General features: G+C 37.1%; 3 protein-coding genes and 1 pseudogene across 8 annotated transcripts; 2 read left to right on the top strand and 2 right to left on the bottom strand.

Moving 5' to 3' along the window:
- Positions 1-5,793: 5,793 nt before the first annotated feature.
- SPRYD7 (SPRY domain containing 7) lies at positions 5,794-22,412 on the bottom strand. Of its 2 annotated transcripts, XM_027590716.2 has the most exons (5): positions 22,218-22,409; positions 21,328-21,444; positions 18,893-19,059; positions 10,193-10,295; positions 5,794-6,679 (listed from the first exon to the last, which is right to left on the bottom strand). In XM_027590716.2, the coding sequence occupies exons 1-5, from the start codon at positions 22,321-22,323 to the stop codon at positions 6,582-6,584; spliced, it is 591 nt and encodes a 196-aa protein (XP_027446517.1). In that variant the 5' UTR covers positions 22,324-22,409; the 3' UTR covers positions 5,794-6,581. The 2 variants fall into 2 exon arrangements, with proteins under 2 accessions (XP_027446517.1, XP_027446518.1); XM_027590717.2 differs by lacking the exon at positions 10,193-10,295 and having other exon boundaries at positions 22,218-22,412.
- Positions 22,413-42,093: 19,681 nt separating this feature from the next.
- Positions 42,094-81,164, top strand: TRIM13 (tripartite motif containing 13). 5 transcript variants are annotated; one of them, XM_027588259.1, is made up of 4 exons: positions 42,094-42,177; positions 65,278-65,461; positions 69,186-69,293; positions 79,923-81,164. In XM_027588259.1, exon 4 carries the CDS (start codon positions 79,929-79,931, stop codon positions 81,150-81,152), a length of 1,224 nt encoding a protein of 407 aa, XP_027444060.1. In that variant the 5' UTR covers positions 42,094-42,177; positions 65,278-65,461; positions 69,186-69,293; positions 79,923-79,928; the 3' UTR covers positions 81,153-81,164. The 5 variants fall into 5 exon arrangements, with proteins under 5 accessions (XP_027444060.1, XP_027444057.1, XP_027444058.1 ...); XM_027588256.2 differs by lacking the exons at positions 42,094-42,177; positions 65,278-65,461 and adding an exon at positions 65,500-68,616; XM_027588257.1 differs by lacking the exons at positions 42,094-42,177; positions 65,278-65,461 and adding an exon at positions 68,309-68,616 and having other exon boundaries at positions 69,189-69,293.
- A 2,217-nt stretch (positions 81,165-83,381) lies between these two features.
- On the top strand, positions 83,382-89,757 carry KCNRG (potassium channel regulator). The gene is made up of 2 exons (XM_027588261.1): positions 83,382-84,335; positions 88,189-89,757. Exons 1-2 carry the CDS (start codon positions 83,755-83,757, stop codon positions 88,427-88,429), a joined length of 822 nt encoding a protein of 273 aa, XP_027444062.1. The 5' UTR covers positions 83,382-83,754; the 3' UTR covers positions 88,430-89,757.
- A 10,270-nt stretch (positions 89,758-100,027) lies between these two features.
- On the bottom strand, positions 100,028-102,170 carry LOC113919351 (annotated as a pseudogene).
- Positions 102,171-139,880: the final 37,710 nt, after the last annotated feature.

Here is a 139,880-nt window from a genome sequence, read left to right on the forward strand (position 1 = left end):
GTTAATGGATTTATCTAATCACATGCCAGGGTAGAATGAACTTTGTACTGTGCCTGACAGAGTGCTTATGTTTATTTAATGAACATTGATTTACCTGGATTTTGCTAACTGTGTCACCTTGATCAGGACACCTAATCTCTCTTGGGCCACTTTGCCCATGTGGGAAGAGAGAATTTGCACAAATGGCCTCCAGTATGTCTTGTTGCTTAACAACTCAGTTTCATAACTATGTCTTCCTATACCACCTCTGGGTGGAATGATCCATTTCTTACACAGCATAAAGTTTTTTTTGCCTCTAAGTATTTCTTTTTTAAGTTTCAAGTGTTGCTACCTTAATGATTAGCACTCAGGAATTTGGTCAGTAAATCCAAGTTTAACCTACCCATCCATACTCACCCTGATTTTATAGATTTTGGTAATATTCGTTCTCAGCCTTGACTTCCTGACTGACGGGCCTACATGTCTAGTGGCTGGCCTTCTCTTGGTCACTTGTCTATTCTTCCTTGGGCTTTCTTCCACTCAACTTTTCACCTGAAATGCAGTAAGTAAACCTTACATAGGTAAAGAGAGACAAATTTTGTGTTTTGTTTCTTATAATGGTTGATAAGATTCTCTGCTTGATTTTCAAAACCCTTCCTAAGAGTAGCATTTTATAGATACTTTTGATTGTGACCATACCCTGGACTGGTAGCTATAGAGATCTCTTTCTGAGCTTAAATAACAGGTAGGAGACCATGATACTCACAGTTTTGTCTATTTGTTCCCAAATCTCCCAGTTTTTCGTTCATCACTTGTAAATCACTTTTGTCCACTCACAAAACTGTGTGAGAACTTGTTTACCCTGTTGAGCTAGCACTATGTCCCTAAATAAACTTTAGTATCATCTCCCCTTTCCAGAATTAACACAAATTTAATATGACAAAGCCCAGTATAGATCCCTGGGGCTTCTATATCTCCCATTTCTTTGTTTTCAATTTAACTTGTTTGGAGACTTGGCAACAGTCTGAATGAATATAAGTCAGTTTTAGAAAACATCTAGTTTAGCCTGTAACCAAGCAGGAACCCTATTTACGATATCTCTGGGATAGTAATCCAGCCTGTGTATTAATTACATGCTCTTGTTTCCTGTATTCTTGATGCTTTGGCATCTGGGGCCTTACTGACAGGGGAGGCCCTGCCCCACCTGGCATCAGCTTGTTCCTAGAGACAGTCAGGAGCCTGCCTTGCATTTGCAAACCAACCAATCTAGAGCCCCACTTCCTGTATCTGGCTCTTACACTCCTGGGTCAATATTTCCCTGTCCTAATCACCTTAGGGCAAGGTACCAGACAACCTGGGACAGTCTCTAAACCCCAGAGCCTGCTGAAACTATTCAAACTAGCCAATCCTAAGTATGCTTACCTTGCCTTGCACATGGAACCACAATGAAGACCCATGCCATGCTTTCCCCTTGTTGCTTCTGCCTCCTCACCTAACCTGATGCCTACCTGTGTGTCCCTGTGTGGCATAGTGTGCCCTTTCCTCTTGGGAACTATAACAAATTATCTTCTTCAATGGCATTTGTCCCCTGATCTGTTGGCCTACCATATCTCAATTTAAAAAACTTACATTTTAGGGGCACCTGGGTGGCTCAGTTGGTTGGGCGACTGCCTTCGGCTTGGATCATGATCCCGGAGTCCTGGGATCGAGTCCCACGTCGGGCTCCTGGCTCAGCGGGGAGCCTGCTTCTCCCTCTGGCCCTCTCCCCTCTCATGGTGTTTCTCACTCTCTCTCTCTCAAATAAATAAATAGAATCTTAAAAAAAAAAACCACATTTTAAAACAAATGCTAGAACAATTCCAGGGACCAGAAGTTCACTTCTTTGCAAGGCAGCAATTTTAGTGGTGAACTAATAGGATAGTTCTTTCCCATCTTAAACTGAAATCTGCTTCCCTGTACCTCCCAATAATTCTGCCTCCAGGGCAACAGAGAATCTACCCATTTTTTTCAAATGACGAATGATCAAGTATCTGAAACACACCTGACTGCCTTTCCTGAAATACATTTGTGAGACTCACACACATGGACCTACAGAATTTTTTGGCTTTATTTCTAGTCTTTTTTTTTTTAAATAAAGATTTTATCCATTTGAGAGAGAGAGAGCACATGAGCGGGGAGAGGGCTAGAGGGAGAGGGAAGAGCAGACTCTCCACTGAGCCCAGCCACGAGGCTCGATCCCACGTGCCAGGATCATGACCTGAGCCAAAGGCAGACGCTTAAGTGACTGAGCCACCCAGGTGCCCCTCTAGTCTCCTGCTTATGATGATCAGCATTTCACAAGTCACTGTGGCTTCAATAGCCCAGTGAAATGAATACTTTCTCTAACATTCCCATAATCATTCATTCATTCATGGGTTAAGCAGACCCTCAGCAGCCTGATAGCCTTCACTGTTTTATCGCCGTCCTTTTAAAAATGTAGTGTTTACTAGAACTGGTCTACTCCGTATATGGCATCACCAGCGCTAGTACTTTCCTGGGTCTGGGATCAGTTTATGCTGGTGCCTGACATGGCGTCAACTAACAATTTAACAGATAAATTTATCAATAAGAGATAATTCCCAGTAATCTTATTTCCAAGATATATTTCTAGACTCTAGTGTTTTAATGGTTCATATTAAACATAGAAATGTTTAACAACTTTTTTTTTAATCAATGTCTCTTGAGTATTCTAGAGCCATACTTAAGAATTGCAATTAGCAGAGCTCCTTGAGGGTAGGGACTATCTTATTTAAGTATTTATGAAACACAACACAGAGATGATACAATTGTTGAACGACTACATGGTAATGATTCCTATGTGAATACAGATTACACATTTCAGCCAATACTGGGACAATTTTTCCTTTAAATTTCTATAGAACTCTTGGATGGTGTGTGATTTTATTTATATTGCTAATTATATTTAGCATTATTCTGTGCTATACCCGCTATTTCAATAATTTCGTTCCGGTTATTTTAAAAGAGCAAGTTGAAGGGGAATCGCATATCTTATTCAGCACATGGAAGAACGACGGTTAATTGATTCTATGTTTCCACTCATTCACGTGAACAGCCCAATTAGCTCCCAACAGTATTTCCCTGCCAGGTTGCATAATTAATGCAAATTAATATAAGTGGCAGTTGATTATATTCCATTTATGAGTACTATGGTTGTATCTGTGTATATATTCTAGTTTTGATTAGAGATTTCTTCTCACAACCATATCTAGTGTTTTCGCATTATCTAAAAGAAGTTGATTTAATATATTTTATCAAAACTTGTCCAAGATCTCACTTGCATTTCCAGCTATGGTTTTGCTATCCATAACTACTTATATTAGAAAATAAACATTCAGTTAAAGATCTGAGCAACAAAATCATGCATATTATCTATTTTTGTTAATGATTTAGAAAAGCCCTAATTCAAATTGTTTTATACCATTCCAAAGTTAATTTATAATAGTCTGTAATCCAAGTTTAAAATATGTTCATATTATCTTAACGAATTGGCCAAAGGCAATTAAAAGCCAAATTTGCTTTTTCTGGCTTTTTAAAAAGATTTTGAGAGACAGAGAGAGAGCATGAGCAGGGAGGAGAGGGACAAGCAGACTCCCTGCTGAGCAGGGAGCCCAATGTGGGGTTCAATCCCAGGACCCTGAGATCAAGACCTGAGCTGAAGGCAGATGCTTAACCAACTGAGTCACCCAGGCACCCCTTTTTTCTGGCTTTAAATATGTAAACTGATCAAAAGATTTTCATTGTTTCACATATCTAACATTATAAATCCTTTGCAATATTTAAATCATTGAAATAATATGGATAATAAATAATTTACAGTCTAACTATGGAAAATCGCACTAGTATGAACAGATGGATTTTTGCAACATACAGAATCAAGACACTGGACATCGCCTCTTCAGCCAGGAACAAATGCAGGTCTTTGTGTGTCTTATGTCCCATCTAGGCCTATATTTAGCTATCATTAAATATTTAAGTTATGGGTTTATATTGTATTAATGTTCTTCATGATGGCCTCATGAAAGGCTTTATTTTTAAATTTCTCCTAGCTCAATGTAATTTTTTTTAAGTTTATGTATTTAATCTCTACACCCAATGTGGGGCTCAAACTCATGACCCTGAGATCAAGAGTCACATACTCTTCTGACTGAGCCAGCCAGGTACCCCATCAATGTAATTTTTTAAGACTTTATTTTTTTGAATAGTTTAGATTTACAGAAAAATTTAGTACAGAATTTCCACATATTCCCTCTCCCAGTTTCTCCAATTATTAACATCTTATAGTGGGATACATTTGTTATAATTAATAAATGAATACTGATACTTTATTATTAAAATCCATAGTTTATCCATACTTCCTTAGTTTTTACCTAATACCTTTTCTCTCTTCCTGGATCCCACATTACATTTACTTGTTATGTCCCCTTGGGCTCAGTTCCTCTTGGGTATGACAGTTTCTCTTTCCTTTTTTTTGATGACCTTAACAGTTTGGAGGAGGACTGTTCGAGTATTTTGTAGGATGCCCCTCTACTGGAATTTGTCTGATGTCTTCCTTAAGATTAGACTGAGGTTAGAGGTTTAATGAGGTCATTTTAAGAGGCCTTAGATACCTTCAGATTAAAAACACATCTAGACTTCATCAAACTGTTGTCATGGACATGGCACAACTCATGTATCATTTTAGTATTGTGCCTATTCCCCATGACTAGAGGCAGAAAAGACAGTCTTGAGTAAAGAATAGGATGATTAAAAAAAGGTTGGCTTAAAAAAAAAATAAGAGGTAGATAACATAAAGACAGCCAACAGTAGTCATTTCAATTTGCTTTCCAAAGTAAGGATGTTCTTTATGAATTAAGATTCAGAAAGTAGACAAAAATGCATAAATAACATAGTTCAATTCTGTATCTTCAGAGGTAAATTTGGGTTTTATGTAAATAAATTTACTCCTGTATATTTATGTGTTCAAAGCATATTGTCACATTTTCATCTACCAAATAAACAATAAACACTGTAGGATTCTCTTGCCTATGGGTCAAAAATAGTCTTAAATCCTTAGAAAATTTATAGTAGGCAATCATTCTCTCCTGAACAGTGGTTCTCAAACTTTAGTGTGTATTAGAATCACCTGAAAGGCTTGTTCAAACACCGATTCCTGGGTGCTATCCCCATGGGTTTCTTATTCAGTGGGTCTGGGGCGGGGCCTGAGAATATGCATTCCTAACAAATTCCTGAGGCTGCTGGTTTGAGGACACTATGAAAACCACTGCTTAAGAGTCAACAAGGAAGCTACATTTATTAAGTGCCTACGGTGATTCAGGTGTTTTACATATATTACCTTATTTAACTAATACAGAATCTTATCAAGCAAGTATGAGTATCCCTTTTATAAATGGGGAACCTGAGCTCAGGGAAGCTAAGGAACTCAGCTGAGGAGGTAATGGGATTAGATTGCAAAATTACAATTCAGATTTCTGATTCTAACGCCCATGGTTTGCTAGTACAACATACTGCTCCTTGTTGACAAAGGAGTGAAAGGTACATGTCCTCGGCTCACTAGAAAAGGAGATTGTACCAGAGTGTGTACAGTGTTTAGTTCAGGTCAGTAGGGTATTGAAGGAATCTTTACTGAAGACTTAGCAGAGGCTCAGGGTCACGGATTCACTTATCTCTGAACTTCTGAAATAATCAAGGATGAAGTGAATTTAATGTATAGTTAACAAAACAGGAAGAACATGTATTTAATACAGTACTAAATACTCCTTAATTACTATTATTTTATTATTCCTTACAAAAAAACTCACATTTAAATAAAAGTTCTTAAAAGAATAATCTCATTTACATTTAAGTTTAAAGCATCATACTATTCTAAATGTCTGCCAGTGTATACTACATCACCAATCAACCACTACTTACTCTGGTATTGAAGTAACACAGCATGATGGTCTTCAACAAAAAAGCTGTGACAGTTACTAAAACATTTACCTCCTTTCACAAAGCAACTTAAAAGCAATGACATACAAAGTAAGCAATTTAACGTTTAAGAAAAGTGGTACATTTTACAGTAAATAAATCACCAAAAAAGAAGTTGCCAATAATATATTTTCTATCACTTTGTTATACTCTATATAAAAAAGAACACTCAGACGCAAATTAGACTGCAGACTTAAAATAGTTAATGAGGTCTAAATTTCAAAACGAGAAAAACCCACCCAACTCTACATCTCTATTATAAAAACAAATATTTTATGTAAGATTCCCTTTTAAATATATATATACATTTCCCCTTAATACTGTTAATCAAACCCATAGTTATATTTATTTAAATAAGAATTAAATAAACTGCCCCAAATGCTGATTTCATCTCACAAAACAGAAAGTATTTTAAATCACAACTTCCAGATGGTATCTTGAAAACACTGGTTCCTTAAACAACATTAACAAGCATATTTTTAAGAATATATTTTCATCTACAAGTCAGGTAAAGCTTTATTAAATGGTAAACACTTTTAAAAGTACAGAAACACAAGTTTTGAAAACAAATACATTCAGAAGATCTGCTGTTCAAATAATATTTTTTCAAAACCAGGTGGAGGAGTATGATAAAATTCACTGAACTGGCAATCCAAAATTGCACTGTCATCAACTAGAGACAGAAAAAGAAAAAGAAATTAGAAGCTAACACCTTAATTCACAAGAATACATAATTATAAAAGACTGTTTTCATAATACCATAATATTAAAAGGCAAAAAGAATAAATACATCTGCTGCCCAGGTTACAAAACATAATCCTATTGGGTAAAATAACCACAATGAAAAATAAAATTAAAAACACTGAAAGGATATACATCAAAATATTACTAATAATTAGTGTGAATGAGTGCTTTGAATTTTTTCCTTATTTGCTTCCCTGTATTTTCTCAATTTTATACATTAAGATGTGTTACTTTTTAAAAATTGATTTGAAAAAATTATAGATTCAGAAAAGGTTGCACAAATAGTAAGAGTTGTCTGTACTCTTCATACAGCTTCCCCTAGTGGTAACATCTTACATAACCAAAGTACAATATCAAAACCAGAAAACTGACATCGATCAAGTACTGTTAACTAGACTGTAGACCTTATTCAGCTTCTACATCTTTTTACCAGCATTTATCAAAAATAAATAAATACATATATCCAAACAAAGACTATTAGTACTACAGCTAGATAAAGAAGGGTAAACATAGGGCTAGTGAGTGCTACGAGTTTAGGAAGGGTTTTTTGGGATAAGGATGACTCAGAATGTTTACAGGCATTGATGAGAGAGGCTCCTTATGTGAGATATGAGTGAAAGAACTGACAAAGTCAAGTCCCAGAGTTGGGGAGTTTGAAATCTAGACTATACTTTTTTTTTTGTTTTGTTTTTAACATGAAGGATACCTCTTCGTCTAGGATGGGACAGAAAGAAGGCAAGATTGGATTTGATTGAGAAAAACGTCAGGAGGGCAGGGCTGGGAAGGTGGAGTTCACTACTGACAGCCCGTTTCTTTATGAAGTAGAAGGTAAGGTCATCTGTGGAGAATGGGGAGGGAATTCCAGGAGTATGGTGAAGGTCTGGGACGTGCAGAAACGTAAAAGAACTGCCACAAATGTGAGAGCTTAGGCTGCATGGCGTAACTTTATAATGACACTTTTCTTCAGTGTGATATGGCTTTCTCTCTCCATAGTTTGAGTGTAAGAACTGACAAAATGAATGACTGGTTGGATCTAGGATTAGGGATGGGATGGAGGACAAAAGGTAAAGGAATTTAAGTTTTATTTTTATGTATGTATGTATGTATTAATAATCTCTACAACCAACATAGGGCTCGAACTCACCACCCCTAGATAAAGAGTCAGATGCTCTACTGACTAAGCCAGCCAGGCATCCCTTAAGTTTAATTTTTATCTCTGATATTATCAGACCATTAAAATACTTGGCTTAATTTAACTGACTTATCAATGTCAATTTATGAAATATACTTTAACTTACTATCTATAACTTTACTACATTAAAAATTATGCTAAATCAAAGAAACAATTTGGAATAAAATGTATTTGCTACACTCATTTGTATTTGATATTTATTTCATTTCTCAGACTAAATTATTTAGAGTATTAAGCTACTTTCCATTTAAGTAGATAAAGGAATTGCTTTACCCAATATGGCAAAGAAACTAACCAAAATCAAACTTAAAAATACACTTTTATATGCAAAGACAGAGAAGGTAAAATCACTGAAAAATAATTTTGGGGAGAAAAGACTAATGAAAACAACTAAAAAGTAGAGCATAACCCTTAACTGTTATCATATTATTAAATATATTTGTTATTTGTATACTTTTCTGATCATCACTAAAACTGCTACCTTTCTAGTAAATTACTATAAAAATTAATAATTAGTTCTTATAATGGCTCAAATCTAAGAACTTAAAAGTAATTAAATGAGAAAATATTTTTAGATTACTAAAACCATAGGCAGAAAAATAATACAGCTGTTGTTTTAACTTGTAACATAAAAAATAAAGCAGACTAGAGGGATAAAGACACTGTGCTTATGTTTGTTATTTTTTATAAAGAGATGCCTTATTTTTTAGAGATACATATGCAATATTTATGAATAAAATGATATAATATCTGGCATTTGCTTCAAAATAATCCAAGGAGGGAAGGTGAAAAACAGAAGTATTAGCATTAGGGGGTAGATGAAACCCAAATGGCTCCAAGCTGATAATTGTTTGAAGCTGGGTGATGGGTACATGAGGGATCACTATACCATTCTCTTTACTTCTATACATGTTTGGATTTTTCTATAATAAAAATTACCGTAATTAATTTATTTTTTTAAATTTTTTATTGTTATGTTAATCACCATATATTACATTAGTTTTTGATGTAGTGTTCCATGATTCATTGTTTGTGCATAACACCCAGTGCTCCACGCAGAATGTGCCCTCTTTAATACCCATCACCAGGCTAACCCATCCCCCTACCCTCCTCCCCTCTAGAACCCTCAGTTTGTTTTTCCGAGTCCATTGTCTCTCATGGTTCGTCTCCCCCTCTGACTTACTCCCCTTCATTCTTCCCCTCCTGCTATCTTCTTCTTTTTCTTTTTTCTTAACATATGTTGCATTATTTGTTTCAGAAGTACAGATCTGTGATTCAACAGTCTTGCACAATTCACAGCGCTCACCATAGCACATACCCTACCCAATGTCTATCACCCAGCCACCCCATCCCTCCCACCCCCCACCACTCCAGCAACCCTCAGTTTGTTTCCTGAGATTAAGAATTCCTCCTATCAGTGAGGTCATATGATACATGTCTTTCTCTGATTGACTTATTTAAAAATTACCGTAATTAAATGGTATAGAGTCATCTCTTAAATAACCCAATTCTTGGGAGGACACACTTGTACAGAAATCATAGTACATACATATACATAACCATCAAAAGCAAAACAATCAACATGAAACTATTCTAAGTCACAATTTCTCTCAGACGAGTTTTAACACTTAGGTAACTTTATAAAGGTAACTAATGCTCAGTCTATATAAAATTCCCATCCCTGGCTCCAAAATATTCTTTAATTACATTTCCTGGTCACCTAAATCTCCCTAATAACTGGCAGAAAGAACTCTGTAAACTCAGCAAAGCTCTTCGGAACTTTCTAGAATGTAAGATTACATAATTTAAAAAGGGAGTATTTTTAAGTATAATCGTTGTATTTGTTTTTTTTTAAAGATTTGACAGAGAGAGACACAGCGAGAGAGGGAACACAAGCAGGGGGAGTGGGGGAGGGAGAAGCAGGCTTCCCGCTGAGCAGGGAGCCCGATGTGGGGCTCGATCCCAGGACCCTGGGATCATGACCTGAGCCGAAGGCAGACGCTTAATGAATGAGCCACCCAGGTGCCCCTAATCGTTGTATTTGTAAAAAAAATTTTTAATACATGGGGAATAAAAAACTTCCTTAGTCCTGCAAAGTGGAATTCTGATATCCTACTAACTACGTTTCATACAAAAGAGGTCCTTATTAACTTGTCCAGATTTTTGAATGATATAGTTAGAAAGTTAATGAAAATGTTAAGTAAAAGTTAACATATAATGATAATAATATTTAGAAATATTTTAGCTTACCATAAACAACTGGATACACTGTCCCTCGTATACCTGATGCTGGACAATGCATATTTTTTCCATTCAAATATACATTTAATTCTACATGGTCATATGTAATACCCTAGGAAGGAAAGAAAATATTAAAAAGTAAAAATATAAATGTTCCATAAAGAGCCTAAATAGTCAGAGAGCACCCACTGGGAAGCATGGAAAAAACTTAATTATAATTGTGTCACAATAGCTTTCATTAAGGGTTTACAATTTGGTGGAGTTCTGCTTGAACTGAGCTAAAAAAAAAAAAAAAAATTAGTGGTGATTACGTGGGGGAAAAGTCAGGTGAAGTTCCAAGAGTTCACATTAGAGGTAAAACAAATGAGAACAGTTTGATGCCTAGCATTATATTCAGATAATCTGAATTTTATATTGTGAATATTTTTTTTTTAAGGATCTTACTTACTTGACAGAGAAAGACACAGCAAGAGAAGGAACACAAGCAGGGGGAGTGGGGGAGGGAGAAGCAGGCTTCCCGCTGAGCAGGGAGCCCGATGTGGGGCTCGATCCCAGGACCCTGGGACCATGACCTGAGCCAAAGGCAGGCGCTTAACGACTGAGCCACCCCGGCGCCCCTGTATTGTGAGTATTAAGATGATATAAGTACTGCCTGCCATGTACAGAGAGACCTTTATTTTTTTAAATTTATTTGAGAGAGAGAGAGTGCACTGGGGGGAGATGGGGAGGAGGGGGAGAGGGGGAGAGAGAGAGAGAGAGAGAGAGAGAGAGAGAGAGAGAGAGAGAGAAGCAGACTCCCCGATGAGCATAAAGCCCAATGCAGGGCTTGAGGCAGGGCTTGATCTCACGACCCTGAGATCATGACCTGAGCCGAAACCAAGAGTCGGATGCTTAACTGACTGTGCCACCCAGGCACTCCCAGAGAGACCTTTAAAAGTCATACAGAAAATATTGCTCTCTCTCGGGGAAAAACAATGAGGTTTTCAGCATTAGGGCTTACTACCCGTCACTGTTCTCAAGTTGTGAAGTGTCTTTATAGAACTTATTTCTGAAAAGAAATACATTTCCATCTCTTTACCTTGCTTTCAAATATGTCAGATGTATTATCAAGCTAGTGTTTACAATGGAATGTAATTGGTAGCTAGTATCAAGTTGAAAACAGAAAAATTGCTCAAAAGAGTAAAAAAAAAAGTGGAATAAAAATGGGTTAATCTGGACTAGGGTAGCCCCACTTGTGGCCCTGGTGTTACTTAGCAAAGGAGGAAAACTAACACCTGCCCCAATGCAGAGATTGTTCCCTGAGAGGACCGGCCTAACGAGTATTTTGTGAGGCTCCCTGTTTGCTTGGCCATTAGCCTTCAGGAGACTGGCTCCGGGCCTGGATTTCTGGGTGGCCAGTCTGCCAGTGTCTTCCAGAACATGGAGGGGGACTTCATGAAGCCGGTCATCAGCATTGTGGATGAGCTGCTGGAAGCAGGGGTCAATGTGACCATTTATAATGGACAACTCGATCTCATCGTGGACACCATAGGTCAGGAGGCCTGGGTGCGGAAACTGAAGTGGGCAGAGCTGCCCAAATTCAATCAGCTGAAGTGGAAGGCCTTGTACAGTGACCCGAAGTCTTCAGAAACGTCTGCTTTCGTCAAGTCCTACAAGAACCTGGCTTTCTACTGGATCCTCAGAGCCGGGCACATGGTTCCTTCTGACCAAGGGGACATGGCTCTGAAGATGATGAGAATGGTGACTCAGCAGGAGTAGCACGGCCTGGCGGTGACTTGCTGGGCTCTAGGGCTTGGGGGCCCAGAGTGAGGACCCGGGAAGCACCGGTCTCCCGCGAACCCAGCTGCCTGTACCCGTGAAGGTTCCTGCCCGTGTGTCCAGAGAACAGACTCGCTGCCTCCGTGGCAACTTGGAAATCATCTCTGCTTCTGAAAAACCCCCATTTTTTTTTCCAACGGATTTGCTTTAATCAAAATGAAGAGCTGAAATAGGTTGACATTTTGGTATGACAAAAGTAAAGGATGTGATGTATGGGGAGAAAAAGAAATACAGGTCAACAAAGTAAACACCCTTTTCCTCCCTTCCCTGGGACAAGCTGTTATCAGTTTAGTGTCCATCCTTGCAAGCCTTTTTTTTTTTTTTTGCTATATATGCCTATATATTTTTTACAAAAATGGAATCATTACTGTATGTTGTTTGACTACCTGGCTCACATATCAGTTTGCCCTAAACACCTCTTCATGTCAATAAATATTCTCCTGTAACATTTAAAAAAAAAAAAAAAAAAAAAAAATGGGTTAATCTGTTTCTCTGAACATTATTGACGGTGCAAGAGTCAAAACTAATAATAAACAGTTATTATTACTAAAATGCTGGAGAATACTTCGAAAGCCTGTATAATGTACCAAGCACTATTCTAAGTCCTCACAACAAGATGGGTATTATTATTATTACTATTAGCCCCATTGTACAGATGAAGTAGTTAAGGCACAAAAAGATTAAATAATTTATATAGGGTTACAGAACTAGGAAGTGACAGAGCTGGGATTTAAATTCATGCAGTATGGCTTCAGAAAACTTACTCTACTTGCCCTGCCATACTACCTCTCTTTAAAACTTTATACAATAATTACTAACTGCGGGCAGAAATTTCTTAATTTGAAGAATTAAGAATAGACAGCAGAGATCTTTGAACAGCAAAATCATCACAGACCAAGAAGACCACTCCAAGGATTTCTGACTGTGGATATATTATATCAACTTAAAAAACTTTTAGAGGTAGATTGGGACACCTGGGTGGCTCCGTTGGTTAAGCATCTGCCTTCGGCTCAGGTCATGATCCCAGGGTCCTGGGATTGAGTCCCGCATTGGGTTCCCTGCTCAGCAGGAAGCCTGCTTCTCCCTTTGCCTGCCCCCCCTCCCCCCGCCAGCTTATACTCTCGTGCTCTCTCTCTCTCTCTGGTAAATAATAAAATCTTTGAAAAAAGAAAGAAAAAAAAAACTTTTAGAGGTAGAAAAAGATCTTACAGATGATCTAGTCTTAACTCCTTCACTTTCTCCTTAAAACAACAAAGGCCCAGATGAGTCAGTGTGTTAAGTGCTATAAGATTCTCTTGGGGCACCTGGGTGGCTCAGGCAGTTAAGCCTCTTGATTTCAGCTCAGGTCATGATCTCATGGGTCAAGCTCTGCACTAAGCAGGGAGTCTGGCTCTCTCTCTAAAATAAATAAGTAAATCTTTTTAAAAAATCTCCTCAAATCTTAGCAAAGCCAGGGTTAAAGAATAATTTGTTAATTAAGAAATATTGAGAGAGACTGTTTCATTTCAGTTTATGTATTTTAATATAATAATGAAGCTAACTGATGGCTGGGATTAGTTTTTGTAATGAAGAAGACTTTTTTCATTTAAAAAACAAAATTACACAAAAACAATGCGTCCTCTCTTTATAGGAACACCTTACGGGATATCTAGTTCAGCGCAGTGCTCTGTAATCCAGTCACCCTTCACCACCTGGTGGCAGCATAACCTACTGTAAGCAAGCAGGTATTAAAAGCCAAACCTGCAGCATCATGGCAAAATCCCAACGCTGAAGAAAGAAGTGAGAAAGGATGTAAGAACCCCCAACTCCTATTAGCAAAGTTTAGTTCAAGTATTTCTAACTTAATCTGTCCTTTTATATGATCCAGACACTAGGTGTCATTCCACCATAATGATACCAAAAAATCTGACATGTTTAAAGCATTTATCAATAATTGCTTGCATGTTCAGTGAACAGACTCTGTAATTAAGCTGCCTGTATTATACTCCGGGATTCCTTCATAAAAGAAGTTACTTAACTTCTCCTAATTTATGAAATGGTAATAATAATACTATTTTATAGAGTCATTATGAGGATTAAACAATTTAATCCCTGGCAGGCATTTAAAACAGTGCCTGGCCCATAATAAATGCTAGAGAAGTGTTTGCTATTATTATATTATAACATAGAATGTTTATAAAACTTCTCTGAAATTAAACTGAAAAATGCAATTTTAGACTATAATTTCCACTTCTCAAAACTGTATGTAAAAGGAAAAAATAAGCCAGGTATGCCTTCCTAGTGCTATAGTAGGCCCTGTGGGTACTGTAGGATTATTGTATGAATATAATCATTTGGTCAGATGTTGAAAGCTTACTTTTCTTGATTTCTCCTCAGGGAATGGTATATAACTGAAATTCTGCACATGTGAGAATGTTTTTTCCTGTCTTAAATCCATTCTACTTTTCCTATGCCACCGTCAGCAATTTGGTGAAATTTGTTCTCAAATGTCTGACCTAGGAATATAAAGGTAATATGGTAGGGTAATGTTTTACTTTTCTTGATTCTGCATATATTTCACCTTTCTAAAGTCCTCCTTTTATCAGAATGGATATGAAAACTTAAAGTTTAATTTAATAAAGCTTATAGACTAAAAATGACTGTCAATTTGTGGGATCAGTTATTTCAATGAATGAGCTAGGAAGGCAAGAATAACACACAGTAGAAGTTCAACACATCAACAAAGAGAAACATTTGTTACTGATTATCCTTGCTTATGTTTGAATTTCATCTTACTGTAAACAGGATGATAGCATCGACTTAACTTCAAAATTCTCTTTCAAGAAATATCCGTTTGTATAAGGGTGTTCCATATTATGGACATCTGGCAATGATCTACAAATACAAAACCAACTATTCAAAAAGAACAGGGAAAAGCAGATTTTAAAAATGGTTTATGCCTTTTGTCTCCTCAAACACTTTCTTTTCCTTTTCTTTTTGCCTAAAACTCTCTCAACAATTTACCTATTTAAAAACTAGGGGAGCCTGGGTGGCTCAGTCGGGTAAGCGTCCGACTCTTGATTTTGGCTCAGGTCATGATCTCAGGGTCGTGACATCTGAGCCCTGTGTCGGACTCCATGCTGGGTGTGGAGCCTGCTTAAGATTCTCTCTCCCTGTCCCTCTGCCTCTCTCTCTCTCTCTCCCTCTCTAAACAAAACAAAATGTTCTTCATATTTTTTAAATTGCAGAAAAGAAAAGAAAGATCAGGGGCACCTGGGTGGCTTGGCTGGTTAAGCGTCCGACTCTTGATTTTTGGCTCAGGTCATGATCTCAGGGTCATGGACTGAGCCCTGCATCGGGTACTGTGCTCAGCAGGGAGTCTGCTTGAGAGTCTCTCCCTCCCTCTCCCTCCCTCTAAATAACCACCACTCTCTCCCTAAAATAAATAAATAAACCTTTAAGAAAAATGAAAGATCAGACCACAGTTAAAAATCTTATTTTTCACATTTCTCCTCCTTTTCATCAAAATACTGTATCTTTCTTCAGTTCAATAACCTGGATTTACTCTGTGTCATCTTATTAGAAACTTTCCCTCATTATGTAGATTCCTTTCAACTTGGTACCAGAGCCAGGAACACAAGGTTCTATGTATAAGGGCATCTTTGCTGAAGGAGATCCTAGGACTCTGTTCTCAATCAATAGCTAATAGCCTGAACCCAGGGTATAAGTTCCTTGGATAGTCCCATTTAAGAAGTAACTGGGAAAGCAGAAAGGTATCTTTGGATTGTATTTTCAACAGGGTGGCTTTGGTAAAGACTTAAATATATTAGTTGGGAATAAAAATAGAGAAGTCTTAAGATATGTAACTCTTTTTATCCCCTGCTTTCCAAAAAACTTCTCTCCAATCAAACCTTAGGATTTTGAGTCCAGTTCTTTGAAGAGTTCTCTAAGTGAAGAAGTTTAAAAAGATCAAGTTTAATGAGGACCAACACTCCTAAGAAAATGCTGTAATTCTTTAAGAGACATTCATAACAAATTAAATACAGGCATACCTTGTTTTATTGCACTTCGCAGACACTGCATTTTTTACAAATTGAAGGTTTGTGGCAACCATGTGTTGAGCAAGTCTATTGGTACCATTTTTCCAACAGTGTTTGCTCACTAAAAGTCTCTGGGTCACATTTTGGTAGTTCTTACAATATTTCAAACTTTTTCATTATTTTATTTGTTAAGGTGATCTGTGTTCAGTGATCTTTGATGTTACTATTGCGATTACTTTGGGGTGCCAAACCATGCCCATATAAGACCATTAACTTGATCAATAAATGTGGGGGTTTTAACTGCTCCACTGACTAGGTGTTCCTGTCTCCCCACCCCCCCCCGGCCTCCTTATTCCCTTACTGAATACTGAAATTGGGCCAATTAATAACCCTACAATGGCCTCTAAGAGTTCAAGTAAAAGGAAGTCACATGTCTCTCACTTTAAATGAAAAGTCAGAAATGATTAAGCTCAGTGAGGAAGGCATGTAGAAAGCCACAACAGCTAGGCCTCTTGCACCAATTAGCTGAGTTGTGAATACAAAGGAAAACTTCTTGAAGAAAATTAAGTGTTACTCCAGTGAACACACAAATAATAAGAAAGCAAAACAGACTTATTGCTGATACGGAGAAATTTTGGTGGTCTGCTTAGAAGATCAAATCAGCCATAATATTCTCTTAACCCAAAGCCTAATCCAGGACAAGGCCGTGACTCTTTTCAATTCTGTGACGGCTGAGAGAGGTGAGGAAGCTGCAGGAGAAAAGCCGGAAGCTAGCAGAAGTTGGTTCATGATGTTTAAGGAAAGAGGCCATTTCTGTAACAAAAGTGCAAGGTGAAGCAGCAAGTTATCCAGGAGATCTAGCCAAGTGAAGGTGGCTACACTGAACAACAGATTTTCAGTGTAGATGAAACAGCCTTATACTGGAAGAAGATGCCATCTAGGATTTTCAGAGCTAGACAGGAGAAGTCAATGCCTGGCTTCAAAGGACAGGCTGATTCTCTTATTAGGGGCTATGCAGCTGGTGACTTTAAGTTGAAGCCAATGCTCAGCGACCATTCCAAAAATCCTAGGGCCCTTAAGAATGATGTTAAATCTACTCTGTGTGCTCTATAAATGGAACAATAAAGCCTGGATAACAGCACATCTGTTTATAACATGGTTTACTGAATATTTTAAGCTCACAGTTGAGACCTACTGCTCCAAAAAAAAGACTCCTTTCAAAATATCACTGCTCACTGACAAATGTATCTATCTGTTCACCCAAAATCTCTGATGGAGATAAACGAGATTAATGCTGTTTTCATGCCTGCTAACATAGCATCCATTCTGTAGCCCAAGGATCAAGGAGTAATTTCAATTTTCAAGTCTTATTACTTAAGACATACATTTCGTAAGGCTATAGCTGCCATAGATAGTGATTCTTCTGAAGGATCTCAGCAAAGTAAACTGAAAACCTTCTGAAGAGGATTCACCATTCTAGATGCCCTTAAGAACATTCATGATTTAGGGTGCCTGGGTGGCTCAGTCAGTTAAGCAATGACTCTTGGTCTCAGCTCAGGTCTTGATCTCAGGGTCATGAGTTCAAGCCCCATGTTGGGCTCCATGCTGGGCCTGGAGCCTACTTAAGAAAAAAAAAGAACATTCATGATTCATGAGAAGTCGTCAAAATAACATTAACAGAAGTTTGGAAGAAGTTGATTCCAATCCGCACGAATGACTTTGAGGGTTTCAAGACTTCAGTAGAGGAATGAACTGTGGAGGTGGTAGAAACAGCAAGAGAACTAGAATTAGAAGTGGAGCCTGAAGATGTGGCTAAATTTCTGCGATCTCGTGATAAAACTTAAGTGGATGAAGAGTTGCTTCTTGTGGAAGAGCAAAGAAAGTGGTTTCTTGAGATGGAGCCTACTCCTGGTGAAGATGCTGTGAAGACTGTTGAAATGACAACAAAGGATTTAAAATATTATATAAACTTAGTTGATGAGGCAGCAGCAGGGTTTGACAGAATTGAAACTAACTTTGAAAGAAGTTCTACTTTGGGCAAAATGCTATCAAACAGCATCACATGCCATAGAGAAATTGTTAATGAAAAGAAGGGTCAATCTTTCCAGCAAAATGCACTGTTGTCTTCCTTTAAGAAATTATGATGGCCACCCTAACCTTCAGCAACCACCACCCTGATCAAGTCAGGAGCCATCAACATTGAGGCAAGACCCTCCACCAACAAAAAGATTTTGACTCACTAAAAGTTCAGATGATGGTTAGTATTTTTTAGCAATAAAATATTTTTAAATTAAGGTACATCCATTTTTTTAAACATAATGCTATTGTACACTTAAAAGACTACAGTGTAGTGTAAACATATATATTCACTGGGAAACCAAAAACATCATTTGACTTGCTTTATTGCAATATTTGCTTTATTGCAGTGGTCTGGAACCAAACCCACAGTATGTCCAAGGTATGCCTGCAATAAATGTCAAAATTTTCTCTACGAGATCACTAGTTGCAAAAATACCTAATATTTTCTAATATGAATGTCAGCAAACTTTTAAAATTGTGGGCCAAGATTTCTCTGATGTGAGAGAAGCAGGAGATGTTGATACGCAGCCAACCTGTCATTAATTCTCCTGAATGGACATAAGGGCTCATGAGGATTTTCCTGGCCAGGGCAGACAGCTCTAGAAAGGAGAGCAGTTTGGTAAGGCAGCAGTATCTACACCAAGTGCCCTCTTTGGAATATGTACCGCCTCAATTGGATCCAATCCCGGTGCTTCAGAATTGAAACCACAAACTCCCAGGCAAAACTATATACACTAAAAGCAGTTCAACTTTAATAATTTACAGTGGAAAACAATTCCACAGGAAAACTTACCACCACATCTCCCTCCTGCGGAAGACTGTTTGCTGGCAGCCTATTTTTCTCCTCGTTGTTGTGGTAGAGGGCTCCATCATTCCTCATCACCAGGCTGTGCACATCTCGGCCAAGAGGAATCTGATTCAAGTTAACTTTTTGAGTTGCAACGCCAATACCCCATATTCCTAAAAAATAATAGTTTAAATGCCCCCAAGATCTGAAGAAAAACAAACATGAAATAAGGGGTTGTTTTTAAGAGTGTAAGTTGTTTTTAAAAGAAGTAGCGTACTATCACTATTTTTTATTAATTTTTTAAAAAACAAATCTTTTAAAAGTAGTTTGCAAACTTACCCTATGTTCTCTACAGATGGAGTACAACATAGGAGGTAAGAATGGGTCCTGAAGCTGTACTGTCCAGATTCAACCTTTGGCTTAACTAGGTCATCTGGGGCAAGGTATTTAATCTGCCTCTGCTTCCTTACCTGTGAATTTGGGATTCTAACAGTACTTACCTCAAAGAGTTATTAAAAGATATAGCAAGGTAACCAAGTAAATACTTGGAACAGTGTAAGTATTCCCCCCAAAATTGGTTAAGTAAAGTGGAGTATTTTTTAAAAGATGTTAGCTATTATGATCACTACTCTCTAAAAGACATTTTGAAAAAGCTACACAATTAATTTAAATGGCCTAGGGTTCTAGTCAAGCACTAGCTCAGAGAAGTGGGAAATTAGTCTCTAGTTTCTGCATCTATAATGCGTGACAAATGACACAGACCTGGTCAATACCATGAAGAGGAGAAAATTAATGATGAAGGATAAAATGATTTTCTTACCCGTACCTTAAATCAGTGAGTTTAAAACCTTTTGGTCTAAGCTGATTTTAAGCAAGCAGCTCTCCTCTTAACCAGCCAAACAGAATACCTAGAGCTCTGGATTTTGTTTCAAACTGTTTCCTTTTCAGTTTTTATCAAAATCAGTTAGGAGAAAATCTATAAATGGAAGAAGGTTTGAAAATCATGTTGCCAATCAATTTTTCTGAATTGAGCAAAACTATCAAAAAGTTGCATGTCTGGGCTTCCTAAATAATCTTACTATATAAGTTATCCTCCAGAGTGGGAAAATTTAAGAGTGACAGAAGGTGATAATACTAATTTCATGGGACAACAGTTCTAGACAGGGATATAGAGTCTCTTTACTCCTAAAGAACTGTGCATGCTGATACACTTTGGCATAACTGCCTCAGGTTTTCACTGAGAGATCAATTTACAAACTCCAACAATGTATTTATTCTAGAGATGTCACTGAGGATGCCATCCTTTACAGAAAATCCACATAAAAATTTGTACTGGATTTAAGGCTCAAGAAAATATTTGCTTCTCTTGAGAAAAGGTAGGTTGTACTTGAGAAGATTTTAGTAACCAGAGACATTTTGCAGCTAACTTGTAAAAGAATGAAATGGAGGACAGTTTCATATTTATTTCATATACTTAAGAAAATCAGTATTTTAAATTAATTTAGAAAACAAGCCCCAGAAGGATGTTTTATATCATTCAAGCTTGTTGAGTATGATTAATTTACTACCCTTTAGTTTTCCTATTCTACACCTATACTTATATTACTCATGCTGTATTTCACTAGAAGTCTTTTTTATAACAAAGCTTTAAAAAATATATTTCCCCACATTCAAAATGGCTACAAGTTAACTAATTGCTATTCTAATACTCAAACAGAACTGCTGTATGATTCAAAAAACTCTGTAATTTTTTAATGAGAGGGTGCCTGGGTGACTCAGTCGTTAAGGCTCTGCCTTCTGCTCAGGTCATGATACCAGGGTCCTGGGATCAAGCCCTGCATCGGGCTCCCTGCTCAGTGGGAAGCCTGTTCCTCCCTCTCCCACTCCCCCTGCTTGTGTTCCCTCTATGCGTTGCTCTCTGTCAAATAAATAATTTGAAAAAAAAATTTTCTTTTAATGAGAAATATAGACATTAGAATTCTAAATCTGCTAATTGCTTCAGAAGACAATGAATCTGGGTATTTTAACAAGATTTATGAGAAAAAATTCAGGATCATAAGACGGATTTTATCTTAAGATAAAACAGCAAGAATCCACACCTTTAATGCTTGGCCAAATGAAATGGAGCATCTAGCACTCATTCATGATGCTAGTGCCTTACACTGACTGATCGAGTGTAATACACATTCCTAATTGTAACTAGTGTGAAGCAGGAAAGACAGTTCCTGCAATCCCATTTTATAGATAACAAAACTGAACCTAAAATAACTCAATAACTAAATTAACTACTTTAACCAGGATCACACAAGAGGAGGGAAAAAAAAGTTCTTCCAAATAAGTCTGGTGCTTTTTTATTGCCTCCTTAATCTTTTTCATATATTGAAAATTGCTCTTAATATTTACAGTTAGTACTTTCAATAGTAAAAGACCATTATACCAACCTGTGGACTGGATTTTGAATTCAAAGTAGCTTTTGTTTTGATGTAAAGGGGCACTGGCTAAACAACCTCCTGTTCCACATATTCTTCTTCCATTTTTTACAATGACAACATCTGATCCTAAATAAAAAATGCAGAGACCGTGTAAAGTTTATTTTTTTATCCAACAGTCAAGGTTAATTTGTTTCACTTCTGTCAAAAAAATAGCGATGCCATATTTACTCTGAAATATAGAAATGCTGATAAATTAAAAACAATTCTCAGTTCTCTATTTTTTTCCCTGAGAATGTTTGTCTAATATTCATTTGTGGCTAGAAATCTTGTTTAGAAACGCAATTAAGGGGCGCCTGGGTGGCTCAGTCGTTAAGCGTCTGCCTTCGGCTCAGGTCATGATCCCGGGGTCCTGGGATCGAGTCCCGCATCGGGCTCCCTGCTCCTTGGGAGCCTGCTTCTCTCTCTCCTCCTCTGTCTCTCATGAATAAATAAATAAAATCTTTAAAAAAAAAAAATAGAAACGCAATTAGGTAGTAACGCTGTAGGAGGAGCACCAGAGGCGCTCCCCTCGCCTGGGGACAGCTGACGAGCCTCGGGAGGCGGCTGCTCCGAGATTCCGGGGAAAATGGGTAGGTAGGTCCACACAACCAGCTCCCGATGACAGGAGCAGACAGGGCTCCGTAGCCCTGAACACAGAACAGGGCCGAGGTGGAGTTGGCTGGCGTCTGGAAGAGATCCGCGAGACGAAACGGGGTCGAGGGCAGCAACTCAGAGCAAGGAGCGGGGGGCGGGCCCGGAGGGGCAGGGCCGCGTGTGGTCCTCCGGTCCCCGCACTGCCCCCGACCCGCCGCGCCACACCCGGCGTGGGCCGTTGGGTCTGGGGAAGGGAGGGCCCTTACCCATGTGCTGCGTGTCCAGCTGCACGGCCGGCATCTCCTTCAGAGGGATGTGTCCCGTCCCGCCGTCCCTGCAGCACCGCAGGCAGCAGAACACCGAGGCGGCCATCGCGCCAAGACCACCGACTCCGCCGCCGCCGGCCGCCCGCCGCCTATAGACCGCGGTGACACCACCCCCAAGCCTCGGCTCCGCCTCCCGCCCCCGCCCGAGCGCCAGAGTCCGAGTGGAGCGCGCAGACCGCTACAGCGACGCCCCACGCCGGGAGGGCGCAGTGCAGGCAGAGGCGTAGCCGGCCCCGGACGGAAGATGCAGAGGCGGTGCGCGCGGGGAGGGGCGGGCCCAGAAGGGGGCGAGGCTAGAGGCGGAGCGAGGGCAGAGGGCGTGACGGGCAGAGGGCGTGACGGGCGGCCGGGCGGGCGGCCGGGCGGGCGGGCGGAGGACCTCATGCCCCAGTGCGCGGGGTCCTTTTTGCCTTGGCGGCGGGGGGAGTCACGTCTGAGTCCTCACGTTGAGCAGCACGCAAGGAGTCGGCGCTCTCCGGGCATTCAGTAGTCGTTGAATGCTGAGTTTTAAAAACCGTTCCCCCCAGCTTTGACCTTACCTTTAGGGATGAATTGACAGAAGCAAGTCAGGCTGGGGGTGTGGGAGCTGATAAAGGACCCCAAGATTTTCCACATGTCCCCCACCATCGCGTGCCCAGGGCTGGGAGAACTTTGCCTCCGCCCCCTACCGTGGCTGGTTTCTGAAGAATTTCCTCAAAGTGGTTTCACCGTGAATGTGCACGCGGGGTTCTAAGTCGGCCCTGGTGCATTTTAGGTGTAGGGATGCGCATTCCGTGGCCCTCGGGGCCGCGCGGTTGGGGCCGCTCAGGAGGCTGTTTCCGGAGGGTACCACTGTGCCGGGGCGGGAGGGCGATGCTTGACCGGCCTCTGCCAAGCTCACCCTCCCAGTGGACTGGGGGTTTCAAGGAGAGTGAAGGGAACTCCGGAGGCTGCGAGGAGGATGTCTGGCCCCCCAAGGGAAGCCCTAGGTTCCTACCGCTTGCTCCTTTTTGCTTCCAAGTAGGAGGCCCACGGGATGGTCACCTGTCATCTTGCCTACTTAGATCATCTGTCCCTGGTCGATTTTATTTAAATACAGCTTGGGGCCCCGAGATGGTCTTCAATGACCTCTAGAATTAACCTGGTTCAAACATTTATTCCCAAATAAGGCTTCGCCCGGGGTTCAGGTCCTGGAAAAAGGACGCAAGATGCCTACTTAATATATAATGCGTTTCTATACATAACTTTTTAGTGACCTGAGTGCAAATATCCTTAATGGAGGATTTTGCCCCCATAAGAGAAGTTTTTCAGGGTCCTGGGTCCCTTTGCTGTCTATACAAATGGTGTTTTCATTACAATAGGGAAAACCTCCAAGTTCTGTACTTTATTTAGTTACCACAGAATTAATAACTAAGGTGATTATTGAAGAGACTGAGGGTGGACTCTCTCATTGCCTATAAAGTACTTTCTTGGTAATCATTTTACGCAAGACATTTTTCTTTTTTTGAAAACCTCGACCTTTATTCTGAGAGTTTAATTAGTGTTCGGTTCTCTTTCCACTGGGAGGGAAGGGGAAATTGAAGAGAATGTGGGAGAGACAAAATTTCCTGTCATTCCATGAGGTGGGCACTCTGACATATGTATCTAATCGAATCCTTCAAAGTTTTAGAGTGGATATTGTCCCCATTTTATAGATGAAGAAATAGAGGGATTACATAACTGGTGTAGCCTCAAATGACTAGGAAATAAACAAGGTAGGACACCTAAGCCTATATTTGCTTCACCAGATCATGCTGCTGCTCAAATGCTGAAGATTTAACTCTTGTAATAAATGCTGAAATTCTTTTAAAAGTACCCTCAATTCAAAATGCAGATTTGCTCTTTATTTTTGTATGTTTCATTAATCTCCATATTGGCTATCAGCTGCCATAACTCATGTACAGACAATAACATAAAATAGCAGTTGTTAAAAGGTAAAATATTTATTCAGAAATATTATTAAAAGCAGTACCTGTATTTAATATATAACAAATATTTAGGCCATTCAAGGAACTCACATCTTCAGTGAAAAGCTGGACTATGAGATGGCATGAATTCGCCATTACTGTAGAAGCAGAGCTGCCATACTCTTTCCTGACTAGAAGAGTAATCTGTTGGGCCACTGCCCAGTGCACTTTGCCCTCAATGTAGCAACTCCAGTGTACTCAGCAGTAGGAAGCAAGCAAAACCGGTTAGCTCCTAAAACAGACTTCTCTCTCTTGGCAGATGAATAACGTCCATGAGCTCACAGACCTTATCCTGCCATCCGTGAGCTCACAGACCTTATCCTTCCTAAATCTGGGATTCTATTATCCTTTCATTATTATTTTCAAAGGAATTATCCTTGCTTTTTGAAAAGCACAATGCTAAAGATATTTTGACACTCTTTCACAGCTATCACTTTAATAACAATCACAAATAAAGCCTACAAAAAGTTTCCCAATAGTTAGTTAGAAGGTCATTTATCTAAGTCAAAAGCAGTAAGAGAGAATGACTACTTGAAAAAAAAAGTCGGCTTCAGCGACATATGCCAGGAACTTGAGAACTGATAGGACAATAATGTAAAGCATGTGTTTCCGAGTTGAGTTTAACATCGTGCTCAAGATTTTCTTCAGTGGTTTTTAAGTCAACCAGACATCTCCTGTTAGTGAACTTTACACTCTGTACTGGGTCACACAAAATGGTTTCTTTTTATTTATTTATTTATTTATTTATTTTTTAAAGTTTTTTTTTTGACAGAGGGAGAGGCAGCGGGAGAGGGAACACAAGCAGAGGGAGTGGGAGAGGGAGGAGCCCGATGCGGGGCACATCCCAGGACCCTGGGATCATGACCTGAGCAGAAGGCAGACGCTTAACGACTGAGCCACCCACAACTGAGAGACGAACCATGAGAGACTATGGACTCTGAGACCTACTTCTCTCTGGGTCACACAAAATGGTTTCTTTTTAAAAATTCATTAATCAGTTATTAAGCCAAACTTTTTTCTTGGGGTAACCCAGACCCCATTTGTGATCTTTCAAAAATCAGAAACATTAAAAAAACTCATTCTTCTGAAAACTAAAAATATTCCTGGGACCTTGATCTATTCATTATTATAATTTTGAGTAATAGTAACTGATATTTATGTGGTGCTTACTATTGCTAGGCAATAATAAGTGCTTTTTATAAACTAATTTAATCCTTGTAACAACCCCATGAGGTAAAAGTATCCTCCATTATACAATGGAGGAAGCTGAGGCAAAGAAAAGATAAGAAAGGTGCCTAAGGGGTGCCTCGGTGGCTCAGTTGGTTAAGCAGCCGACTCTTGATTTCCACTCAAGTCATGATCTCAGGGTCTTGGGGTCAAGCCGCACATTGGGTTCCACGCTCAGCATGGAGTTGGCTTGAGAATCTCTCTCTCCCCCTCCCTCTGCTCCTTCCCCTGCTGGTGCTTTCTTCCGTGCATTTTCTCTTTTTAAATTAAAAAAAAATTAAAAAACAAGCAAGCAAGAAAGAAAGATGCCAATATTCACACGGTCAAGTGATGAAGCTGCATTCAAACCCACGCAGTCTGGCTCTAAGGTCTTGTTTTTAAGATTTATTTATTTATTTTAGGGGGGGGAGAGAGAGAGAGAGAGAGAGAAGGTGAACACTTGTGGGGGAAGGGCAGAAAGAGAGGGGAGAGAATCCGAACAAATTCCACACTGAGCGTGAGCCCTGATGCAGGGCTTGATCCCAGGACCCTGAGATCCCTACCTGAGCTGAAAGGAAGAGTTGGAGGCTTAACTGACTCTGCCACCCAGGTGCCCCTCTAGGGTCTTTGTTCTTAACCCCTATGCAAACTGCCTCCCTAGGGTGCTACATTTAAGAATAAATTCTTAATTTATTAAGAGTAGTTTACAATCTCTTCCCTCATCTCAGAAGCTGACATTTAAATTCAATTGGCATTAATTGCACTCCTTTAAAAAATGTGCAATGGAAAAATGACAGTCTCTTCAATAAATGGTGCTGGGAAAATTGGACAGCCACATGCAGAAGAATGAAACTCGACCATCCTCTAACACCATACACAAAGATGAACTCAAAATGGATGAAAGACCTCAATGTGAGACAGGAATCCATCAAAATCTTAGAAGAGAACATAGGCAATAACCCCTTTGACATCGGCCACAGCAACTTCTTTCAAGATTCTCCAAAAGCTAGTAAAACAAAAGCAAAAATAACTTTTGGGACTTCATCAAGATAAAAAGCTTCGGCATAGCAAAGAAAACAGTCAACAAAACAAAGAGGCAACCCACAGAATGGGAGAAGATATCGCAAATAACACTACAGACAAAGTGCTGATTTCCAAGATCTATAACAAACTTCTCAAACTCAACACCCCCCAAAAAATAATCAAGTCAAAAAATGGGCAGAAGACATGAACAGACACTTCTCCAAAGAAGATATACAAATGGTTAACAGACACATGAAAAAATGTTCATCATCATTAGCCATCAGGGAAATTCGAATCAAAACCACACTGAGATACCACCTCACACCAGTTAGAATGGCAAAAATTGACAAGGCAAGAAACAACAGATGTTGGAGAGGTTGTGGAGAAAGGGGAACCCTCTTACACTGTTGGTGGGAATGCAAGTTGGTACAGTCACTTTGGAAAACAGTGTGGAGGTGCCTCAAAAATTAAAAATAGAGCTACCCTATGACCCAGCAATTGCACTCCTGGGTATTTACCCCAAAGACACAGACATAGTGAAAAGAAGGGCCATATGCACCCAATGTTCATAGCAGTAATGTCTGCAATAGCCAAACTGTGGAAAGAGCCGAGATGCCCTTCAACAGATGAATGGATAAAGAAGATGTGGTCCATATATACGATGGAATATTACTCAGCCATCAGAAAGGATGAAGACCCAACTTTTACATCAACATGGATGGGACTGGAGGAGACGATGCTAAGTGAAATAAGTCCAGCAGAGAAAGTCAATTATCATATGGTTTCACTTATTTGTGGAACATAAGGAATAGCGTGGAGGACATTAGGAGAAGGAAGGGAAAAATGAAGGGGGGGAAATCGGAGGGAGAGACGAACCATGAGAGACTATGGACTCCGAGAAACAAACTGAGGGTTCTAGAGGGGAGGGGGGTGGGGGGATGGGTTAGCCTGGTGATGGGTAGTAAAGAGGGCACGTACTGCATGGAGCCCTGGGTGTTATAAGAAAACAGTGAATCATGGAACAGTACATCAAAAACTAATGATGTATTGTATGGTGACTAACATAATAAAATAAAATAAAATAAAATATTTAAAAAATTGCACTCCTTTAGTCTGGATTTACCGAATTCTAAAGTATCTTACCTATATTCAACAACCAAAAGATAACATTGAGAACTTTCTCCTGCAACAGCTCCCCTTTGTTAGCAACACATTTGAACGTTTTGTAAGTGTGTCCTTCATAGATAGAGTGTCTCTAAATGATCCAAAGAAAAGGATAGTTAGTACTTTCAGTTGCTAAAACAGTTAAGCCAGGTTGGATACTGGGAAAATACAGAGATCTGTAGTAGGAAAGAAAGAGAAGATGTGGTAAAATAAAAGAATTTGATAGAGGTACGAAAAATAAGAATAATAGAAGATAAAACAGAACAATTTTTAGTATTGAAGAGGAAGAAAAAGAAGCCAATAGCAAGTGCTCTATAAATAAGAACTCAGGGAATAAAAAATGTGATTTGCCAAGAACTTTCAACCTGGAAGGACGGTACCTTCATCTGCTTCCCTTCTGGAGAAGGTAAAGCAGACTGTCATAAACTGAGGGGAGGTCTGTGATTTCTCCCCAACCTCAGCTTCTCTCACTCAAAAGGCAGGTATCCTAATGTACTTATACATACCTTTCCTTACCAATTTGGGTTCTAGGTACAATTGCTGCAATAATTAGAAGAAAGAGATATTGAGGATAAAGAAAAAAAAAAGAAAAGAAAAGAAGGAAGGCAAAGGGCACTACTGGGGTAGGTTTTGCATTCCCAGAAGTTAAGGAAGATGAAGATAAGTAAAGTTAGTCCTGGGATCTACACTCCTTGTCTAGTAGTACAGAGGGCACTTAAACCAGTCACTTGTCTTCAAGGAGCTAATGATAGTGTTCTGTGTGAAGTTTCTATGGTTAAAGATAAAGCTACATACAGAACCTGATGTTATGGAAAGGAGGTTGCAAAAACACTTAGTTGGCTGGGTCAAATACTTCAATAAATGTTTCTCAAAGCATTTCAAACATTCAAGTGACTCTGTGTCTTGGGACTGCAGTAAGGCTTGGGAACAAGAAGTCACCATCTCCAAATTATGAAACTAAAAGGCACTGGACATTTGCAGGAGGATCAGACAGAGAAAAAAAATACTTCTTGTTATATGTAATAGCTGCAAAAAACCCCAAAATTATCTCACTGAAATTGTGAGAAAGATCCAAAAATGTTTCTAGGAACAAGAAAGGGAAATGAATTATTAGTTAGGATACACCTAACATTACTAATTTAAGATACATACAACCTCACATAGTGTCTATGGTCTTATTTTTGCAAGTGTAGGAATATTTATAAAGCTTTTCATAAGGTTTTACCTATAGTTAGGATCTCTTCAAACCTATTTTTTCAGTAGTGGTCCTATACATGAAAATCCCAAACGCAGGGGTTGTCAGAACCCTGATTTTTGTGTTGAGAAGGAACTGTTTTCCTTCCTTGCATTAAAACATGTGTGTTTATGAATGTAGATGTGGTTTTGGGTAGGCCTAATTTCAGTTGGGGGAATAACCGCTAGGCCACTAAACTTTGCAGATCCTGGAAGCTGAGTCACAGGGAATGTGAGACTACTTAAAATTGCCAGTAAAAGTTTACAAAGCTCTGGAATATTTGAAAACTGCTTAAAAAAACTCACTGTGAAATAAATGATTTTGAAATACTAACCATGAGAGTTAGCTCCAAGGTTATGTTATGGCCAAGAGAACTTCAGTGCAGGAAAATGGAACTGCTAAGAATTGAGCATAATTAAAATACCGTTTTCCCCTCTTATTTTGGCTGTTCCTAACTTTTGTTTTTCTTTTTGTTTTGAAGTAGGCTCCACACCCAGTGCAGAGCCCAGTGCAGGGCCTGAACTCACGCGCCAAGGTCAAGACCTGAGCGGAGATCAAGAGTTGGATGCTCAACCAACTGAGCCATCCAGGTGCCCTGCTATTCCAAAGCTTTAACCAAATGCTTTAAAAATTGTTATATATCTTTTCTTTTAAACTTCCTGTTTGTATATATCATGTCTAATATCTAATGTGGATCTCAGTTCATGCCAAATACTTAAAATATTCTGTAAAAAGAGATGTAAAGCTTTGGAAAGGAGGGAAATGAAAAAGGAAGATACTTGAATTTTCCCCAAATTTTGGAAATAGTAAAATCCCATTTTATATGTTCTTAATTCATCAGCACTCTGTAAATGTAAGAACAGCAAATGAATAAAGCTCCTAAAATAAATACATGTATGATAATTACACTTCATCTGGAACCCAGAAAGTAGTATGTAAACTGAATTCTTAGAAACAAATTTCTACATTAACTGTACTAAGGCAGGTTGTTTTATAAAGGAAATCTATATACAGGATCTTAAAAATAGTAATAGCTTTATTGAGCTATAATTCACATATGACAAAGTCCAACCTTTTAAAGTGTGTAATTCAATGGTTTTTAGTATATCCACAGAGTTGTGCAAGCATTGCCATCACCTCAAAAAGAAACCATGTACCCCTTAGTCACTCCCCATTCTGCTGCCCCCTGGCCCCTGGCAATCATTAATTTACTTTCTGACTCTAGCCGTTTGCCTATTCTGGACATTTCATATAAATGGAATCATGCAATATGTGGTCTTTTTGTCTAGCTTCTTTTACTTAGCATGATGTTTTCCAAGTTCATCCATGTGGTAGCATGTATGGGTACCTCATTCCTTTTTGTGGTCAAATACTCTTCCACTGTAATAAATATACTGTATTTTGTTTATCCATGCATCAGTTGATGGATGTTTGGGTTATTTCCATTTTTTGACTGTTATGGATAATATTGCTATGAACATTTGTGTACAGGCTCTTTAGTGAACATGTGTTTAAATTCTCCTGGTTATATACCTAGGAATGGAATTACTGGATCATCTGGCAACTCTATGTTTAAACGTTTGAATAACTGCCAAACTGTTTTTGCAAAGTGGCTGCATCAAATTACAAACCCAGCAATGTACAGTTTCACCACATCCTCACCAAATTATCGTCTGTCCTTTTTATTTTAGCTGTCCCGTGAGGTATGAAATCGTATCTCACTATAGTTTTGATTTGCATTTCCTTAATGACCCAGGATGCTGAGCTTCTTTTCATGTGTTTTTTGGCAATTTGTGTATCTTCTTTGGAGTAATCCTATTCAGATCCTTTGCCCATATTTAAACTGGGTTATTTATCTTTTTGTTCTTGAGTTATAAAAGTTTTTGTATATTCTTGGTCCAAGTCCCTTGCCAGATTATATAATTTGCAAATAATTTCTCCCATTTTGTAGGTTGTCTTTTCACATTCTTTTTTTTAAAATTTTTTAACCATTTTATTTATTTATTTGAGAGAGAGAGAATGAGAGATAGAGAGCACAAGAGGGAAGAGGGTCAGAGGGAGAAGCAGACTCCCTGCAGAGCAGGGAGCCCGATGTGGGACTCGATCCTGGGACTCCAGGATCATGACCTGAGCTGAAGGCAGTCGCTTAACCAACTGAGCCACCCAGGAGCCCTCACATTCTTTTTTTTTAAGATTTCATTTTTTAAGTAATCTCTACACCCACACTCGAACTCACAACCCTGAGATCAAGAGTCACACATTTCACAGACTGAGCCAACCAGTCTTTTCACATTTTTGATGGTGTCCTTTGAAGCACAAAGATTAATTTTGACAAAGTCCACTTTATCCATTTCTTTCTTCGGTCACCATGCTTTTGGTATTATATCTAAGAAACCACTATCTAATACAAGGTCAGAGAGATTTACTCCTATGTTTTCTCTAGAGTTGTATACTTTCAGCTCCTACATTTAGATGTTCGATACATTCTAAGTTAATTTTCCTGTATGATGTGAAGTAGGTGTTCAAATCATTTTTTGGCACAGACATCCAGATGTCCCTGCACCACTTGTTAAAAGGGTCCTTTTTTCCCCATGGAATTGTCTTGCCATCTTTATTGAAAATTACATAGGACTTTTTATAAATCAGATAACAAAGATTTTATCTGACTACAAAGAATATTCATGGTTGGTTTAATCTTAATTAATATGGGTAGTCAGAAAGCAGGTACCAAGATCTTTTAAATACTTGTATACTTTTTTTTTTTTTTAGATTTTATTTATTTGACGGAGAGAGACACAGCGAGGGGAGGAACACAAGCAGGGGAGTGGGGGAGGGAGAAGCAGGCTTCCCGCGGAGCAGGAAGCCCGATGCGGGGCTCGATCCCAGGACCCTGGGATCATGACCTGAGCCGAAGGCAGACGCTTAATGACTGAGCCACCCAGGTGCCCCCCTCTGTATGTGTTTTAAACATGGTTGTAAAGATTACCTGGAGTTTTTGTATCAACTATTCATTTTATAGTTACTTTTGTAAAAGTGAGTAGCAAAACCACATTCCCTCATGGATCCTTCAGGCACACCTCCAGTTTGTCAGTCTTTATTTTCCCCACCCCATCTCTCCTCATCAGTTCCCTGGATGCAACATCCTGGTTTGGGTCTGTACTAGGAACTCTTCCTTTCACCATTGGTCCTCATCCTCATCAGACCTCATGCTTCCTTTTTACATAACTAATACTTTGTCCACTTTACTCTCCTGAAATGTAACTCTTAGATATTATAATGTATCTATATAGATAATTTCAGAAAATCAATATAATGCCCTTACTATTAAATAAAGAGGGATGCATTCAGTTGTTTGTGCTTAACAATATCTTGGAGATCATATGCTTTGATACTATCAGAGAATAGTGTCTGGATTGAGAACAGAAACTAGTACAAAAGACTAAGAAGAAGTTGTATGGTACAATTTCCCCATGGAATTGTCTTGGCATCCTTACTGAAAATTACATAAGACTTTTTATAAATCATCTCAGGAGAGTGTTAGATTAAGAGTGAAAAACAAGTCCAATAATAACCTCCAAATAAATAAATAATTTCAACGAATAATGTTATTAAATATATATTATATATATAATGGCAGTAGTATAAAATGAAATTTAATAAACTCCTTGCACTTAGTATCTCAGCTAATTGCATAATAGTGGCTTTGAGCCTAGTAATATGATTCTGTAATCTTCTCTGTTATGTGTTTGCAGTTGGTTTTCTTGCTTTTGCAGCAACTGCACTAGTGCCCTGGCCCCTTTTCAACTAACTATATAGCTAGTAATACTTTCCAAGAAAGTAGGTATGAACATTTTAGTTGGATCTAGAAGCACTTGTGTAGTTAGACTGATTAAATTGCTCTTTGGACTCAAAATCTTTATGTTTTCTTTTGTTAATTTTTTATTATGCTTTATTAATTTCTGCTAAGTTGGCTAACAAGGTCTACATTCATTTCAAATGTATAAATTATCCAATTCAGTGCTTTAAATTAGAAAAAAAACGCCTTTTAAAATAATAGCCAAGTGAGAGCAATACATTTCCAAGTCAGTATCATTAAGCACATTTCTATCCATTAATTGCAAGGATGGAAATTGAAAAATCTTGAACAAAGGGTTATTTGTAAATGGTTTAAGTTTGCTAATAAATTCCATGATAATATCCTTCATATTAATGAAATTGTTCTCATTTTCTTTCTGCTTAAAAAAGAGCTCTTTTAGCTTTTCAAATACATTGAAAAGACATGAGATTTAATTTTGAAATATTTTAACTTTAATGTTTAATTTTTCATTAAATAAAAAAACTCTACAGTTGTATCAAATAGTGAACATAGTCTTTTAAAATAATTTCCTGTGGCAAAACTTTCTTATTTAGAAAAGACATTCATGTTTCAAATTCTTTTTCATTATCATTGTTGTTTGTAAAACTATCTATCATATATCGTTCATCAACTTAATTTTTGCGTGTTTTTTTAATTGAGGTAAAAAAACACCATTATTCATACCTGTTAGGCAGAATACTGGGCTCCCCCTCAAAGATATTCATGTCCTAAATCCCTAGAACCAGTGAATATGTTATTTTATATGTCAAAAGGGACTTTGCAAATGTGATTAATTTAAGGATTTTGAGATGGGGAGATTATCTTGGATTATCCAGGTAGGTCAACTAGTCACAAGGCTTCTTGTAAGAGGGAAGCAGGAGGGTCTGACAGGGAAGGAGATCGAAGCAGAGGTTGGAGTGATGTGTGCCAAGGAATGCAAGTGGCCTCTAGAAGGTAGAAAAGCCTTGGAATGGATTCTCCCTAGAACATACTGAAGGAATGCAGCCCTGCAGACCCAATTTAGACTAATCTTTAGAATTGACCCATAAAAAATTTGTGTTGTTTTCAACCACTAAATATGTGGTTACTTGTATAGCAACAAGAGGAAACTAATACATGCAGTAAAATACATAAAGTGTGCTGATACTAAGTATATAGCTTGATGAGTTTTTATAAACATATACCTATGTAACTATCCCTCACATTAACATCTAGCACATTTCCAGCATCTCAGTTTCCCTTTGCCCCTTCCCAGGCAACTCCTCACACACCAAAGATACGTACTATTCTGACTTCTTTTTGCCATTAATTAAGTGTTGTTGGACTTTTTTTTAAGATTGATTGATTGATTGATTTGACAGAGAGAGACACAGTGGGAGAAGGAACACAAGCAGGGGGAGTGAGAGAGGGAGAAGCAGGCTTCCTGCCGAGCAGGGAGCCCGACATGGGGCTCGATTCCAGGACCTTGGGATCATGACCTGAGCTGAAGGCAGATGCTTAACAACTGAGCCACCCAGGCGCACTTGGTTGGACTTTTTATAAACAGAATCATACCATATGTATTTTTTTGTGTTTGGCCTTTTTACTCAATGTCTGTGAGAATTACCCACCCTATTGCTGTATGAGAATTTGTTTTTTTTTTTTTAATGCTGTGTACTTTTTGCTATTACATATATCAGTTTATTTATCCATTTCCCATAGACTTTTATCCCTTAATTTTTAAATTTTTTATTTAAATTCAATTAGAATCCTTTATTTTTTTTAAAGATTTTATTTATCTATTTATTTGAGAGAGAGAGCACACAGAAGGAGGGGCAGAAAGGGATGGAGAGGGACAAGCAGACTCTGCACTGAGTGTGGAGCCCGATGCGGGGCTTGATCTCACAACCCTGAGATCATGACCTGAGCCAAAATCAAGAGTCCCATGCTCAATCAACTGAGCCACCCAGGCAACCCCAACTTTTGTCCTTCAGAAGATTAAAAAAACACATTCCAATCATAGTATGATGATTTTTTGACATTTCCCTTAAATAACAGAAATACGATTTTTTGCCAGCTTTATCAATATTTCTCTGTAAAATGGACACCTGATGGTTTCATTGCTTTACTAGAAAAGCAACTTGGCAAAATGTGTACTTTATTTGTGAGCAAAGTTATGAAACACAACTTCAAAAAAAACACTTGAATATTACCACCTTTTTATGTTGGACATTTTGAAATAAGAGCTAAACAAAAATCTTCATATATGTACATATGTACATATTTACCATATATACATGTGCATATTTACTACATATATATATGTATATAAATGTATATATATATTTACCATGAAGGTGAGAGCACAAATGTAGGCTGATACTGGTAAAGGAGTCCCCCCCATCCATGGTTTCAGTTTGAAGAAGGTACTTAAAAGGTAGGGTCCCCTGAAATAAGGGGCCCAGAGAAGAGGCCCTTGCTACCTAGGTCAAAGGGCTGAACTGATTTCAGGGCAAACAATTAGCTGATGTTAGAAAGTTCTCCTTTACCAAAGAGTCACAGTGATAAATATAGGGAGAATGATACCATTTAAATATCACCCTTTAAAATCCACTAATGAGGGCGCCTGGGTGGCTCAGTTGGTTGGGCGACTGCCTTCGGCTCAGGTCATGATCCTGGAGTCCCAGGATCGAGTCCCACACCAGGCTCCCTGCTCAGCAGGGAGTCTGCTTCTCCCTCTGACCCTCCCTGCTCTCATGCTCTATCTCATTCCCTCTCTCAAATAAATAAATAAAATCTTTAAAATCCACTAATGAAATAAGGGATCCAGGCAATGATCATCAATGAATGCTAGAACGATTAGCTGAAATGTTGATGGAGAATTTTATAACATACTGAAACCACCTAAATCCGCTGAATAAGCTTAGTTTCACTAAAAGTGGAAAACCTGACATTATGTCTCCTAATGTGGGGCAATAGGAAGAATACAGCATGAATGCAAAGTATTTCTGCCTTTAAAAGCTGAAGCAGAATCTGACGAAACTTCTAGATTGGCTTCCCGTTTATAAGAAATACGGACATAGAGGACTAGTTAAATGACTCTGCTGCAACACAATCAGCCAAATCCAAATGTAGGATTGTCAAGAGCTATGCAAGGCATGGGATTTTACCCTGTGTACAAGCTAACAAGTTAGCCTGTCCCTGTTTTGTGGATGCTGGCAGAAGACACAAAATTCCTGAGTCAGAGACAAAGGACTTTATTGCTCACAGCAAAAGTAGTATACTCAGAGCTTCATGTTCCTTTGTGTTGATTCTTCATGCTCCAAAAGTCCCACAGAACTCACACAAAGGGCCCGCGATGGATGCCTGGGCATGCAGTGAGTTGCATTAGAGGAAACACTGAGTTTAGGGGACTCACTGTTTATATAGTAAGTGAAAGCCAGCCTGCTCTTTTTTTGAGGGGGGAGATATTACCCCAGCCCAAGATTGCTTGCTATAAACACAACCTGCAGAAATTGACCCTGTAAAGAATGGTTAAGGCTTTGCATTCATGACATACCCAGTAAAAACATGCAGGGACACTCAGGGCCTATGGCAGATTGCCTCTCTCAACAATCCACCTCTCAGCCCACAATAACACACTCTTGGCCAACTTGAGTTTTTACATGAGTATGCCACTCCGTCAGCCACTCTGATTAATTTGACCACAGAGTCTGGGAGCAAATTCATTTAATATGTCTCATTCAGCATTTAATCAAAGCTTCTATCAACAGGACTCCGAGCAGCAAGATGCGACCACCTTGCAGTCTTCACCTCAATCAGACCTCTCTCTGCCAAGGGTGCAGACTCAGCCAGCTATGAGTTAGTCCCAAAGGGGATCAGTAAGTCTTATTTCAGACAGCCAGGATGAGGTCCAAGGCAAAGCTATAATCCATTATGATCCACACAAGGGAGTTTAAACTGACCTGCTGATCTACAGTGTCATTGTCAATAATTACAGAGTGCAATAGTTAGGCCAAAAAGCCACTCCGTTTCCAACAGAGGGTTATTCTGTAGCCCACACTTTCCCACATCCAAAAATATAACCTGAAGAGCACAGGTCACTCCACTTTGGGATTTGTTGTTCAACTTGGTTTGGATCACCATTACTTTGGTTAAGCCACATAGTCAGTGTCACCAAGTAGTTATAGTCTAGATCACCATATATGGTATAACTAAGACCACTTAGACATCAGGAGAAGCATATGAATTTGTTGTTGTTGTTTGTTAGCTAGGAGTTTAAGCAACACATTCCTCATCTACAAACAAGTAAAAATAGTTAACAGAGGAACATTTGATCTACACTTTTATTAATTTGGTGTCATTTGTCTTCTGGTTATTTTAATGATCCCTTATTAAGAGAAAATGGAGAAACTCCCTGAAGAAAAAAACCAAAAAACAAAAAAGTGGAGTCTTCTTGCTGCATTTTATTCATCACTTTGTTTTAATGTAGGAAATAATGTATTCCAATTGCATTTGAAAATGGCGGTTTCTGATGCCTAATTAATGTAGTTCTGGAATTCCGAAAGAAAAACTCCCTTATCCCAGACAAGTCATCTTGTGGATAACAACAGACTGATGGAGAGGAAAAAGACCCAGAACAGCCAGCTCCGTACTGAAGTAGAACAAAGCCAGAGGACTGACACGACCCAACTTCAAGACTTGTTATGAAGGCACAGTGAGAAAGACAGTACCTTATTGGTGAAAGAATAGACAAATAGACTGATGGAACAGAATAAAAACCCCAGGAATAGACCCTCATAAATATAGTTGACTGAACTTCGACAAAGGAGTAAAAGCAATACAATGGAGCAAACATAAATGTCTTCAACAAATGATGCTGGAACAACTAGACATCCACATGCAAAAAAATATTTCTAGACACAGACCTTACACCTTTCACAATTAACTCAAAATGATTATAGCCATAAATGTAAAACTCCTAAAAATATAACATAGGAGAAAACTTAGATGACTTGAATATGGTGATGACTTTTTAGATACAACACCAAAATCATGATGCACTGCATGAAAGAATGAGTTGATGAGCTGGACTTCATTAAAATGAAAAACTTCTCCTCTGTGAAAGTCAACGTGAAGAGAATGAGAACACAAGCCACAAACTGGGAGAAAATATTTGCAAAAGACACATCTGATAAAGAACTATTATCTAGGGGCAACTTGCTGGCTCAGTCAGAAGACCATGCAACTCTTGATTTTGGGGTTGTGAGTTTGAGCCCCACATTGGGTGTAGCGATTACTTAAATAAATAAACTTTTAAAAAAAAGGGCCGTTATCTAAAATATACAGAGAACTCTTTTTTAAAAAAAAGATTTTATTTATTTATTTGAAAGAGAGAGAGAGGGAGAGAGAGCACAGAGGGAGAGGGAGGAGCAGACTCCCCACTGAGCAGAGAGGCCAATGCGGGGCTCGATCCCTGGAGCCTGAGATCATGACTTGAGCTGAAAGCAGCCACTTAAGCAACTGAGCCACCAGGCGCCCCTAAAATATACAGAGAACACTTAAAACTCAACAAGTAGAAAACAAATAACCTGATTTAAAAATGAGACAAAGACCTTAACAGACATCTCTCCAAATAGACAGATGGCAAGTAAGCATATGGGAAGATGATTCACATCATATGTCATCAGGGAAATGGATATTAAAACAATAAAGAGATACCACTACATACCTATTAGAATGGCCAAAATCTAAAACTGTCAACATCAAATTGTAATGAGTGTGTGGAGCAGTAGGAACTCTCATTAATTGTTTGTGGGAATACAAATGGTAAAGTCACTTTGGAACAGAGTTCGGCAGTTTTTTACAAAACTAAACGTATTATTAGCATATGATCTAGCAATTGCACTCCCTGGTGTTTACCCAAATGAATTGAAAACTTATTTCCATCTGCCCACAGATGTTTATAGCAGTTAGGAAAAGTTGAAATTTGAAATTTGTTTATTTATTATATATATATATTTTTATTAACATATAATGTATTATTTGTTTCAGGGGTACAGATCTGTGGTTCATCAGTCTTACACAATTCACAGCACTCACCATAGCACATACCCTCCCCAATGTCCATCACCTAGCCACCCCATCTCTCCCACCCCCCTCCACTCCAGCAACCCTCAGTTTGTTTCCTGAGATTTAAGAGTCTCTTATGGTTTGTCTCCCTCTCTGGCTTCATCTTCTTTCATTTTTCCCTCCCTTCCCCTATGATCCTCTGTTTTGTTTCTCCAATTCCTCATATCAATGAGACCATATGAGACGTGTCTTTCTCTGATTGACTTATTTCGCTTAGCATAATACCCTCCAGTTCCATCCACGTCATTGCAAATGGCAAGATTTCATTTTTTTTGATGGCTGCATAATATTCCATTGTGTGTGTGTGTGTGTGTGTGTGTGTGTGTGTGTGTGTATGTATGTACCACATCTTCTTTATCCATTCGTCTGTTGATGGACATCTAGGCTCTTTCCATAGTTTGGCTATTGTGGACATTGCTGCTATAAACATTGGGGTGCACGTACCCCTTCGGATCACTACATTTGTACCTTTGGGGTAAATACCCAGTAGTGCAATTGCTGAGTCATAGGGTAGCTCTATTTTCAACTTTTTGAGGAATCTCCATACTGTTTTCCAGAGTGGCTACACCAGCTTGCATTCCCACCAACAGTGTAGGAGGGTTCCCTTTTCTCTACATCCTTGCCAACATCTGTTGTTTCCTGACTTGTTAATTTTTTAGCCATTCTATTATATATTTTTTGAAAATTGAAACTTAAAAGATGTTTAAAATAGTACCTCCTAAAATAAAAAAAGCTTATAATCTATGATACCTGTGCAGAATCTATATCCAGAGAACTACAAAACATTGATGAAATAAAGCAAAGAAGATCTGAATAAATGGAGAGATATGCTGTGTTTATGGATTGGAAGACTCAATATTGTTAAGATGCCAATTCTCCCCACTTTGATCTACACATTGAGCACAATCCCAAGAAAAATCTTGGCCAACATATTTTTAGATATTGACAAGTAGATTCAACATTTATATGGAAAAGCTTATGAAACTAGAAGAGTCAAGTTTTTAAAAAATGTCAACAAAAAAGAAAAAAGTTGGAAGATTTACACTACCCAATTTTAAGGCTTATTGTAAAGCTATAGTAACCAAGACAGTGTGGTAGTGTTAAAAGGATAGATGTATATATCAATTTATCATTTGATCAGAATAGAGGCCAATAATAGACCTACAAAAATGTAGTCAACTTATATGTGACAAAGTTACAAAGGCAATTCAGTAGAGAAAAGATAGTGTTTTCCATAAATGGTGCTAGAATAATCATTCATCCATGTGCAGAAAAGAAACTTAGACACACAACCCATACCTCATACAAAAATTAACTTAACAGACTTAAATATAAAAGTAAAACTATAAGACTTATAGGGGAAAAAAAAACAAACCACTGGAAATCTTGGATTTGGTGATCCATTTTTAGATATGCCACCAAAAGCGCAACTCATAATACAAAAAGTTACAAAACTGAATTTTATCAAAATTAAATACTTTTGCTCTGCAAGATAATCTGTTAAGAGAATGAATTAACAAGCTGTAAATGGGAACAAAATATTTGTAGATCACATACCCAGTAAAGAACTTGTATTCAGGGGTGCTTGGATGGCTCAGTCAGTTGAGCATCCGACTCTTGGTTTCGGCTTGTGTCATAATCTCAGGGTGGTGAGGTTGAGCCCCAGGTTGGGGTCCACGCTCAGCAGCCTGCTTGAGATTCTCTCCCTCTCCCTTGTGCACATGCAGGTGCATGCTCTCTCTCTCTCTAAAATAAAGAAAACAAAGCTCAAATACATATATATAAAGAACTTGTATTTAGAGTATATAAAGAACTCTTTTTTTGGCTATAATTTTTTTTTTAAGTAGGCTCTATGCCCAACATGGGGCTTGAACTCACAACCCTAAGATCAAGAGTTGCATGTTCTACCACAGAGCCAGCCAGGCACCCCTGCTGTAATTTTTTAAAATTTGAATTCCAGTATAGTTAACATACAGTGTTATATTAGTTTCAGATGTACAATGTAGTGATTCAACAATTCTCTACATTACTTAGTGCTCATCATGATAAGTGTACTCTCTTAATCCCCTTCACTTGTTTCTCCCCACCCATCTACCCCTCTGGCAATCAGTTTGTTCTCTATATTTAAGAGTCTGTTTTTTGGTTTATCTTTTTTTTCCATTTGTTTTGTTTTCTAAATTCCATATATGAGTAAAATCATATGGTATTTGTCTTTATCTGATTGACTTATTTCACTTAGCTTTATATCCTCTGGATACATCCATGTTGTTGCAAATGACAAGATTTCATTCTTTTTTATGGCTGAATAATATTCCATTATATATATAAACCACATCTTCTTTATCCATTTATCTATCAATGGACTCTTGGGCTGCTTCCATATTGCTGCAATAAACATAGAGGTGTGTATATCTTTTCAAATTAGGGTATTTTTTGTATTCTTTGTATTCTTTGGGTAAATACTCAGTAGTGGAATTACTGGATCAGAGGGTAATTCTATTTAGAATATATAAAGAACTCTTATACCTCAACAATAATAAAACAAATAACCCAATTTAAAAATGGGCGAAATATTTGAAAAGAAACTACCCCAAGAAGATATATGGATGGCAAATAAATATATGGAAAGATGTCCAATATCTTTAGTGACTGAGGATACATAAATGAAAACAATGGGTCAATACTACAAACCTATTAAAATGGCTAAGATAAAGAGCTGAATACAAAATGTTGGCCATGATGAGCAGCAGCAAGAACTCTCATTCATTGCTGCTGGAAATGCAAAATGGTACAGCCACTTTAGAAAAAAAATTAGCCATTTCTTATAAAGTTAAATATACATTTAGCACATGACCCAGCAGCAATCCCACTCCTAGGTATTTGTCCGATTAAAACTTATGTTTACATAAAAATGTGTAGGTGAGTATTTATTCACAATTGCCCCCAAACAAGCCATCAAGGTGTAAATTAATAAACAAACTGTAGTAATCCATACAATGGAACATCACTCAGTAATAAAAAGGAACAAACTATTGATTCGTGCAACAACATTCGTGAATTTGAATGCATTTTAGTAAGAAGAACATGATTGTTGGGGCTGGATGATAAATCCAGGGAGATTCATTATTATATTCTCTACTTTTGTATGTAATTGAAAATTTCCATCATAAAAGTTTTTAAACAGTATTTTGATGTAGTATTTTAATGACATCATAATGTCCAGATATGACACAAATGTGATTAAAATTCCATATTCTGATGCTAGAAGCCACATCTAAAATGTTGCACAGCAAAATGCTAGATAAATGGAGATCAAATCTGGTAATATAAATTATTTCATTTAATGTCTTAAGATATATAATCAGAAAGCTTTTTGAATGGTTTCCAGTACACAATTCTGAGAGGAAATAAGACTTTGGCTCATTGGTTTTAAGAATTTAACTTGCCTGCGTACTGGAAACAGTGTAGAAAGCTACACAGAACAGTCTGGACTCTGGCAGTGAGAGACAGGCCAACCCAGTATCAGGATAGAGGCCGGGGATACAAGTGAGTACTTTTCCTTCTGTGTGTCTGTCAGTGTAGGGTATGTTATAGAAGAAAGAAGTTTGCTACAAGCTGTCTCTACTTGTATTTTCTTTAACTTGAGACTGAAGTTCAAGAACAGCCAGTAATCAGTCATTCCTATGGATCTCTTGATATCATTTCTGAAGATGAGGCTCGTGGAATTCTATCTACTCCCCAGTATAGGACCGCCTGAAAGTTTTTCCCCACTATTTTAAGCTGTAATCAGACCACATTGAAGTTTCAACACTTCTATCCACCTTCTACCAAAAAAATCACCACTCTTAAAAAGTTATGAGTAGTTTCTGAGGTGATGGTAATGTTCTATTATCTTGATAGGGATTTGGGATACACAGGTGTAGGCATTTGTTAAAACTTGGGGATTTACATGTAAGATTTTGCATTTAATTGTATATAAATTTCACTTCAAAAATTTAAAAAACCATCAACAAATCTTTAATTCTATTAATGATATGCATGTTGAATTATTTAAGGGGACATAGAGCAATGTCTGCAATTTACTTTGGAATGCATGAAAAATAAGATGATTAGATGATTGGATAGAGAAATGAATAGACGTGCAAAAGGTAAAACATTAATGGTAGAATCTGGAGGGTAGATGTACAGTATTCACTATAAAATTCTCTCAGTTTTGCTCTATGTTTTCTAAATTTGCATAATAAAATGTCTGAAAAACTATCAAGAAACTTAATGCCACCCTAATTCATTCAGTAGGAAATGCAAAAGAGGCCACCGCTATGATTAGATCTGTATTCTGATTACCAGGTTCTATAGTGTTTTAGACTTAATCTAATTTCCTGGATTCTGATCTCTTGTGGTTTTTACTACTTAAAACTAGTTACCTTATTATCCCTCTACTTTGACTTTCTGGTTTACCTGTTAAATTGCTCATTCATTTTCAAATACTTATCTTTGCCTACTACGCACCAGGCCCTATGTAGGTATTGGCGAATATTGTCTCTGTCCCCACGGGGCTTCCATCCATGGTTTATCCCAATAACCAGTACCTCTACTCCCTTAATTCTGTCAGGAATGCTGGTTCCTGCATCTCTGGCTAAGGCTACACTGTCAGGACCATTTTATCATGGAATACCATAGACTCCACACCAAGGGCCTACGAGGTTTGGCCGGGGGCGGGGGGGTCTATGAAAAATGTTTTATATTTGAAAAAAAAAAATCTCCACTTTACAAAAAACAAACCACAAAATCCTCGACATTCCCTAGGCTGTAGAAACAACTTCTAGTCATCTTGATTCTCCCTTTCTCATAGCTTTTGATCCAATAGGACTGCCAAGTGGCATTTCTGTTCCCAGTGGCAAATCTGGTCCTAATGTGGATGCTGTAGGGGAGTAAGGAACTCCAACAGTCAGAAGGATGCCTAAGCTGTTACAGCCTTAACCACTGTGACTTTGCTCTTTGGACTCCCTTGGGCTGATTCCTTGTTCACCAGGCTATCTTCTGATTTCCACGTAGGTCTGCAGAGAGAATGCAGTGTTTAGTCTTTCTGGTCCCTGTAACAGTGGTTACTCAAGCAAACAAGTAAAGTAGCTTATAATGAAGAGTTGTTACATCACATGTCTAGAATTCAGGGAGAAAAAAAACACCAATCATGCCAACATCTTCCTCCTCCTCCTCCTCATCATCATCTCTTGTGGCCATTAATTTCTCAGTGTAAGTTAAGTTGGTAATTTAATAACTGAGAAAGGGGAATGAGGAATATTTTGGCCCACTTTATCAGCCATAGCCTTAGCTTTCAATGGTTCTAGTTGACTCACGGCTCCTAAAGCGTTTTTCTCAGCTTCTGGGTTCTAAATACCACTCCTCTCCCCTTGTTGACTTTACTTGTCCTCTGATCTCATGCAAGGCCCATTTTACCAACTGAGACTTTAGCTTTTGTTTCTCCACTTTTAGCTGTGTTATTTCAGCATCCCTTGGGCAAGACCCAACCAACCCAGGGCCCTTGGGCCACAGCGATGCTCCTATGGCTTGTGCCCACTGCGTACTCAGAGCTGGGGCTTAGACAACGTTTTTGCACATAAAACTCCATAATTATAAAGATTTCCACCCAGTACATATCGACAGATACAGAATAGTAGTTTTAAAGGCTTTGTTTGAACAAGAGCAAACAACAGAACAATGCCTCATAAACCAGTATTTAATGAAGACTGAGAGCATTGTGGATATTTTATTTTTATTGGTTGGTAATTATGCCTGCATGATTCACAAAATTACTGTAACATTCCTGATTTTATTGTTCCCCCAGGAAATCCTTCTCTATTTTAAATAAAGTGTGTTTTATTTATCGAATGCATGGGATATCTCTACCCTGTTATAGAATTCAACACTGTAAATAAACATAAAGAGCTATGTGGTTTAACTATTTTAACAGAAGATTAGCTCCCTACAGAGAACAGGGAATTTGTATCCCTTTCCCTCTGGAACCCAAAGGAGACTGATGAAAGCAGTTTGCAAGTACTATGTTGAGATGATTGAATCTTGAGTCATCTTCACATCTCTAGTCTGTTGTGTTCATTTGGGTAACTATGAACACATGGAGATCCATTCCTCGGATAGGAAACCCCCAGAACTCACTGCATAGGATCTACCCCAGCTTGGCATTATCTTTTCTGCATTTTTCTTCTGTTACTGTTTGAAAAAACTATAAAGAAGAAAATGAACACATGTGTGTGTGTGTGTGTGTGTGTGTGTAACTTGTTTCAGTTACCATCAGTTTTGGTATTCAGTGCTATTCAAATATGTTCATCTAACATTATGGCTGATGTAACTGGCACATTTTTTTAGATAAGTACATCCATAGCCTCGCAGCATATGGTTCAATACAATTTAGCACCTCTGATGTGAAAGGCACTGAGCAATCTTAAATCTTTTATGGAACAAAGTAGGGTATAAACCAACCAACTAACAAACTACAAAGATACAAGAGGGGAGAGGCAAAGAGCACTGTACTAGTCCTAACCTTACTAGAACCTAGGGGTATTCTGGTTAAAGGCCAAACCAATACTTTAATACTTCATAAAGAATTATGATATAAAGGATTATTAATAAAATAATGATTAGGGACACCTGGGTGGCTCAGTTGGTTAAGCATCTGCCTTTGGCTCAGGCCATGATCTAGGGGTCCTGGGATTGAGTCCTGCATCGGGCTCCCTGCTCAGCAGGAAGCTGCTTCTCCCTCTCCCTCTCCCTCTCTCACTGTGTCTCTCTCTGTCAAATAAATAAAATCTTTAAAAAATAAATAAAAAAGAAAAAAAGAAGAAAAATAATGATTAGAGCTCTTTTTATAATTGTATGAAGGAGAATCTGTGTTTACTCATAAATATTTATTATTCATTAAGTATTACATAAATAGTATTTATTATTATTTATATAATAGGTAAAGTACTATATGTTAACCATTCTTCAGGATTAAATATTTTATGTTAAAGCTGTATGAAAAGATACTGCCTAAACCTCTCTACAAGATACATGAAATTCTAACATAACTGTGGAAATTCAACATGTTTTAACTTGTCACCAGGCACAGGACATTGGTCTACCATCCCCTCCTCTCCATCCTGGTCCTCACTCCCACCTCCTACCTCCCCCTGAATTAGGACAAATAAGAATATAAATATGATATAACCTGGCAAACCTTCTGATGAGCTTTCACTACTACGTACCAGCGACCTTGGTCATTACAGTGACATTTGTATGTTTCACACACTTTCATTCAGTTTATTTCACAAAGCTTAATGTGCTTTGTTCAGAATTGGTACAGGTACATTCTCAACATTTCTGACACACATAAAAATATTGGTTTTGTTTTTGCTGATTGAATAAAATTGGGAGGTGGTGGTTTCTTGTTGTTGTTTGGTAATAGGGCTCACATTTGCAGAGAATTAGGTGAGGATTTTCAGGGGCAGGAAGCCTGTCAAAGCATTTTCTGTTAAACCATTGGCTGACAGCACTTGGTCAAACCGCAAGTATCCCGGGCTGGGCTTCATCAGGTCAGAGCGTGGCCATTTGCCTTAGGTGCTCAGGGCCTCCCACCTGTACCTGCCCCTGCACCCCGCCCACTTCCATCAGTGGTGTCTGTTTGTGAGGGTGGGGGTGGGGGGAAGGGGCTCTCACTTTTCACCCTATGCACTTCTGTGCTGCCTGCATTTCTCCCACATGTGCCTTTTTGTGAGAACCTGTAAGTTCCACTCGCTTTTGCTTGCTCTTTCCAAAGACATGTGTTTCTTACTGTAAGATGTTCATCATGGTGCAGCCCTTGCCCTGTGGCTTCTCATACTTTGTATGCCTTTCTGCTTCCCCAGCCTTCTCTTTTCTAACCTTTTGCTTTTCCTCCACTCTCATGGGGTTCCAGCTCTGCCTGTCCTTTCTTTCTTCTTTTGCATGGGTTTTGGTGAACTATACCTCTGTAGGATCTGTTTTAGAGATTCATCGAAGGCCCTCATTTGTAATTACACCCACGATTTGTCGCTGTGATGGCCGCTTCTTTAGGCCTTGGTTTCAAGAAGTTTGTCCACAGTGACTTCTGTGTGGAGTGGCATATTTCTCGACTTCCTTTATTTTCTCCCCTCACATATTTTGAGAAGGATATAAGGAAAACCTGTGTTCTTCCTCTTCAACTTCTTTTGCCCCCTGGCTTGTACAGAATATTTGTTAACAGCAGAATTTTCTTTTAAAGCAAAAGGAAGGGGTGCTGGGTGGCTCAGTCGTTAAGCGACTGCCTTCCGCCCAGGTCACGATCCCAGGGTCCTGGGATCGAGCCCTGCATCGGGGTCCGTGCTCCATGGGAAGCCTGCTTCTCCCTCTCCCACTCCCCCTGCTTGTGTTCCCTCTCTCGCTCTCTCTCTCTGTCAAATAAATAAATAAAATCTTAAAAAAAAAAAGCAAAAGGAAATTATTGCTAGAGGAGACAAAGTTAACTAAAAGGCACACTGAGTTGCTGGGTATGTCCAGAGTCTGATTTAGATTTGAGAAGAGGAGCAGAAGTAATTTTTGTATTTTGGAAAGTGAGGAGGACTCCTGGCCTAGTTTCAAGGACATGCATGACCAGAGAAAGCCTATTAAAAAAATTAAAAAAATAAAATCCAACAAAATCAAGTTGGGAAGATAAGCCAGGCTCTTGTTACTAAAAGTGTCAGAGATCTTGGTTGTATATTTTAAATGCACTAATTACTTATTAGTTTAATATCAAAATGCGTAGATATCCTCCTGGCCCTTGTTCTTGTTCTTAGCCTCCATTCCCTCTCTGTGGAGTCCTGATCTTTCTCCGCAGCCCCTCCCACACCTACCTTGGATCAGAGCTGTCAGGACTACTCTCAGGTTGTCTCCTGTGTCTAAGGGAGCACCGGGGAGCCAGATTGCTCCTATGCAGGTCATCAGTTTGTGTGCACAGAGAAAATGCTAGAGTGAGTCATAGTCCTCCTTTCCTAACCAAAGGGCATTGTATTGTGCTGTTTGAGTTGGGCTCTTGTACACCACTTGAGGTTGCAAACCTATGGTACATGAGGCACAGTTCAGTGACACCCCTTTCAAGTGACATTTTAATGATCTGATTTGGGTGTGTCCCAGTAGACTGTGAGATCCTTTAAGGCTGCGACACTTTTCTTTATCTTTGATCCCCAGCCCTAAGCACACTTGTGCCTCGCTCAGGATATGTACTAAATAAATGTTGCTTGGTTGGAATGCTACAGCAGGAGGGGAAGGGCAAAAGCTGGGCTGTGTACCCAGGCGGAGAAGAGGACGCTGTATGAGGCTGCATCACCTTCACAGGGCCAGCAGAGAGCGCCCTTGCATCAGTAGAGAGAGCGCGGTTCCTTACCCACCCCCACTTGTTTACTGGAGCGTTACCTTTTGGGTGAACCCAGGGCCTGAGACTACAGACATTTAAACTTAAACCTCGCACACATGCATTAGGACATCACCAACTGTACAGATGAAGTCTGTGTTACATTCAGTCCAAAGGCACAAGAACAATCCAGAATTAGCTTGAGGAATACTAAGCCATGACATCTCTGGTAGAATCAAACCTAAAGAAGAAAAATTACCTAGTGTTCCAGGAAATCTTAGTAATTTTAAAGTTGGAATGCTCTTTACACTCACTTGACAATCTAGTTCCTTTAATCCAGCTACCACATTTCTCAGGCGAGGAAGCTGAGGTTTGTCCTCTAGGCTCCTGAAGAGGATAGAGCTAGAGAAAAATTATACTTCTCTCAACACTGGGTTTTAGGCGTGTTTTGAAAACATGTGGGGGCGCCTGGGTGGCTCAGTCGGTTAAGCGACTGCCTTCGGCTCAGGTCATGATCCTGGAGTCCTGGGATCGAGTCCCGCATCGGGCTCCCTGCTCAGCAGGGAGTCTGCTTCTCCCTCTGACCCTCTTCCCTCTCATGCTTTCTATCTCTCATTCTCTCTCTCTCAAATAAATAAATAAAATCTTTAAAAAAAAAAAAAAAGAAAACATGTGGAAAGATGGCCATTTGGAAAAACTGCATCTAGAATCCTTCTATCTCTCTTTCACACTCTCTCATATACATTTATGTATGTACATAATGTACATATAAATATGTAAAAATATGGAATATGTAATGTATATTTATATATAAATAACATCGAAATTAAATTTGAAATATAAGTATATATAAACACACACACACATACCCAGGCCCTATAAAGAGGCAGTATAGCCTAGTGATTCAGCATATGGCTGTGATCCACCCAGACTGCCTGGGTTTGAATTCTGGTTCTGTCATTTATTAGCTGTGTGACCTTGAGCAGGTTACTTAACCTCTTTGTGACTTAATTTCCTCATCTATAAAGGTAGCTAATAACAGTACATATTTTATTAGATTACTTTAAGGATTCAATGAGTTAATCTTTGTAAACCTTCTAGGACAGTGCTTGGGACATAAAAAGTAGTGTAATAATTTTCTGCTAAATAAAATACATAAAAATTTGGAAAGACACTATTTTAAAAGTACATAAGGGCAACATTCCAAGGGTACTTTTTTAAAAGATTAGAAATTGGCTTTGAAAAATCTTTGCAGGGGGGAGGAATCAATTGTGTGATAAATTATAAAGGTGTGAGAAAGAATGTGTGGTTAATTAACCTGACCAAAAAGCCTTACATTACAATTCCAGGAGAGGCTCTGGTTTCCAAGGTCCATAAAAGTTTTCTGAGAGCTTTTTTTTCCCCTCCTTTTGGAAAGCTTCAAAAACAACCCAAACTGAAATCCTCAAACCTTCAAAGAATCAAGTGCTTAGAGCATTTTAAATGCACCTACCCCTCTTGCTGCATTGTTTCTGACGAACCATGACTCTCTCTCCAAGGCTGGTCAGTTCTCATCTCCCTCCTTCCCCAGGTGTCCATTTGAAGGCAGCCTTACTTGTGTTCTGTTTTTCTGTTGGGGCTGTAGGGAGTAACTGGCAGGAAAAAGAAACAGGATAGTATGTCTGTGCAGCGTGGGAAGTCTGGGAGGTCTCAACTTCAGGGCAAGTCATGGCAAAGGGAATCCCTTGCTCTTCATGAGACGGACGGCTCACATCCCTGGCAAAAACCAGGGTCGAGGGCAGTCCGGCCCAACTCTAAGGGACTGTCACTGGACAGGTTAAGGCAACTCTAAAAAAGTGCAGAAGGGGGAGCACTTGGGTTGGTATCACAGGTCCTCCTTGGGGAGAAGCACAGCAAGAAAGCCACCCTCCAGGAAATGTCCCAGGAGTGGAGCCTGGAGCCTCCTCAGAGCCCAGGAGTGGGGCGGGGATGCTCGTAGAAGGAAAAGGGGTCCATAAAAGAGACGCTGGCTGTAAGGGGGCAGGGCAGAGTGGGTATCAGAAGTCCTGAGCTCAGGATTCTTTGAAAAGAGAGGACAGGCCATCTGGCATGTGACTCTTGATCTTGGGGTGTGAGTTCAAGCCCCATGTTGGGTGTAGAGATCACTTAAAAAAGAAAAGGAAGGAAGGAAAGAAGGAAGAGAAAGAGAAAGAAAGAAAAGAAAGAGAAAAAGAGAGAAAGAAAGAAAGAATAGGAAGATGGAAGGAAGGAAGGAAGGAAGGAAGGAAGGAAGGAACGAAGGAACGAAGGAACGAAGGAACGAAGGAAGGAAGAAAGAAAAGAAAGTGAGGACAATGAAGTGGGCTGGGGCTTAAGGGCCCTTCAACAGAACACTTACACGAATTCTCCCAGCCAGCAGGAAGGGAGGGGCCTGAGAGCTTCTCTGGCTTCTCAAACTTGCAGATGAGTGGGAATCACCTGGGGATCTTCTGATTCTGATTCAAAGGTATGGAATACCACCTCTGATTCTGCATTTCTAACAAGATCCTTGGTGAGCCTGCTGATCCCAAGACCCTACTTTCAGAAGCAAGGGTCTCTTCTATTTGAGTCTAGAGGTCAGGGAGCAGAGACCCAATCACTGGGCAGACTCTTTCAGCTCCAGTTCAAATTCAAGGTAGTCTCCAGGTTCCCAGGTAGTAAAAGCATTTAAGGAGGAGTTCATTTATGGGGCAAGGAGGGAAAGGGGTCTCAGATTTAGGGACTCCTCACCAACCTCCCAGGGTACCTGGGGGCTAGGAAGAAGAATGGCTGGTCTTTCCATGAGTGGGTGAATAATAATCAGGGAGATGACCAGTAATCAGGGAGATCTGGTGAGGCAGAAGATGCTAGCACCTGAAGGTCCCAAAGCAGCCCCTAAATTCCCCACAGGCAGCTTTTCACATGCTACCTAGAGGCTGCCATTTGAGAGGTTTTGAAACAAGATACTGGGTTACCCCACAGAAGCACTTGCCAAACCAGGTGACCCATTGAGAGAACCTGCTAATTGTAATAGAGGCAGAATGTTATCTGTACTAAGTCTAAAACAGTTTTCCAGGGGGAAATGAGGACGGGCCAAGGCAGCCAAAAAGGGCTGGGTGTTGCCTTTGCAGAAAGCTGAGTTACACGGACAAACAGCGTTGCCAGGTGTCCTGTATTGAACCAAACTGTGTGGTATTTTAGCTTCTGGTGTATTAAAATGCAGCAAATACCTGTTTTAAAAAATCATTATTATTTCAGATGTACTTTTCTTACATTTGGAGTGATTTTGAATCAGCAGAGGTTTGTAATTTTAGCTTTTAGTTACTCCTTCTGCTAAGTATTGAATGGACAAACACCACTTAAAGGAGCTGTAGGATTCTTTTGAAATGCGAGCAATCCTTTTGTGTATCTGTGTGCAAGGAAACTGTTCCAACACTAATGTTAAGTATTCTGTTAAGTAAAGTCAAAGTGTATCCCTTGGGAGGGGAGGGTGCCCTCTGCAAATAAAGTGTTTTGTTTCCTCGTTCTCTGTGGGGTGGATATTTTTATAATCCTATTTACCCAGGAAGCAGGGAAACAGAGTCATCTTGGGGGTAGTCATAAGCGCCAGCGTTTTTCGAGGATTTACCATGTGCCCGACACTGTGTGAGACTCGATGTCCTCTACCCCTTTCTGCAACAATCCCATGAGGGAGATGTCTCCTTGTCCCCATTTCACAGGTAGAGGAAACAGTCTCCCTGAGTCCCAAAACCAAATTCCTCTTTTTCTCTCAGATTCCCTCATCCAACTTATAACAAGTTCTGTCTGTCCGTGATAACTCCAAAATAGATCCAAAACTCTGACCTTTTTTCAACTTAGCTCAGGCCCTCGTTAGCCATCTTGCTTGAACACTGCATTAGCCTTCAACTGCCCTCATGATGCTACTCTTAACCCTAGGACTTTCCTCCCTACACACAGTGGCCAGAGTGGTCTGTTTATTTTTATTTTTTAAGTGTTTTTATTTGAGCCTCATTGACACAGCGTTACATCAGTTTTAGGTTTACAGCATAGCTGATTGCACTTCTCTATACTTTATGCTGTGCTCACCACGAGTGAAGCAACCATCTGTCCCTGTGTGGTGCTATTACAATATCACTGACTCTCTTCCCTGTGCCCTTTCATCCCTGTGACTAATTCATTCCATAACTGCAAGTCTGCATCTTCCCAGAGCGGTCTTTTTAAAATTGTAAGTCATACCATGTACTCTTGAGTGACTTCCCTTCACATTTATTTTTAAGATTTTATTTATTTATTTGACACAGACACAGCAAGAGAGGGAACACAAGCAGGGGGAGAGGGAGAGGGAGAAGCAGGTTTCCTGCTGAGCAGGGAGCCCGATGCAAGACTCGATCCCAGGACCCTGGGATCATGACCTGAGCCGAAGGCAGATGCTTAACCGACTGAGCCACCCAGGTGCCCCTTCCCTTAACATTTAAAATAAAACTCACAGTCCTTTCCAGGACTTACAAGGCCCTACACGATCTGCTCCCAGTTCCTGCGTGCAAATTCTTCATTCATTCAACAAGTATTTGTTGAGGGCCTACTATGTGCCAGGCACTATTCTAGATGTTGGGCATCTTGTTCCTGTATAGAGCTTATATTCTAGTGGGAGGAAACAATAGCTAAAGAAATATGTAGGCCATCAGGTGGTAATACGTTCTATGAAGATAAATGAAGTAGAAAAGGAGAATGGGCGGGTGCCTGGGTGGCTCAGTTGGTAGAGCATGTCGTCTTTTGATCTTGGGGTTGTGAGTGCGAGCTCTACCATGTAGAGATTATTAAAAAAAATAGTAAACTTAAAAAAGGAAACAAAAGAATAGGGAGTGCTGAGTGGCAGTGAGGGTCTACCAGGATGGCCAAGTGGGCAGCCAGGAAATTCTTCCTGAGAAAGTGACACTAGAGCAGAGACCTGAAGATGAGGAAGGCGTGAGCCAAGTGGATTCTGGAGAAAGAGCATTCAAGATAGAGGGAACAGCAAGTGCAAAGGCCCTAAGGAAGAGTGTGCTTGGCATATTTGAGGAACAGCAATGAGGCAGATGTGGCTAGAGCAGAGAGAGTAAGGCAGGGGAGTAAGCAGAGGTCAGAGAGGTCCCTGGGGTGGGCTGGGGGTGAGATCAGGCCATGTAAGTACTTGTGGGTCCCCACTCTGCCCCCACTCTGGGGGCCTGGATTTTGAGTGGGTGGGCAGCAGGGGAAGAATATGAGCAGGGCAGCGATGTGACTGTGGAGAAGGGCAGGGAGACTTGCTTGGAATCAGAAACAGGAGCAATAATGGAGGCAAAGATCAGAAGGGAGGCAATGCAGGAAGAGGGCTCCAGTGATGCCCATGGGTCTGGGAAGTGAGGATAGAAGACCAAGCATTGGATGTGCCGAGGCAAAAGATTTTGCAAATGAGGCGTTTTCCATGGGATGGTGGCCACAGCCTGCTGGAGAGGGTTCAGAGGGAATGGGGAGAAAGGAGGTAAAGATGGTGAGCAAAAGTGGTTGTGCTGTAGAGACCATCAGAAGCCTGAGGTGGTGGGTCAGCAAGAGACGATTTTGTGAGGGGCACCTGGGTGGCTCAGGTCATGATCCCAGGGTCCCGGGATCGAGCCCCACATCGGGCTCCCTGCTCAGCAAGAAGTCTGCTTCTCCCTCTCCCTCTGTGCTCTCTCTCAAATAAATAAATAAAATCTTAAAAAAAAAAAGAGAGCGATGACTTTGTTACAGTGGAGGGAAGTAATACAGTTCCTTATGCTGGTGGGATCATGAAGGAGAAAGAAGGACACTCTCTAGAGAAGTCTGGAGGGATGGAGTGTGCATACCTGCCAGAAGGCGTGCAGCCCTGGCACCCACAGGACGGAGGGCGAGGATGGGATGCAAGGGCAGCTGGGAGCCCATGGGCGTCCTCAATTGCTTGCTTCTGTTTTCTTAGTGAGATAGGAAGTCTCCGTGAAGATGAGGATTGCAGGAGAAGTGTTACAGGTTTGAGGAAAGAAAGAGGACATGCAGCTGAGGAGTTGAGTGTTTACGCAAAGGGGTAGTTACTATACTGGACTTTGGATCTAAGCTGATTAAGGAAGGAAGTGAGGATATGAGGGAGGAGAGGAGCAATAAAAAGGTAATGCAACAGCGGACTACTGTAGGATCCAATGGAGCTGGAGAAATTTTGGGTTTGGGGGACTGTATGGCTAGGAAGATGGGGGAGTAGAAATTGGAATGCTTCACGTGCCACCATTCTCTCTCCTACACTCCATTTCAGCTCACTTGCCTTACTGCTGTTTCTCCAACACTTAAAGTTGGTTTCTGCCTCAGGGCCTTTGTACTTGTCATTCCCTTCACATCTTTTCATGGCTTGTTCTCTAACTCTACTCAGCTCTCTGCTCTAATGTCACATCCTCAGGGAGGTTTTGTCTGATCACCTAGATTGAAAAAAGTCTCTGTCCCCTGACTCTGTTTCATTTTTCTACATGACATTTATTGCTTCCTGGAATTATGCTATATTCATTCATAGGTTTATATTCGATGTCTCCCACTAGAATGTAAGCTCCATAAGGGTAGGAATATTGTTTTATGCACCATTTTATCTCTAACACATAATAATGGGCACTCAACAAATGTTTGCTGAGTGAATGGTGAATGAATGAACTTGCCCAAGGTCACTCAGCTAGTAAGTGATGGAGCCAAGATTCACACCCAGAAGTCTGACGCTAGAGCTTTTGCTCTTATGTACTCAACGGCATAAGGAGGAACTAGACAGAGGGGAACGGCTGTAGCTCTGAGGGAGATTTCAAAGTCTGAGATTTTGGTTGCTTTCCCATGATGGAGTTTGAGGGGAGGAAGGGAAAAAGAGTTATATTGGAAACTTTATTGGAAAAGGCAGAAAGTAGATGAAAAAAAATAATTTCCTGGCTAGAAAACTATCTAGAAGGACAAAAAAACAAATCAGTAACATTGTACAGGTCTGAGATTGGGGTATTGATCAAAGATCACTTAAGCATTACTTGAGATGTGTGTGTGTGTGTGAAAGTGAACGCATTAAGGGAGTGCTTTTGGAATTAAAATGCAAAAAAAATACCCACCTTTTTAAAAAAGGGGGAAAAAAGAAAACTGCAGACTATCTGGTGATGAAGGCAAAGGCTAAAACTTAAGTCACCTTTTCTGGAAGAGCAATGAGTTTAGAAGATTTAGCCATGCAAAGATTTTAAACCATCCATTTTCTGGGTTACTTGAATCTTCAGTGTCATTGGGAATGACTCAGAGCAGGGATGCTTGTGATGCAAAATTTACTCCTCAGTGTTATTTTCCATTTGAGAATTGGTTGGATCCATTTGAGTCAAACTGTGCTTTTGTAGACTTGGTTGCTTCTTTTGGAAGTGTTCTTTCAAATTAGGTTACAGAAACAAGAGCTGAATTACACAGACAGCTGCAGAAACAGATTTCTCCTTTCAAATGTAAGATGAAAAAGGGAATATTGAGAGTATTCCTTTAGTGCCAAAAGTGACCAACTTTCTTGGTAAAGTTGTTTCTCCACAGTCAGAAATTGGTGGTGGTGGGGAGGCGGCCACATGCTCTGAAGAGGCAGCCAGGCCCCTTTTAGGGCAGAAGCTGGGGTCATGCAGATGGATGTTTGAGTCCTGTTCTGTGCCTCATAGTTGGATGACTTTGGTCAAGGCACTTTAACCCTGTTACTTCCTTCATTTGTAAAATCCATGTCCCTGAAACTCCCTCGTGGGGTTGCTGTGAGGGTTCATTGAAATGATGTGTGTGGTGTTACAGAATGACTTGCTTGAGAAATGGAAATTAATTATGTAAATTGCCTGCAGACTACTACTTGCTTTTGCGCACTCATGTTTTTGTTCTCGCTCTGTTGTTCATAGACAGTGTGACTACATAAGTTATCATCCAAACTGGGACCCTTCTGCGAATGAAAGAGTAGAGCAAACCAGAGTGGATTCTGAGCTCTTAGGAGTAGGTCAGGACTAATCCCAAGCAAACCTGGATGTATGGTCACCCTCTCAAAGACTAACTTCCAGTGAGGCAGGAGCCAGGAGAGAGCTGGCTGCTGTCATACCTCCTGCTGGAGAGATGACAAGAAGAAAGGGGAGAGGGGGGCCTTGCCTGTATTGGTAAGTTAGTTAGGAGCCAAAGACCCAGTCTTTGGAAAATGTAAAGAATAGAAGAAGCTGGGGCGCCTGGGGGTCTCAGTAGGTTGAACATCTGCCTTTGGCTCAGGTCATAATCCCGGGGTCCTGGGATTGAGCCCTGCATTGGGCTCCCTGCTCAGTGAGGAGTCTGTTTCTCCTTCTCCCTCTGTCTGCTGCCCCCTCTGCTTGTGCTCTCTCTCTTCTCTGTCAAATAAATAAATAAAGTCTTAAAAAAATAGAAGAAACCCTCTTTCCCTCCTCCCTTGCCACCTTATGATTCGGCAAAGGACTTCCCTCTGTTGGGCCCAGACTGGGCTGGAGATTAAAATAGCCAGCATGTGCCAAGACAGCATCAAACCCACAGGGTTAGGGTGAAGACCCCAGCATGGTTATAAGTAGGCCTTTTCTTGGGATCCAGACCACATTCATTTATGCTACTGTGTTTACTTCTCTGTTCATTGCTAGTGCAATAATGTCCAAATTTGCAGGAATTTAAGGCTAAACTGGCATTACTTTAAAACACCCATTTCCATACTGCCACTATAGACCTTCTGAATCCAAATCTCTTAACATTCTGTCTGTTTAAACTTGCCTCCTGGGGGCACCTGTGTGGCTCAGTTGATTAAGCATCTGCCTTCGGCTCAGGTCATGATCCCGGGGTCCTGGGGTGGAGCCCTGCGTCAGGCTCCCTGCTTGGTGGAGAGCCTGCTTCTCCCTCTCCTTCTGTCCTTCCTCGTGCTCATGCTCTCTCTCTCTCTCTCAAATAAATAAATAAAATCTTTTTAAAAATTAATTAGCTAGCATCCTGGCCATGTAAAGTTAGAAGACATTGCCCTTGCCCTGAGAAAAGTCGTTTAAACTTTCTAGCTTTGATTTAGTTGTGCCATGGGATGTTAAGAAATGCCTTTCGTATGTAACATTGTATCAACTATACTTCACTTTTAAAAAATGCCTTTTGTTATCTCATGCTCGGGTCTCAGAAATGAAAGGAAGAAAGGATCCAAGGAGGTTTTGCTGAAGCAAAGATAATGAGGCCAAGATTCCCAGAAGAAAGATGAATGTCTGGGACAGGGTTTAGGGTTTGGTGGTCTCTGCTTCTGGCTCTACAGTCACCTGGGGGCTCTTTTTTGGTGTCAACCCTGGAGGAACTGAGCTTTATTTTTATTATAAAAGCAGTGATTCCCTGCCCTTATACTTTATCTATCGCTCTTTGTCTTCTTTCTCCATCATGATTCCAGAAAGAATTGTTCATACTTCCTGTCTCCACTGCCTTCGTTCTCATTCACTCCTGATGATCTGGGCAACCCTGGGCAGGTTAATGAATGACTTCAAGCCTCAGTTTCCCCACCGTGACTTGTAAATAAGGTCATGCCAGAAAAGCATCGAACATAGTCCCTGGCAGGTAGCAAACGTGAGCTCTTAATTCCTTCACTTCCTTTACCTACTTCTGCGCCCAGGACAGAGATTAACTTCCTCCTCCTAAAATTGTTAGTGACCTCATTGAAAGATTCAATGGTTCCCTTTACTTCTTTGTCAATACTCAAGACTATACTCAGTTCTTGAAATTCTCATTCTTTTCTCATATTTGTGCCACTTCTCCCAGTGTTCGTCCCCTGGTTCTTTTTCTTTTACATATACCTTACGTGTAGGTATATTGATGGAGTTATACAGTTATCAAAAAGTATCCTGTGAAGACTGTGGAAAGATGCAGGAATGATTACTTTAACATCCTAAGTAGAAACAGTGCCATAGAAAATGCTACATGTTAAAAATAGGTAAGGAGCTTTTGGTCTTAAGAAGGCATTATGACGGCATTATGTGATCCAAAGATAACAGAGCCTTACCCAAGCCTCAGCCACAGCCAAGATCCCCCAAGGGCAGTAGGCATGTAGGGAACACTAGCAGATGAGAATTAAAGTGCCATTTGCTGGGCCTGAGCACCCTGTGGGCTTCAGGCCTGAAGACTGCCTCTATCTTCCATGCATACACAGACTCTTACCTGCAGGAGCATATCAGAGAGAGGTGCCAGGTCCTCTGTCTGAGAGGGAAGAGATCTGGTTTCAGCAGTGAACAAAGGGGCTGCAAAAGAGAAAAGAGATTCTTGGCTGTGCTGGGGCAGGCTCATAGGAGCTTGAGAGAGCAGATTCTGATCATCTCTTTCCAATTCCACGTTTAGCGAACTTCAGGTTGAAATTGGCCCTGGCAAGAATATTTACATCGTGGAAGTTGGTAGACACTACAAAGTGTGGCTTCCCACCCCCCACCTTTGCTCAAAACTGAATGTTAACTATTTATCAGCACACCACCAGGAGAGGGCAGAAAACATGCAACACTCCCTTACTCTGAGTTGGCTTTGGTTATAAAATGCACCGTTCCGTTTCATTGTGGGGAGAGCATTAGGTCAATGTCTGAGTTCACATCTGCAATAACAAAGATGACAATGACAACCTATTGAGCACGTCTAGGTACTGTGCTTCACTGTACCAAGCACTTCCTATGCATAACCTTAATTTATTCTCAAGTCACTTTATGAAATAGGAACTGTTGTTACCTCTGTTTTACATATGAGGAAACTGAGGGTCAGAGTGACTAAGTAATTTGTCTGATGTTATACTGTTGGTGAATAGAAGATTCTGGATTCCAGTCCAGGCAAGGCAGAGAGGGTGACAAAGTTCCCTCCCCAACTAGCACTTGACAGTATGTGTTACTATGATAGAATATTTATATTTAAAAAAGTGCATCCTTTTGTGTATTGTGATACAATTTTTACATAGGTTTTTAGATGTGCAAAATAATACTATTTATTTTCACAGATATTCACATATGTAGTAAAGGTGTAAAAACATACATGGAGATAATGTGGGTACAGAGCTATTTTTTATATAACTTTTTTGTACATTTAAACTATTTTATAATAAAAATTTCATATATTTCTATATAAGGTAATCAGGCTGCTTTTAGAGTGATATGGGTAGTTCTAATCATTTATTTAAAATTTTTAATGTGGGGCGCCTGGGTGGCTCAGTTGGTTAGGCATCTGCCATCAGCCATCAGCTCAGGTCACGATCTTGGGATCCTGGGATTGAGCCCCACATCCAGCTCCCTGCTCAGCGGGGAGCCTGCTTCTCCCTCTCCATCTGCCTCTCCCCACTGCTCATTAATTTGAGAGCTCTCTCTCTCGCTCTCAAATTAATAAATAAAATCTGAAAATAAAATAAAATAAAATAAAATTTTTAATGTTAAAAATTGTTTTTTAGAAATGAGTGCATGCAAAATCTGGTAAAAGTGAATAATGTCTGTAGTCAGCAGTGTTGTGCCAATATCAATGTCCTGGTTTTGAGAATGTCTTGCAGTTACGTAAGATGTCATCATTGAGAGAACTGAGTGACACAATAGATCATTATTGTTATTTTTAAATGAATTAATTTATTTACTGTTTGCAAAAAGTTTGAGAATCTCTGTTTTAATGGAGGTCTCCTCTGCCCCTCAGGTACTGTTAGATGTTTTCCCTGTGTTCCCACCCCTCCTCCACAGCACTTACCACTTTGTAGGTTATGTTTATAAAGGACATTTACTTAAAATGCTATTCTTCTTTTCCAGGAAATTTTGACAGGCCACCAAACTTTTTCCACACTTAAAAATTGAGATATGATTCATATACCATAATAATTCTCCCTTTTAAAGTATTAAAATTCAGTGGGTTTTAGTATATTCACAAGGTTGTGTGCAACCGTCACCACTGTCTAATTCCAGAATTATTTCATCATCCCCCAAAGAAACCCTGTGCTCATTAGCAGTCACTCATCATTCTTCCTTCTCCCCAGGCCCTGGCAATCACTAATCAGCCTTATTTATCTTATTTTGCTTGTTCTGGACAATTCATCTGAATGGACGCCTACAATAGGTGGCCTTTTTGACAAACTCCTTTCACTTTTAGCATAATGTAGCCAAGTTTCATCCATATTGTAGCATGAATCAGTATCATCCTTTATAGGCTGAATAATATTCCATTGGATAACTATACCACATTCTGCTTATCCATCCATCAGTTCACAGGCATGTGGGTTATTTCCATTTTTGACGGGGGGCTATTCTACATAATGCTGCCATGAACATTCATGTATATGTTATTGTTTGTACATATGCTTTCAATTCTCTTAGGAATATATCTAGGAGTAGATATGCTGGATCATACAGTAACTCTATTTAATTTCTAGAGGAACGGACAATTTTTTTTCCAAAGCATAGGCCAACAGCTCTTAAAAGAACTTTTTTTATGACTGTAAAGATAATACATTATATAACCATTAGAGAAACTGAAAAATCCAGGGAAGAATCAGGACAAAATAAAAGTTATTCCCACTTTATACTACTTATGGATAACAATTATTAACATTGTGATCACTTTTTAATATGTGTACACACACACACAATCTGCATTATGCTATATATACCTTTTGAAATTTGCTTTTCTTCACTTATAAAAGATATGCATTTTTTGAGTTGTTAAATGGTCTTCTAAAACATGATTGAAAAATGCCTTCATGTTATTATTTTGCATGAATGTACCGGGATTCATTTAATTCATATCCTTTTGATGGATAATAACAATATTTCTAATTTTCCCGATAGCTGCTGTAACAAATATTCTTGGCATATAAATTGCAGTGTTTATGATTACTTTCCTAGGATAAATTCCTAGAAATTGAATTAAGTATATGTAATTTTTGAATGTTTTTTATACAGATTACCAGGTTGTATCCATCTATGTTGGTTTCCAGCTGCAAACTGGTTTCCAGTATCTCCCTCACTGCGGGCCTACTTGTCATTATGTTTTAAATCTCTACTAATTTAATGAACTAAAAAGGGCTGTATCAATGCTTGCTTGGTATTTCTTTGATTATCATTGAGAATGAAATTTTTTTTCTCATGCTTATTGATCATTTGTATTTCCTTTTTTAATATCCTGCTTTTCATGTATTTGGCCTGTTTTTCTCTGTGTTTCCTTGTTATTCAGTTGGAAGAGTTTGTTCTAATTGAGTGCATTTTTCTTTTACAAATTTTTCTCTTCTTTACAAAAGTAATAGATGCTCAATGTAAAAATATAAAAGAATTGTAATAATATAAAACATAAGCACTGAAAATCTCCAAATTTTATCCTCTCAAACTGATAATGTGGTGTATATTCCTCCAAAAGGTTTTTTTCTATCCATATTCTACCAATTACATTTCTTTTCAAAATTAGAATCATAGTAAACCTATTGCATTTAACTTATTTTTCACTTACTATATCTTCTACATATCCCATTGTCAAACATACAGCTTTATCTTCTTTTTAAAAATTATTTTATTTTTTAAGGATTTTATTTATTATTTGAGAGAGAGCCCGCACATGTACTTGCTCCCTGTGCACAAACAGGGAGAGCAGCAGAGGGAGAAGCAGACTCCCCACTGAGCAGGAAGCCCGATGCAGGACTCGATCCCAGGACCCTGGGATTATGACCTGAGCCAAAGGCAGACACTTAATCGACTGAGCCACCCAGGTGCCCCCAGCTTATCTTTTTAATAGTTGTGTGCTGTCATGACTATACTGTGTTTGAAATGAATAGTTTTACATTTTTATTGAGTTATATCTTTAAGTCTTTTTTATGGTAGATTGCTTAACTTTTATGCATAGAAAGAAGGTTCTCAATTTTTATGGGAATTCTCTGGACTGTTCAAGAAATTATTCTCATTTTCAGAGACAAGCTATGCTGTGAAAGAGTGAAGACTGTTGACACATCTTGTAAACTGTAGGAGTCTGAAAGACTGCTTTGCAAATGAAGGGGGGAAAGATACTGTTTTGATCAAATAAAATGTATTAAAGTTCCTATTTTAAGTCAATAAGATCAGAGTACATTACCTTTTTGGCTGGTCTCAACAGCTGATTTCTAGAAGGTTGAAATGCATCAGTAGTCTTTGAAAGAGAATTCTTCCCTGAAACATTTATAAAAAAAAATTAAAAAAAAAAAAAAAAGAATGGGATGATTCAGAGGAATCTGTCCCTGGCCTGGAACATTTTGGAAAGCTAACCTGGGATGTGTCAGCTGTGCAGCAGTTGGGGGTGGGAATGTGGGGTTTGGTGGCAGTGAGAGCATGCATTAGGGAGAGAAGGAACTACAGGGGTAGGAACCCTGAAGCTAGAAGGAGCTCAAGCCTTGGGTAACACAAGGGCTAACTCAACTGCCCACAGAGAAGAGAGGCTATGCGAGAGGAAGAAGCATGCCTCCGCTGAAGTATTTATTTTTTTTTTATTTTATTTATTTTATTTTTTTTTAAAAGATTTTATTTATTTATTTGACAGAGAGACACAGCAAGAGCAGGAACACAAGCAGGGGGAGTGGGAGAGGGAGAAGCAGGCTTCCCGCTGAGCAGGGAGCCCGACGTGGGACTCGATCCCAGGACCCTGGGATCATGACCTGAGCCGAAGGCAGACGCTTAACGACTGCTTAACGACTGAGCCACCCAGGCGCCCTCCGCTGAAGTATTTAAATTCAAACAGTTTTCATCATCTAAAAATGGTATGACGGGGCCGGGGGAGGGGGGAGGAGTGGGGGGACCCTGGTTGGCTCAGTTGGTAGAGCATGCGACTCTTGATTGCGGGGTTGTAAGTTTGAGCCCCACGCTGGGTGTAGAGATTACTTAAAAATAAAATCCTTAAAAAAGAGATAAAAATAAATGGTATGACTACAAGCTATCAGTTTGTGATCCCTGATTTACAGGGAATGTGAGATCACTAAACAGTGACTGAAGTCCTGAAAGTGTCCTGAAATGGCGGCGTGTTCAAAGAATTCCAGAATTTGAGAAGAGGATGACCCAGAAAGTGTTCCTGAGTTGGGAAAAGAAAAGCTAGGAGTGAGCAAGACCTTACTAAAGGCCAGGAAAAGAAGGCCTTTTAAGGAGGATGCAGTGAGTGCTGCTAAGAGATCAAGGAAAATGAGGAACTGAAATAGAGACCTCCACAAGACGCCTAAACTTTGCTGATATTGTATAATAAGTCTCATGCATCTTCTGAATTGTCTGTGTCTTTTGCCTGACTGGGAGGGGGTGTGGCTGAGTTAGATCCAGCACAAGCTCCTAGAGACCCGGCTTCATTCCAGCAGCAATCAGCATGGCATAATAAACAAGACCACTATAAGAAAAACACATTTTTGACAAGGTATTTATTACCAAATGCTTTAAAATCAGAGAGACTCAAGTGGGCTCACATCAAAAACCATGAAGCATGTATTTCTTGTGCAATGCTGTAAAGATAGGTATCTAATAAATCTTGGCCTTCAGAACCAAAGCTCTATGAAATGTACTATTGCCTTTATTTAACATAGACTGTTGAAGGTACAGGAATCTACCAGCTACTGAAAACTGCAGAACCCTACCCCTGGTGTATCTTTATTTGTGGAAGATATATTCTAAAAAATGTGCCATAGAACAGGATGAAAGTCATTTTCTAAATTGAAATTATAAAACTTTATTATCAAAACTGACATTTTTCAAGATAAAAACAGAGCACATTAATGATTAATGAACTCAACAGAAAGATTCCAAAATAGTTTCTACAAATTTAATTCTCTTAAACAACTGTAAATATATAGTATATATAGCTTTACTTGAATTAAAAATTCTCAAGGCCCTCACAAAGTTACTCTTCATCAAGAATAAAATTCTACATATATGGGAATTAAATTCAGAAAAAATTTAGTTAGCATATTGAATGTAATTAAACATTGTTAAAATATCAAAACAGAGCAGTACATTTCAGAGTATATATGTGTAATGATTTTTAAGGCTCTAGTGAGACACACTCTAAAATGTAGCTAAGCAATGTATTAATGTATTAGTCACACAATGTAGTTAAGATTATAGAAAAATAAATTATATATATGATTGATATATGTCTATATACATAAATATATATAATTTCCTCTTATTGGATTTTAGGAAAATATGTGTCATAGTTAATTCTTTCTATATTGTATTTTATTTACAAGTTAAGAACTTTATAAATAATTATTTGGTATTAAATGGTTCAGAAGACTTACTCATATATGCTGTACTTTTATATACATTATTGCATTTTTAAAAATCTATAATTTTCAACAACAAACCTCAGAAGTAAATATAAAGGAAATTTCTTCTCCCTTAAATCTCGGATCCTGTAATCAGATTAATCTTCCTAAAATTATTTCATCTTATTAGTGCCACAAAAATAATTATTCAGTGGCTCCCATTTTCTACAGAATGAAGTTGAACTCTTTATTCTGATATTCAAAATATTCCATGCTTCGGCCTCAAACTTTATTTTCAAACCAGGCCATGTTCTTCACTCAGTATCAGCAAAGCTCATTCCAACTCTGAGCTGTGTTCCTCACTTCCAATGCTCCCCTTTCTCATCTTCAAATCCTATGGCTTTATTTATTTATTTATTTATTTATTTATTTATTTATTTATTTATTTATTTAGTAGGCTTCACACTCAACGTGGGGCTTGAACTCCCAACCCTGAGATCAAGAGTCCCATGCTCTACTGACTGAGCCAGCCAGGTGCCCCAAACCCTATGCCTTTGACTCCCACCTCCCCTGTGTAAATTCCCCTAATGTTTCTGATGCCTTCCTCTAATCTGGTCTTTAACACTCATGTTGGCTTTTAAATAGCCACACTCATGTACAGTTACCAAACTAGTTTCTGTTTTTAAGACTTGTCTCTTCAACTAAATGGGAAATTCCTTGATTAGTGCCTTTGGTGCCTAGCACAATCCTGAGTATATAATTATAAGCACATGCTAGTATCATCTTAATCACCTCTGACATTTTACTTAACAATTTTTCTTTCCAACTACAGAAACAGCACAACTAAAGGCCAAGTTTACTGTTGCTGTAGTGTCTCTCATTCTCTCCAGAAGCCAACTGACTTTGCTCTTTGCTCCCATTATTAATGCATGAACTTTACTGTGCAACTAAAATACATGGAATCTGGAATTTTCTTCAAACCACGGGCTAATACCTTTAATTTCATCAAGTCTTAGGTAAGTTTCTGTCTTTTGCGATAAATGTATATTTACAGATAGATTTTTTTCCCCTTTTAATGGAATATTTTGAATGTTCAATCAATTTCTCTGAAATTATAGAGCTTTAAAATAACTGCCGGTTTCCTTCCATTGAGTGTGATGTTTTTTCCTTTTTTCTCTACTTTCCCGAACTGAGCAAAGGGAAGAGGGTATAGAAGTGGTAGGATATATGCTTTTTAAAAGGCCACCCTGGGCTGGGTATAGAAAAGCATGAATTATGGTCCTAGCTTCCTCTACTGCGTAGGCAGCTTTGCTCTGCTTAAAACTGTTAGGCTTGAGGTTCAAATCTACAAATCCAAGGCAGCTGTAATCCCAAACCAGCATGGTTCTCTTCCTCCATATAACTATAGCACCCATTTATTAGTCACCTCCTATATGGCAGACACAGTATTGGTTGCTTTATATATCATCTAATTATCATAATCAAGTGAATCATGATTCCCATTTTACAGAAGACAAAAGGCTTACAGAGGCTTAGAGATGTTAAGTAAATTTGAACAACTAGTAAGTGGCACAGCTAGAGTTTGGATGCAGAACTGATTCTAAAGCCTCTGCTCTTTTCACTACACCTTGCAATGTCAGTGCCTTGTATTGCCAGGAATTCTGTTTTGGGAATGTTGGGGCTTGTACTGATAACCTTGGCAGCTATTGGGAAGGGCAGAATAATAATAAAATGTTTCAGTGTGTTTGAGGAGGCTCACCAACAGTCCTCTCCTGCACACACTTACTCCAGTCTTCGTTTATTAGGTGTTCCCCACCCTGACCATTTACATTACAGTTTACGCCAAATTTGGCACTGTCCCTTTTGTTATGGAACATATGATCACATGTCTTGGTAGGTGGAAGGAGAGCTGGCAGTTTTTATGTTTGTCAAGGCTCAAGACGAAAACAACAGAATGAAATCAACACAACAATAAGTATATACATATATTTCATATGTATATTAGAAATTCTCCCCGTAATAATAGATCACAAAGACAAAGTTAAATAAGACTATATAGTCTTATTCTGACATATGAATTCCAACCTTCAGCTGTTAGTTTACTTATTTGAAGAACAGTCAATAGAAGGAAATTCCAGTGTGACAAGAATTTTGACAATCCCTCAGTATTATCTCTAATGGGATCTAGTTACATTGTGATCTTCCAGGAAGGATGTAGCTGTGTATGTATGTTTTAATCTGGCAGTTACTCTTATTCTAGTCATACTGTATGTGGCGATTCCCATTGCTGTTTTATTAGGACCATGGGAGGAGAGAGGCTATTCTTCCCCCATTTTTCTATACTTGAGAGTTTACTGCGTAATGTTCTCTTAGTAATTTAAGAGTCTAAAGATTTCTATGCTGATTTAACCAATGTTTTACATTTAGTTGGGCAGAAGTTTATTAATAAGTATTTGCCACCAAACAGATCTAACTGTATAAATATGTATTATATAATTATATTAAGGATAATTTGTGTTTGAGTCAATAAACTTTCACTCTTGTATCATTTTAATATTAGGTATTTAAAATGCTTTTATAAATCAGATTTTTTTGGTGTGTTTAAAAAAATAACACTAACTTAGTAGGAGACTAGGGTGCAGTTTTCAATGGCATTGACAGTTATGGTGCTATAGAAAGAAACTATACCTGGAATCTAACTTTATTATAGAGTCTTGGCTCTGCCTCTTGATTTTTATCTTGGAGAAATCACTTCATCCACTTACTCATCTACAGGATGAGAATCATAATTTCCATCCCCCAGTGTTTTTTTATGAAGACGATATGGCATATAGGAGCTGTTCTCTAGAGGCAAAATTGGGTTTAAGGGACAGGGGCATGGCAAGGAACTAGACATCTCAGAAGGGAGAGGGGAGGGGCTCTTTATGGAGTTTGAACTAAGCATTATTATAGTCACAGAGCCCAAGTGCTATGTATGGTAGGCCTAGAATACCTCTCCCTGACATTCTACTTCCAAAGACCAGACTTCCCTACTGGGGGTGAACTCAACCCCAGGGCATATTTTGTGATTTTTGTTCCTTGTTGCCCTTCCCCCCAAGATTGTAAATTTTGGAGAAGCCATTCTTTCACCTTTGTATCCTCTGGGAACCAAACAGATCATTAGTATAAGTGCTTGATGTGTTTGATATTAGACAAAGTCCCTATACAGAATAGGGAATCCGGTTAGCAACTGGATAACCATTATCAGTATTTAAGTTAAAGCCAATTTTAAGTTCTTCCTTCTCTCCAAAGGAAAGAACAGTGGTGTTTTTCCTAAAAGAAAATCTTAAATTGAATCGGGTCGCTAGTGTTCAGCCTAAAGCCGGCAAAGAAATAGGTGCAAGGTTGGGGAGGACGATAATTAACCATATTTCGGTTGTGCTCTGGCTCAGGAGGAGCCCTGGCGCTGGTCCCAACAGGAATGCCCGTCCCACCCAACCCGAGTTGTGGGGTGCAAGGCAGACAGTTGTCTCCGTCCCTCCAAGCCACTGTGGCTGGGTTTCTGGTCTTGAGAGATGCAGATGAAGTGGTGTGAAGGGTTGGGCTTTTTTTTTTGTTCCTAAAAATGCAACGAACAAAAAAAAAAGTACAACAATCCAAACCCAACCATCTTGTTGCGCGCCAGCTTTCTTCCCGGGTGGCTCCACCGGGGACGGCGCCGCCTCCTGTCGCCCGCGCTCCGTCAGGCCCAGCCCACGAGTCTTAGCGAGCCGTCAGCCTGCCAGCGCCCAGGCTCGGCGGGCTCTGGGCACCGCGCTCCGCGCCGCGCGCAGCCCCTCTGGAAGGGAGAGAAGCGAGCAGCCCGGGACCCTCCCCTCTTCCAGGCGCACCGCAGGCGGTGGCAGTTATTGGTGGCGGTTGTTGACACCGGAAGGACTCCCGCCTCACCTCACCCACCGCCCCCCACCCCCACCCCCACCCTGGGAAAGACGAGACTCGGGAGACAGAACAAAGGCGAAGCCCGGCCGAGGAGGCGGACCGAGGTGCCGGGAGAGGAGGGCGGTGGGGCGGGGCACGGCGGGCGCCGCGAGTCCATTTTGCTGCGGTGCCCAGCCGGTAACGCGCGGTCCCCGCTGCTGGAGGACAGGCGGCCGCGCGGCTCCAGGTGGGGCCCCTCCCACGACCCCCCAAGGTCCGAGATAAGTACCCGCCGGGTCCCTCTCAGGGTGGGGGGGGGGTGATTCTTGGGCCGGCTGCGAGGGTGGGGACTTGCCCTGGCAGAACAGCGACCTGCGTGGGTGGGGGGCTGGCGGAGAGCTCACTTTGAGCTCCACAGCTGCAGAGCGGAAACCAGCTGGGCGCTGGAACAGGGCTTGGGGTGGAGTGGCGTGCAGGGGGCGTCCGCTGGGCCTGCAGCGTGTCTGTGTTCCAGAAAACCTGCTCCGCTACGGATTATGACCGGCTTCACTGCCGGCGCCTCGGTATCGCCTAGGAAAGAAAAGGCGACCATGAGTCACAAGTCGGAGCACTCAGCACTTTCTGGCCCTGAACCTGGGGAGGTGCCTGGCGCCGAGGGAGGGCGCCCTAACCGGGAAGCTCCTTAGTACTGCACAAAGATCTCCAGCCATGCTCCTGGCTTTTTCACCAGGTCCTAGCACGCTGGCTTTATTTGTGGGGGACGACTGAAAAAATTACGAGTCAAGACTAAGAGTCCTGTGCAAATAAATGCATAATACTCTCTTCTTTGTTCTTTCTTTGCAGTAGCCTCGTTTGATTGTCAATCACAACGTGAGAAAAAAACAAAAACCTGATTGCTTTGTCCTGGGAAATAGTAACCCTGACGAATACACCTGCTCGCAGGGGACAGAGGTAAACTACAATACTTCTCCCTACATTAAGAAACCAAAAAAGCACCCAGTTTTTTTTTTTTTTTTTTTTTAAGCCCAGAATCATGCAAAATTGAACTAGGTGCAGAATGTGTTCCCATCCTCATGGGCGGTCTCTGTTCTTTTCATATTTTTTCAAAACTCAGGAGAATAGATTCAGTATTTGGAAAATCTTTATGTAGCAGTTATTCGACATGTACTGCAGTCCACAGATTTATAATGAAAAGGAAAAGAGAGGCCGTAGTAGCATTTATTTTTTTTTTAAGATTTTTTTTTTCCTTCTCCCATACTGTGCTGCTAGGACTTGTACAAATACTGAGTTTTCTAACTCTAGAGACTTTTATACAATAGGTATTTTAAAAGCAGAATTCCATTTACATAGCCACTCCTTCTGGTAGAACTTGATGGAGCTGTTGATTAACTGGTTATACTTCTGTCTTCCACAGTGAGAAGGTACATTTCTTCAGGCTCTCCTTTTCTTAAAAATACTATCTTTTTTTGCACTAGCTGAGATACTAAGCTTCCCTGGTAAGTCCTTCCATAACACCAGGTTATTCTTTCCATTCTATACACTTATGACTGGCTGGTTACCTGGTCTTACTTGTACCATAGCTACTGTTCAGATATGCCCGTTTCCATGAAAGTGCTTTGTACCTGCTATCCTATATAATGCTTTACCTTTTCAAGAAATTGTAGTTCAAGAGAGTCTGGCTCTTTCAGGACCTTTCTTGGTTAATATACTCATGCTCTAAAATAACACTTTAAATGTGAATTTACATTTTGTGTATTTGTACCCAACTGTAATTATCCACTTTACCTTTATATAGTTTAGCAATTTACAAAACTGGCACTCATTACTTAATATTCCCAGAAACATGATGAGGTAGATAATGTAAACATCCTCATTCTATGAAGGCTAAAACTCTTTGCTTAACGTTAGGTATTCAGAGACAGGTTCAGTGCTGTGTTTCATCTACTAGAGAGCCTGTTATAGCCTAATTTGTAAAAATCATAAAATTTTAGAAGGGATTTAGAGAGCCATGATTAAACTTTTCCATTTTATGAATGAGAACACTGAATTCTTGATCCACTTTCTGGATAGTGCTAAAAGTCTAAGAATTGGGGGAACTCAGGTCCTAAGCCTAGCTTGCTTTGTATAATTGAGAAAGCTCCATTTTTGGAGTGGGGGGGCTCAGTTTTTTCAATTATAAAGTTAGGTGTTTTCTAGATGGTCTCTAAGATACTTTTAGACAGAGTGCTTCTTTTTTTAATTTTTTAAATTTTATTTTATCATGTTATGTTAGTCACCATACATTACATCATTAGTTTTTGATGTAGTGTTCCATGATTCCTTGTTTGTATATAACACCCAGTGCTCCATTCAATACATGCCCTCCTTAATACCCATCACTGGGCTAACCCATCCCCCCCCCGAACCCTCTGTTTCTCAGAGTCCATAGTCTCTCATGGTTTTTCTCTACCTTCGATTCCCCTCCTTCATTTTTCCCTTCCTACTATCTTTTTTTTAAAACATATAATGTATTATTTGTTTCAGAGGTACATAGACCTAGTACTTCTATTTTATTCCTACTCCAAAACTTTTATTACCATATATTCCCTTATACATATTGGTAATCCTGGTATTAAGGTATTAACTGCCTTAAACTGTTTTATATTTAAGTTATATATAAGTTAAGGTATTAACTGCCTTAAACTGTTTTATATTTTAAATTTGGGTAGGTATGGTAAAAATGTCTGCCTTATTCTTGGTGTTTTACTAAACTATAAAGTATGGTTCTATTGTAAGATCAGGAACTGCATGGAGAAGTGGGGCACTCATACATCATTGGTTAGAGTTCATAAATTGGTATACCCCTTCTAGAGGGAAACCTGACAATCTTTTCAAGGTCTTTAAAAGTGTTTCTACTCATTGACACACCTAACAGTACACTTACAGGAATCATCTAAGGAAATAATCAGAGCGATGGACCAAGACTTTTCTACAAGATGTTCATTTAAATGTTATAATCCAAAAAGACATATAGCCAATAAGAGCATATCCATAAGATGGACTATCACATTTTAGAAGAATATGTAATAATAGGGGAAATACATGTGATAAAGTAAGTGAAAAATGGTGGATACAAAATTGTGTGAAGCTACCAGTTTTGTTAAAATAGGTATGTGCACAAACACAACACACACAAGATTGGAAGAAATAAAACAATAATAATGGTTATTCCTTGCTGATGTGATTATGGGTGATTTTTCCCCTGTACTTTCTGAATTTTCTATACTCACAAATTACTTTTATAGTTGGTTGCTTGGATAACCTCTCTAACTTCAGGATGGTGTCCACTTTCTATGTCCTTTTTTTATAAGGCATTTATCATACCTTTTAGAGGAACAATATCTTTGTAAATGTGCTGTATTTCTGAATTTAGGGTAGGAATTGACTTTTGGCTTAAATTTCATCTTTTTAAATATCATTAGGTCATTGGATTATTCATTCTTATTATTCATTAAAGACACTGCCATCTTCATTACCTTGGCCTTGAACTCTGGATACTAGAATGGTACTGATGAATAGACTGCTATACCCACTTCTCATAACAATTAACCCAAATACAGGTGTCCTCTGACATACAGAATAGTTTCAGTCCCATTAAGCCTTCTATAAAGCAATTTCCTATAAACTTTTTAAAAAAATCATTTCCAGGGCGCCTGGGTGGCTCAGTTGGTTAAGCATCTGCCTTCGGCTCAGGTCATGATCCTAGGGTCCTGGGATCAAGCCCTGTATCGGGCTCCCTGCTTGGCGGGGAGTCTGCTTCTCCCTCTCCCCCTGCTTGTGTTCCCTCTCTCGCTCTCTCTCTCTCTCTGTCAAATAAATAAAATCTTATTAAAAAAATAAAATAAAAAATCATTTTCATTATATATGGAGACATATTACTAAGGAAAAGTTGAACTGAAAATTTTGGTTGACAGTTTAAATTACTGTCTTTCGTGTGGCATTCGTGCCACAAGTATATTCTATGGCAATAGCCAGGTTCCCTATTATAACTCCATGAGGAGCTTTTTTATTCCCCCTGCATATTTGTGGTATTGAATATGAGCGAGGAGTGCCAACATAGTATGTATAATATAGCCAAACTAAAAATTGCTCAAAGTTTAGCATAATTGGCCTTCTACTTGATATAGCCTATAGCTCACGTTTACTTTAGAATAAGATGTATACATAATTCTGTACTGAGCAAAAGGACCTTTGTTATACTAATTATATTTCCAATAGGCATCTCAGAAGTAAGTTATTAGTTGATATGTAGTGCTTATCATTTATTTACAAAATGCCTATTTTCCCTTCTACAGTATTATATATGACATAAGTAACCTCACTTATCTAGATAAATCCAGCTAGCTACCTACCAAATGCTAGACTTTGACAGTACTTTCTGAAAGCTGGCATTAACCTGAAATACAGATTTAGATGATGATGGAAACTTTTTAATAGATACCAACCAATAGTGATTGCCAAATTTATGGTTGTAAAAGAAGACAAATTGTTTTAGCGGTAAAAATTTTCCAGCTTCATGAAACCCACTTATATTTATTTGGGAGAAAAGAGACCAGACATTTCTGGTTTGACCTTTCCAGAAGTCATTAGTTCCAACTTAACTAAATTGGAACTCTTAACAGGTAAAGATAAATATCTGAATCTGGTTGATACCAGAGTAGGAGAATAATTTAGTCTATACGTATGTTTTCCTCAAATTCAGACTCATTCAAATAGATTTCATCTGGGTGGGAGAGAATAGGCTTCAATACTATTTGGAAATCACACAGACTTCTGTGGGTTTTTTTTGTTGCTAAATTAAAATTTTTTTTTTAAGTAATCTCTACATCCAACATGGGGCTTGAACTTATGACCCTGAGATCAAGAGTTGCATGCTCTACCGACTGAGCCAGCCAGGCATCCTCCCACAGATTTCTTGATAGTTGTACAGAAGTGGGATAGTGGGATATCTGATCGAGCTGGTATCCTAAAACCCTATTGATACAATGCTGTTACAAAGTAATAGCTGGGGCAGTTATCAAGAGACACAAGGAAAAGATAAAACGGAAAGAAAGATAAGGTGAACAGGCAGGTAGGGGATAAGGGAAGAATAGGAGGAAATCAAAAGATTGTACACCTTGACATGGGGAGTATGATGAGTTAAGAGAATAAACAAAGGAAAGAGGCAAGACAAAATAGTGGTTCAGAAAAGAGAATGAAGAAAAGGAAAAAACCTGTTTTTTTGAGTGGTCTGGACTAACTAGTAAGGATAATGACCTGGCTTTTACGTTTCTGAGAATGTTACCATAGTCCAAAATCTCTGAAATTGCTGAATAGGTGGGTCTTCCAAGCTGACGGAACTTTTGTTCTAGCTTTATTTTGTCCTACTTATCAGGAATCCTACTAGAAATATCCTGGGGAAATTTTAACTACTAATTCTAAGATATGCCAGAAAACAGAAGTTTCTTATTGTCTTACACTGACACATAAGTAACTTTTATATTGTGTTTGCAGGAGCCGCATAACAATTACACAAGCTATTTTAGACACTATATGTATCTTCCATAGTCCTTTTTTGAGATTCTTAAACTCACTTTATCCTGTTTTGATCATATAAGTTATGGAACAGTCTCTAATAGCCATAATAAAGTATAATAACACATTGATAAGGAGTACTTAAAACAAATATTTTGTAAATAATTTTCATATATTATGACTTTCAAAACAGTTGTATAACGAGGAGAGAAACTGCAATATGTGTATGTGGTTTGTCAAAGGCTACTAAGAACCAAACAAGAACAAACAGGCCTCCTCACAGGCCTGGATCCAGAGATTCTCAGTAATAACGTTTTTTATTTTATAAAAGATAAAACAATACTATAGCAGATCAAGCTCTTGTAAAGCTTATCATACCTAGCTAATGCTTCTGAAGTTTTGCTTTTTAAGCTCAATATGGTTTTCTTATAATTGGTCTCCCTTTTTAGTTTTTTTCCTTAATTTTTTATTGTGAAAATTTTCAAGTATACAGAAAATTTGGAAAGTACTACAATAAATATCCTTACATCCTCTACCTTGATTCAGTAACTTGACCCTAAGTTTCAAGAAAGCATTACTAGTGGGGGGCGCCTGGGTGGCTCAGTTGGTTAAGCGACTGCCTTCAGCTCAGGTCATGATCCTGGAGTCCTGGGATCGAGCCCCACATCGGGCTCCCTGCTCAGCGGGGAGTCTGCTTCTCCCTCTGACCCTCTTCCCTCTTGTGCTATCTCTCATTCTCTCTCTCTCAAATAAATAAATAAAATCTTTAAAAAAAAAAAGCATTACTAGTGGACCTCATACTAGCAGGATACAGTATACTACTTGAAAATAAGATTAACTAATATGCTGAGAGGAAGTGCTTAAAAAAAAAAAGTGATTCCTTTTATTCCAAGCATTGTTTCAGGAAAGATTGATGGCTCCCAGTTTAGTAGAGGCTTGCATAATTTAGTTTTGTCTGTGAGGTTTCAATATTTGCTATGTAGTTTCTTATTAGGTATCTACTTTGGAATTCCTGAATCCAAAGACCCCTCAAAGCAGGATGGAAATTTGATTTAAATCCTTAAGATACAAAGTATTATTAACTTTTTTTTTTGTTCTTTAATGGGATTTGGAAGGAAATCATGGGTAGTATCTTGAACAACTTTATATTCCTACCAATTAAATTCAAAGCCTTAATAGGAAAGTTTCTTTGAATAGTTTTTTTTTATTAAAATTAACTTTTAAGAGTAAATAAATGAGCACCTTTTGCATTATAATCATTTGAGTTGATCATTTAAAAACAAGGGATTTCTAGGAGAGAGAAGTCTAATACACATATGTAGGTTTTGCTTTTTATTTTAAGACTACTTCCTTTGTAAGTATTGACTTTTCCATAGTCTACCTTGAGTGTAGATATGAATATTTGCCTAAAAATAAATCTGTGGTGGTGTTATACCACTATGCATTTGTCAAAACTCACAGAACTGTATACCAAAAAGAATGAATTTTATTGTATGTAAATTAAAAGTATATTTAAAAACACACATATGGCAGGAAAATGAGGTTGAAAATGAGAGGTGGTATAATTAGATATATATTTGCTACTTTGTTGGTATAAAACTTGGGAAATTCCTAATTAGTGGGTAAAAGATTTTTGTCCTTCAAAATTTAGACTTTCTTGGTTTTTAGAAACACATTCAAAGGAAAAACAAATCTTGGAAATGTGTTTGCTATTGTACACTGAATTTGACAGTGCTTAAGTTGAGATTTTATTGCTGGAGAACAATAATTTTTTTCACATAAAGTTTCTAGACTTCTATATTGGTAAAGAAGATTAGCTGTAGAAAAGAGGGGATATGTACTTTAGTTCCTACAAAGGAGTATGTTTTAGTGACTTCTCCAGATTTTACGTGTTAGCCACATTTTAAGAAAAGGATCTGAAAGTTCCTTTACTGCAAAGTATACTCTTCACTTAGCCTAAAAACATTATTATCTATTTTCCTTTAAAACTTTTGAGGGAACAAACTTGCTATGGTTTTTTGGATTCGGCTGTTTCAGTTTTCTCTAAAGTCGGCTGTGGAAGTGGTCACATTAATTTGGTCATAGAGAAAGTTTTGAGTATAAAGAGAAGAAAAGAAAATGTTTAGCTTTTAAAGTGAACAGAAATAAGAATCTTTAAATTATAGGGGCACCTGGGTGGCTCAGTCAGTTGAGTGGCTGCCCTCGGCTCAGGTCATGATCCCGGGGTCCTGGGATCGAGCCCCACGTGGGGCTCCCTGCTCAGCGGGGAACCTGCTTCTCTCTCTCTCCCTCTGCCTGCCTCTTTGCCTACTTGTGCTCTCTTTCAAAAAAATAAATAAATAAAATCTTTAAAAAATATATAAACCAAAATTTGTAAGCTGCATCACTAAAAATGGAACTGGATCCACCATAATTCTGATGCAAATTTTTATGTTTTAAAAGATTTGAGAGAGAGAGAGAGAGAGAGAGCGCTGGGGGAGGGGCAGAGGAGCAGAGGAAGAGGGAGACAAGCAGACTGCCTGCTGAGAAAGGAGCCTCACACGGGGCTTGATCCCAGGACCCTGAGATCATGATCTGAGCCAAAATCAAGAGTCAGTCACTTAACCAACTGAACCACCCAGGTGCCCCTTGATGCGAATTTTTAAAAAGGGACTTTCTAAATAGTTTTTTCCTTTTTTCCTCTGGTTCATTTTCAGAGCTATAAGGTGATTCATGGCTGTGGGATGACTGTTTACTACTAAATTTTCCCATGTATGACATATTCCTATTTATTTTTTTAATACTTGATTGCCTTAAAATTCTTTTTGCCCCCTATTGCTGTATCTTTTTCCATTTTCTTCAAATCTTCTTTGCCTTGGGTGCCCATTTTTTTCCTTTGCATTCCAACCACTTGGTATTCTTTGTTTTTCCTCTTATTTATTTAATATGCTTGGATAAGATTCTCTGGAAATATTAACCTTGCAAGAATGAGTAAATTAGTTTACTTTATTGAATGCTGTCCTCTTATTACTTTCCTGTTTCTACTACCTTCTCCAAAATCTAGTTTTAGCATAGAGTTCTTAGGTGAAAGAGGACAAAGAGCAGTGGAGATGATAAAATATAAAACAGGACTAAGGTAGGAGGATCATCAAAAGTTTTCTTTTCTCTGTTCTAGAGTCAGAATTTTTTTTTAAAAGATTTTATTTATTTATTTGAGAGAGAGAGAAAGAGATAGAGAGCACGAGAGGGAAGAGGGTCAGAGGCAGAAGCAGACTCCCCGCTGAGCAGGGAGCCCGATGTGGGACTCGATCCCGGGACTCCAGGATCATGACCTGAGCTGAAGGCAGTCGCTTAACCAACTGAGCCACCCAGGCGCCCTGAGTCAGAATTTTTTTTTAAAGATTTTATTTATTTGACAGAGAGAGAGAGAGAGCAAGCACAAGCAGGGGGAGCAGCAGAGGGATAGGGAGAAGCAGACTCTCCACTGAGCAGGGAGCCCGATGTAGGGCTCCATCCCAGGACTCTGGGATCATGACCTGAGCTGAAGGCAGACACTTAAGTGACCAACCCTTCTAGGTTCCCCTAGAGGCAGAATGTTTTACAGCTGCTTCATAACTTCTCTCAGGGAGCACACTAACCTGTCTTTATAGCCATTCTCCTCCCAATGCCTTTAAAAGGTCTTATGATTTCTTATATCACAAAAGATTGTTCAGAAAAATCAGCTCATCACATATTTTTGCCTTTTGACATTAAATTTGACCGAATAATCTTTGCTTTAATTCTGCATATAATTTTATAATTTATTATACCTTATCCCTCACAACTAAATGTAAAGCCATAAACTAATTAATTAGCCTTGCAAACTCAGCTAATCTTTTAAATACTATTTATCTTCTAGATTATAGCTCTAATTGTGACTCTTAAAATTAGTGCTAAAATTTATTTACTTATTTTTGATTATAAAATGGTCTGTAGATTATTAGACCCTGTTTTATTTATTAGTTTGGTGGTAATGTGATGTAATTTGTCCCTCAGTAAGCTGAATGAGGACATAGTTAGCACTATATTTGGATTTAAAACTTTAGGGATAGAAGTTTTAAAATGTACATTTTAAAATAATAAACTTGAACTGAGAAATGGTATTCTCTAGGTCAGGAATCTCAAATTTTTTTGTCTCAGGATGACTTTACACTCTTAAAAACTGAGGATCCCAAAAGTTTTTGTTTACAATGTACTGTATATAGATATTTATTGTATTGAAAAATTAAAACAAAAAATTTAAAATCTTCATTTAAAATAACGATAAACCTATTACATGTTAACATTTGTGAAAAATAACATTTTCAAAACAGTTGTGGGAAGAGTGGCATTGCTTTACATATTTATAGGTCTCTTTAATGAATTGCTATTAATAGATTATAACTGGAGTCTTATATCTGTCCCTGCATTACACCTGTTAAAATAAGTAATTTTGGTTGAAATATACAAAGATCATATTTGGCCTTGCACAGATATATAGTTGGTGAAGGGAGGAATATTAGCCTTTCTGATAATTGTGGATCTTCTTTGATACTATACCAAAACTCAACAAGTGGTAGTTTCTGAAAAGTTGCAATATGGAATATTGAATGTGTTGGTCTTTTGATCTTTTGCCCAAGCATGATTTATAACATGCATTGGTGATTTGAACCAATTAGTTCATTGTGTTATGCAGATCTCCAAATGTTAACATTTTATTATACAGTAATCTCCCCCCTAAAAAAGTAAAAGCCCCCATTTGTTAAAATTACCACTTATTTCATTAGAAAATAATTAATGGGAAGTTATCAAGCACTTAAGTGGCAAAAATGTTTTCCAAAATTCTAATTTTCACTCAAAAACTTTTACCATTTGTTTTCCTTGAAGTGAAGAGCTATTTTGTTCATTTTTGAGAAGATGTCTGCTTTACCTAAGTCTAAATAGCCAGTTTGTCATTCATTCTTTATATAAAAATTGTGTTTTCATAAAAAAAAGCAGCTGGTTCAGATTGTGACTCAATCATGTAATTGCTTTTTCTCCAGACAGTATCTGTTGGGTGCAGCACTCAAAATATTAAAAAGGCATGTACACAGTGATCAGGATTTAATAAAATGAATAATTTTTGCTGCTTCATAAAGAACATTCTTAAACGAAACTGGCTACCCCCACCCATACTGTGGGTATGTGGTAATGAAGAATACAATAACTTGTAATACAGTTTGGTGCTGCCTTTTGCCTTGTTTCGTTCCTGCTAAGGCTTCAGCAGTGTCTACTCAGCATTGCTTTTACAGTGCAATTGTCAACATGGTGCCAAAAGTAAATATCATCTTAGTATTATTGTGAAAAAAGTATTGACCTTCACAAATGACTTGAAAGAGTCTTAGGAACACCAGATTTCAGCCCACATTTTGAGAACTGATGCATACTAGACAGTTGTGGTGGTTTAAAAGAAAACATTTAATTCTCTGAAGAATGAATTGCAACTCATGTTTTTACTTACGATTTCAATAATTGTAATCTTGCCTCTGAAATAGAAAAATTTGCCAATTTTTAATAAAAGCCTGCACAAGATGCATGCTTGAATTTATATTTCTGTGCTTCTTTATTTTAAATAGCATACCATTTTATAATTGTGGGCCCAGACTAAAGAGCTCATTCTATTCAAACACTGAGTAGCTTTGTTTCTGACAGCTAGTAGTCAGCTTTCTGTTTTAAAACAATCAGTTGGGTCCTGCTGGCTCAACTTGCAGTTGTCCTAGACCTAACCCTATCTCAGCCAAAGACTGGTGCTGGAAAGCCCACACAAAGGCCTTGTGTAAGGGAGTCCTGCTAATAAGGAGGGTGTTCTAGTCCCAGCAGATTAAAGCTGCTTTGGTGTGCATTCCCTTCCCAAATTTCTCACTCATTTCCTTTGCCTGGCTATTTCAGTGAGAGATCATTTTTAATGCCTCTGAAGATAGTTTCTTCTGATTATTACATAGTCTGAGTGGAGGGGATTACTGGAGTAAAATGTTTCTTTCTCTATGGTAGGATGTGATGGAGCTGCTTGAAGAAGATCTCACGTGCCCAATTTGTTGCAGTCTGTTTGATGATCCGCGAGTTTTGCCTTGCTCACACAACTTTTGCAAAAAATGCTTAGAAGGGATCTTAGAGGGGACTGTGCGGAATTCCTTGTGGAGATCCTCTCCATTCAAGTGCCCTACATGCCGTAAGGAAACTTCAGCTACTGGAGTCAATAGCCTGCAGGTTAATTACTCCCTGAAGGGTATTGTAGAAAAGTATAACAAGATCAAGATCTCTCCCAAAATGCCAGTGTGCAAAGGACACTTGGGGCAGCCTCTCAACATTTTCTGCCTGACTGATATGCAACTGATTTGTGGGATCTGTGCTACTCGTGGTGACCACACCAAGCATGTCTTCTGTTCTATTGAAGATGCCTATGCTCAGGAAAGAGATGCCTTTGAGTCCCTCTTCCAGAGCTTTGAGACCTGGCGTCGGGGAGATGCTCTTTCTCGCTTGGATACCTTGGAAACTAGCAAAAGGAAATCTCTACAGTTACTGACTAAAGATTCAGATAAAGTAAAGGAGTTTTTTGAGAAGTTACAACATACATTAGATCAAAAAAAGAATGAAATCCTGTCTGACTTTGAGACCATGAAACTTGCAGTTATGCAAGCCTATGACCCAGAGATCAACAAACTCAACACCATCTTGCAGGAACAACGAATGGCCTTTAACATTGCTGAGGCTTTCAAAGACGTGTCAGAACCCATCATATTTCTGCAACAGATGCAGGAGTTCAGGGAGAAAATAAAAGTAATCAAGGAAACTCCTTTACCTCCCTCTAATTTGCCCACAAGCCCTTTAATGAAGAACTTTGATACCAGTCAATGGGAAGACATAAAACTAGTAGATGTGGATAAACTTTCTTTGCCTCAAGACACTGGCACATTCATTAGCAGGATTCCCTGGAGCTTTTATCAGTTATTTGTGGTAGTCATTCTGCTTAGCTTTCTTATTTTCTTCGGTCCCACCATATTCCTAGAAGGGTCTTTATTTGATGAATTCACAAGTTGGAAAGACCATCTCTCAAACTTCAGTTCCTATCTGACTAAATCAGCTGATTTTGTAGAACAATCAATGTTTTACTGGGAACAGGTGATGGATGGGTTTTTCATTTTCAGTGAAAGATTTAAGAATTTTACTTTGGTGGTGCTGAACAATGTGGCAGAATTTGTGTGCAAATATAAACTACTATAAAATCTGTTGCAAGTGTATGGTTCTCTGTCTTTTGTTAGAAATTTGTTAAAGAGCTGAGTGGTAGTTCAGATTTGGTCAAGATTTCAGTCAGATATCTTCCTGCAAAAGTATTCCTTTCAAAAATAATGTCCTATAACGTGTTGTTCAAATTAGGTAGCATAAAGATAAATGTGAGATTTGATACTAAGTCCTGAACCCTCCTTTCTTTTTAAATAGTGCTTTTGTAATACTCCTCCTACCCCCAATATTGGTTGTGTTTTTGCTATGGAAAAGAGGTGAAAGAAGAGCACATGATCTAATATTATGTAAATGAGGTAGTGTAACAGTGATTGTTCATTTAAACATGTAATAAAGACTACTCTTGTAAAGCAACTTTTTTGGAGACTGGACGTTCTTTTAAAAAAGAAGATATGGGTGGATTGGACTTCAAATTTTTCTAGATTTGGATTTCTAAATTTTACGTTTTTGCTAAAATGTAAATCTTAAGTAAACAAAAAGTGGCATTTTTCTTTCAATAAGTTTACATTTTTAGGAGGAATCTTGCCTTTTTCTCCTTCGGTTGTGTAAATTTGTCACCAAAGGAATTCAAAGGAAACGTTAGGTGGCTGTGCAAGCAAAGGCGTAGGTAAAAAAAAAAAAAAACAACAAAGTCTAACACATGGCAAGAACAGGAAATGGGAAAGCCTTCTTTTTATTGGCAGCTAAGTGTCATGTTGTTCCAAAGTATCATGGCAACTGTACAACCAAACCATCCACTGCTTAACATCTTTTTAAAGAGTAGTAAGATTAATTTGACAATAGATGGAACAATCTTTCAGCTATTATAAAGTGCAAAGTAATCAGCTAAAAACAAATGATTTGTTAACTAGAATTTAAATAAAAATTAAAAAAAATAGCAATACATACATACATACATACATACTACTGGGGGAAAAATAAAACACTAATGTTCACATAAGATAAAGATACCACCCACAGATTTTTTTTTTAAGAACTAGGTAGTTTTTTAAAATTTATTTGAGAGTGATAGAGCAAGGAGGAGAGTCAGAGGGAGAAGCAGACTCCCCACTGAGCAGGGAACCCGACGTGGGGCTCAATCCCAGGACTCTGGGATCATGACCTGAGCTGAAGGCAGATCCTAAATGGACTGAGCCACCCAGGTGCCCCCTACCTCCCACAGATTAAAAATACTTGCTTAGAATCCAGATGAAAACAAGAAGTGATCTCATGTTAGAACTGCTCTCTAGTCCCTTATTTCTGTCATGGAACAAGACATTCCTTGGAAAGCCCAGAGTGTCTTTACCCTGCCCTTTAATTTGGTTGAGAGGAGGCAACTAAATTTAAAGAACAGAAGAATCCACCTCTGGGAATAAGAGTCAAATTAAGCTGCTAGTTGAGGTAATGGCTGCCTCATCCATAACTGACAATTCATGATTTAGCCACTAAATTGCTAAAGGGTTCATAAATTATGATAATGTTTCTCTGTAAATCTTACTTCTGCCATGACAACTCATTGTAGATAGGTCTGGGGAAAGGGGAATGTTTTTCTGCTCCCACTTTTTTTTTTTTTAAAGATTTTTTAAATCTTTAAATATTTTTTTAAATCTTTAAATCTTTTTTTTAAAGATTTATTTATTTGAGAGAGAGGGAGCAAGAGAGAAACAGCATGAGCAGGGGGAGGGGCAGAGAGGAGAAGCAGACTCCCCACTGAGCAGAGAGCCCAATGTGGGGGCTCGATCCCAGGACCCCTGGATCATGACCTGAGCTGAAGGCAGACGCTTAACCAACTGAGCCACCTAGGCACCCCTCCCAGTACGTTTTTTTTTTAAAGATTTTATTTATTTATTCATGAGAGACAGGGAGAGAGAGAGGGGGAGAGAGAGAGAAGCAGAGGGAGAAGCAGGCTCCCAAGGAGCAGGGAGCCCGATGCGGGGCTCGATCCCAGGATCCTGGGATCATGACCCGAGCCGAAGGCAGACGCTCAACCATCTGAGCCACCCAGGCGCCCCCTCCCAGTACTTTTTTTAAAATAGAGATTTACGGGGCGCCTGGGTGGCTCAGACGGTTAGGTGTCTGCCTTCGGCTCAGGTCATGATCCCAGGGTCCTGGGATCGACCCCTGCATCAGGCTCCCTGCTTGGCGGGGAGCCTGCTTCTCCCTCTCCCTCTGCCTCTCCCCCTGCTCATGCTCTCTCTATCTCTGTGTCTCAAATGAATAATAAAAAAAATCTTCAAAAAAATAAAAATAAAATGCAGATTTATAATAGGTTTTCATGGATATATATATATATTTTAAATGGAATACAGGAAAGGGATCTACTTGACATCTATCCTTAGAAATATTGGCCGTTTTTCTTAAATAATCCAGTTCCTCATCTGTTCCTTTTTCATTGTGTATACTGCAAGTTCCCAAGCAACTCAAATTTGCAAACACAGCTATGGATACACTATTTGCTTTACAGTAGTTAGGAGGGAATCTGGGTCTCTGTTTTTTGTTATTTTCCCCTCCCCTCCATTTCTTAATCATATATAACTAGCAACATTTATGGCTAGAGTTTGATTTACAAGTTTCTAAGTCTGTAGCCTCTAGTTTGAAGAAAAGAATGAGTAGTCAGGAACTGGTCACTTTGAACGTTGGAGGGAAGATATTCACAACAAGGTTTTCTACCATTAAGCAGTTTCCTGCTTCTCGGTTGACACGAATGATAGATGGCAGAGACCAAGAATTCAAGATGATTGGTGGCCAGATTTTTGTGGACAGAGATGGTGTTCTATTTAGTTTCATCTTGGATTTTTTGAGAACTCACCAGCTTTTATTACCCACCGACTTTTCAGACCATCTTAGGCTTCAGAGAGAGGCTCTTTTCTATGAACTGGATCCTCTGGTTGATCTCTTAAACCAAGAACACCTGCTACAGCCAAGACCTGCTCTTGTGGAAGTACATTTCCTAAGCCGAAACACTCAAGCTTTTTTCAGGGTGTTTGGCTCTTGCAGCAAAACAATTGAGATGCTAACTGGGAGGATTACAGTGTTTATAGAGCAACCTTCAGCACTGACCTGGAGTAGTAACTCTTTCCCTCCTCAGATGACCTTACTTCCACTGCCTCCACAAAGACCTTCTTACCATGACCTGGTTTTCCAGTGTGGCTCTGACAGCACTACTGATAACCAAATTGGAGTCAGGTATTTTGTACTTTGAAGTATCTCTCTTCTATATCAGTTCCTGATGTTTCCCCTCAAGACTGAAAGTTTCTCATGGCTGAAACTTTTCTTGGAAAAAATTATTACTCAAATGTTTGGGGGGTAATAAGTAGAGTTGAGTAGAATGATCAGATAATTATTGCCCAAACTGGGCTATTTTTCAGAGTGAAAGAGGGTATTGTTATTATGTGGGACAGTAGGAATAAACCAAGACTGTCCAGGGAAAATTGGAACTATGGTCATTCAAGTTGTAAGAGGAAATAATTTTATAGATTATGTTCTATTGCTAGTGAATTTGGCTTAAGACTGAGACAACACCTTTCTTTCCCCCAAGAGATTCTTTTAGTGGCTGGCATATGGTAAAGTCTCAGTAGTTTCTCTTGATTTCCTTACACTCTATGTATATTTGTTCTTTTAGTCCTTATGATTTGACTACTGATTTTCCTCCATCTCACTTTATTTTTAAACACCATTAAGGCAGATATATCCCATAGCTAATTTGGTATCCTATTACATCTTTGGCACTCTTAGGCAACTCAAAATATTGGGATAGGCTGTCAGTATGTTAAGGATAGTTGCTCCTGAGTCAATTATTCACTTTCTCTCCCTGTTGTTCTTGGCTGAACACTAAGGCTGATTTCTACTCTGCTGTCAGGGACACTTTTTTTTCTCCTTAAAAATGTCTTAAAGCTGTCCCACCATTATTTTACTAACTGTGAAAGCTGGCTTTAATTTCCAGGAGGAAAAAAAAGTAGTCTGCATATGTTCTTTACTGATACTATTTAAAATGTTTTTTTTTTTTTTTTTTTTTTTGCGGGGCGGGGGAGAAAAGGTACACATAGTTTGGGATATTTTCTTGACTTCAGCAGTCGCCATCAGGAACTATCAATGTTTGCCTCTCCCACAACACACCCCTTTGTTCTACTTACCAACTGAAGAACACTGGGCAGTATGACAATTCTTCAGTTTATACACTTAATAATTTCCTGCCCTCCCAAAAAAGGCTGAAATGTCACTTTGGGAAAAGGGAGCCAGTTAAGTTAATAGGCTGATTGTGAAGAGAACTTAAGACCCTATCTTTATCTCAAAGTGTTTTAAGATATCTCTATATACACCTTTCTTTTCCCTGGTGGGGCACTAACATGAATAATTCAGAAGGGAAAACTATCAGTTTTTTTTTAAAATTTGATTTAATGATTAAGATCTTTGAGGATCGGGGTGCCTGGGTGGCTCAGTCATTAAGCGACTGCCTTTGGCTCAGGTCATGATCCCAGGGTCCTGGGATCAAGCCCCGCATCAGGCTCTCTGCTCAGTGGGGAGCGTGCTTCTCCCTCTCCCACTCCCCTTGCTTGTGTTCTCTCTCTCACTGTGTCTCTCTCTGTCAAATAAATAAATAAAATCTTAAAAAAAAAAGATTTTCGAGGTTCCCTTTTAAAAAAAGATAGAAACCCCAGGAAATGATATAATTAATTTTAAGAAGAAACATACAAGGTAAAAACATCCTGGAAATACTAAACACTTAAAAATCTATGCATGTGGAGAAAATAATTGAAAAAAATATGCTGAAAAACAAGATTAAAAACTAAGGTTGGAATATTCTTGTATGTACAGTGCCAAGTGTTTTTACCTTTGCTAAGTGTTTGTGTTTTAGAAATAGTACAAAGTTTTTTCAACTTAATTTGAGAATGGCATTATATTTAAACTTCCAATATAGATAATTCCAAAACCAGAAGTTATTTTAATAATTATTTTTTTTTCATCACCAAATAGTATTCATTTGCTGGAGGTTCAGAATTTTTTTCCATCCTATAAGTGTTTACAATTTTTTTCTATCACGCCAATTTCAAAGTAGAGATGGATAACCTGAGTAAGGGGACATTATTGGGATTTCAGGTGACTGTATGAAAACTCTGGCCCTGAAAGGCCCACCTTAGGTACATAACTGCCTGGCTAGCCATCATTTTTATTTCTTGCTCACTCCCTGTTCTGAATCATCCATTCAGATGTTTTTTGAAGGTAGGAAGTGGAGGAGTAAGCCTGGATGGCTCCTAAGAGTCTGGCGTATCATCCAGCTGTTCAGTATGTTCCATTAATATGATTTACCACTCTAAGATCTTGTTAACCCCGCAGATTGCTCAGTTACTATCTCTCAAGTTCACAGAATGAGAAATACTTGGCTTGCATCTTGCAGAAAGTCATTCATATGATACCACATTATCAAGCTCAAGTTATGGTCATAGGATTCTAGAGTCTCTGGTAGCCTTTATTCTATCTGACCTTTCCTTTTTAAATTGGATCAAATGGAAAAGTGTAGTTGCCTTTTTTAAAAATAAGATTTGATTTTTCTATTTCTCAATGCATTCACTCTTCTACCCTTTCCTTCTGCCTTAAAATCTTTCATTTCTTAATTTGACCTCCTAGGGAATCAAGTACTATTGCTCAGTGATTTCTTGCAAGCGTTTGTGTCTTAATGAGAGATGTGCTATAATTTTCTTCTCTTTAATAAATGTTTCTAGGCTACACAATAAAGATCTGGGATTTGGGACTAGATGGAATGATCTCCTAATGTGAAAAATTTGCTGTATCAAACATACTAAACATTTTTTGATATGTACTTTTTACTTTTATAAATCTTACAGTATTTTCTTTGCCTAGAATTAATTTCTAAACACGAGCTAAAATAACCACTCTATTTTATTTATTTTATTTTTTTATTTTTAAAAAGATTTTATTTATTTATTTGACAGAGAGACACAGCGAGAGAGGGAACACAAGCAGGGGGAGTGGGAGAGGGAGAAGCAGGCCTCCCACCCCGTTGCGGGGCTTGATCCCAGGACCCTGGGATCATGACTTGAGCCGATGGCAGACGCTTAACAACTGAGCCACCCAGGTGCCCCAATTAACCACTCTATTTTAATCATAGTTAAAAGGAGGCAAAGGATGTCGTAAAGGCTCTTTTTATGCCATAAAACTACAGAGAATTTAGGTTTCTTTGTGGAAGTAAGTTAGTCTTCACGTCTCATAAACAAATGGTGAGAGGACTCAAAGACATAAAAATATCCTTGATGGTATTTAAAGGGGTAATATAGCTGTATCTATGTGGACATGTTATGTTGACATTATTAAAACTAACATACAGCCAATCTGAAAAGTTCAGGTTGGCTTTTTTCTTGAACTATGTGTATTGGTTCTATAGAATCTCCTAGGAAATACAAAGTTTTGTCATTTTTACTCCAGAGGCCTTTGACCCCATGCTTTACTCTTTAACAATGGATAGTTATTGAGTAAAAATTGACAATAAAATCTTGACATTTTTTATCTGCAAAATTGTACCTGAAAAAATGTATTTGATAGAAATAAGTCACAAAAGAAAAAATTTGTAATGTCAGTGCTAATAATGGGTAGAATTAGATCTAGGAGGGGAAAGTAAATGTATAAAATATTCATTAAAATGACTGTCAATTCATTTAATTAAGCTGATTAAAATAATATTTTGTAAATTGAAAACAAAAATTAGAAATTGTTAAATTATATAAAAAGTTAAGCTAATTTGTTTAATCAAATTGTTTGCCCAGAAAATAATTTCTCAATGAAAATTCATCAGTGTTGGTTATATTCCTAAATGTGGATTTAAGTGACTTTGGAGATCACAGGAAGGTCTTTATTTTCAATACTCTGAAATTACTAATTTGGATTTATAAATGAAGTATCAAAAAAAAATCTGATCAAAAATGGTATGATGCCTTTATTTGAGGTTATAAGTCAAATTGATGTGTTTAGTTTTGCTAGTTATTAAAGGGATGCTTTATAATCAAACGTCTGTTGTGTGTCCTAGGTATGTTTCTATAAAACCTGATAACCGAAAATTGGCCAACGGAACTAATGTCCTCGGGATACTAATCGACACCTTATTAATGGAAGGCTTCCACCTAGTCAGCACTAGAACATTACTCTCTGAAGACAAAAGTGAATGCTATAGCTTTGAAAGGATAAAAAGGCCTGAAGTTCTCACCATGAACAAAACACTGAAACCAGAGACTACCATCATGTCAGAGCAATCTCAGAAAAAGAAATGAGGTTCCTGTTCCCTTTTAGAGTAAAGAGAAATTGCCATTTTCTTGTTTGGAAATTCCATATTTATGGCATGTATGTTAGTCATATATGTACTCATTTTAACTTCTGGCCTTGTCTCCCAGCACACCATCTCTGGCAACCATACCTCACCGGTGCTTAAGCCACACTAACTGCTTGCTGCTCTCTCAGTAACACTGTGCACTTGGTGCTTTGGCACATGTTCCTTCTACCTTCAATGCCTCTTTCCCTTTCTTTTCTTCATGAACACTTACACAGCTCTCAAGAATGGGTTCTGGAATCAGACTGCTTGATTTCGAATCCCAACTTAATCAGTTACTACCTATATGACTTGGGCAAGTCATTTAAGCTCTCTGTGCCTCAACTTCTTCATCTATCAAATGGGGATAATGTATCTCTTTATAGGATATGTGAAAATAAAAGGAGATAATGTAAAGTACTCAACACACTGTCTGGCACATAATAGACACCAAGTAACTGTTCGTGATGGCAATGATGATGTTGAAGAAAAAGACGACTGGTGGCCTATTTTGAATTGTACCTCTTCTGTGAGGGTGAGGCTTTGTCTTCCTCGTTTCCCAGGCATATGAATCAGCCCTTTCCTCTAAATAGACTTATATGCCATCATGAAAACAAACGTTTTTCACTTGAATGTGATCCCAATCCACTCAACAGTTTTAACACCACTACGTGTAAAGCACTACTAAACATTTGGTGAGAGGAATAGTAACTGTTACTTATTAACACCTACATTTGGTGAAAAGCTTCTGAATGACCTCTCCTAACATTTAAAATATACATATACTATGACTTAGTGATTCCTCTTTTAGGAATTCCTCATATATATGTGTCATTTTGAACACCAGAATAAACATCTAGAAAAGGAAACATTAAGTCAAAGAGCACCAAACACACAGGAGGGTTAAAAACCTGCATGGAAGCAGTTGAGTACCTTTGTAAAAAGTACAATTAATTCATTCAAAGACATACGTTAAACATTTGTTAGACACCATACTAGGTTTTCAGGATTAAAAAATGAGTAAGACAAAAGTTCTTATTCTCAAAGAGCTCATATTCAAGAGAGGAAGTACATCATCTAACAGCAAAAGATTAGAAATAAACTCAAAGTTCATCAATAGGGAATGGGTATATTATGGTTCATACAATGAAATACTATGTAGCCCTTAAAGAAGAATAGGGCAACAGTTTATAAACTAAGGAAAGATTGTCAAATATTTGTAAGTGGAAAAAAAGCAAGGTGCAGAACAATGTATAAAGTGGGAAAATATATTTCCATTATATATGTGTGTATGTGTGCATAGTTTCCAGTTGTGGAAACATACTCATTTTCTTTTTTTTTTTTTAAAGATTTTATTTATTTATTCATGAGAGACAGAGGGAGAGAGAGAGAGAGAAGCAGAGGGAGAAGCAGGCTCCCAAAGAGAAGGGAGCCCGATGCGGGACTCGATCCCAGGACCCTGGGATCATGACCTGAGCTGAAGGCAGACGCTTAACCATCTGAGCCACCCAGGTGCCCAACAGACTCATTTTCTTAAACATGCATAGAATTTTCAGCAAAGATACGGGTCACCTGTGTAGAAGGGAACAGGGTGAGTGGGGTTTGGTGTGGAAGGAAGATTTACTTTCACCAGATCATGTAGATATATTATCTATTTAAAAAAATGAAAGGAAGAAGATACACCTGAAAGACTGTGTATCTGTGTGTGTAGAGGAGGAAGGGATTTTAGGAGGACTATAATGGCATAGTAAGAACTATTATCTTAATATGGATACAAATGTTAATCTACTACTTTTCCTGTGAAAGCCCTCCACTTAGTAAAGAATTTGCATTCCAGAAATTTCTACCAATTATAGATTTGTATACTAGGTTGTAGAGAAGAAATAAATATTTTAAAAATTTCCTAACAGTATCTCAACAGGTTATGTATAATGTAAGTGCAAAATACTTCAAGATTAGTAAGGTCAAGGTTAGCTGTTGAAAATAATGACCCCAATAAGAGAAAAAGCCCTATGAATAAGTATTTTGTTTTTGGTGGCACTTATCCCCTCTTTCCTGCAAAAAAGCCAGTTTAGTTGTTTTAGTGTGTCATCTTAATTTTGGGGATGATGTGTTTGGTTCCCTTGTTAGCACCATATTCTAGGGCACAATATTTCTATTCTGGTAAGTTTTTGACATTTTGTGATTTAACTAGCTGGATATAGTTGCCATGGTTACATATGCAACACTGTTTAATTCTGTATAGAGCTTTGCTGATAAGATTATTAAAAAACTGGTAACTGGTTAAAAAATACTGAAACAAAAAATATTGTAACAGGTTGGCAAATAATAAGACAAGAAATGCTTAAACTACTGTTAGGGAATGCCTGGGTGGCTCAGTCGGTTAAGCATCTTGTCTTCGGCTCAGGTCATGATCCCAGGGTCCTGGGATTGAGTCCCGCATTGGGCTCTTTGCTCAGCGGGGAGCCTGCTTCTCCCTCTGTCTGCTGCTTCCCCTGCTTGTGCTCTCTCTTACTCACTCTTTCTCAAAAAAATATCTTTAAAATAAATTAATGTTAATATGTTCTCAGTTATTCATACTTGCACAAAACTACTTTGAGTTGAGAAATAATATATTCTTTTTAATGTGTTAATAGAAACATATTACCTATGGAGACATAATATATATGACATTCATTCATTCACTCAGTAAATATTTATTGACATCTACTGTGTGCCAAATACTATTTTAGACATCGGATATACTGAAAGGAACAAAACAATGCCTTCCTTTCTAGAGTTTTTTCACAAAAACAATTCATAACATTGACAATGGGTTTAATCAGAATAACAAGTATTATTATTAGTTTCTCAAAAGTTATGAGTTCACAATGCAGAGGTTTTTAGAAGGAGATAGAATATTCCAATTTAAAAAATATATTATTCATTAGGGAAAGTGTACTTTCAGAGTAGATTGAGTTTCTTATTTTAGTAAATATTTTAGAGATTATTGCATCTGGAGACACATCTGTCAAGATCATCTCAGTAAGCCTTTTGTGTTTACTCTAAAATAGAGTGGGACATTGTCATTGGGATATCAAGATATGCAAAAAATAAAGTCTTGTTTTAGAAAGGGGGGCAGGCAAATGTAGTTTGAAGAAAACAGGGCTATATTAGATGCACCACAGGCAAATCAAAAACTCTTGCCTGCTTTAGAAAAAAAAAACTTTAACATTTTCATACGGGTATCACTTAACTCTTAACTTCTTGACTGAAGTGATTTGTCAGTGTTATTTTAAATTATAAGAAAATAATGGCAGAAGCTTGTCTTGGGAAAACCACTCTGAAAACCTTCTATCAAATCATATGCACCTATCAATCCATCTCATATATATAAATATGAATCATCACAACGATACATTAAAGTCTGTCAGCCCTTAACAGGACCATTAGTAGTTGGGTCTCCCCTATTCTCCCACTTCTGTTACGTTTATTTTAGCTTTTCTCCATCACCCACAGTTTCATTTTGGATAAGGCACTAAATATCTTAGCTTATTCTTGAACCTCAATAATTTACCTTATAAGTGACTGGAAGTTGTCCCTAAAAAGATTTTCTAAAAAGGATATCTAATGTTGAAATTTACTTTTGATTTTAATATACAAGTCATAATTACAAAGAGTTCTTAGGCTATGGTAAAGTTGGAATTAATTTGAGCTGCTTTCAAAATATATCTGAAATCAGGATCCCAAAATAACATAAAATAGTCAAAGGAAAGCAGCTAGAGAAATAATATATGGTTTAGGGAATCATAAGCTATTTCAAATTTATCTTCTATACTGCTAACATCTGATAAACTTCAGTTTTGCTTTATAAGTTTTTGTATTGGTTCTCTATCACAAATAACAGAAATGGTCACATCACCAGAAACCTTGCTGGGATAACAAAAGACTTGCTTAGAGCACTCTAAATCTCCCATATTCTATTGTTATTTTTCCTCTGTGCTGGGGAAGTTGACTCCTTACCAGCGAGTTTAGCAATGCAGAAGAGCCACTATGAGGGAATTTTTAAAAATAAATTTAGGAAATTTTATTACTTTCCTGGCGCCAAAGAACCCATGGAAGAGAATAATGTGACATCAAACTTAGTGTTTCAAACAAAGTTCAAGAAATAGAGTTGACATGAAAATATATTACTAAAAATACTTAGATTTCTAGAATGCCAATGACCTAGTAAAAGCCATAATTAACTCACTAGCTTTGCCACAGAACTACACTTCAAGAATTATTACGCCGCCTATCAGATCTATTAGAGGTGAAAATTTCTGTAAAAATTTCACCAAAAAACTCATTATGTCATAAATATTAAGCTTAGGAAATGCTTTAATATTTACCTAAACTATGAGATAGATCCAACCACAAAAATCTTTTAATGGCTAACACCTTACATGGTAAATGGGAAATAAGTATTAAGCATGGCACAGAATAAAAGGGCAACAACACACAGCAAAATAAATAGGACTTTGCTCCCTGAACTAAAATGTGCCTAAGATTTGTCTAATTATACAGAAATTTTAGATAGGCAGCATTCTGCACCTTCACATTTCATACTAATACCTCAAATCCAGAAATCATTATTTTTTTTAAGATTTTGTTTATTTATTTGAGAAAGACAGAGCACAAACAGGGGGAATGGTAGAGGGAGAGGGAGAAGCAGGCTCCCTGTTGAGCAGGGAGCCCTAAGCAGGGCTGGATCCCAGGACCCTGAGATCATGACCTGAGCAGAAGGCAGACACTTAACTGACTGAGCCTCCCAGGTCCCCCAGAAATCATTATTTTAAAGTGGCTTTTTACTCTATCAGTTGAGTAAAACACACCCCAAACCAAGTGTTTCTATTTCACGTCACTCTCCATTATTTCACACTCTGATAAGAATCTGAATTTCCTTGGGTTCCCAAGTTGGAAGCCAAATAGGAGAAGTTTGTTTTACTCTTCTTGTAGTAAGACACCCCAAGAAAATCTGGCTGCAATGTCAGAGCTTCTATGAGTTCTTTTAAGATGAGGCCTGGGATTGTGCTTTATACTGATCTGTACACTCCCCCCACAGCGCTGTACATCTAATGGTCTCAACTGAACTGAACTGAACAATTTGGAACACTGTAGTCTCAGTGAATAGGCACTTGGAAAAACAAGTATTATAGTAAATTCAAAGATGGATGACACTTTATGTAAAGAGTCTGAAGGAACTGATTCAAGCTAAAGACTCTTACAGAAAAAAATCCCATGGTATTTTTCTATTAGAAGTTTACTTGGGTAGGATGCTTGCGTGGCTCAGTAGGTTAAGCGTCTGCATTCAACTCAGGTCATGATCTCAGGGTCCTGGGATCAAGCCCCGTGTCCAGGTTCCCTGCTCAGTGGGAAGTCTGCTTCTCCCTCTTCCTCTCCCTCTGCCCCTAACCCCACTTCTGCTCGTGTGTTCTCTCTCAAATAAATAAATAAAATCTTTAAAAAAAAAAGTTTACTTGGGTAATAGCATACAAAATAAGATGAAAATATAGATGTGATATGGGAATACTAACTAGTTGAAAGTTACACAAAATTACACATTTAATCAGAGTAAAACAGTCCAGCCAAAATAGGAATTTACATAATTTGTTAATAAAAATGCAATGCTACAAGAATGCTTAGTAATTAAAGAAATGTTAAGGGTATACAAGTTCAGAATGAATGCTATATGACCATAATTGATATTAAATCTTGACTTACCTTCACAATTTAGTAGTCTTAAAAAGATAGAAGTCATCAGAGCAGGCATATAAGTCAGATGAAACTAGGAAAGAAATAGAGAAAAAAATGTTCCCAGTTCTGGATAACCCGATTTAAAGTCCTAGGTTTACTGAACTTGGATTAATCAAATGATTCAAGGATTGAGGTGAAATGGTCTAAAAGATGCTGGTATATCCAGAAGACATATTACTGAGTTTTTTAAATGCTATTTTGGAAGCATAGATTAACGTTTTAGGTTTCCTTACATATCATTAAAATGGAATATATATTAAAAAATCAATTCAAGATGTAGAATAATGTGGAATTTCTGTCTCATGAAGGTGGCTATTTTTCACAGCAAGTAGTAACTAGGTAAACAGAGCAAGATACTTTGACATTCTAAATAGAAATCCTACAACACAAGGTTTAGCTCCTAGAAAAACAAAATATTTTCTTTCAATTAAATTTTCCCCCCTTTGGTCACTTTTAAATTCCTGGCTACAATTTACTGAATCCCTGTTTGATTTGTTCTGGCTAACACTTTTTTTCAGAAGCAAACCTGATTTAGAGTGAGAAGGAGTAAGTCACAGGCCTCTTAGATAGAACCTTCATTTCTGCTTAACTGTGTTTCTCCATCAAAAACAAGTATTCATATAAGGAATCTCAATTATCTAAACCTATTTTTGGCCATCTTCTGGAATTTCTTGTTATTATCTCTTTTGAAATGCCACAACTGCACATTTGGAAAACTTGTCTTCCTGGTTTTCAAATTTCTGTTTATTATTATAGCTCTTCAGCCAGAATGCCAGGTCTTTGTGCTGTACTGTTTCTTGAAACTGGAGACCAGCACATTTCCCACAATTCAATTACCTGCCTTTCCATTTGAGAAATTAAAGCCATGTCAAATTTATAAAGTTTTAACTGACTGAATCATTTGAACTTTAAGTTTTCAATTTCCTTCCCTCAATCTAATACTGGGAAAGATCTCTGTTTTATTAATAGACGTGAAGGTAAGGTTCAAGAATATTAACACACATTAGTCACTGATGCTCATAACTAATATAAGTATAGGGATTTTCTTACAGGCATAAGCTTGGGATATCACAGTCTAAGGAAAAAAGAGAGTTGATTTTTGGAAATGTTTATTTAAGATTACGTACCTAATCAAACAATTTATTTATGTAAATTTGTGTTACACATTTCTTTTTAAAAGAAAGGGATTGGGGTGCCTGGGTGGCTAAGTCAGTAAAGCGTTGGACTCTTGATTTCAACTCAGGTTATGATCTCAGGGTTTTGAGATCAAGCCCTCAATGCGGCTCATGCTCAGCGGGAAGTCTTCTTGAGATTCTCTCCCTCTGTCCCTCCCCCCTGCCTGCATACTCACACACCAATGTGCGTGCTCTTTAATAAGTGGTTTTTTTTTTTTAAGATTTTATTTATTTGTCATAGAGAGAGAGCACAAGCAGGGGGAGTGGCAGGCAGAGGGAGAAACGGGCTTCTTCTTGATCAGGGAGCCCAACATGGGGCTCGATTCCAGGACCGTGGGATCATGACCTGAGCCGAAGGCAGATGGCTTAACTGACTGAGCCACCCAGGTGCCTCTAATAAATAAATCTTAAAAAAAAATAAAAAATAAATAAAAGAAAGGGATCTATTGTCCTTAACAGTTTCAGTTCGCTTGTCTACTCTTATCAGCTTTATGAGGATAACTGACAAATTTACCTTTCCAGCCTGACTTTTACATAGAATTCCCCTTCTGTATACTCAGTGATCTTTAATTAAAGGATTTCAAATGGAATGCCTAGATATCATCTTAAATTCAATGTTACCAAAACGGAACACATCTTTCCTTCTCAAATTCACTTCTCTTAACTGTTCTCTTTCAGTGATACTGCCATTGTCTTCCAGTACAGAAAACATAATTTTTGACACCATCCTTTTATCTAACTCATCATGGTGTTCTACAGTTTTTTTTGAAATATCTTAAATTTATTATTTCATCTCCATTCTCAATGCTATTATTCTGTTCAGGTTTTCTTTACTCCTAGATTACTGCAACAGTCACATGCCCAGTTTCTTTGCCACCAGAATTTATATCTTAGAATCTTTCTCTATATAGTATATAGTATTACTATATTTAATTTCCAAAAATTCCATTACTTTGTCAACTTCCATTATTTTGTTGGAAGAGGCCCTAATGTCTCCCTATTCCATGCTGTTTCAAGACTAAAGTTCTCTAATCTGTTTTCCAGGCAAAGGCCCAATTACTTAGTTTTACCCCAGTTATCCAAATTCATGTAACCTTTGCCTCAGGTCTTAAGGCAAAGGTCCTAAGTTTACTTTTCAGGGAATATTGAACTTTCTTTTGCCTTAAATTCTTACCAACAAATTAGGAAAGTCCACTATTTAACAGTTCAGTACATTTTAATTTACAGCATACAGGCCACAAATTATAAAATGAAGACTTTTTTTTATTGAATCAGCAGGAACAATGGTCCAATTCCCCTGTACTTCCCCAAATTTACTTACAGTTTTGTGATGAGAGATCATCTTGTGTGGCATTTATTGCCCTTTACAAGAGCGAGCTGTTGTCAGGTACTCTGCTCTATACAATGTCTTGTTTTCTGTTTCCAGTCTCAGTCCTTTCTCCACATGGTCTAGGTACACATGCAATAGTCAGTTCTCACCTTTTGGAGGGGAGGCAGTGGTGGTATCAAAATACATGCCTAGAAAACAGGTCATAAAGCAAATCAATACAGAGGGGAAACTGCTTTGCCATATAAACTATTATTTAGTTGCTGGTTGAAATCCTGGATTTTGGTTAAATGTTAAGTGTAACAAGTCAACCACCCTCAAAGCCAAATCAAACTCAACAGCAACAACAGATCTTTCAAAAAATGCAATTTACATACAGGTTCTGAAAAAGACATAAATATCATATTTTATATAAAAGCTCTAAGGGTACATAAAATAAAACCTTATCACATTATAAATATGATTTGAATGTCCTAGCAGAAAACAAATGCTACATATTTGAGCCACAGTTTTGTCTTAGATTTCTAAAAGCTTTCTCTGGGGTGCGCCTGGCTGGCTCAGTGAGTAGACCACGAGACTTCTGGGTCTGAATTCAAGCCCCACGATGGGTGTAGAGCTTCAAAAAAAAAAAAAAAAAAAAAAAAAGCTTTCATTGGTGTGATGTGGATAGTCTTTTACACAATTGTCCAAGAAAATTAGAAAACCTATTTCACTCAATGAGGTGGTTCCAGTAAGCAGAGGGATTCAGAAACACACACTTCAAAGAATCACAGGAGATGCTCAAGATATTTGTTTTTTTGATTATGGTAATGGTGTTTCTTGAAAAGCATTTTTAAATATAAGTAGTTTTCATTCTATCATCTCCCATCTCCTCAGAGACACACAAATAAAGGCCAACAGAAAACAATTAAACTATACTTCACTGAAAAGCTTTAGATGATCAATTAGATTACCAATGGCCCTCCAGAGGGATACTGAAATTTCACGGGCCTTCTAACTGTTCATAAACCTACCAACAGGTTTGAGCTTTGATTAAAAAATTTTTAAAAAGAACATTTTAAGATAAATAAGACTTGAGGCATGAGTGTCAGTAGGTAGCACAGAATCAAAGGAGCCCTGTAAACGTAGTAAAAGGTGGAGAACTTTTTAATTACCAGGAAGGAGCCTAGGCATTTCTGTATTTATCTAGCTGGTATTTAGCCTTTCCAGAATAAATTTATCATAAAGATATTATTGCTGATTTTCAGCAATCAATTGCCATTCATCAAGCACCCACTATGTTAAGTTTGTGGCGTATACAATAAAGAGTTAAGATAATCCCTGTCTATAAAGCAGGATCTATTAATTGTTCTAAATCAGGTATATGAGCACAAAAGAGAGAAATGGCATTTCTGGCTGAGGAGGAAAAATGAACTGGGAAAATTTAATGCAAGGAGTAAATAGCCTGAGAAGATTTAGACAGGTGAAGATGAGGGAAAGGACACTCTAAGAGTAAACAACTTGAGCTAAGGCTTAGAAGCAAATTAGAGAGGCATTTGGAAAAGGAGTATTTCTATTTGGCTTAACAGTACTTTGGTATTAATTCACAATCATTCTCATAGCATTAAGATCAATTTTACCTAGAACAAAAAATATCCCTGGTAGTAAAATACTGGCTATGAAATCCTTTCCCCTTAAGATTTCTCACTTGATTTGCTGAGTTAAAATACATAGACCCCCTAATATTTAGGGTAAACTTGTCTAATTTAATCCTAGATTTCCTTCCAATTGTGTTTTTATCCCCCCTTCAAATCATCACATTTTGGCTCTCAAAGGGTCGCAGGCAATCCAAATACTCTTGTTTTCTTCTATTAGAAATTAGGGCACTTTAGGCAAAAGAAAAGAATCTCAAACATGGTTACATTCATTTCCCTACCTATTCCCCAGTACCAATCTCTGTTTTCGATCTAGTATATGTGTTATTCCTTCCTACTTGATGATGCCTTGACTCATGTTTCCTGAACTTGAAAGTCTCCGATTTCTTCACTTCAGCTCATCTTCCACCTAAGAAGTCTTCTTTGATGAGTCTAAGTCCACATTTTCTTTGAGCTTCTACTGAACTTCAAGTCTGCCTGATAGAATTTACACTACACTATTTTCTAGTTGTTTCTTGTATGTGAGTATAATATTTCCATCTAGGCTAAAAGTTCTTTGCTGACAGTGACAATCTTTTTAGGACTATAGTGGGCATTGAATAGGCCCTTAAAAATCACATGAAAAATGCTAACAAATTTTAAAAAATTAAAAAAAATTAAGTAAACTCTATGCCACATGTGGGGCTTGAACTCATGACTCCAAGATCAAGATTTGCATGCTGTACTGACTCAACCAGCCAGGCACCCCAACACTTAAAAAAATTTAAAGTAGCATTTAGTAACTATTTTTGATGACTCAAAATTATATTTACTCTCATTTATAGAATTTGAGGCCTCAAATTACAACCAACTCAGATTTTCACACTATTCAAAAATAGATTTGCGTATTAATAAAACTGTCCTAGTCTACCACATGTACATAACCATGATCAAAACCAGCGGCCATTCTTGGTAATCCAATCCCTTCTAATCCAATTTCTGACAGTGGGGGAGAGATATACAAGTATATGGCCTTCTTACAAGCAACAGATTATAACTGAAAGTTTTATAATTAAAATCCTTTAGAATGTACATCTTTAAGTGTGTCGTCAAATCATGAATACAGTAATGTTCAGCTTGAAATAAAGTGAAATTTTGCTTAAAGGAAATTGGAATTCTTCAAATCGAATCCTTAGTTAATCTGAATTAGTCTCTTGTACTCTACCTCAAGAAAAAAACTGTAGGGGCGCCTGGGTGGCTCATTTGTTAAGCATCTGTCTTCGGCTTGGGTCATGATCCCGGGGTCCTGGGATCGAGCCCCACATCAGGCTCCCTGCTCCGTGGGAGGCCTGCTTCTCCCTCTCCCACTCCCCCTGCTTGTGTTCCCTCTCTCGCTGTCAAATAAATAAAATCTTAAAAAAAAAATGAAAAAACTGTAATCAAATATCCTCTGTGTTATATGGCTTAGAACACATTGAACATAATTCTTAAAACTTCTATACCTATTATTACAGAATATATGACTTGATCATTCCTTACTCATAAAATTTAACAATATTAAGATTAAACAATATACTAAAATATTGCAATTTTTTATGTTTTAGAAAATATTCAAATAAAAGTTTAGGGTAATTATAAACTTCAGTTAACTAAATCATCTAATACTCCATATTGTCCCATTAATTCAATTAAATGCCTTATCTGATAAACTTTAAAAATTTTATTATTTTTCATTTACAGTGCAGCAAGTGCTTCTCCTTCTCTAAGTTCCAGTGGAGATTGTTTTTCTTTTTTTGACTGTATCTCATAGAGTCAAGGTGTTGGGTTTGATGAAGGGTAGGAGAAACAAATCTAACAATTTTTTCCATAATGGCAAAGTTAAACATATAATTTCCAAAATTCTAAGGTGATATTAAAGTTTCCACATAAATCCACAAGACTTAACTTTTTTCCTTTGCTTTTATGTCAGTATAAAGAATTATTTGCAAAATGGATATATTGGAGGCTGACTTTGTTTAGGGTTTTAAAAATATGGGATAAGACAGAGCCAAATTCAATCTCTTACAATTTTAAACAGAGGACTGGAGAGAGATAGCAACTTACTTAAGGTCACATAACTAACCAGTAGTACCACAGCCAATTTTTAAATATTTGAATATGACCACACTTTTTTTTTCCAACTTCTTCAGTCTTATCTATTCCGTACAAAAAAAAAAAAAAAAAAGGCATGAGCAAGTTATTTGTGGGACTTATTGGTTTTGAAGGAAACCTGTAAGATTTTGTCCCCCAGGCGGTAGCCGTTCATACTCGCTATGGCCATGGCGGCTTCTTCATAGTTTGTCATGGTCACAAAGCCAAAGCCTTTGTACTTGGTGTTGAAGTTGTGAATCACTTTCACATTGGTGACTGCCCCAAAGGGGCCAAACATCTGCCAGAGGATCCCTTCATCGGCGTCCTGCCCGAGGTTTTAGATGAAGATGCACCACCCCGAAGACGCGTTGCCCAGGACATTGACACCAGAAAGCCCACTCATGTGATCTACACCCATAGGGGAGAACCTGAATCTCTGCGCCTGGTGGTGAACAGGGCCTCCGAACCGTCTGGCGGGCGAGTGGTACAGGTGGGAGAGCAGCACCACGTTTTTGTTCTGGTTGGGGGTTGGCTGCAAACTTCACTGTAATGGGCTCGGAGGAACCTGGGGGTTTATGACCAATGAAACTGGTAATTGCCTCTTCTGCTTCCGACCCTTTGTCAAACCGGATAAACACAACCCCTCTGGACAAACCTGTGGTCTGATCCACAAGGACCCAGGAGTTGATTCGCCCGAACCGAGAGAACATGTCTTCCACGTCCTTCTGGTCTGCGGGAGCCCGCTGATGTACAGGTTGGCGTTTTTGATTACCTCTGAGCTCGGGCGAGCGTACGACACCTTAATGGTTTTTGACTGGAGCCGCAGGCCATTCAGGGTGTTGATCGCTCTCTCCGCATCCTTGGCAGTCACATAGTTCACAAAGCCATAGCCCAAGCTGTGCCCTGCTACTTTATCCCGAATGAGTTTTGCAGATTCGACTTCACGGACACTGCTGAACAGACTCCGCAACTCATTCTGGGTCATGTTCTGCGGGAGGTAGTTGACAATTAAATTCGTTCTCCCGATATCATCCCTGCAGTCTTCGGCCATGTGGTCTTCATAACCATTAGATACTGTATTTTTTTAAAAATCTGGATGCGAGCTGGCGGGCCTGGGGCCCAGGGTTTAAGCTTCTGTTTCCATTGTCAATCCTCTGGCAAAGTGACCAAGCTACCTAAACACTTCTTTAGCATAATATTCACAAATATGAATTTATTATATTGCATTATAACATTTTGCTCTGCTTCATTTCATGGTCTTCTAAACCAGTGGGAAATCTTTAGTTTCTTTTACATGCTCAACTGTTATCTGAATAAAATGGCATCTTGATGACATTGAAGAGACTGGTATCAGAGGCAAGTGCCTCTGAATAAAGTGACTTGTTGGATGAATGAATAGCTGTACACACATTACTGAATGAGAATGAACTGATGGAAGTTTTATTGTCTGAGACCTTAAAAATAAGGACAAAATCATAGGAAATAACTTACAGATTTGCATGTCTAGAATCATCAAATTAATGAATATTTTCATTTCTATTAGCTGATTTTCCAGATTATTCCTAATTCTTATATGAATTCTCAAATGAATACTAATTCTATTTCTTTAGGGATGCTTAAATTATTTTCTATAGGAGCAAGTAAGAGAACCAAAAGCATAGTCTAAAAAGAATCTAAAAAATTCATTTTACTATTTCTAGAACTTTCATCTTTTCAACCGTAAGAAATTGAATACAAAAATATTGACTACTAAAAGTAAAAATTTTGAATGCACAGAGGCTCTAAAATTGTAAGACGATTTGTTGATAACAGAATTCTAAAAATTCTGACTTACCTTTTAAAACTCCCATGAGAAATAAATCAGATTTATTTATTTATTCAATATTAATTAAATGCTTACTGGGTATCTACTATGTGAGATATGTTTTCAGCTTAATTTTAATGTCCTTATATGTGTAAGGGAATTTTGTTACTTGAAATAACATCAGCTATCACAAACCATAAAACTATACAGCCCATGCATGAATTTATAAAAATGCAAACAATACAATTTCATACAAAAAGATTATCATACTAAGACGAAATGAAACAAGATGAAAAGTAAACTTAGCCAGAAAAAGTAGTTTCCAGCCACTTTAGACCTTTCCATGGCTAATAATTACAGTAGTTCCCTTATCCTTGAGTTTGCTTTCCATGGTTTCAGTTACCTGCTGTCAACCACAGTCCAGAAGTTGATCCCCCTTCTAATGAATCATCTGATCTACAGTAGCTTAATGCTACGTCACAATGCCTACATCATTGACCTCACTTCATCTCATCACATAAAAGTACAAGGTATTTTGAGACCACATTCACATAACTTTTATTACAGTATATTTTTATAATAGTTCCATTTTATTATAGTTATTAATCTCTTACTGTACCTACTTTACAAATTAAACTCTACCATGGGGGTGTGTGTATATACATACATATATATATGAATGTGAATGTATATGTATGTGTGTGTATATATATGAAACATAGTATGTATAGGGTTCAATACTATCTGTGGTTTCCACACATCCACTGGGAGTCTTGGAACATATTCCCCACGGATAAGGGGGGGATTACTATATGCAGGCCTGGATTGAAGACGAGGTTATCATTTTATCATTCTTATGCTTCCTTTGTGCCATGTGTTGTATTTAGAATCTTGCTATCAAAACCCTATTCTAACACAATGATATCTCAGGCTTTTTACTTGTCTAAAAATGAGGATATTGAATATCTCTGGAAGTGAGTAGTTAATTTTAGAAAAGTTATTAAAAATAATTTGAGTAGCAAATGTGTCAGGTAAATTACCAAATTAAATGAATTATCAGGAATTCATTTAACTATAAAACACCCAAATATTTGACAAGGTAGGTCTTGTTTGGGAGGACTTAACTATGAAGAGCAACAGACTACCATGTGAAATCTATTCAAGAGGCTATGTACAGCAAGCAAGGTATTATGAGCTTCAGTTACTTTGGGAATATACTTGGGTCCCCCAAACAAAAGTAGAGCCCAGAAGCCAGATTTCTCAATGCAGAGTAAAGCATCTGAATGTCATAGATTTAGGTAGACAGGATTCAGAGACTGGATACTGTGGGGTTCAGGCAGGCAGGGTTTGGGAGATCAGCAAGAATACAAACATAGTGCTAGGTAAAGGAGTCACACCCAGATCTCAGGTAAAGATGCAGGTGAAAACATCTATTTCTTGATGTGGTAGATAGAGTTACAAAGTTTCTTGATGTGGCTGTTTTGGTCGGATTCTTACATACAAGCTTGTATGAATTCATTGGCTGAGGCAAGGTTGACTTGGATTTTAAAGTTGTCTTAAGCAATCAACTATAGGTGATTCAGATATCAATGAAGTGAAAAAAAGTCCATTAAATAATTTTAATACTTTTTAAAAGTACTTAATATTTCAAACTCTGAATCTTGCGGTGGTAGAAAAGCTAACCGAAATTCTGACCTCCATAGTGCTTTCTTGTAAAATCTGAAAGAACATCTGAGAATCCATTTCAGCCTGCTAGGGACAATTTTTCTTAAGACTTACATCAGATATATTGTCAAAGTTTTTCTTGTCTGTTACCTAGGAGATAAAATATGCTCTGTGAAATTCTTTATTCCTAACTAGTACCTCATCTCAATGAGAAAGATAAAAAGCCCTTACACAGACTTACTTCACATATAAAACTATATATTACCTGGCAAACACTATTTCATGTTTCTAATTTATCTTTTCCTTCTGATCCTTTAGTGAAATTGTGATACTGGTGACCTATAGATGGATTTGACCTAATTGAGCTTGGGAGAATTCCACCGAAAAGCAAGATCTAATGTCTAGCTGACTAGTGAGTTGCTTTGAGCAGCCATATTAATATTGGTATCAATGTATTGTATAATAAAGGAACTAACGTATTAGTGCTATGTGAGGTCATCAATTCTATTTATTCCATTAGTCATAAGTGAGCAGAGTTAAGATATAGTCTCTGGGCTCAAGCGTGTTAGGCTATCAGCCCAACAGCAGAGAAATAAGGAAATAATCACAGTACAATGTAACATAAACACTAATTAAACTATTATAAGGATGATGGTACAGAAAAAGGAGTTATTAATTTTCTGTGTATGTGGACAGGCTGGGAGGAGGTTGCTCTTCTAAGACCCGAGAATATTTCTAAATGCTAAGTAAGGATTTGCTGGAATTGCTCTATGAGACAGAATGAAGTTTATTATTAAGCCCTGCCAGAAGTCCAATTCTTTAAATTGATAGGGAAAAAAAACCTGATAGGAAATTCTAAGAAAATAGTGTCTGATAGCTTAGGGATAATCTCCAAAACAAGTCACAATTTATACTGTATAGTTTGTTCGCAGCCTTTTAGTTATAAAAGGTCTGTTTTTCTTAGATTTTGATGAGCTTTCAGAGACACAGTGTGTTTGAGATGACAATGATGTTTGATGCTTTAATGCCTTAAAAACAATACAACTAAGTATAATATATAGATGTGTAGTCTTTACTCTGGACAGTTAGGTGGGAGCAGTTTTCTCAGGGGAGGACTATGCACTTACACTGAAGCTGACTGAATTCATATACCTGTATGTATATCCATGGGCCATACAAACATACAGAAGGACATGGACACATAAACTCACCCCATGTCAAATGTTACCAAAATACACTTCTAAGAGTATGTCTCCTTACAGTGGGACAGTAGTACCATCATGGAATATTTGAGCTAATTTGTGTTTGGTAGAATATTTCCACACACAAACCTATTTTTAAGGTATCAATATTATTTTTAGCATTTTAGGGTGTAATATTTGTTAATTTTGTCCCTTCTGCGTCTTACTAGCTATAGGACAGAGGCTGTTAATTACTAAGGGCATGATATCTGTAATCAAACCACCTGAGCTTGAATGCTCCCATCCCTTTACAAGTTATGTGGCTTTAGGCATACTATTTCCCTGTAACTCCATTTCTTTATTTATAACACAGGGATAATGATGTACCTCCCTCACCAGGTGGTTATGAAACTTAAATGGGTTATAAAATGTAAAAGTTTCTGGCAAAGGACAATCAATGTATTAGCAGTTATTTCTACCACTAATAGTACCTAAAGCTTGAGTGGTTTCTATATGCACTTAAAAAAAAAAAATCAACCCTAGTAAGTATTTAATACATTAATTTGATTTGGGCCATTTTCACTAAAACAACCATTTAAATAGTAAAAAAAATTACTGGCTTATTTCCCAGAGGGGCAAAATACACCTTAAAAACTGGGCCATGGCTGATGTTCACTATTTTTTTTTTTAAGATTTTCTTTGAGAGAGAGAGAGAGAGAAACAGAATGAGGGGAGAGGATCTGAGGGAGAAGCAGGCTCCCCGCTGAGCTGGGAGCCCGATGTGGTACTTGATCTCAGGACTCCGGGATCACGACCTGAGCCGAAGGCAGTCGCTTAACCAACTGAGCCACCCAGGCGCCCTGATGTTCATTACTGTATTTACAATTATTTCATACCCATAATCTCTTATCTAATTTGGAAGAGAACCAGAGTAGTTTGAAAAAGTACTTAACTGTAAGAACTAAGAAGCTTGCATTAAAAGGTATCATAAAAATTTTTTTAGCCAAGCCATAACATTGTCTCACAATGATTTGGCCTCAAAAGAACTGGCAAAGATACTATAGAATTATGTCCTGCATATTTGATGCCAGACTCAACTAGACCCCATCGCTAATTTTATTTATTTTTATTTATTTTTTTTAAAGTAACTGGGGTTTTTTTTTCTTTTAAAGATTCTTTTATTTATTTATTTGAGAGAGAGAGAATGAGAGATAGAGAGCACGAGAGGGAAGAGGGTCAGAGGGAGAAGCAGACTCCCTGTCAAGCAGGGAGCCCAATGTGGGACTCGATCCCGGGACTCCGGGATCATGACCTGAGCCGAAGGCAGTCACTTAACCAACTGAGCCACCCAGGCACCCTCCATCGCTAATTTTAGAGTGATATTGATCCTCCTGGGAACACTCCATCTAATTAGTAACTGAGCACCTACTATGTGCCTGGCAAGAGGAAAAGCTCCAATTGAAGCTGGATTCCCCTATATTTAACTACAAAAAGAGAATCTCAAGAGTGTAATTCTAAGTCCAAGCTATGGCCTTTCAGTCTTACTAACATCCAAACACCACAGAACATCAAAGAACGCCCCCACTTGGACACTATAACTCATCTCAAACCAAAACTGTTCTATTAAGAATTTCTGTAGAATTGATTTCTTTCTATTGGTTTACCTAAATTTTTTAACTTTACTCTCCTTGGAAGTCTTAAGAGGAAAATGAAAACTTAATAATCTAGTTCTATGTCGGATTTGTCCAATAGCTTTCAAAAAGTAATCTTGAAAACAAATGCCAACTTACAAAAGCTTTTAGTATTTAAATATTATGTTCCAACTCCAGTATTTAATAAGTTAACATTTTCATTTATTTCATTGTTCTCAGACAAGTGACATGTTTCTGGAAACTTTGATCTTGAACTTCTTAGAGCACCTTCCTTAGACAGTGTCAGGTCTGTTAAAAAGAAAGTTTATCAGTAAAAACTGTCCAAAAGCAAAAAAAAAAAAAAAAATCCACGTTTCCCTATAATTTCCTTCAGTCAAAAATTGTCCTGTTAGCACAAATGCCCTTACATTTTAATGGCAAGGATTTAAGATGATGTATTCATTTTCTTCATTTCAAATAGTATCTTTAAATCATACAAACTCCCCCATCCCCATTTCACTTTTGAGGTACTTGGTAAAGCAGTCCACTTCCATAATGCATACATTCAAAGTTAGTAGAGAGCCCTTGCTTGTTTTAAGGAGCTGTATTTGCAACCCTGAAACCTGATCTCCCTGGTTTTGCCCTCCAGTGCAAAACAAAATACACAAGTCTCAAGATTACTTGTCTTCTCCTTTTCAAGGAAGCTTCTCAATACCTTCAACCATTCCTTGTGACATTTGAACACCCCATATTTTTCAATTCTCTAAATGCACTCTAGTTGGTTCACTTCCATATTTTACATGTGTCCTGACATGAGCCATATACACCAATACTTCCCATCAACAATGGTTTGGGGGAACAAGTGTTTATTAGCATATAATAGGTTAACCTAGAATTTTCATGTTAGTTTTGAAATTTGTTCAAACTTTACCTAAATTCCAAATTGAATTATACAACTTGGCTATCCAGGAACCAGGAACATCTGGTATTTTTGAGAATAAGAGTACAAAAAAAAAAAAGAAAAAGAAAGTAAGAGTACATTAGGGGTGCCTGGGTGGCTTAGTCGTTAAGCGTCTGCCTTTGGCTCAGGTCATGATCCCAGGGTTCTGGGATTGAGCCCCACATGGGGCTCCCTGCTCAGCGGGGAGTCTGCTTCTTCCTCTGCCTGCTGTTCCCCCTGCTTGTGCTCTGTCAAATAAATTAATAAAATCTTAAAAAAAAAAAGACGAGTACGTTAAAAAGTTTTTTTTTTTTTTTGCGGTGAGGAGGATTTAGTTTCTAACGAATATAGGAAGTATAGTAAAACCACCATAAATGTTTCCTGCAGAGCATAACTATGTAGCACTTTCTAAAATGAATAAGTCATCACATTTTAAAGGTCCCAATTCCTTGAGTTTTAGCGGTAAACATATCTAAGAATCACTAATTTGAAAAAATTGTACAATAGCTTATTTATTATGGACCAAAGATTTTACTTTCGGGTATTTTTCCTATTTTTTCAAAGGATGCAATAAACCACTAAAATGCTGACAAAAATGGCACAACAGAGAATCTGACTTGAAATCTGTACCATAGGCGTCTTTTGGTGACAAATACCCCTCCCAGAGATAAAGATTTTTAGACTTCCCCCAAAATATTTTCTTTGTTCTATTAACCAAGTTGTTTTCAGGTTCTAAATCTCCCTTTCTAAATTACTACTGTTCTTAAGAGTTTTAGTTAAGTTCTAAAATATCTGCGTGTGAGAAAAACAAGTTGAGACATACCATTTTTGCTTACATGCTAAATGGGTCACTGTAACAGAAAGGTCATATACTGTGAATCCATACATTTGTGTCATATTTACATTTAGCCATGTTTTGAACTGAAATGTCCATAATAAATGCTTTTTGAATATTAAATACAAATTCCACAATTTGAGAATAGCCAGCTTTTTGATAAATTTGATATAGTTGTGGAGATACAAAAGAAAGAAACTCATAATTTAATATACCAGTCTTAGATTTCTCTTTGAGCAAACCTTGAGCCACTCCACATACTTCGGTGGTTATTTTTCTTACTCTCCTGCTAAAAAAACTTCAATGACCTCCCTTGCCTCAGAATGCTTCTCACACTACGGAAAGGTACCCTTCGGGCTGGCATGAAACTGTGGTAGAGGAACCACAGGGTCAACAAGATGTATCTTCTCATATGTTCAAATTTACTAATATTGAGGAAAAAAGTTAAAAAAATTTTAAGCATTTTTACAGTAAAATATTATGGAACAAATTATAAAGTTAGTAGTTTAAGGTGCATTTTAGATAAATGTAAAGAAATTTCTTAGCCAGAAGCATATCCCATCTTTCTTTTCTAGAGGGAGATACTCTAGATTTCTATCCCTGGCATAGTTATCAATTGGATTAAGAAATTAAAACTATGCAACTAAAGGGAATGAGGCTGATAATAGTAAGTTGCTACTGGATGGTAAAAATGTGATTTCTAAATAGAATTTTTTGCCTTTTCCAAGGTTTCTATGCCTATGTATTACTTTTATGCTAGGAGAAATTAAGACCAATCTTTTTAAACAGGAAAATTCCCCCCCCCTTTTTTAAAGTAAGCTCTACACCTGAAGTGGGGCTTGAACTCATGACCCCAAGATCAATCAAGTCATATGCTCTACCAACTGAGCCAGCCAGGTGACCCAAAACAGGAAAATTCTTAATTTTTAGATCTAAAAGTCAGTTTAATTGCTGCTAAATATTTATAACTATAAAATAAACTAGATTAGTTTTTCTTTATATAGTTCAATATGGCTTCAAAATTAAAATACATTTATCTACTTTTTATACTTACCTTTTGAGGTTTTGGGGGCTGGAGTGGAGAAATGACAGCAAAACCACTCAAAAAATTCTTGAATTCTTTTCAACACGCCTTTGAGAACACATAGATTGCTCCCCTACAGTTGATTTTAAAATTATCTGAGTTTTGAAATTACCTGTTCAGTTCTTCCCTGATAGTTAATTCTTCATTATCACTTCTAAAGATCCTGAACCCCGTAGGATTTCCATTTACAGATTTCCAAATGGGGTTGATTATGTGGTTGTAAGTCTGCTTCAAATAATTTTTATTTTTCAAGGATTTATCTCTCTCCTTTTCAGAAAACAAACTTTCCTTTCCCTGAGTCACAAAAATCATACATGCTTATTTGTAATCATGAAAATAAGATCCACCCCCTCATCCTAATAAGATTTGTCTCACACCTGCAATAAACAATAACAGTTTAGCAAATGTATTCGTTTAAGGAGTCTGAAAATATCTGACATATCTTTACTTAATCGTGAACAATTTTCTAGCTGATTAAATATTCATTACATTATTTTAAATAGCTGCACAATATTCCACTCAGCATATTAATCAGCCTTTTATTACTGGACACTTTAAAAACTCTTCCAAATTTTTAATATTATAAACAATACTATAATAAACACATGGATTACTTCTTAAAAGAGTATATTTATTAATTGCTTTTACAATATGGAAAAATTAGAGAATTTATTATTCTTTTAAATATACTAAAATCCTAGAAATGTATATGGCTAGTCCATACTCAATTATAGGTGAGACAGAGAGAGAGAGAGAAAGAGAGAGGGAAGTGGGGGAAAGGAGGGAGGGAGGGGAAGAGCTTTTCATATAACAGAGGAAAAAATCAACTATATCATTCATCAGCATAAAATTAATATGTAAACTCTGGAACCTGATACTTAGGCTGATGTTTTCAAGTTCTGGGCATCTTAGTCCATTTGCTTTTCTTCATTCTGTTTATAAAATTTTAAATTTTTATTCATATGGCTAATATATTTAAAAGGTCAATATGTACTAATAAATGAGGCACAATTAATGATGAAGCGTTCTGTCCCTCAGGTGTGTTAAGTTAGAGAAAAAGGTTAAGAACTACAGATATAAACTGTTCATACCACAAGGAGGGGTAATGTCTTATTGTTAAAGTAAGGACACATTTACCACACACAAGAGGTCTGGCCCATTTTTAAGCATGTACAAGAATTAGTTGGGGGGAGAGTTGTGGTGGGTGAAATGGCATAAATAAAGGCAAAGAGAAAAATTGGATGGATCAAGACTACTTCCCTTGAAAAAAAGTAAGGGCAACATCATAAGGTACAAGCTAAGGAGTTTAAATTTTATCCTATAAGCAAACGTGTGTTTTAGGAAGATTAAATTAGTGGGATGTATACTATAACAAATGAAACAATTACAGGCAAAGAACTTCTCAGATACGATGCTACAGAATAGGTGAGAAATAATGGAATACTTAATTATGGCAGCAATTCCAGAAGGGAGGAGTCAAAGATGGTGGTGATTCGTTTGGGTAAATGACAAACAGGAGTAAGGTCAGTGTCTCCTGGAGCCATTAGCACTGACAAGCTAAACTGATCAAGTGGAAAACAACTTCAGAGCCATGAAAGCACAATCTGTAAAAACCGGATCATTACACATGTATCTATTCACCAACTATTTAAACATTTTGTTTATATTCTAAATGGTGTCAGATGGAGGTTCTAACCTTGAGTCAGATTCATAAATATTGTTCTACCTACAAAGGTCAAATAGGCTGAAGCCTCTTGAGTTCTCTTAAGTATGAAAAATTAAATCTGTAGAGCAAGCTAAAAGCTTAAACAGCCATGAAATCTAGCCCCTATAAACTCTTCGATCCCATGAGCTACAAGTCTCCTTCTTGCATATTTAATCATGGCCACCCAGACCTTGCTGTTCCTTGTACACACCAAAAATGCTTCAGCCTCAAAATCTTTGTAGTTGTTATTTCATCTGCCTGAAAGGCTGTTTTCCCAGATACCTAATGGTTTGCTCCTTATCATTTTAAAAATCGTTGTCTTACTAAATATCATCTCTGTGAAGCATTTTCTGACTATAATACTTAAAAACATCTCTCTCCTGCTTTCTAAACACCTTTATTCCATCCTTTCCCCTTCCTTGTATTTTTTCTACATAGAACTTACCACCATCTGACATACCACATATAGTACCTATCAGTTTTTTTGTCTATTCTATTACCTATGTCTCACTCCCAAGACTGTAAGCTCTATGAGGGTGGAAATTTATTTTTGTTCGGTGTTGATCCTCAGAATTTAAACAGAATAAATTTGTACCTCTCTCTATATAATGTTTCAAATCTAATTTTAATGCTCCCTGTCAAACATTAGCATTTTCACACTGCCACAAGATATTCATGAAAGTATAAACTAAATAATATAAAAATCTACATTAATTATTTTACAATTTAAAAATTCCCTTAAGGAATGATATACTTAAACTTTCCTGACTTATACTACAGGACAACAAATACCCTTCTTCATTGTTTGTTTCATGCTAAAATGGCATTTTTAATTGATGACAGGGAAACAAAAAAATCTATAATTTACTATCATATGCATTAAATTCAAAAAAGAAATAAGTTTTAGTGGTACTATAAGAACTTATACCCCTGAAATGTTATAATATAAGCATTCCCAAAGATTATAAAATAATGAAATGTGGAAATAAGCAAACTCTGGGGTGATTCAGAATTTCTACCACTTCCTAAAGATATTCTTTAATAGAATAATCCATGGTGGGTGGTTAAATTATAAAACAAAGATATACAAATACTTTTAAATAACAAGTTAACCAGATTAACATTTTGTGTAAAAGTAGCTTAAAAGTTCTTTCTCAGCATAATTGCTTAAAATCTAATCCTACAGCATATGATAAATAGAAACAATAACAACATTTTCCAGGTAGTTTATATTTCTTCAAAACACAAAAGTTCAATCACAAGAATACAATAAATATATTATTCAAAGTTCCACAGAATTAAGGGGGACCTATAATCATTGATATGCTAATTTAAGTATTTTACTCAAAGTTTTTGCATGAATTCCATGTATTAGTAATCAAGAAATAGACCCAAATAGAAATTATAAATGTTGAATTTCAGTAATAATAAAGCAAAAAAAAGCAACTAACTTGTCACCTTGCACAGTAACTTTAACAAAAGGTTTAAACTTATTTATTTTGTCAATATTTTCATTGTATATAGCTCAAAAAAAAAAAGACATCAGAAATCTGTGAGATATATTTTTAAACAAACAAGGCAAGAACATATACTCTCACATTTCTGGTGAGTTAGTTCTGCATTAAAGGGGCTCAAGTTATTAGTAATAAGACAGAAACTGCAAGAAATCCTTTGACAGAGGTAAAAAAAATAATTTTAGCTGGAAATGATGATGGTTTCATTTCTTCTCCTAGATACGCAAATAATGTCTAAATACTTACTAGAGCCAAATCTATCTCAAAAGTTTGGGACATTAATTTTTCTCCTTTTTGTTAATACTCAATGAGAAAAAAACACTTAGAATTAAAACTTTTTCGATGAATAAGGGATAGTAATATCCACCTGCAAAAGGAAAAAAAATTGATTTAGAATGTCAACTTCTAAATAAATAAATCATTAACTTAGAGATCACAGTTTATGAAAGTATAATCTTGCTTATCCAATTATGGCTAACCTGGGCATGTATCCATAAATGATACTTAGTGGCTTACAAACAACATGTAATTCTGTAACAACAAAAGGATATATATTGATTGAAGAAAACCTTTAGGGTTGAGTATAGAATTTAGTCTAAGGCCAAATTTTCTATCTACCATCACATATCTGTATGTGTGATCTTAAGAGATCTCCATTTAAATATAGGATATAAACGGAGTTATTCAACTATTAAAATATTCCTCTTGCTGCTTCTTGGATACTTGCCTGAGTCCTCTGAATTAGCTCCAAACTCAATCCATATTCCAAGTAAAAGATTTAAGATGCTCAATATTGAAATTATTTGGCATCAACTTAAAAAGAGACTGAATGAAAAAAATGAGGATTTTTTCCAAAGATGGAAAAATGAAAATTTAATACACACCCATACTTATTTTTCTTTGTAAAATAGCCAAATTTAGGTTATAAAGGGTATAACTTGTATTTTACTATTTCCGCTTTATGTGTTCAAAATTACACAAAGATGGAAGTGTATTAACTCATACAAATAAAACTTCCCAGTTCCGCTGAATTACCTAAAATGTGTGTTTCATTAGGTACTGATAGGCCATTTCCTCTTCTTTAGTAAGAGACTGGAAAGAAGCTGTATGCTGTTACGATAAATTTCAATATAACAGTTTTTCTACAGTTTCTCACTTCGCCAATATTTCAATTTTTCTTTAATCCATTCTCAGGATTAAAACAAGAAAGTTTTCATTTAGCTGTAACAGCCCCAAATATTCCTTCTTCACATCTGGAGGATCTAGATATAAAGATTCACCTAGTAAATGTAAAATCCAGGTTTTCTCTCTGTCATTTAGAAAGCAGATTAGACTAAATATAATTTTCTAAAATTAGGTCAAAATATACTTAGGAAAACAAAAAACAGAAAAAGGAAATCTAATTCCTGAGTTGTTCTGGAAAATACTGGACAAACTTTGTACTTTATTCAATAAATATTTCCAAGCATTTAGATGTTAAATCCTGGAAAACTTTTAGTGGAATTAAAAATCATCATTTATTTGTTACAGTCTTTCACAAAAGAGTTGAAATAAAGGAAAACAGGTTAAGAGCTTGATGAATGATTTTTCAAAGCACCAAGGCAATACTTATTTCCATGTAGATGCTGGCATTTAATACTAATACATATATATGGTATGCTGCTTCCTTATTTGGGGGGAAAACTGTTCTTAAAAATGAAAGCTTTATCTTATATATTTTCTTTCCCTTCAAATTAGATTTTAAACAGAAGATCCTCAAATACAATTCCTTAATTTAAACATCTGAAATACTTTTAGAGTTTCTAAAAGAGACAATAATAATTGGAAATGATTCGTTAAGAACCCCTTTTATTTTGTAGATTTTCTGCTTGGTTACAGTTGAAAAGGTTAAGATAGTCCTTGTAGAAAAGACCAGAAGTGTGGTATACTACATAAACACGCCTGTCTTATCCTGAACATTAATTTTTAGTTTAATGACTTAATAAAATAACAAAATAAGAAAAAGAAAGTAAAGAAAACATTTTCCTGGGGCGCTTGGGTGGCTTAGATGGTTAAGTGGCTGGCTGCCTTTGGCTCAGGTCATGACCTCAGGGTCCTGGGATTTCAGGAATTTATTTTTTATTTTTTTTTAAAGATTTTATTTATTTGAGAGAGAGAATGAGAGATAGACAGTACGAGAGGGAAGAGGGTCAGAGGGAGAAGCAGACTCCCCGCTGAGCAGGGAGCCCGATGTGGGACTCGATCCCGGGACTCCAGGACCATGACCTGAGCCGAAGGCAGTCGCTTAACCAATTGAGCCACCCAGGCGCCCCGGATTAGAGGAATTTAATTTACATGTTTTGATAGTTCCCCCTTCCTTTATAAGGAAATATTTAGAAACATTACTAAAAACTGTCTTCTAAGTTCTGTTCAGAATGTATATTTTATAAATGTACACTTATCTGTAAGATAAGCAAATATCTTCAATTTCATTTCACTAGAGAAACAGGGAAAACGAATATTTAAGTAAAAATTACAGTATTTACATTGGATATAAATATGCAATAAAATAAGTCTGATTCTATATAAGCTCCTTTTTTATTAAAAGATTTATTTATTTGACAGAGAGAGACACAGCGAGAGAGGGAACACAAGCAGGGGGAGTGGGAGAGGGAGAAGCAAGGCTTCCCGCGGAGCAGGGAGCCAGATGCGGGGCTCGATCCCAGGACCCTGGGACCATGACAGGAGCTGAAGGCAGATGCTTAACGACTGAGCCACCTAGGCGCCCCTCTATATAAGCTCTTTCAATAAACCCTTGATGGCATTCAACACAATTATTAAATTGCAATTATATTATTTTATTTTACTCTATTTTTAAAAAGATTTTATTTTTTTAAATGTTTATATGTAGTTTCTCCACACAACATGGGGCTCGAACTCATGAGTCCCGAGATCAAGAGTTGCATGTTCCTCTGACTGAGCCAGCCAGGCACCCCACAATTATGTATTTCTTTAATACACATACATCGGAAAAGTTAGTACTTGTTTTTATAGAATCAATGTAAACATTAACAAGATTATCAATAATACTGAAAATACTTTATCAATAAAACTGAAGATATATCAGTAATATTAATACATATTAAACTGTAAAACATATCAGACTGTAGAGAATGGCCAACCTTACTTCAGCAGCACAGTTAATACTGGAGATAATTTTAGAATCTTAACGCCAATATTTACGTGCTGCTAAGGCACTGCTGACATCACTATCATAAGAGCTATGAATAAAAAGAAATATATTTTCTTCAGAAGATCAGATCCTTGTATTTTTGAGGCAGCACAATATGGCCTGCACCTTTTCAAAATCCACAAACCATTATGTGCTGCTACTTTACTCCAAGGTTTTTGTTTTTTTAAACACACATTAGCACCTAAAGATACAAAACATTTTTTTCTTTTAGAATACATTAAAAAACCCATGTTTAAAGATTATAACCGACAAAGTATGCATAATTTGCTATTTCTTAGAAGCTTTAAAGTAGCATAAGATTTATTTCTACATCAAATGTTTAAGAAAAGCCTACTATGTGCTAAGCACATTGCTATAGGTTAGGAACACAAAGATGTGTAATATGCAGAAAAGAAAAGCATTTCCCCCCCTTTGTCAACTTAATAAGCTAATACAGTTAAATATTTGATCAAAGTTTTGAATGTTATAATATATAGAAGTTATTTTTTCCTTTTATAAACAGAAAGTGAATTCATAAAATTTGGTCTTTACCTTGATAAAAGTGTTAATTTACAGACAGCATTGCATTCCTTGCAGTACACCTTTCAAAAGACCTCTTCATCAAGTAGGTAAGACTTCATGTCAAGGGAAAAATAAGAAATGATCATACAAAAGCTCGGTTTCATAAACTTAAGTGGGCAAATGCAAATATACTTTTATTTATTTATATCTATCCATCCATCCATCCATCCATTCTGCACTAGAGTGCATGCATGCCCATGAGTTGGGGGTGCGGTGGGCGGGGGGGGCTGAGAGGCACAGGGAGACAGAGAATCTTAATCAGGATCCATGCTCAGCATACAGCCCACAGGGTTCCATCTCACGACCCTGAGATCATGACCTTAGCCAAAATCAAGAGTTGGACACTTAACCAACTGAGCCACCCAGGTGCCCCCAAATACACTTTTAAAGGAAAAGCCAAAGGTAATTCCAGATTATGAGGCCATGGAAAGATGAGTTAACTTTGTATTCAGATGAGAAGTAAAACCGGAATCTTGTGGCTCTTAATCTTCCTATATCCTACCTGCCTCCACTCTTCACTAGGCAAGGAAATGTACTCTTCAATAGTTTCCACTTATTCTGATGTAGGAATGCAATTACTTCTCTAAAAGATACCATAAAACTATCATCATTCTAGTTCATGCCTTGACAACCTTTGCTCCAGTTTTCTCATCATTAAAATGGCCATGCTAAAGCTATGGTGTAGGTATGGAATAAGGAGATGTACAGTGAAATCTGCCCTTCCTCTCCTATCTAATTGTTTACAAAAGCACAAGTGTCCTACATTCTATATTTTTTTTTGTGAGCATCTTCCCCATTAAAAAATATATGTAGCTAATCTCCTGAGTAACCCCTGTTTCACATACTACTCTGCTCTATTACTATCTCAAATTTCTGCACAATTTTTGAGTATGTAACCAAAATAAATCTTTTTGCAATGACTGGAGAAATACACTATATTTGTATTTATCAATTAAGGAACAGTTCCTTAGGCTCTCTCTCCCATAACCCCACTTTCCAAACAAAAAATGTAAACATGACATTTTCAAATATGCATAATTTATATACATACATTTCTCATTTAATAAATATCTTACTGAACACCTACTATGTGCCAAGCACTGTCTCAGTCATTACACTAGTTAGTACACTACTATATAGACACAGTCCCTTCTCAGAAAAAAATTTAACATCATTTAAATTATAAGATATGAAATCATTAAACAAATAACTATTCAAGTCTATATATTGTTCTTGTCACCCACAGAATATATATACATTAAGTCATGTATACATATACATGCTAATAATTAATACATGACAATTCCAAAATCAAGAAGAAATCCACTGGTCACTTCAATTTCAATCTTCTTTCTTTTTTTGCTAAGTCTATATATTTTAAACAAAGTCAAAGGTGCCAAACTTGAAAGAAATAAACGTGAGTATTGCAAAATGAAAGTCACTTTTATAAACCTTTTTTTAAACAAGACTTCACAGTAAGAATGTCATTTATTATTTTCAAAAAATTGTGGTTATAATACACCTAACATAAATTTTACCATTTTATACAACTGTGTGGCATTAAGTCCAGGTACATTGTGTAACTATCACCACATTCCATCTCCAGAACCTTTTCATCTACACCAACTGTAATGGTACCCCTTAAATACTGTCCTTCATCCCCTTGGCCCCTGGACACCATGATTCTACTTTCTGTCTTGATGAACTTGCCTATTTTAGGTACCTTATACAAATGGAATCATAAAATATTTATTCTTTTGAGTCTGGCTTATTTTACTTAAGATTACTTTTTCAAGGTTCATCCATGCCGTTGCATGTATCAGACTTCCCTATTTACAGCTGAGTAGTATTCAATGTGTATATATACATTTTGTTTGTCCATTTATCTATGGACATTTAAGTTGCTTTGATCTTTTGGTTATTATGATTAATTGCTGCTATAAACATGGTATGCAAATATCTGTTTGAGTCCTGCTTTCAATTCCTTTGGGTATAATCCCCAGGATCACATCACAAGGTATTTAATTCTATTTTTAATTTTTTGAAAAATTGCCATTCTGTCTCTATCATTTTACACTTCCATCAGAAATGCAAAAGGGTTCTAATTTCTCTATATCCTTGTCAACATTTTTTTCCTTTCTTTTCAAAAAGAATAGCCATCCTTATGGATGTGAAGTGGTATCTTGGTGTGGTTTTGATTTTTCATTTCCCTAATGAGTAGTCTTTTGAGCATTTTATGTTTATTGGCCATCTGTATATCTTCTTTAGTAAAATGTCTATTCAAGTCCTTTGCTCATTTTTTAACTGGGTTGTTTGATTTTGTTGTTGCTGAATTATAAAAGTTCTTTATGTATCCTGGATATAAGTCTCATATCAGATATATGATCTTCAAGCATTCTCTCCCATTCTGTAGGCTGCCTTTTCACTCTGTCGATAGTGTCTTTGATGCACAAAAGTTTTAAGTTTTGATGGAGTCCAATTTATCTTTTTGTTGTTGCTGCCTGTGGTGTACTATCCAAGAAATTGCTATCAAGTCCAATGTCATCAGGTTTTTCCAAGTTTTCTTCTAAGAGTTTTACAGTTTTAATTCTTACATTCAGGTCTTGGATCCATTTTAATTTTGTATATGGCATGAGGTATTATTTTATATGTTGATATCCAGTTTTCCCAACTCCCTTTGTTGAAAAGACCGTCCTTTTCCCATTGAATGTTTTTTTTTTTTTAAAGTAAGCTCTGTGCCAAACGTGGGACTTAAACTCATACCCCTGAGATCAAGAGTTACATGTTCTACCAACTGAGCGAGCTGAACGGTCTTGGCACACATATTAAAAATAATTTCATCATATATGTGAGGGTTTATTTCTAGGCCCTCTAGTCTATTCCATTGGTCTATATGTCTGTCTTTAGGCCAGTACCATACTGTTTGATTACCATGATCTTGCATTAACTTTTGAAATCAGAAGTGTGAGATCTCCAAATTTGTTTTTCAATATTGTTTTGTCCATCTGGTGTCCCTTGAGAGATTCTGTATACATTTTAGAGCAGTTTTTCTATTTCTACAAAAATGTCATTGGGATTTTGACAGGGATTGCACTGAATCTGTAGATCACTGTGGATAATAGTCATCTTAATACCAAGACTCCTAAAACATGAACGTGGGACGTCTTTCTATTTATTTGTGTCTTAAGTTTCTTTTAGCAATGTTTTGTAGTTTGCAGCGTAGAAGCCTTTCACCATTTTGGTTAATTTTATTCCTAAGCATTATAATCTTTTTGATGTCATTGAAAATGTAATTGTTTTCTTAATTTACTTTTTGGATTGTTCACTTTTATTTTTATTTATTTTTTTAAAAAGATTTTATTTGAGAGAGAGCACATGAGAGGGGGGAGGGTCAGAGGGAGCCCGATGTGGGACTCGATCCAGGGACTCCAGGATCATGACCCGAGCTGAAGGCAGTTGCTTAACCAACTGAGCCACCCAGGTGCTCCCGATTATTCACTTTTAGTGCAAAGAAATGCCACTGATTTTTGAGTGTTGATTTTGTATCCTGCAACCTCACTGAATTTGCTCATTAGTTATAACTCTTTTTGTGTGTATGTGTGTGAACCAAGTGTTTTTCTTTTTAAGATTTATTTGACAGAGAGAGACACAACAAGAGAGGGAACACAAGCAGGGGGAGTGGGAGAGGGAGAAGCAGGTTCCCCGCTGAGCAGGGAGCCCAATGTGGGGCTCGATCCCAGGACCCTGGGATCATGACCTGAGCCGAAGGCAGACGCTTAATGACTGAGCCACCCAGGTGCCCCGAACCAAGTATTTTCTACATATAAGATCATATCATCTGTGGCCAGAAATGATTTTACCTTATAAATCTTTTATACCTAAAACTGGTTCAGAAGCTGTTTGGCAACCTTGGTCTATTCATTTTCTCATTCTTCTAGGAAACCATCAGACAGGTGTCTCTCCTCTCTCTTCAAATTTCCATTATCTCTCCTTTCTTTTCTTTTTTTTTTTTTAAGATTTTATTTACTCATTTCAGAGAGAGAGAGTGCACAAGCATTACCTGGGGGGCAGAGGGACAGGGAGAAGCAGGCTCCCCACTGAACAGGGAGCCCAACGTGGGGCTCGATCCCAGGACCCTGGGATCATGACCCGAGCCGAAGGCAGACGCTCAACCGACTGAGCCACCCAGGTGCCCCCCATTATCTCTCCTTTCATCCTCATTTTCACTCAGGTAACAGAAGCTATTAAAAGAGAATTTCTACTACATCTATTTACCTACATATATCTGTGCCCATATAACTCCTCCTTCTCTGTATAATGGATAAGCAATCACTGTTCGTAAGACATAAACCTCTTATATACTAGATTTTATCCTCTTGCTTACTTAAGGATATTCCTCTAGCACTCTCCCCTGCATCTTTAGTTTTTCTACTGGATCATTCTTATCAGCAAAAATGCTATAATTTCTCTCATCTTAATTTCATTTCTTAAAGATTATTGCAATTTTATCACTGATGTTTTAATAAACACCCTCAGAGGAAGATTTTTCCTATTTTTATTTCTATTTTTTTTAAGATTTTATTTATTTATTTGACAGAGAGAGACACAGCGAGAGAGGGAACAGAAGCAGGGGGAGTGGGAGAGGGAGAAGCAGGCTTCCCATGGAGCAGGGAGCCGGATGCAGGGCTCGATCCCAGGACCCTGGGACCATGACCTGAGCCCAAGGCAGGCGCTTAATGACTGAGCCACCCAGGTGCCCCTTTATTTCTATTTTTAACTGAGATACTAAAAAAGAACTGCTTTCTATTGGAAAGCCTGATAAATTTAAGCTATTAGCAAAAGTGTCTTTCCACACTCCAGAAAAATACGGAAATTCTTGACTTAAATGTATTAATAAATTGAATAATTCCAGTGGAGCAATTGCAGCCGGATAAATCTCTTTACCTGTGTTTTTGTTTTAAGATTTATTTATTTGTCAGAGAAAGAGAGAGCGCGCAAGTGAGCACAAGCAGGGGGGAGCGGCAGGAAGAGGGAGAAGCAGGCTCTCTGCTGAGCAAGGAGCCTGATGCGGCACTCGATCCCAGGACCCTGGGATCATGACCTGAGCCGAAGACAGACGTTTAACCTACTGAGCCACCCAGGCATCCCTCTTTACCTGTGTTTAACAATAACAAAACAACAATAATCTCCCAGTCTGGTAAGTTTTGATTTTTCCTTTCCACTGATAATGACCTTCTACTCTGGGGCTGCTAAAGTAGGTTTAATATTATGCTTTCAAGGAGTTATTTTTTTTCAAGATTTTATTTATTTCAGAGAGAGAGGGAGGGAATGAGCAGGGGGAAGGAGCAGAGGGAGAGGAAGAAGCAGACTCCCCACTGAGCAGGGAGCCAGATGCAGGACTTGATCCCAGAACCCTGGGATCATGACCTGAGCCGAAGGCAGATACTTAACTGACTGAGCCACCTAGGGGCCCCAAGAAGGGGTTATTTTAAACTAAAAATTTCTTTGAATCTATAGAGGGCTTCCACTGTCACATGATTGAGATATTCAGATGTTAATACATGCCATGAAAATATTTTTGCTCTTTTGTTTAGACATACCCACTGTGTATCTGTACACTGCTTTGGGTTTTTCAAATACTTAATTTCACTTTTAATCTGACATCAGAACTATCTGTAATAATTACTTTCTTCAAGTATGCTTCAAACTCTGCACCATAAACCTCTTAAGGAGCTGGCTATAGCCCCTGGGTCACAGAATTACTATACTGGCTAAGGCCAATGGAATACTACACTCATGGTATGAAACGCTGATACTATACCTGGAGAAAATTTAAAATTAGCCATCCTGTAGTATCTTTAAGAATAGGCCTAAATTATGGGGTTTAACTAAACTGCATGATAATTTTATTAAACATAATAATTTTGGGGAGCCTGGGTGGCTCAGTCGGTTAATAGACAGACACCCCCCAAAATATTAAGGACTGTGTAATTAGGACCTGTCCAGTATTTCCTACTTCTTTCCAATTAGAATCCTCTACCATTCTAGTTAAAAAGTCTCTTTTAAGAGACATGACAACCCAATACAATAATCAGGAATTTTAAGAGAAACTAAATGTTATTACAGTAGGGGCTTATTATTCATTTTGTTATTATAAGTATGAATGGCTATATATTTAGGAAAAAAGGATCCCTTTAAGTTAAAGAAGCATAGGAAGTACTTATGAGTGGACAAAAACTGATCAGGCATGTGCTGTGGGGCCACCAGGTAAATAGCAAGTGGAATAAAATTACTTATCATGCTTGGGCGCCTGGGTGGCTCAGCTGGTTAAGCGTCTGCCTTCGGCTCAGGTCATGATCCCAGGGTCCTGGGATCGAGTCCTGCATCGGGCTCCCTGCTCAGCGGGGAGCCTGCTTCTCCCTCTCCCTCTGTCTGCCTCTCTGCCTACTTGTGCTCTCTCTCCCTGTCAAATAAATAAAATCTTTAAAAAAAAATTACTTATCATGCTTTTAATAAATTGTTTTCCAGTTCTTTCTTCTCCTAAGTTATATATTCCCACCTGATCTCTGAATCTTCACTGAAGCTACTGCTAGAAGCTAAAGTACTCACTAATCCCCTTTCCATTTATCCCTACTTTAGGGGACAACTTAAGTGTATCCTCTCCAGTGCATTCTTACTTCAACCTTTCTGGCTGATACTGAATTGCACATTTATAAGAACTTTGGAATAGAGAAAATTATTCTCAGTATTGAGTACTGTGCTGAGCAAATAACCGGCTTAATTATTTCATATCTATCATCCGTTCAACCGGACCACCTATGTACCAATGCTTCCTGGTATGGCCCACACCGTTTCTCTACTCTTGTATCTTAGTCCACTACAAACATTATAGTGCCTCCATTCTTTAAACTGTGCTTTCAAGTTTGCTGGCTAAAAGAAAAGCCACATTCCTTAACTAGATATGGAATGAGCCCTACTGGCTAGATGCAGAACCAAACAAAGAGAGCTATTAAAAAAAAAATTAGAGAACAGTACCATTCAGTTCTTGCCTTTATTTTTATCAAAGTCTTAGTTCCAAGTGTGGTGGTTTATATTCTGGCCTGTGGGCTCTTAATTATCTTTACTAGCTCTTTATATGTATCAGCTTTTTATTTTTATGATCTTCTAAGAAAAAAATAGTCATTTTGAAAGGTGAGACAATAAATGTTTTGCTTAAGAAGTCAACTTGAACATGAATCTGAGTAAATGGAAATCTTTTTTTTTTTCTTTTCATTGATGTAAATGGAAATCTTTAAATACCTTAGTTTTCATATTAGGTAACAGATTTAATAAAAATTTAAAATACAAAAGGATACAAATTTTATATAAATTAATGGTTTCTCCCCTCATTTCCTCGTAAATGATTTGTTACTCTAATTCTGATTCCATTAACATTTTTGTTTAGGCATATTTACTTTCTATCTTAATGCTGCTGTAATTTCAGTTCATCTAGTTTACATAAGGCATTACTGCATTTAACAAAAACATTAAAAAATTCTAGGTATGTCTCCTAAGCTCTGAAATCATCCTGAGCACAAAAGAATTTACTAGTCAATTTCTGCACTTCCAATTTTATCAATATAATAAACAGCAGAAATAATTTACTGAGGCAACAACAATATAGAACAGTGAATCTGAATTTGGAAGACCCAAGATGGAATCCTGGCTCTATCCTTTATGAATCCTTATCTTGGGTAAGTTATTTCAGTACATGGAGCCTCGAGTTTCCTTTTTGTAAAATGGGTTATTAATGCTCAGTTCATAGCCCTGTTAAGACTGTACAAATTTAAACTTTTATGAGCACATCTAGTAGTGAATAGGTATTTAATAAATGACTGCTGAATCTAACTTTATAGGTTTTGAAACATACTTTGGGCAAACAGGGTTTCAGTGGACTGTGATTCAACATGAACCAACAGTGCTGATGACAAAGAGAAAGTTAGTGGAATCAAGCAGGCTGCATTAACAGATCTCATTCATAAGAGAAAGACTGTATTGTGTACCTCAAACCACACAGAGTACACTCAGTTCTGTACAGAGTATTTTTAAAGAAATACTGAAAAAATGTAGTAGATCCAAAAGTGGAATATCCAGGATACTACTGATCTAGAATTCATACTATGAGAACCAGTGAAGGACTTAGGTATGTTCAGTCTAGAGAAAAGACAGACTATTTTTAGAAGACCTATCTAGGGCCAAAGGATGAAATTATATACTGAACTGAAATATGCTCTCTTATGAGAATTTTATTTTTTATCAATTATTATAACTGACATAATTTATACCATTAAAGAAAAAGCTTATCTATTACGGTTCTAATTCTAAAACTCTGAGGGTTAAAATAAAATCAATATAGATCAATTAAAAAATGGACTTTTAGGGGCTTCTAGGTGGCTCAGTCAGGTAAGCAGCTGACTCTTGGTTTCAGCTCAGGTCATAATCTCAGGGTTGTGAGATCGAGCCCTGCATGGGCCTCTGCGCTCAGTGGGGAGTCTGCTTAAGATGCTCTCCCTTCCCCTCTGCCCCTCTGTGCGTGCTCTCTCTCTCAAATAAATATTTAAAAGAACTGACTTTTAGAAAATTTCAGTATACTTTACTAAGCTGTCTTATTAAGGATTTGGAGGACAATGTGCATTTAAGTTCTGACAAGAGGGCATTAAATACAAGGGGCGTAAAGAAATAACTTGAGACAATTTAAAGAAAATGAAACTGAAAAAAATTTTAAGAAATTTATCTATTGGATAGAACAGAAAGCATGAAACTGATAGTCTAGACAAAAAAGTCAGGTGTGACTGCTGACAACTTGACATATATCTATTTCAATTCTGCATTCACTTTATTCCTGTTTTACATGGAAATCACTTTGAAAACTCAATTTCAGACAAAAAGATAGTGGCAAAGGACAAGACTGCATTGAATAGTCTAGGGATGTTACCTATTGTATTTATGCTTAGAACCTGAAATCCCTATTACAGCAGAATTTATTGTATTTGTATGTTTATTTCCTATTTTAATTAAGGCCTGTGCTATTAAATTTTGCCTTGTTTTCATTTTCCTAAGAAAACATCAAAAGTAACTTCATAAATAAGAAATTCCCTATTACTATTCTTTGAATCATCCATCTTGAACTGAGAAGTTGTTCAGGGTAGGAAAATAATGACTCCAACTCCTTTCTATAATTTTGGCACTAAATTCAAATTTTATGCCTACAATTTTGTTGAGAGCAGAAACACAGCCTCGCATAGACAGAAGATCAGATTTAATAATTTAAATTATTCTGTTAAACACATATATGTCAAACATTAAGACTTTAAGGATAGGAACAACTGGCATTTGATTAAACACTAGCTCTCAGAAAGAGTAGTTATTTGAACAATGACTGAAAAACGGCTATGGCACATTGTAAATTTTCTCTATGTTAATAAACCATAGAATATACCCATTTAAGAGCTTAGATTTGATATATTTAACTAAATTAATATCAATTGGGCATTTCAGTAAATTTGCAAACCTTCTTTACCACCAAATGCTGACAGTACCTAGCACCCTTAAAGTTTTTTTCATTGTAAACACTGCTTACTACTAATCCAAGTGCCAAAAGAGCAATTTGTTTTTTTATCTCCTCTGGCACAAATCTTTCTCCCAGAAACATTCACATTATAAAATTATTCAAGATAATTATTTTCCTCATGAGTGCCACAAGTAGACAGCATTTTACATTAAGAGTAATTTTCAATCACAAATATGTTAAAAATAGAGTATTTAGTGACTCATACCAAAAGCATTACATTCTCATTGAAAACAACAGATTTTATATCATTTGCCATTATTAATTACTGCCCTACTCAACATTCTGATTTTTTTTGGAGTACTTTTTTTTGCAGTACTTTTAGACAGCCCCATATATATGTATTTTTAAAGATTTTACTTACTTGAGAGAGAGAACATGGGGGAGGGGGCACTATGGGGCCCTTGATCCCAGGGTTCTGGGATCATGATCCTGGGATCCTGACCTGAGCTGAAGGCAGATGCTTAACTGACTGAGCCACCCAGGTGCTCCTACATTATTTATAATTTAAGAACTGACAATATTTTCTAATACGTATGATTACATTTCTAAAAACTTATCTAGATAGTTCAATATGAGAAATAATTTTTTGTCATTTCTATTTATTAGACTAGTTCTTGATAGTAGGCAAATAATAAGTCTCCTGAATTACAAGGTAACTTATTTCCATGACCTTTTTTTATGGGACTAACAATGACAGCCCTGAATGAATTTTCTGCTTTATCTTCTGTTTTTTACAAAGTCAGTGTCTTAAAATTTTTGTTGTTGTAGATTAAAAAGAAGCAATGATCTTAACTGCTGACAGTGCATCTAAAGGTGTTATTTCATTTAGCACCAAATGATATATCTAGTTATTTTAAGTTTATATAACAGAAATACATGATTTAAGTACCTAAAACTGCAACATAAAAAAACCAAAAACACCGCTCAAAGAAGAAAAAGTGGGAAAAAAAGGAAATATTATTTCTGAATGTTTTATGTTAAGTAACAAATATATAAAAATGAACCCAATATATAAAAATGAAGCAAAAACACTGCTATTATTTAATTCTGACAGGATCAAATATATGAAACACCAATATTCTACAACTTCTGGAATACCCACATTCCACAAGTGGGGAACAGCTTAAAAAAAATCCCTTTCTTAAAGAAAGAATGGCATTAAACAAACATAAGGGAATGACAGAAGACGGTATATACACACATAATCATACAGAATCACTCACTACTGTCATTATGTACCTATTTTTCTGGGTACTGTTTAATTGGAAAATCACCATTTTAATAACTCAGATTAAAGAGAACTCCAGACATACTACCTAGGACAGAAAACAGAAAGCATTCCAATTATAAAATATAGCAAATGAACCTATCTTTAAAAGATGCTGGACATTATCCAAGAAAGGCTGTTTGCTTAGAAATTTATAAAGGAGATGAAATAAGATTAGGAATGTGATGTTATCTATGCTCATAAATCTGTTACAAGTTAAATGATACCTGTTTCTTTTTGAAAAGTTGACTGCTCCCCGGTCCACAGTAGGAGTGCAATACCAGTCAAAAAGATTTCTTTTTCTTAAGCTGAAGTAAAACTGAGCTGGCTTCCAAGGGACCAATTAAGGAACTTATGCCTGGGCTATATGGGATTCTTTGGGGATTTGTAAATGTTTCCATTCTAGTTTTCCAGAGACAAAAATATAAAAAGGAAAAAATTAAAGAAGTGACCTGTGGTATTTGACTACTACTCTTCAAACTGGCTAATACAAGTTTTCAATATTTAATTGATTTCTACCCTAAAAACTATTTACTGAGTTCAGTGGCTGATCTTCTATGATCATAAGGTCACTCCTCAACACATACATTATTTACCAAGTCACTAATGCAATGGTATTAGATGAGGTAAGAGAAGAATCTGATGCACTAGTTTTCACTTAAATGGGGCCATCCTTCAACATCAAGGACAGAAAACAGATGCACTTGAGTTTCTTTTATTTAGAAATATAGAATTAGCTCAAGGAATAGACAGAAATGAATCTTTCTGATAACTGATATCAGGAAAATACTTATCATCTTGCATCGTTACCATGACCTTGATTTGAGAGTTTTTCTATCGGTATGACATTAATTTCAGCTAACCTGTAAGAATTTTTCCCTTAGAATTTTTAAGTTTCTCGGGGCACCTGGATAGGTCAGTTGGTGGTTAAGCGTCTGCCTTCTGCTTAGGTCGTGATCTCAGGGTCCTGGGATCGAGCCCCACATCGGGCTCCCTGCTCAGCGGAGAGTCTGCTTCTCCCTCTGCTCATGCTCGCTCCCTCTCACTCTCTGATAAATAAAAAGTCTTAAAAAATAGAATTTATAAGTTTCTCAAAAGTTATATCAATCAGGGTAAAAATGTTTCTTATTCTCAGAAAGGTGTGCATGTGCATATATCAAAGGAAGGAAAAGTGATTGCCTTCCTGGTTTTTCCTACCTTCTGAAGTTTAAAAGTTAAATTTTAAGTATCTCACGAAGTCTGCAGTACAATCTAGTGAAATGCAAAAATAAATAAAAAAACTATTTTTCAAGTGAAGAAAATACTTCCAATTTATAAAACCATAAAATAACTGTCAGTAAATCTGATTAATGATGATAATAAGAAAGATAATTAGTAATGTATAAATTCATTTGAAGGAAAACTGTTTAAAATTGTGATTCTCAGATTTAGAGAGGAAAGGGCCTGGCTGTAAAATACTTCTCAAAATCGAAACTTACCCAAAACAATGGCATTATTCTCGCTCTAAACTGGATTAAATTCATATCAAACTTCAATGTGTAGGAGGTAAGGGGAGGTCAGAAAGTTGTCAATCTAGGGGTGCCTGGTTGGCTCAGTTGATTAAGCGTCCGACTCTTGATTTCAGCTCAGGTCATGAGATCAAGTCTTGCATCAGGCTGAGCATGGGAGCCTGCTTAAGATTCTCTCTCTCCCTCTGCCCCCACCCACACCGATCGCTCTAAAAAAAAAAGGTTGTCAATCTAGGATTGTAGGAAAAAATTCAGAAATAAAGCAAAAGCTGTAACCAAACACTTTTTATAGCAATGAGCGAGGTTCATACTAAATATTAACTGAGAGTTAATACTTACAAGGTAAGAATTGCTGGGCTAAGTAGGGGGACTGTTTTATTATGGTCTTCATTTTATCATTATTAAACCTAGGAAAAAAATAAGAGTGAAGACTTTAAAAATTTGATCACATTATTTAAATTAGAAAATTTTCAACTGGGGTAGATAATCAGTTTTCTGATATAGCACAATCACAGATTATAAACACCCAGCAGCATTTGTGTATTTTAGTCCAGAGTGTTATTAGTTTTTTAAATTCACTTTTCTATTACTATTACCTTCTCAAAGTTTAAAACTCAAATATGTAAGTGCAACTAAAACTCATACTTCAAGGTCTAACTTGGAACACACTGAGTTTCTAGAGGACATCATATAATTGCAGATATTTTAAGATAAATTCAAGATCATACTTCAAGATTGACTGGTCTCTCTCTCACGCACATAAATACACACATGTACACAAGTGCAAAATCTAAAAATCCATATATTGCCCAAGAATTCTACTGTAATAACAGTATAAATACAGAGCTTAAGTTGGAGTTTCAAATGCTTAAAGAAATGTCTGAAAATAATGTTATGATCTATACCCAAAACAAAATACTATTATGAAATTGCGTGAAAAATGGAACAGTAGTGATAAGAAAAATTGTTTCCAAGGTTGTCCTTTATTTACAAGAGTAGGAAGTATTAAAAACCAGTATGCAGGGGCGCCTGGGTGGCACAGTTGTTAACCGTCTGTCTTCAGTTCAGGTCATGATCCCAGGGTCCTGGGATCGAGCCCCGCATCAGGCTCCCTGCTCAGCGGGAAGCCTGCTTCTCCCTCTTCCACTCCCCCTGCTTGTGTTCCCTCTCTTGCTGTCTCTCTCTCTCTCTCTGTCAAATAAATAAATATTAAAAAAAAAAGCTAGTATACAAAGAAAGGAAACATTACAGCTTATCTTTAAAAATGAAAAAATTTAAAAATATCCTGACTTAAACTGGTTAGAATGTTTACTTTCTGTGGGCCATGACTGTAAGTTGTAGTTCTTACACCAACTAATGCTTAAGCACTTACTACAAGATACAGAATAGAGTAAGTAGAATAAACTCATCGATGCTTTTAATGGAGCATTCTAAGTACACATCTTATTGTAGAATATCTTCACCAAAATACAGAATATTTTTTGATATATTTGAAAAAATATTTCAAATCTATGGAAAAAAATCAAGACAATACCAAAATGAATCCCCATGTCCTACCCCTGGCCCTCTGACTGAATTCTAATATTCTGCCATGCTTATTTTATGCGTCTTTTTTTAAGAAAAACAACAACAACAAAACAATATAGTTGAGTCCTTTTTGTACCATACCCTGATCCCATTCTCCTCTTAACATAAAATCACAATCTTGATTTGGTATTTATTTCCTATGCATGCTTTTACACTACTACTATTATAAATTCAAGTGCTTAAAACATTTATCATTATTTTCAAGCTTTATTTAAATGTTATCATATACACACTTTATATAAATGCTTTTATACAATACATAACCTTTTGCGCTTGTTTTTGTTTGCTGAAGACATTCATTCATGATCATACACAGAGCTCTCACTTTAATAGCAGTATAATAAACAGTTTATCATATGACTATGCGAAAATTTGACATTCTCCTGTTGCTTAATGTTTACAGTGCTTTTGATTTTTTCCTATTAAAAATAAAAGTAAACGAGACTTTGCCATACATGTCTCAGTTTATTTAAAACATCTAGGAATGGAATTCTTGGGTTCAAGCCTATGTATATTCAATTTTACTCAGATAATGTCAGATGCTCCCATAAGGAGCATATGAAAAGTTCATTTTCTCCAATATTTGAAAGTACATTTAAGAAAAATAGCTACTATCTAAAGGAGTATTTTCAAAATTCTTAAGTGATCAAATCCTTCTGTTTTTATCAAGTATAGGTCTAACATAGGTATACTAAATGTTCTAAACAAAAGAAACTACAATTTGCCCCAAGGTACTTGCACAAAAATAAAGCTCTCATGATACAGATTTTCCTTATATGACTGAGGAAATACCAAGACTTAATCTAGAACTACTGTGGTAGAAATTTTAAGAGTCAGAATTAGTTACTGAGCTTAGATCCACAATGACCAAAGAGGGCAGGGAAGGGGGGAGCAGAAAATATAAATGGTTTATTACTGTGAAGAATCCTCCCCCATTTCATTCTGGGCAGTGCTCCTCACATGTGGTGCTTCTAAAAAAACTCACTTGGAGCTTGTAAAAAATACAAATTCCTGAGTCCCAGGGCTCCAGAGAATCTGATTCAGCAGGTCTGGTAAAATGCTTTATTCTAAGTTATTCTGGTACAGGTAGGTGGTCCATAGACACTTTATGTAGTAATTCATAGTAAAAAACAAGGTGTTTTAAATATAAAGGATTTTGTAACTCATTTAATTAAGACAGGCAGCTAATTAAAATGTTATCTGTTAAATCACAACAACATAAATTACATCAAACATCCTAGTATTAGCAAAAAAAAAAAGCAATTTCAATTTATGGTTGAATATGTTTGACTTCATGTTAGACAAGGTTTTAGGCTCATTTATTATTTCAGATAACTAAACACATACTACAACAAAGGTTGTTTTGATAGTATTAGGAGGAAATCCACATTGAGTTTGCTGTTATTGGTAATGGAAAACATTAAGAGTGGGAATGATTAGTTGTGATTTTAATGAAGGTGACCAAGGAAAAACAATGATTACCTTTTTAAAAGAATGCTACTGCAAATGTCAAGACTTTAAAATGGGACATTAGACTTATAAACTAAAATAAAATGTCATTTGTAGTTTCCTGCCTAGAATGTTACAAATGAAATCAGAACTATGAGAACAGCAATCTAATATTCACTTCCCTTTAACTACAACCTATTGTAATTTTATTTAGATACATAAGATGAGAAAAATGCAAAGATATTTAGGTTATGCAAATGTGGGCAGATTCAAGTTGTAAAAATAAAAAAAAAACCCTTTTGTATCATTTGATATTACAAAGCCCTATTTCCAAAAGATTTAGAGTAATCTGAACCTCCAGATATATAAAGTTCAGATATACAACATTATTTTGATAGTCAGAAAAAGTAAAGACTTAATGAATTTCCAGCTGCAGCCTGCTTTGTCTTTAAGTACAACACTCAGCAGCATGGGGTATTCTTTTTTAGTTATAGTGAAATCAACAAGAATTTGGTCTTGTTTAGACTGGGCAATAAAACAAAGATAATAGAGGCTCAGAATATGGCTCCAAAGTGAAAGAAACACTCCTGTGTGGCCATAGTCAACTTTTCTTTTCTTACTCTAACACCTAACTTGTGTTATCAGTAACTAATAATTTTTTTCAATCTACCAGCTTAAAAGTAAAAAACATGAAACATACCATACATACTTCCAGAAGATGGTTTTCCATTCAAACAGATGGAATTAACGGATTCAAAATTAAATGAACTAAAATCACAGAGTAAATAATAGAAAATAATACAAAGTCTAAGAACTATAAGCAACTACTGTTTTCTTTATGCAGCTTTGGGAAGAAAGTACCTTTTTGTCAAAGAATGTATTCATTATACTATATACGGGTTATAATGACAGTTGAGCCCTTCCTACCTGGTCTGTAAAAGCTGGTGGGTGCAGGCTCCTTTGGCCACCATTATTGCATATTGATGCTATTTTGTACAACAGCTGACAAGCAGTAGCAATCTCCCAGCCCCTGCACCCAGCTGTAAGGAACAAGAACAAGGGCTGTGGTGATACTTGTTTATTCATTGTTGTTGCTACTGCTGCTGAAGCAGCAAGCTAAGAAAAGCATATGCAACTGACACAGAAGACAAAATGGTTCTAGTCCAACCTACCTAGCAGGTCGGCTTTCATCACTATATGATAAAATTTTCTAAGGAGAAATTTTTTCTTTAAAGTAGGATGGGAAAAAAAGAAGAAAAGACAAAATTAGTGTTTTGATCAGAAAGGGAATCTATAATGTATTTAAGGAAAAAAATTAATGACACATGTAATGATCTTCAGCTCCCAGTTTAAGTTTAGATTTAGAGTTAAAACTCTTCTGAGAAGAGTTTTAACCAGGTTTGGCATGAATTCATAAATTTGTATTATTGTTCCTATCCATTCTACTGGAAAGTAGTACCTAAACTTTAACCAAGAAATGAAATTATATTTTGCTTATAAAATGTTCCAGGCTCCCAAGTTCCACATATCTAATCATCACCATATGTTTGACATCAGACCCTATTAACAAAGAAATAAGATTTAGCCCATAAAAATTTAACAAAAACTCCAACTATTAAAAAAAACTCCCACATGTAATTTATCTACTTTAAATGTGTACTACAAAGCTAAAAACTTAGTAAGTACATAAGATCAATGATGAGTAACATAGAAATATTTATTCTGCCAAATTATCTTTAAATTTAAATGTGATGCTATTTATGGACTTATAACTTCAATTTTAAATGCAATCCTTATCTTTTAATACCTTAAGCAATTTTTGATTCTGAAAAATATTTAAAAAGTCAGAAAAATTAGGACATCTATAAATTATTTTTTTAAATGCTAGAATTGGCTTATAAGACTAAATAAAATCTAGTCAAGAAGGCTAGATTTAGGATTTATTAAAATAAAAGTATAAAATACAGTAATATCAAAAACTCAGATCAAAATATTTTGGAAAAAAGGGGAAAAAACCAATCTTTTATTTTTATCAAAATTGCAAAAACAATTGTTTTGCTTAGCAGCAGTCCAAAAACAAATAATGCTAATAAAAATAAAAGAAATAATTCTGAGGATCACAGGATGACAAAATTACTTTTATTATGAAAGCCATAGAATGAAAAAACACTGACAGCAAATATCAAAAAAAGGATTTTTAAAAATTAAGACATTTACAAAACAGTAATAAATTAATAAACTATTAACCAGTGGATTAATCAGTCTTAGGAACTACATTTGAAACATGCTACAAGTTTCTCTTCCAAGTGACTCTAATCATGAAACAAGAAAGTAAAAGTAAGTCAAATCATATATGTTAATGAAATATCAAAAGTGTGGTTTGTGGTGCTAAGTAATTTCTACTTCAAAATATTTATTGAAAAATTTAAATCATCTCATTAATTAATGCCTTTTGAAGATGCTTAGAAAATAAAATTCTGAAAAGAAAAAAACAGATTAAGTATATATTTTATTTGTTGGTCAAGAAACAACACAAAATACAATACAAAATTGCTTCGAACATTTAAAAAAAATTTTAAGAAAGTTAATTGTCTATTCTTTAATGAATCCTCAGCAACATTACAAAATCTCAATAAAGGAAGCTGTTACAGCTAAGAAATTGCTTAAAATATGTTGTCCTTATAAACTAGAATTATACATCAATGACAAATAATGAATAATTTCAAGTCCCTCCACATGTAGACATGTTAAATTACTTCTATCCTAGTTTAGCCAAAATATTCTTTCCCCATAAGAAAAACTATTTCAACAAAACAGGAATACTGACAGTATAACTGTATTTTAGGAACAATTAATAATTTTTCCTGAAAATGAATGTTATTTAACCCAGAAAGTCCATTTAACCAAAAATATAAATATTGCACAAATAAGAAGTCTATCAGTGAAAAAAACAACAACACAGTAAATCCTTTCCTCCAAATCCTGACATAATAAACTATTTATCAGGCTTAAGTTAGATATAATCAGGTTTGCAAATTTAAGTAGAAAATGTCCTTTAAGGGGTAGTTAAATGCTAGCCAGTCACACATAGCAGTAAAAGCCTTTATTAACCTGTCTTCTAAAATAACACATACTACTAATTAGGTTAAAGTTTCTTACCCTGTAAGAACTGACCAAATACAAGAAAACTATTAATATCTGCATCAAGTCTCTTAGATGTTAAATTATTTAGGAAGCTAAAAATCTGGAAGTTTATAAGCCAGTGTACAGCTATAGAGGGATGATTGTATGATGCTAAATACTTGTGTTCAAGCAGTAAGTTTTGACAACTTCAAAGATCAAAAATCATAAACACCCTAAATTAGAAACAACTCTGTGGATTTATGTCTTTATTTAAAATATGAACTCAAAAGCTATCTCTCTTCCTCCATTTAACAGTAGGCTGGTGTGTAAAAGATATCTGGATTGAAAGTGATAAATTGAATCTAGTTTGTTTTTTTTTCCACATACTCAGAAACCATATTTTTCACTTTTCATCTTAACGTCTAATCTGAAAATCACTGGTTAAATCGGAGGGGGAAAGTTGTATTTATTTTCACCCTACTCAAACTCAGCTGCTTTTTCACAACATTCTCAAATCTAAGTTATGAAGACATTCTATAACTTATATTTACCTCAAATAGTACAGTGACACTTTACAATATGACACCAATACTTGAAACTTTACCCTTACATTAAACTGATTTCTATTAAATTTTAACATTTTATTTAACATTAACTCTGTTAATGGATTCACATTCTTGGATTATCTAATATCTAGTAATATCAAATATTAGTTTTTTAATATTTTGATATACATCTCAATGTTCAAACAGGCACTGGAGAATTTGAAAAAAACTGAACATTGTTTAAAGATACAAACAGTTCTATGACCACAATTACACTTCACTCTTAAAACTAAATAACATTTTTCTTATGAAAACAAATCTTTATCTCCTGTATCTTAAGTATATAAAGTAAATATTTTTAGGTGAAAAAAAATTTAAAGAAAAATTGTAGTATGCTTTATTTTAGTAGACACTTAAGCAAATAGTTTTTTTTTCAAAAAAACATTATGGTTAATACTTTATCATGTGACTAATATTTTTACCATGGAAAAATTAATCAATACTTAGTAATATTGTTCAATACATTCATTTACATTATACCAGATCACTATTTAGCAATCAAAATTTTTATTAGGTAAGTATCTGAAACTTTCAACTATAAAAATCAAAGAAAATAAATATACTAGAAAAATGGCTCTTCTGATAAAGTATTTTGAAGGTAAAAATAAGTTACTGGAAGTTCTGGCATTCTTCATTTTTAGAGTTTGCAATTTTTGATATGAATAATTTAAATATTTTATTCAGAGTACCTATGAGTAAGATACTAGTTTCTGCTTAAGAAAGTGGGTTTTTCAGTTTCAACCAAAATGCCACTTTTGGTTAGGATGGTATTTGGAATACTCTAAATTCTCTTAAAATAATCTCATTTATCTTATCTTATAGGCTCTACCTATCACTATACCTCTCAAAGAGCCAAGCACCAAATTCTATTTTAAATCTTCCATTTTAAGATGAAAAGTCCACTAGTTAATTCTTCTACATATATAACAGTGTAATAACCTTAAGAAAAATCACTATATGTACTTATTTTTAGAATAAATTCAGTTGGAATTGGACCTAATAAAACATGATGAGAATATCAATTATATTTAAAAATCTGCAGTTTTAATAAGCAAGAGAAGTCCACCTTGGCCACTTCACAGATTTCTATTAATAATAAATCTTTATTGATTTCAGCTCACTTAAAAGTTCTAGTTTTACTGTCTAGTCCAATTATATTGCAAAGATATAAAATAGTATGCTTTTAAAATTCATTAGTATACCTTAATCTCCTATCATGTTCCAATGCATTATGTGAGTGTTCAATCAAAGAAGTTAGGTTGTTCTCCAGAATTGGCTCTCTCCTAAAGGTCAAAACCTGCAATAAAAATGTCATGTATTATAGCATGAAGACACTCAACAGATTTCCGCCTCCTGTAGTTCCACAGCTGATCCCTGAAGACTGAGGTAAAATCTTCAAAATGACCCCAATCTTGCCTGTGTTCAAAGAAAATCTAACTTGAAAATAATGTTTTTAAGTAGAAATAACTTGATTAGAAACACCTGTGATATGCTTTATCATCTGAAGCCTCTTCAAATAAATCAGATTAATATGTTTCTGCTTTCATTTCTCTTTAGGGCATTCATTTTCAAAGTTGTGTGTGTGCGTGTGTGTAGGTAAGTGTTGGAGGACTGTTAAAGGGGACTCCATAAGGAATATATCAGAAATATAGTTTGTGCTTCTAAAACTCATAAAATCCACAGTTAAAAAGACTATTCAAAGGACAGAGATAGATTTTTAACTACCTTTCTCCCTCAATCATCAAACATTTTGATGACAGAAATTACCATTATTAAGTTTAGTCTTCTGCCTTGCCCGAGTGAACAAATTATACTGATATTTCCAAATATTTTAAGACATTACAGTTCTAATAGAACAAAATTTACAATTAACTTTTTAAACAAAATATTTATAAGTAACAAGTGGATGACTTGTTAAGTGGATGGCCAATGGTTTTTACTATTTCCAAACAGACATGGTGTAATCAAATGTATACAAGTGGCTTCTTCATTTGTTTCACCTGAATCTTAATGATTTAGTGGCAATCAACTATCTAAAAATATAAAGTTAAATTACCAAAGGCTTATAACATACTATACGTTAACCATAATGCTCAGAGTTTTCTAGTTTTATTTAAGAATAGCTTAGGAAAAGAAATGAAAACCAAAAACCTTTAATCCTCTGCCGCCAAATATTTGATTGTTTAATGACAAACACTACACATATGTAACTCACAAACACCAATCCAAATACCATGACACTTTGAAAAATTAAAATCATTTCTACATAGTCTTCCTCAAAAGACACAAAGTTTTCTGTATTTGAGCACTCTGAAAATTAAGGTATCGTAACTTTAAAAATCACAGAAGGATAGTAGAAACCAGTACGTACTCCATGCCAAATGTTAAGTTTTTAAATAGTAGGGAAACAACAAATACTAGATGATAAAGAACAAAAGAGGTTCGGATATAAGACAAATATTAAACCAAATGTGTAAGATTATAAAGATGTAAAAAAACCCTGAAATAGTATAATTCGATGTCAAACCTATTACAAAATACAGTTTATTATTTATACTTAGAACCCAGTGCAAAGTCTTTCCAGTGCAAAGATTTTTTAGTGAAATAAGACAGGAATAAACCAAAGTATATTAAACTTCTCATAATTTGATAAAAAATGTTAAGAACAAAATTCATATATATATATTTAATATCAATTTCACTATTTGAAACTTGTCTTTGTAAAAGGAGATCCTAAAAAGAGACAGACAGAAGGGGGAAAAAGGCAAAAGAAAATCATTTCCCTATAAGAAAGCAATATTTATATGAAGGCTTTACAATTATTTGTATATGCAAACAAATAGGTAAACATGTATTAGTAATGTGATATTCTAAAACTGATGTTACTCTTATAATATTAAGACAATCACGACTTTAAAGTTCTAATACTATCACTTGTGAAAACTTAAAGCAAAAATGGCTTAATCTAATTTTCGACACTTATTTGAAAGAAAGTGGTGGTTATTACTATTTCCTTTGGTCTTAAAGAGATTTGGGGCTACCAAATTTCAGCAAGTCATAGTTTGAGCTTAATTACATGCCAAAATTAGTTGCCTGGCCAAAGTGTTTCTAAGTTTGTTGAACAAAAATTAATAATAAGAAATAAAACTACATGTAAATACTCTAGTATGACAATTCTAAGAAGTGTTTTCTAGTTATAAGACCAATAATGTTTCTTCTAAAAAAGGGTTAAAAAAAATCAGTGTGGGAATTATTAAGCTTCACTAAACAAAAGGAAAAGACAAGAGCAAATTTTAGGCCACTAATTTTTTTAAATGAGATAAATTTTTATAGAATTAAATTTCAAAATTGTGTGTCTTATTAATTGGAGAAAACTTATGTATCATGTAGAAGAAATATCTAATACAGTCTCTGGGCATTTAATTTTTCTTTCTGTAAACCAAATTAACTGAACAATATCAGTATTTCTGGATGGAAGTATAGTGTGACATTCTGAATAGTTACTGCATACCAATAAACACAAATGTGTATTTATATACATCTTCACAAAACAAAAACCAAACAAAAATGTAGTACACAAAGCATGATGAAACAGGGGATCCAGAATACGAAAGCTATTTTGAAATTTTCATCCTTAGTTCCAGTTCTTGATAACGTTAAAAGTGTTATTAATCTGATTACAAAAAATGCGGTGTTACATGCAAACACCTGAGGCTACATTTTGTAAATGTACAACTAAGACAAGTTAACAGCACTAAAACAAAGTCTAAAACTGCACTTTTATTTGAGGTTTTAAAAATACTAGGAAAGGCAAACAAATGAAAATCAATGCTACCAGGAAGACTAGCACCTTACCTTCTCTAGTTCCCTCTCCCTCACATTATATAAACATAGCTTTTAAAAAGAGTAGAGCTACTGTAGCAACACCTTTCCTCACCATTGTTTTCCAGTGGTATGACTTTTATAGTCCTCACAATAGAAAATGAATTATAATTATCAATTTCCACAGAGTAATATGGATAATACACATAATAAAATACATCTGTTGGATCTCACGCCTACATGCCCACAATCTAAAAACCCAAATCTTCCTCT

Source organism: Zalophus californianus, chromosome 3, assembly GCF_009762305.2.
Source record: "Zalophus californianus isolate mZalCal1 chromosome 3, mZalCal1.pri.v2, whole genome shotgun sequence".
Taxonomy (NCBI): Eukaryota; Metazoa; Chordata; class Mammalia; order Carnivora; family Otariidae; genus Zalophus; species Zalophus californianus.

What these genes read in the sequence shown, in the direction of transcription:
- SPRYD7 (XM_027590716.2), bottom strand. Translation starts at nt 22,323, where the DNA reads ATGGCCGCCTCGGTGTTCTGCTGCCTGCGGTGCTGCAGGGACGGCGGG. An exon ending in CGCAGGAGGGAGATGTGGTG is followed by an intron (nt 10,296 to 18,892) that starts GTAAGTTTTCCT and finishes TTTCCTTCCTAG; the next exon opens with GGTATTACATATGACCATGT. An exon ending in AGTGTATCCAGTTGTTTATG is followed by an intron (nt 6,680 to 10,192) that starts GTAAGCTAAAAT and finishes TTCTGTCTCTAG; the next exon opens with TTGATGACAGTGCAATTTTG.
- TRIM13 (XM_027588259.1), top strand. Translation starts at nt 79,929, where the DNA reads ATGGAGCTGCTTGAAGAAGATCTCACGTGCCCAATTTGTTGCAGTCTG.
- KCNRG (XM_027588261.1), top strand. Translation starts at nt 83,755, where the DNA reads ATGAGTAGTCAGGAACTGGTCACTTTGAACGTTGGAGGGAAGATATTC. An exon ending in GATAACCAAATTGGAGTCAG is followed by an intron (nt 84,336 to 88,188) that starts GTATTTTGTACT and finishes TGTGTGTCCTAG; the next exon opens with GTATGTTTCTATAAAACCTG.